Genomic DNA, 144,179 nt, shown 5'->3' on the forward strand with positions numbered 1-144,179 from the left:
TCACTGCTTATCTATACATTGCTATACTGCTAAGTCTCTTTGCATGCTGTTGTTTCTCTGATAGGAGCAAAGCAAAATTGTGCAAACCCATTTTGTAGGAGACTATGTACATGTATATCTCTCTGTAAACCTAGTGTCTATTGTCTGGAAAAAGCAGGAAAATAAATCTGCTCACAATGAGAGACAGTAAGAAAGCTATATTTGAGCTCTTGGTGTTGTCAAAATAGGATCAACCCAACTACAATACATTATAAATTACATTGTAAATTAACTATTGTCATTTCGAGAGAAATAATAATAAATGACTAAACTGCACTTAAGAGACAGTTCCTGTTTTAAATTATTATGCAGCTATGTGAATAACGAATAAAGCTGATAGTCATTTGTGTAATGATTAAAGTTTTTTTTTTTTGTTTTTTTTTTTACTATAAAAAATCATTGTGAGGCTGAGGCAGGAGAGGCACAGCAGTATTGTTATACAGGAGGAAATGTCAAGCCTTTCCAGTTTTATGAGCAAACCTGTGAAGTGTCACAGTGGCTGAAGGCTGGCCTCCCCCTCTGGGATTTATGAAACTTTATACTCTGTTCACAGGCCCAGGGCAGATCTGGGCTTTGCCTCATAGATTGTATTGTGTATTGTTTTTACTGTTGTGCTGTGCTCACATAACAACTGAGAAAATACAGGAAGATGTTGGGGTTATTTAAAGCAGCCATATTATGCTCATTTTCAGGTTCATAATTGTATTTTAAGCTTGTACCAGAATAGGTTTACATGGTTTCATTTTCAAAAAACACCATATTTTTGTTGTACTGCACCGCTCTCTCTCACTGCTGCAGATCCTCTTTTCAGCTGGTCTCTGTTTTAGCTACAGAGTGAGACCTCTTTTCTTCTTCTTCTTCTGTACTATCTTTGATTGCACTGCACATGCCCAGTAGCTCAGATGTAGATCATGTCAGCTAGCTAGCTCCATAGACAGTAAAAGAAAGGCTGTTTCTACAACTTTGGTCAGTTACAAGGCAGGATTAGCTGGGAGACTTCTAAATGAGGGTGCACATGTAAGTAGTTCTTTTGTAGATTATGGTGAACTTGTGTGTGTTGTAGCAGTGCTTTGCTATTGAGAACGAGGTAGCATGCTAGCGTTAGCATGCTAGCATTAGCCATAGCATTAGCATGCTAACGTTACGAGCTAATGGTTAGAAAATAGAGGCACGATGAGGAGATTATAGACAAAAATGGGTGAAATGCAACTTCAGCCCAGGGATTAAGTTTTCTTTACTTGCAGTTATCAAACTCTGAAAACATAGCGACCAAAAACAATTATTATTGATTCATATTCACAAATCCAATTTAGCTCAGTCATCAAATACACTTCTTCATTTCGCCTATTAATGCCTAAATTACCAGGCTCCTATAAAGTGCTCAGTGACTCTCAGGGTTTCTGGATCTGTAATCTGGATCTGCATCTATAGGGAACTGAAAGGTGCATAAATTGTAAACAAATTCATGTTTTGTACACATTTAGTTCAACATTTTATAACTTCAAACGTCAAATCATTTGAATAAATTACGGAGAAACTTGATGTTTTTTGTAACACCTGCCTTACATCTTGTGACTATTCTTGTTCTATGAGTAATTGGACTGTAGATGAGTTTTTCCCCATTGTAGAGTTGTCTCCATTAAAATTCTCTCAGCAAATTACCACATACAGTGAATCTGCAGCTACACCCCTCAAAAGAACACTTTCCTCAGTTGGGGATGCATCCTTCAATGAGCCCCACAGTTTGATCAATTTTCCCTCTATTCCATGTATTTGTCAATGTTTGCACTCCTCCACCATTTGTTACCGTTGTCTCTGCATCTGCTTCCCTTTCTCAACCTTCCTCTCCCCTCTCCAGCACCTCATCAATCTCTATTCTGCAGCACTATCTCTAAATCTGCTACGGTGCTTTCCCTCTCTTCCTCTGGTCTATTTCTTCACTTTCACCTCAGTTCGCTGGTGTTCCCTCGAGGAAACCACTTAAAGTGATGTTTTATTACAACTTTCGACAGACCTACCTTTCCCACAGCCGCTTTACACCTGAGTCTTTTTAGCTTGTGACCTCTTAGTACAAAGCATTATGTAATTGTGACCCCTTGACTGTTTCATTTAAAAAAATGTTTAGAGCCTTGTGGAGATAAAACTACACAGTATATTTGTGTCGCCAAATGTAGTTTTTGGTTGGTTGGTTGGTTGGTTGGTTGGTTGGTTGGTTGGTTGGTTGGTTGGGAACCAATAATCTATATCAGTCAGCATTGACTATTCACAGCACAAGACCAGGATAGGAAAATGCACCAATATAGAATAAAAATAACACTTTATTTTAAGGGGTCTGTAAATTCCCAAAATCCTAGAACATCTCTTCAAAAGAAGTATGTCATGTGTCCCTAATTTTAGGTAATGTCAAAACAATGTTCAATTGGCGTACTTCAAATGATTAAATCTCGTGCAAAAAAAGTGCAACAGTCTTTTAGCCAATGCAGTTCAGAGTAACATGCAAATGTTCAATTTGTCTGCAAACATTCAACTCAATATATCTGAAGCAAACAGTTTCCAATAACAACATTATTATTTCCTTGGGTTTAACTGGAGCAGTTTTTTTCTGGAAATCTAACCAAACTAAACTAACTGAAGTTTATCTCTACTTTCCTCGTATTCAGTACCACATTAGTTCTTACCAGGAGACCAGGAAATTATAAGGGTTTTGGATATAATGGACCTGAACAATAAGATTTTTACTGAAAGGAATACTGAAGTGGAATATTGAATTAAACCAAAGAGCCCTAAAACTAACAGTTAAAAGATGTGCATATTTGCAATGTCTACAGTTTTCACATTACATAGTCTATATCAACGACGTCCCACTTCCGGGATTTTTCAGGTGCCGCCGGAAATTCTGCCGGATGTCTCTGTTTTTTAGGCCAGATATCCATCACCCTCCGCTTTCTTTGTGTTGGCATTCTAAACCCTGGTCGATTTAAGAGGACTATGGTTAACTGCTCTGCAGGGTAAATTGAGACAGCTAGCTAGACTGTTTGTCGAATCTGAGTTTTCTATTGCACGACTAAAACAACCTTTGAACGTATACATTTTCCACCAAAATAAGTTCCTTCCCGAGGCTATTTTGTAGTGGCACCGTTGCTCCTGCCGGCGCTTAGCACCGCCCAAGACAATTGTAATTGGTTCAAAGAAATGCCAATAAACCAGAGCACCTTTTTCTCCCATCCCAGAATACTACTGTATGTGGACTAGCCAGACTCTCCTCTGCAGCGCTGTGGAGGAAGGTCTGGCAATGCAAGACTACACATTACATAATCATCATACATTAAATCATCAAAAAATACTAGTTCCTGCCTTGAAAAAATATTTTCAGCAATTTACCTCTACAGTATATCTTTCCTGTTGAACTTGAAAGAGCCATGATCCTATGGTTAGTCTAAACAGAGGTCTTCATGGGGTCAGGGAGGACAAGGGTGTGCCTGGCCCTGCTGTGCAATGGATTAGCAGTGGCAGGTCATTACATACCTGGAAGCTGAGGCTAATCAGAATGTCGGCAGAGCAGCAGGCCCTCTGAAATGATCGCCTCTTTTTTACCTTTCAACGCTCATCTGTACTAACGGTGTTGTCACAGCACTGGCATTTTTATGGCCACCTATAGCACATTTCCAATGCAAACATTGCGAGACGTTGTCCATAATTCAGGGATTGTAAGATTCATGCATAAAAAGGGCATCAGTTAAGCACATGAGGACAGGAAAAGCAGGAGCAAATCTTTCAAGCTAAAAGGATTTTGCTCCAGCAGGAATATTGCTGAGCCACGTAGCAATATGATGGGATTATAATGTACAGAATTAACACTTCTTGGCATCCTGTAAAGTTTTTTTACACACAGCCTCCTATTAAAATGTCAACATTAATATGACAACCATAATTCTCATTGAACCGCTTGTACAGAATGTTATACAATTGTAATTCTATACCTTTTCAGATATTGCTGCTTTTGCATGTTAGAACAACCAAATTCATATGCTCACCCATTTTAATTTTTAGATTTTTACTTACATGTCCAAGGTTTAGGATCTTCAGTGAGGGTATGCATGATATAATTACTACTTGGTACTTGGAACATAACAGTACCATTTATTCAGTGGACAGTTTTCTAACTCATCCAGATCTCATATAGACATGTGCATGTTTATATTTTAGCTCTCATGATTAAGAATATATTGCCTAATATGTAACTACATACACAGTCAAACTTCATATCTCAGAATCCCTCCTAGTTGAATATCATGCAAGGGCCCTTTCTGTTAACATGCTTTGAGGTCTATATAGTGCCTGTTGTTTATTTAGTTAGCTTTGCATATGCTCAGGGGTCATCATGGCATACCAGGAAATTTGTCAAATGTGGCGTTAAGGACAACCAATTGGAATTTCACCCCTGCCATTTTGCAAGTCACAGCTTACACTTTTAAACTAACAGAGGCAGCACAATCTTACTGAAATGCAAAAGAAGTGTTCACAGTATTTAACACATTGGCCTAAAATAGTCTAAGTCATTAATTGATTCAGTTCTATATGAGTATGTTTACATACTATTTTTTTATTGAGAGTTGGTTTCTATTCTATTAACTATTGTAACTATTTGACATTAAGACATTGTTATGCAAGTTAAAATGTAAGCAGATGTTGGGGTGGCCTCTAGCTTACCCAGTAGGAGCGTTCCCCCCATGTTGGCTGAGTCCTGCAGTGGTGCAGGGTTTGAATCCAACCTGCTGCCCTTTGCTGCGTGTCATCCCCCATCTCTCTCCCCCTTTCATGTCTATCCACTTACAATCAAAGGGAAAAACCCCCAAAAAATAATCTTTAAAAAAAAATATAAGCAGATGTTTTGATCTTATAATTAACAAATGCACAGACAAATTAGATTAAGTAACCTCAGTACTGAACAGCCTCACTCCGCTAAATCAAAACTAAAATAACAAACTCATATGGATTTCAATTTAATGAAATTGTAAATAAATGTGTATATTTTCACTTGATCCACAACTTCCATGTTTATACTACTCTTGTGTATTATACAAAAGTGAAAATATCCTGACAGGGAAGCAATTAACAAGATTTTGTTTAGAATCAGTTGATGGCGGATGATGAGAAAACAGGCCAGAAAATAGTGAAAAAATGCTTTCAGCCTAATAAGTTATTATGGGAAAAGTTTAGTTTAAAATAACATCTAGATAAAGAGTATTTTAAAAGTTCTCTTAATGGATTCAACACCAGCCTTAATACATTAATTATCATTTGGGGTCACTCCATGGGTACAAATTATATACCTGCAAATGAAAACAAAAAAGGATTATAAACCATGAAGCACTGTGTTTTTTCCCCTCTGGTAATAAGTTATGACAAATCTCAAGAATTTTTTTTTCCGTATGCAAATTTTACCGCCTCCTTCCGTCTAGTCCCAGCGGTTCCACTTAACATAAACGGTATTGCATTTGTTTTCAGTTACTTTGACACTATCTACAGCCTAAACCCAGCATCTCATCATCTGAGTGGTTTCTTTGTTCAAGCCCTCTACGGTCCACAAAACTTTGGTAATTTTATTTCATTATCCACTTTTTGCACCATAACATTGTACTTCGGGGGCTTTTCAATTTTGAGATTCATTCACCTGGCATTTTAATTAAATTTATATAATAAAGAACATCTTTGGAATGTTAAAGGAATAATAACAGTGTCAAAGCTTTAATTAGAGACATCTTTATTATTTTTAAGCTGCATTTTTGTTGCAGCCCGCAGCAAAAGTAAATAATGAACAAGATTGTCTTTGTGTTGAATTGTTGTTCTGCCAAACATCACTCCAAAGTTTATACATTTCGTCTTTTATGATCAGCGTATGCATAGAGTGAGCTGAGTGTCTAACAAATCTTGCATCTCACAATGAATAATTCATATCTCCCCAAGGCGTATATGTAATCCTGCATGTGTATTTCTTGCTCAGTATGAGTGAAGCTTAAGCTTCTCCATCAATGTATTCAGCAGTTTCATGAGGAGCAGAACCAAATCCCAGATAAGGACCACAGAAATGCCAACTGTCATGCTCTTCTCAGGGATGATGGCCAGATGTGGACCAGCTGCCCCATGTGTGCTTACTTTCTGCCAGCCTGGCAAGAGGCAACAACTATGAGCTGGGATTCAAGAAGAGTATCGCATATGCACTCACACATCACAATAAACCTCAAACACATTACAAAGAGTCCTCAATGTGATGTGGTCCAACCGAAATCACCTCTCCTCTTTACATGTCTGCATGGTGCCCACCTGTGACATGCACAGTATGATCTGAAGTAAGAGCTGAGCCCCTCCCCAAAAGAAGTAACGGCCATTCTTAGTTTAGCAATCTCCACATTGAAGTAGGCACTAAAACCCATAAGATACTTTGTATTTAAAGTGTAAGGAATGGATTTAAGAGCATTTGTTTGCTTTGTTTCATGAATTTTCTTGGTATGTAGCTTACATATCTAAGAAATAATAGGCTATTAAAAGACATTGAGTGAGTTTCGTATGGGACCAACTTTATTTTTCAGAATTAAAGCATTCTTGTGGAAAATGCACCCACTGAACTTGTGAAAAACTTTGTGAAAAGGTATTTTTCATTGCATGGCACTAAACGAATTATTTGGAATTGCTGCCACAGGCTTGAACTAAAGTTATGGTAACACTACCTGAATTATGAATTCATGCATGAATTAATTCATGATTTGTGCATTACTTCATTCCTTTATATCTTATGAATCATCAGGAATTGACATGAGTTCATAGCCTCTCATTCATGACCTCGTGCATGAACAACACATCAACTAAAGCATTAGGTAAGGTGGCTACATCATTATGCACAAGTTGTGTTCAAATCAGAATTTGCACAGTGATGACCACATTTTTTTGCAGAAAAATAAATAATCATGATCATGCTTAATAAATCATAATTCATAATGATGTGCCCACGTACCTAATGCTTTAGTTGTGTTGTTAATGTATGAGGTCACGAATGACAGATATGAACACGTCAGTTCCTGATGATTCATGGGATATTAAGGAATGCAGTAACACATAAATCATTAATTACATAATGCATAATAATACATAGGCCTACATCAATTCATTCATGTACTCTTACTGTAAAGTGTTACCAGTGTTATTCTAACAAACAACACACACACACACACACACACACACACACACACACACACACACACAAAAGTAATCTCATTTGATAGAGCAGATAGCTTCCCTATTGGAAACATTCATTCCGTATATTTGTTAGAGGAGTGAATTTGCTCAAGAATCAATTTGTTGGCTGAAAGCCTACTGTGAAATTATGCACAGGTGTCAGCAAAATTGGCCCATGTGACGAGTGTCTGCTTCACATTTCCAGCAGGGCAGCGGAGCGGCTGTGAGTTGACGCTCCACAGTTCTCATGGGATTTGTTTAAGTCCTAACGTGAAAAAGCTTGGTTCAACGTGGTTTAATGTACCTAAACAACGATCAGTCATCACCAAATATCTCTCTCATATTGCTCCTCATAACCACTGAAAACTGTTAAAAGAATCACCATTATGGACGTTATCTGACATTAAGCGTTTCTGCTTCATTGAGGCTATTGTAAGGAAAAAGCTTAACGTGGTTTAATGTACCTAAACAACGATCAATGATCACCAAATTTCTCTCCCATATTGCTCCTCATAACCAGAGCAATATGAGAGAGAAATGTGGTAATCATTGATTGTTATTTAGGTACATTAAACCACGTTAAGTTTTTTTACGTTTTAGAATGTCACCATTTCCACCCAGCGCTCGTCCGCTGACTTTACAGCGGACCTGGAGGGACTGGTTAAAACAAGACAGATAAGAAGAGGCAACAATGTTTACAAATATAGCCTACATTGTAATGCTGGCTGCACAGATTATGCAGACCGCTAGGATTGACTGACACACACACACACACACATTGTTAAAATCATACGGTGGACGCTTTATTAGTCTTTCTACATGGGTTTAGTTAATTATCAGGCTATAATAAGACCACGTTGGCTATGTAATCGCTGACAACCAGGACAATTTTTGTCGGGACTCGGGACTCAAGTGCGTATTCAAGGCCTCTTTTACAAGATTGTCATTATAAAATGAGTCAGCAGGCAACATTAAAAGTCAGCCAGAGACAGCATTTCAACCAATTCATCAACCACTTGCTATTGTTAGCTTAATTAACTAGCTAGCTATTGGCAACTAAAAATAGAAAGCCTACTTATATCTATTCTGTCTGAAATCAAGAACCTATTGTTTCCAAAATTACTAAGAATTTTGATGGTAAACCTGTCACCGTTATTGTTGTAAACTGCATATGAACTGTGCTAGGATGAAAGCTTGATGGGCGTAGGCAAATGGTTAATTGGCAAAATAGTATTTGTCTGTTTTGGGGATCTGATTACAGAGTAGGTGAATGTAAACAGCGTTGCCAAATTAGCGACTTTCTCGCTAGATTTAGTGACTTTTAAGGCCCTCTTGGCAACTTTATTTCTAAAAAGCAACTAGCGACAAATTTAGCGACTTCAGACCATCAGGGGAAAAGCTAAATATATTATATTGTAATTCTTTTCCATGCATGCTGTTTAGAGTAATCACAGTCCACAGCTCTTCTGCCAACAGCACGGGATCTCACTCTCTCAGACACGGACCTACGCCGGACCCTACGCCGTAGCCTGACTTGCACCTCTCAAAAAATGTAACTACACGTCGTGGCAACGCACGTCACTCGGCTGTGGCTTGGTAGCGTTGCATTTCCCCCTACTTATTTCCTGGTTCTCCTCCATAAACAACATGAAATCAAGGCGAGCGTTAACTTTTCCTGCTATAGATTTCCCACCATGGTCAGAAAGCACAGAGGAGACACTTTGTTTCTCTCACTATGCCTCCAGAGTCACTACTTGCTCCAAACCTAATTGCCTTCACTCTCTCACTCGCTCTACCACACATTCCCCACGGACACACACATGGTGGCCCCGCTATGCTCTTGAAGAGATCGATGCACACACCAACACACAAGTATAAACTTCAGGCCACTTACGTAGGCTATGGCGAAAGCTCTGCGTGGAGCCTCCGCAGGAACAGAAATCGCTTCAAGCTTTATGCAAATGATAAAATGATGTCATCAATATGCAAATTTGCGTATTGCATCATCTAGCGACTTTTGGAGCTAGTGCTAGCTGCTTTCATTAGAAAAGTGTTGGCAACACTGAGAGCAAAAGGACTAGATGCAGTTCTGAGTGGGAGGACAGAAGTACAAGCTCTATGAACTAATCTGGCCTTTCTTTGTAAAGGGACCGTTCGGTATTTATGGAATGGACCACCGGAGGAAAATAGGGGAGGGTCATGTATTTTTATATTTTGCTGAGGGGAGGGTCATCCAACATTTTTTAGTCTGGGTGGGGGGGTCACCCAACTTTTTTATTCATGAAAAGAGCAAAATATCAAAGTGGCTTGTTTGGTGCATATTTAGTCTCGGCCCCCTAGCAGATGGGTCTGACCGCATACGTGGAGTTTGCTGGGAGGGCAGGAGGAGCACTGCCCCCCTGGTGGCTCAAACAGGTAATTGCATTGTTTAAAAAAATAGTGGAATAATTACATCTGGCATGACCAGATGTTAAATAAATATCTTAAATAACACAAAACAACTAAATGGTGATAGGTAATACATCTGATTTCATATACTGCTTTAGTAAAAAAATTATTACCTGGCTGACGATGGGAGCAGCAGGACGCAAAAAACGAAAGTTACTGTTGCACTAGTCTGGACATCTTACCGTGCCAACCTTGCAATAAAGGTTTCCTAAATGCCATGTATATACATGTGATGTCAGCTTACTAATTTATTGCGGGTTTTGTGTAGATTTGGACTTTTATACGTTTATTCCACTTTGTTTAAACGGCGAAGTGGAGATCGAGGCCTCGTTCACCTGTTTGGAGCTGGCTGGTGAATGTGACGCTCGTATCAGCCTTGTTGGATACACCGTGTCATTTACCTTTTTGTGGATCTACTGATCGCTGTGGATTACTCTTTTTTGTGTCATTGGATTACGGCAAAATGCGGATCTTTTTTCTCAACGTGTCTTAACGTTTTATGGTGTGACTGCGCTTGGTTTCTGCGTTTGGAGAGGCATCTCAACAGACTGTAGGTCCAACACTGATTGCTCACTGTTACATTTTAGTTGAATTTAAGCGTCTGTCTATTGCGTTCCAAAACAGCCGTGCCGCGATTGGTTTTCATAAGGGCGAATTGTTACAATGTAACTTAAAAACTTTAAAAATAAACATATGTGTTTTCGAATATAATGTTCAGCTTCGGCAGCTTTACCTATGTGCTAAAATATACAATGACGATAGTGACAAGTCCATAGCAACCAGTGTTGAATTGGTTATATCCCAGCGTCCTTTGCTGAATGGTCTCAATGTTTTATTGTTTTATTTCATGTGAATACTAGTTTACTAGAGGAGTAACTTACTATTTGAAGTAATGCAGTAATGCAGGAAGTGTGCATTTAGTTTCCATGCTTATTGTGTTTCCACAACAATGTTAGTGAGTAAATCTACTGAAATGGCCACCACACCATAACAGAGGAGTGTGATGTGTAAGATGAGAATGCAGAGGTTAACTCACGTATGTCATGGCTGTAAGAATCAAATGGTGTCTGTACTTCTTTGCTTAGTGCATACTTGCACGTAAGGGGAGGGTCATTCCTTTTTATCAAATCATTTTTGAGGGTCATAGGAAAATTATTACTGACGAGGTGAGGGTTACGTCTTTTTAGGTTAGAGGCCACAAAACTCCTCTGGTGGCCCCTTAATTAAATAACGAACAGTCCCTAATCTCTTCTGCCTATAGCCATAGTCACTGCTGATTGGTGTTTACATACGGGCAACATACACTACTGAGACAGTTATGAATGTATATCACTGTCCCCAACTGTATCATGTATTCAAACAAAATATAGAATATTAATTTTGCTTTACCATGAGTATTGTAGCTCAGCGTAAATTCTTACAGGAAGACTTCATATTCCTTTTTCATCACTCCTAGTTGATCAGCTGTTTCTCGGCATGTCACTTGTCAGTAGTCAATCAGATTCAGCCGTGTCGTTAATTAAACCAATCAGAGTCTATCACAGCATGACATCCTGTTTTAAATCTGCTCTCTCTTTTGCGGTTGTCAGTTGTCGTTTCAGGAATAGAGTGCGTCCCGCCTCCTTCCCTTCAACCACCGGAAGTCTCGCCCACATCTTCGGGTATCGTCAGCTCTTGATTGGTTCCTGTGCATTTTCATCACCACCACCAGTGTCTGGACTCCATCGGGGGATATGTTTGGGTTCATATACCCTTTATGACATAGCCTATATTTTCGATGGAGTTCAATCTCCAGAGATTATACAATTCCCATTTCATGTTTGTCGATACAATAAATATGTTCATATTTGCTAATGAAGTCTTTCCTGATTGAATTATTTAAATTTCTATGAGTAGAGGGTAGCGCTGTCAACTAAGCAGCTCAGACACTGAAGTTTCTAAAGGGGGAAAAAACATAACCATCAACTTTCAGACTTGAAACAAAACAGCTTGGCTGTTAACAACCCTGTGCCTGTTTTGCATTTTATCACTATAAAGTTGGAACGTACAGATCACTTCTCTGCCCTGCTACTAAGCTGATTTTTTTTGTCTTTTTTTTTACAGCTTGGCACACCACACCTGAGCCCTTGTTGTTCATAAGACACATGAATTTGCCTGGAGGGGTGGTTTAGAGCACATGGCAGTTTATTTGGTGAGCTTGGCACTGCTGCACATGAAAGTGTAATAAAAACCCATCTGTTAGAAGACTGACGCTGAGCCAGTCCTCTAGAACTGAAGCTTGTCCTCTGTATGTAAGTGTGTGTGTGTGTGTGTGTGTGTGTGTGTGTGTGTGTGTGTGTGTGTGTGTGTGTGTGTGTGTGTGTGTGTGTGTGTGTACACTTGAGGATTTGGCCAACAATTTAAAAGTCATCTTCTCTTGATTTTAAAATGTTTTTTAGATGTAAAATCAGAATCTCTGTTTCAGTTCATATAGATAGCATCACATATGCATTACACAAATGCTGCTGCCAGAAATACAGGAGAATGTTTTCATGAAGATTTTATGTAAGACAGAAAATACAAGCTTCTGAAGACATTGTTATGATCCACATTGTCCTCACATGCTGTCAATCTTGTGTACCCAATGAATTTCAGCAACTGTGAATGCTCAGTGTTGAACCTCTCATTTCCTTTTGAAGGAAATGGCAATGTATAATAGTGTTGTCATGACAACAGGGTATAGTGATGGAATTAAGTAGCTGCACACACGAGCAAAATTGATTGACTTGGCATAATGCGCCCCGAATGTGCGCTCTCTCTTTGGGAATGCTGATGAACACGGGATAAATCAGATCAGAGAACAAACATACAGCAGGATCCTAGACACTCTGGAAATCCCATCACTTTACAAATGAAGTAATGCGTTTTTTTTAGCTAGCCAGATGGAGCTGTATCCTTCTTTAGGGGTCTTGAATTTGGAGGTTTAATACATGTTCCCATCTTAATAATGTGTGATGGCAACAAAAAGTGTTGCCGCAGTAGTTGGACTGATTTCTGTCAGTATTTTGACAGTGAGGCCTGTTGAGGATAAATGTAAGGAAGGAGATTGAATGTAGGTGTTCTGCAAGAGCATACATTCACATGATTGAAACACAATGTGACTGTGAGATGTGGAGTAGGTTGTAATGAACTCTATGTACAGCACAAATGCATGGAGATAGGAAGGCAGTTCAACATGTCAGTGTGGTAAAATGTTATCAAAATTCTCACATTTCAGTGTGCTGCTGCAAAAGGGTTTGCTTTACAGTGGGACAAGAATCATCATCCCCTGGGGAAATTGTCAAGTATAAGCATATTTTTAGAAACCTATTGTTTCATTTTTCTTAAAATATGAAGGGACATGATAAGTACAAGTGACAACAGAGTTGTTTCAAACAGGGACTCACTCTATCAAATATTTACAAAGACAGACAACTCTATAACTAGCAGTCCACTGTAGCCAAAACAAATGATCTCTCATAAGAAATGTATGTCTTCTTGACAACTTCCTTTATTAGGTTTCTTCCAAAGACAGATGTATAAAGAACTTGCTGTGGTATTTCTTGTGGCCTACTATTTTGTTTATTTGTTTTCTGGAAAAGGCAAAAAAACTACTGGTAGTAGTGTCATATTTAGCGTACAGACATGTGAGTGATCTTAATCTTCTCATCTAATTCTTGGAAAGTGAATGAGTACATTTCCTGAAATATCAAACTTTTTCAGATCAGTTTTTTTTCACAGGCTATGGTTTAAAAGGGAATGTTGGGTAAAAGTTAGCATATTTTTGAGAAAGACAGATTATTATCATAAATAAATAAATAACTACATTTTTTTTTTTTAAATGTTCCAGCCAGAGATTATTTTGTAACGGGAAAAATATTTTCAAGTTATGACATCATCTTGTAGAGCCTAAATATGATTGATGTATGAACTTGCAGAGTTTCAGCAATTATGAGTGTGCGCTTGTTTGTTACCCTGGCTAGAAGCATGCATGTTGCAGGTATGCTCCACATATGGGACTTCATGTCTTGTGTTGCTTTTACATGGCCGATCCAAAGTGTGGTCACTTGACTTGAGAAAAGCCGAGTGTGCGGTACTGATGACAATTGGTAGAAGATTAAAAAAGCAGTTGACTGCAATCTGTTCCCACTGTGTTGAAATGCCAAGGGCAGTGAGAGCACGGAAGATAGCATCACCTCCTGTGCAAAATGCTTGCTCTAATGAGGGAGTATTAACACTGCACTGTTTAATAGCCAGAATGGATCTCCCTTGCCCAGCTCCACATAGAACAGCAGGCACTGTGAGTCCACAGAGGTGGCATGTATAGTAAGTGGTCACAAAGCTATTGAGTCTGCTGAGTCATTCACTTATCAAGAGTATTTTACATGTAGAAGTTAACTTTACACTATGTTCAATTTTCATATGCAATCACTCAATCGTGTTTTCAAAGTTATTAATTACTGATCATAACTAATTCTATTGCTTCACACTTTCTGTAAGTATTTGACAAAAACTCACTTTTCCCCCTAAATATTCAACACCATTGCACGTGACGCACAATACACTCATCACTGTCACCCCCTAATGTATTTTTATGCATGTTGCATGTTTCTGTCAAGCCACATTACCCTCAGAAGGAAGGCGGTAAACGGAGGAAGAAGATGGTTAATGGGACGCACCTGCTGCTGCCAGAATGCTAGTTGACATCTTCGCTTCTCAGCAGCAGCCAGTTGAAATTGTACCAGAAATGAACAGGAAAGATTTACTGGAGCGCAAAGCCGTCTCCAGTGAACCAGCAAATGGTGGCGAGGTTTTTGCCATCATGTAATTTTTCCTGAACAGTCAGTGAGATGACAGAGGAGAGAGGCTGGCCAACGATCTGCCTGACTGGAAAGCAATGGATTCTGTGGTGTGTGAAAATACTTTCCTCCTCTTGAGAACAAGTGTCATGGTGTAAAGTTCATGAAGGGTCGTGCTAAGGCAAATTACATTGCATCAGTTGGTGCTACAAAAGATGGGTTTGACAGATTCCAGTCTGGTTGTTTGGCAGCTATAAATGAGGGATCATTTTTCAACCACACACCGAGTTCTGCATTTCATTACACTTTTAAATGAATCATATGAAATGTTTTTCACTGCTGAACATCATGCAGTTTTAAGTACAAAGGCAGTTATTGTTACAGTGCTGCTAATCAGGAGAGGGATTAGAACAAAAATGCTTTATTTTAATGTGATCAAAATGAAAGTGCATCTTTTTCCCTGTGTGATGCTTTTGACATTTGGATGCAGAGCGATTACTCAGGCTCTTCTTTATGAGGAAGGTATACCCACTCTTCTCAAGTCAGCTTTCTCCTCCACTTGACCCCCAATAGGATCACCTTTCTTAGAGTGTAAGCCCTGCACATCTTTACTTGGGTCAAAAAAGCCTGAAAAAACAGATATGATTGAGCCTGCAAGCTGTGCCCACATTTTAAGCAATCACCTTGTATATTAAAGCTGTGGTTATATAGTTTTCAAAGCTGGGAGCTCAGTTTAGTATTCATGAAGTGCTGAACAGCCTGCGATCTCTGTGCACTCGTGAGCCAACAGATATATTGTTATTTGATGTGGTAAACAGAGCATTGCAGAAAAGAAAGTGTAGAAAGGCAATTTGCCACACATACTGCCATTTCCTCAACCCTATTTTAAATAGCAATAGACATATTAGAGTACACAGGATGCTTAGGGTTAATGTGAATTTCATAGACAGATAGTAGTAAGAATGGTATCTGTCCCACCAATGTCATAATAGTCTGGCACTAAAGTTGCTGAAGCGGTTGCTATAAGCAGTTCACATTTTTCACATTCAAATTAACACTTGTTATGACTGTAAATGGACTAATGAAACTAAAACAGCTGTGTCAGTCTCATTTACACCTATCGCCTCTTTTCTATTTTTCATGAACATGACGCAGCTAGCTTGAATTAAACAGCCACCAGTGGTGTTGAATCATATTTACATGTTACATTGGTTTGAGCAGTGTAACATGTAAATGAGTAGGTCACCCTGAAGAGTGTCTAATGGCCAACAGGCTTAAACTGACCCTAACTCTAAGCAGAAGGTATATGAGTATTGAGCCAAGATAATACAGCCCAAGCAAATCAAGATGGTTTGGGGAAACCAGCATTTTTTTTCTAGCTACTTCATGTTTATGATGACAGCCCAGGCATGTCCAGGGAGGATATTAAAAATTGATCAATATCTAAATGATTTATTTTAGGTATTCATATGAAAATTGCTGGAATTTTCCTAATATGCTGCTGAAATTGGTATCATTATCTTTAGCTTTGTATTATTTTATATGCTTTTGGGAAATATAATGACAATGGAGATCAGTCAATGGGGCACCAAGGGAGTATCTGTCAAATGACAAAAAAAAATTAATGTAAATCTAATATAAATCTGAAATCTAAATAGTATAATAATGTTTTATTTATTGTAATGGCGAGACCAACTATTGTGTGCTAAATTCTCGGCTGATTGCATCAATTTGCTCAGAGAGGGAGGAACAGAGGAGCGTACTCCTCTGTTCTGCTATCTGAAAGCAGCAGGTAAAAAAAAGTGTCTGAATGTGTCAAAGAGACCTCAATAAATAATGGATGTCATGAAGCTTCTGTGGAAGCTGTCGGCTTTGAAATCCACTCCCTGGTTGAGTCACACTCCCAGTTCGCTCACTACATTTTTACATTTAACGGGCCCTGTGCTGTATAACGAATCATCTCCAACACACACACATTCATATATAGGCTACCTCATCTCTGGCTGGGGCTGTCTGAGGTAGTTAGTGCTGGGGGGGGTGCTGAGCTCAGAGCAACCGGGCAGGTGTCATGGCCGTTAGGGGCTCATGGCTGCATACATCAGCTTCAATTTCACCCTCAGTTCTCTGGGCTTGAGAGCCTGGTTGACATCCACAGGAAGCAAGCAGACAGCTGCACCAGCCAATGGGAAAAATAAACAGCCTCTTTTGGACCAGGCACAGAGTGAAAATTGTAACGTTTTTCAAAGACCTCTAAGGTTAACTGGTTTTCTTTTGTAGCTCCGAATTGATTTCTGAGCTCTTCAAATAGTGCTATCTGTGCACCCTCATATGTGGAGGGAGCAGGCGTTTAGCTGTGGATGTCCCAAATGTCTAAACCCTAAAAATAAAAATCTTTTTTTCAGTCTTGCTATCACTGACAGAAGACAGCACGTGCCTTGGATTTAAATACCATATTAGAGTCAGAGAAAACAAACAGGTTTTATGGCCCAATCAAATACAACTCATATAAACCTCTGTGATTAAAAAAACTGTTTAAATGTGTTCAAACTTTAATTAAAAAAAAAAAAAGAAGAAAGAAAGCTGCATGCTGTGAGCTCCACATGTCAGGCTCTTGCACATATGGATCAGAGTCAGCAGGATAAATGGCTCTCTTCTCTTTGATAATAATTAATTACACACTCACAACAAATGCCATATGCAGGCACCATAGTACATAAATCATAGCATAATTTTCTCACTATGTATTTTACACTGTCACCAAAAAGAAAACGGCAAACATTTTCTTTTTAGAACAGATAGAGAGTCTAGTTTTGCAAGTCATTAGAGCCCACTTAAACATAAATAAAGATAGATGAAAAAGCAGCATTTATATAGAAGAGAATTGCGAGAAATTGAGATGCAATTTGTGCTCATTGTGCAGTTCTACACAAGGAGAGAGCAGAGGATATTCTCCTTGTCTCCATGTCTCCAATATGAGATAATTGTCCTATAATGTGAATATTCTGGCTGTCAAACTGGGAAAGAAAGAACACTGGCTAAAGGCCACTTGTCTTTTCCACCGTGCCCAGACTGTGTCTGCACTGTCAGCCCTGGACAGCTCAACACAGACCTATACCCACCTCTGTATCATGTGAAGGCGATTCTGAAAATACATACACATACACATCCCTCCCTCCCTCCCTCCCTCCTTCCCCCAGCCTGGACTGAGGTCTAACTTAATACTTGAACAATGGCTGTAAACCTATTACTTCAAACCTCTAATATTGACTGTTGATTTGTGTCTATCCTACTGTCTACTTTATTCCTTTATAATGCCCATATTTAATGCTGTCTTTTTTTTAACTTTATTCTTGCACTGCTATAGTTTTTATATTACTTTGTCTACATTATTCTCTTATATTGTCCATATTTAATGCTGGTCTCTAGACTTTATACTTGCACTATTGGCTCCTGAAATTCAAAAGGTTTTGAGCTAAATGAGGCTCTGCAGTCACATCAGGGATTACTGTCAAAAACAGAAGAACGGTCTCACGCACCTCACTGAAGGTAAAAGTTCCTCAGTGAAGTCACTGCTGCTAGATCCACCATGAGCATTTTAGCTTTTAGCATGTTAGCCAGACCCAGCATGTTATAATGCTAATTATAACCATTCTGCATAAGTATGTGATCCTTAATTTGATTGCATCAAATTTTTTGCACAAAGTGCTAGCCCTGGCCCAGATGCGACCGCTGATCCGCACCCCCCACACCCTGCGACACTCGGCCAGTGAATGTTGCTACACATTTACAACATGTAGGCTATCTCTTCCAGAGTGTCAGCTGAATGCAGAGTGTAACCTCTCTGCCAACCTGCAGCCGCAGACACACCAGGAGCTTCTTCTCTGCTGCAGCGGATTGATAACCTTTTTTTATCTGTTCCATTCTCAAACACTTTATCAGGACCATTTTGAGACTTTTGCTTTTACTCTCTAACAGATGAGACTTGAAATGTAGCTAAGAACAATAGGCTACTTTGTGAAAAATGTACTTAGGTAAAAAGTAAAATTCCCGACTGTTTCCAGTCTGCGTAAGCAAACAGTGATTAGGCCTTTTACTTTAGCTTTCAACTTTAACTTCCCCAAGCGGAATAATAAAGTACATAAACATACTGTATTTAAAACATGTGAAACCCACCACAAAGCTATAAACACCTGTAGTATCCACCCATCATTACCCAACCCAATCATCAATGTTTGAAACATCACAATAATCTCCCACTAATGGATCTAAATCCATTGCACAGTAATACAGTATGTCAACAGTAGCTAAAAGGAAGCCTAAAAGTGATTCTTAAACAAAAAAGGATAAAAACAACCTCAAACAACAGTGACAGACAAGAGAAATAAATAGATCTCTTGAGAGCCTCTACTTAAACATCAGAATGACATACGGCTACCGAAGTAAGTTAACAAGATTCAAATGTAGTGCAGTAATTAAACTTAAACCGACACATCTCTGTGAGATCCCTCCGCCTAACTGACTTTCATCAGTGTGAGCCGCTGCACCTGTCTCCACGCTGCTTCTCCCTCCGCCTCCGCTGGCCGCATCATCTCCTCCCGCAGAGCCGAGTGGAGCAGCAGCAGAGTCTCTCCCCTCCAGCTCCAATCTTTATGTCTGTGAGTGCTGCTCAGCGTCAGCGGGGATATTTTACCGATGCTCTTCACCTAATGTGACACATTTTATTCAACTGCTTGAAACACCGGCTGAAGCAATGGGAGCCTTTGGAGGGATTTTACAGTACGTGGGACTTTATTTTCAACTTAACGCAGCTCTCAACGTCGGACACGGCGAGGTGGATAATCATGTCTCTGGAAATGGTAAGTTGTTTTATGCCTGTGTTTATTGGTGGTAGCTTATAATATTCACTCTTGAGAAGGAGTGACTGGGTGGGGTTCAGTAGACCTTTTTTTTAAAAAAAAATTTTTTAAAGTTTATTCTTGTTATGAAGATAAATGTCGACTATAATTGCAGTCATACTGTTGTCTGTGAAAGGTAGGCTTGGGGGATTAAATAAAACGAATACCCCACCTTTATCATCTTTTAAAGTGTCCACATGAAAGTGGTTGAATATAGGCTAGTGCAAGTTGGTGAAGCATTTGATCTAACGGAATTTGACAGATCACTTTAATAACTTATTAAGAGCTGGGCACAAGCCACACAATACATTAAGAATTAGTAAAATTATAAATATAATATTATAATTACAAATAATGAATTAATTATAGTAAACTCAACCTATTTTGTTGGACCATCAGGTAGGCTACAGCAGAATATAGGGGTTTTCAAACCTTTGTCACAAGAGGCTGTTTCAGCATACAATTCAAACAGTAGCTGCTATTAAAATAGTTATGGCCTAAATGTCAGAGCAAAATAAACAGGTTCCCAGGGAAATAGTGATACAATATAAGAGTAAATTAAGGACAAGCTCATTCTATAATAACATATGATGTGTTTTTTATACCGCTCATGACTGTTATAGTGGGATTAGGATGGAAATTAAAAGGAGCTGTATGGCTTGGCTCATCCTGGAAAATGTACAGTCAAAGTGAGTTTTTTTGTCTTGTGCTATATACAAAACTGTTCTCCAAGGCTCAGCTGTGTCTACTGTATCCTTCATAAGATCACATCTGAAAGCCACTGAACAGCTCTGTTTATGTATTTTAAGAATTTAGGAAATTTACTCTTAACTCAGCCACACCAGGATTTTGCTTGTATTTACCTTCACAAAAGTGCTCGTTTTGCCACTGACAGGCTCAGATTAAAGTGTCTGACAACATTATGGAAAGGATCTCTTCAGAGAAAGACCTATTTAAGACCTTTCTGTTTAACCAGAACCAGCTCCAAACCCACCAGACTCCATTTATAAAAGCAATACTTGTGTATAGAGCCAACATATTTTCACATGTAAATAGGTAAACTATGTGTTTATTACAACGAAAACTAGAGTTGTGATGGTTGGAAAAGTGGAAAGAAGACCCAAAATGGCTTTTCATAATTTTATTTTTTTTCTGTCGACTTTGAATGAAGTGTATGTATAAAATTACTGTTTATTTACATGGAGTCTGGTGGGTTTAGCGAACGCAATTTCAAAAATGCAAAAGATGACGTGCAACATAAGCCCTTGTCAAAAGCAGATTGTGAATATTGCAATTACATGGTATCTGCCTTAGATCGTGAGGCTACAGGCATCTTGAAATACTATCTTCTTTTACTATGATTTCATCTTACCTCTGGGCACTGTATGTGAAATAATACATCATTGGGTAGGCTATATAATGTAGGCTAAGTGAAGTAGTGTTTAGTGACACTAAACACAAATACTAGTTCAAGTCAGTTGTTTGAGACATGCACTCATTCCAGGGATCGGCACATCTGGTTAATGCCATCGAATGTGCGTTAGCATGGTCCATGTTTTTCCATTGACATAGCCTGCAACGGTGGAGCAACAGCGACACACCCTCCTTGTCTCATACACACCTTTCTCTCTGTTGCTGTTGTAGCTGACCGGGAACCAGCAGGATGGTCTTCCAGTTCATTTGTGCTGTCAAATGTTGCTAACGGCGTACGGCTAAAGGTTTATGGGCGGAACTTGTTCCCACATTACGCATTACGCATGCACCGGACCGTGACAACCAGACCGTTACAACCAGACCGTTACAACCATACCGTGACGGTTCGGCACGAATACAAAAAACGTTACATCCCTACTAATTATGTTTCTTTGGCTACTTTCAGACTGCAGGCCAAAGTGACCCAAATCCGATTGTTTTGCTCATATCTGATTTGTCGTGCGCTTACGACTTACAATGACTTACAGAGATACATAGCAAGTGTATGCACTATACAGGATTTACCCTATTATACTTTATCGACAGGAATTGATAGATTCAAACAGCAAACAGCAACCCACAAATAGTCTATAAACAAAGCATCAGGCTGTCTTTGAGATTTCACATGAACAACGGTTAAAGTTACTCAAGCTACCGAAGAATACCATAATTCCTCCATTCAATTAGGCCTAAGCGATGCACCCCAAGCTTCTATCCTTAACAAACAGCCATGTATATCGGCTCTTCCAGTCTCTCCACTGCTGGCTGTTCCAATTCAACGGGAGAGAGGAGCAAGAGGGGTTAGGATTGTGGCCGGCCTCTGACGTGCTGTTACCACCACCATTTTCAGCCAGAGAGGACATTATTTCTTCAGCTTCTTCTTGCGTTGTCACCCTGGCGGGAGGTGTGCTAATAGGGCTTGCAGCAGGTGAATCGGTCGTGCTATTAACGTCATTGCTACACAATTTCTTAGTGAAACCAAAATTAATTAAACTGCATTGTTTTCTTTTTGCCATGGCTATATGATGCTAACTGCAGAATGTATTTCAAGGACTTTGCGCGCCGATTAATGGCCTCCAACGTTTATATTTTTTCTACGGATCTTTGAGTTAACATACATTTTAACGCAAAGATTCGTATGAGTTGAATTTGCACCGCAGCGCCACCACGCCTTGATGCTCAAGAACAGCATGTATAGCTATCTTTATTGAAGTGAATTAGGTTTAAATCGCGGTCATATATGAATGAATGAGGTTTTGAAATGAAAATTTTCAATTTTTGTAAATTTCCGATACAGGTCAGATTGTTTTTAAATGGACAGTCAGTTTGGAATTAATGTGACTCTGATGTCACTCTAGATCGACCATCGTCACAATTCTGCACTTTCCCATAGACTTTACATGGCGAAAGATACGTCTACATATCAGCGAATACATTTTTTTGAGGTACATCAAGTTGCCAGTCCGAACACATAAATAGTCCTTATTTAAATTATTGTTTTAAAAGTTGTAACATGCACTAATAGGCTCAGGCTGCAGGCTCATATGACGGTTCTCCTGAGTTCCTGTAGCTCTAATAATAGATATAATGGCTGTAATTCATCATTTGTATTATCTTATAATACATCCAAGGACTGTATGCTGTAAAGCTAGTAACATGGATGTAATGTTATTAAAGTCTCTCTTCCCAAACTGCCAAAATTGGCTGGTAGCGGTAGCTAGTAGTACGACATAATGATTACATCTCCTTGGTTCTCTTAATACATCCAGGGGTTTATTTTGATAAGCATTTAAACATTGTGCTGCGTGACGCTATATTACTCGTTTGCGCATGCGGGTCACTTTCCGTGACCAGTTCATACCTGAGTCTGATGCGGGCCACATTAAAAAAAATAATGTGAACAGTCAGTCAAATAAATTGGATCTGGCAATACATCAGAATTGAGCATTAAGGCCTGCAGTCTCAACATAGCCTTAGACTTTCTTATAACCACTTACACAGTGTAAATGTTGCTCCAAATCTCTTTTTGAGTATATATTTTCACCTCATAGTGACTGAGTCCACAGTTATTCTGTAGGTGCAGTTATGCTGTAGGTGACGCTATCCTCAAATATGCTTTGCTTTGGTAAGGCATAGTGTTCAGATAGCTGCTAAAACAACTTAATTACTGCTTCATAAATGCTTTAATTTTCAGCCAGTGTAGAATACCTTTTCTGTTACTTATCTCAGTGTCAGCTCTTTTAAACATAACTGGCATTTTTTACCTGCAATCTTACCTTTTTCCAGCAGCTCCAAACATAGATTTACTGTTGTCTAATTAAATTGTGTGATAACCACTTCATCACAGTGTCTCACCCATTGTCCCTTGAGCCCTCGCTGCTTAGCAAGTTAGCTTTAGCTTGACCGCTATAAATGAATGTGGTACGCACAGTTTCAAATGGATTGACTGTCTTGGACAGCCTAGAAAATCAATTAGTCACATTTCTCCCAAAGGGAGTTAATTAAAATTGGCTATAAACGTTGCGTCTCTGTTTCCCACCCCATGTCTCAGACTGGCCATAAGAAAATGCCTTAGGATGTGGACTCTTAACAAGAATGAAAACTCCTCTGGAAAAACAACAGAAAACCAGAAAACAAAATAAATCCTTCTATTTTCAGTTTTGAACAACAGTAGCTGCAGCACCAGAAAAGAGCATTTTTTAAGTTTAGTTATCCTCAGGAGATTTTTCTTTTCTTTTCAATCGGGCTCTTTGATAAATTGCTCAGGCAGAGGGGCTGGATGCACTGTTCTGGAAAGTACTTGTTAGATTCAGCCCTGACTCATTTGTTTCAGATAAGTGCATCTGGCTTCAGCTGAAGTGTAGGTTGAATCACCTGCAACGCAAAATGACATGTTCTGTGTGAAGTCAAACGACCAGGTTATGTGAACCAGGGCTTTCACCAACATGTGTGGGCCACTTGTGTCAGAGTATGACTCACCTGCCATACATTAGGGTTGAGTCTCACCAGTAAACACAAAGGAGGTAGTTAAGAGTGACCATACCACTTTCACAGTGAGGGGGCGTGTACCAATTCATTAGGCTTCCAAAGTGTCAGGGATTCTCTGCCAGTTCTCTGCTTGGTGTCCTCTTAATGAGGATGGCCAGCCCCAGCAGTTTGCATTGGCTTTCAAATTAATGGAGCTCTGACTGTGTGAGGGAAGGGGAGGGGGGGGGGGCAATAGATTGTACAATCATGCTGTTACAGGGTGCTGCTCACGGAGGCTCGGTAGGAGAGAGCAGGAGAGTGAAAGGATGGTTGAAACAATGCTTACCTCGAGAGGTAACCGGAAGCAGGAGTCGATTTTAGCATGTCGCAACTTGACATGCAGTTGCTTTCCTCCGGTGATGCAGTAATACCTGGTGTGAAGTAGTTACGCTTGTCATGACACACAGTTAAAATAATATTTGTCTGTTTCACTACCTTTTCTATAGACAGAATTTGTGATTTTAGAAATACAGACTATACACAATGAAGCAGAAGAAATTCAGTGATGATCCAATGTGTTTTGGAATTGGTTTAAACTGAATATTTAGGGGAGAAAATTAGCTTTCTTTTCGCTTTTGGAGGCATTTGTTCATTACAAATATTGCAACCCATCCCCAGCAGCCATTACACACTAGCTAATAACAGCAGGATCAACTACATTTGTTCTGAACCACCAGAGAGAAGTTAGCAGAGAGCCTGTTTTGTGTGGACCCTTCTCACCTCTGGCTGAGATGGTCAGCTATGCTCAGTGAAATGTGCAATTATAATAAATTGCTCTTACACAAGATAATATAGTGTACAGGCCATTTGCAATGAGGTCCTGGTTGTATGAGCTCACTTAGACTCACTTAAAATATGTTAACATTCCATTCCATTACTTCTACCAATGTGAAACTACTTCCATTTTAATTCAACTTCATTCAACACATAATGCCTCGCGTTTTGTGAAAACATACACACCATCACTTAAAGGTTCTCCAGGGCACTCAAACATAACATAATGTTGTCTTTCTTCCCCGTAGAGTACAGCTGGAGTACAGGGTGCATTCTCAAAAACAGCTCAGAGCCCCAATATGTGTTGTCAACAACAACAACAGCTACTTTGTGTTGCCATACACTGAGAGGAAACGCAGAAATAGCCTCTGAGTCTTGTGTCCCAAGGGCTATAAAAAATTCACTCTGGAGTACCAGCGTCAACGGGCAGACAGCTGCTTGCTTGATTACTGGCTCCATTCTTATTTCATTATTTTACCTTCCACCTTGAATGGAGGCTGAAGGTCTCGCAGCAAGCGATTATTTCCCCAAGGAGACTCCTGTCTATTTGCACCGCCACTGATTCTGAACCAAATACAGTATTATTGACTTTCTGGCAAATCCCCAGACTGCTTATTTTTGTTTATCAGTGTTATCAGGTTTTTTTGACATTAGGTTATTGGTTGTCACTTGTACACTTGTAAGTCGGGGTCATAGCGCTATTCACAACTGCAGGTATAACATTTGACTCATCTTTGACTCACTTAGTGGTGAATTCATAAAAATACAATAACTTAATAAAAGTGACTCATTTTGACTTCTAAAAAATACGTTTGTATTGTGTGTTTGTAATATTTTTCCCTGCGATATATATTGCTATATGAAAAAAAGACTAATTTTTACAAGAGATAAAATAGCCCTATTTATAAATACTAAATCATTCTCAACTACTGGGGTGGTTTTGTAGGGGAGTGCATCTACAAAGAAAATAAAAATGAAAAAGGAAATTTTCTTATGTGAACCAGTCTTTGTTGAACTTTAATGCTTTACAAAAACCAAAGCAAGTAAGCACTGTGATTACTCTTCTGAAGTGATTTTGGAGAGGGAAATTAGGAAGAAATACACTGGTTGACACCATTGTATTCATATAATATCAATCCAGGCTAAAGTGAATGATATTAATAATGCATGCATGTTGCTTCCTCTAAATTTCAGGTTGTGGTCGACTAGCGGGGCCTGCTTTGGTTGTTTGATAAATTGATTAAAATTGATCATGATTGTTGGTTTGCTGTGCATGTAGAGCCTGCATGTCACACTCTTGCAACAAACTGTGTATCCAAGAGCACTTAAATCAGTGTAAATTACGTTATATCAGAAACAGACGCTGTTGTAGATTAGTGTTACGTTTCCAGCGTCGCAGCTCCGAACCATAACATTAGTTGGGACAGACGCCTTGTTTCTTTAGGCTAACTATGTTAGCTTTAGCCTGGCTAGCAGCAGCTTTCTGCGGTGAAAAATGGCCGGGATATGTCATGATTACGTTGCATTAATCGGGTGATTTAGTTTGTCTTTGCAGCGAACATAAAACACTGACTACTGTAGCTTCACTACCCATGGAAAAGCATGTTTTGTGCCCCCCCCGTCGGACTAACGTTACGTCACATGACCACCTGTCTTAAAGGGGAAGGGTCGGCCGGTAACAATCATGGAAAAGGAGAACGGTGAAAGTTTACTTTTTTATCAAGCAGCAAAGAAGTTGTAGCGTCAACATTGCGACGTCCTGCGATGTGACTACCGCGCATGCGCACATCGCAATGTAGACGATGAAACAAAATATCGTGCAGCCCTACTCTAAACCAGAACAAAGTGCTGTCCCTGAAGGTTTTTCCAATATTCACTAACCAAACATAACTTCTTCCTCTAGTTGGTTATCTGCATGCAGGATTAAGATCAAGATAAATATCTGCAGCATATCTCTTCATTACAGGAGATTCTTGCTGTTTCATCCACTCGGGGCTCCCCTTATTATTAAAGCCATTCATCAAGTTAGTGAAATACCTCTTCCCACAGGGATTTTGTTCACGGACTATTTACATTCACCTTGGTGGAAGTTATGATGTTTAGCTGGATTTTTATGTCTTGGTTTTTACTGTGGCTGATTTCTTCTCAATGAATCATTTCTAGTCAGTGCCCTACGGATGTGACTCAAATGGAAGCATTGAGTTAATGACCCTGATTTTACTTGCTGTCCCTGTAAGGTGGCAACTTTTCAGGTGAAAAATGTTTGCACTTAACCTAGAGAAGGATTTTCTATAATTCTTCCAGCTACCAGGGCTTCATTCAAAATTCCTTTGACTTATTCATACTGTACACTACTTTTACCTGACTGTAAGGTATGACCCACTACTGCATGGTGATACAGGCATTTCATCATTTAATTTCTTTACCAGGTTTAAACAGTACACATTTTGAATAAAAAGTGTCAACTTTACCCGCCAAATCCTATATCTAATTTTATGCAATACAGCATTTCATTACCATGACAACCCATATTGTAGTTTATTTTAGGTCATTCCGACATACACCATTCTGGTGGTGTACAGTACTAAGCTAGCACACTAAGGGTGTTTTCACACCTAGAGTTTGTTTGCTCTGGACCAAATCAGTTGATGAGTGTAAATTTGGAGCGTTTTCCCCTTGGTTCGGTTTCGTTTCACACAGAGAAAAATCCAAGCAAACCAAAATGCATCACTACAAACCATGCAAGAACCTTCACTCTGCTTATTGGTCAGATGTGTCTGGGGCGGGATCAAGAAAGTAAATCTGGAAGCAACGTTACTACGTCTGCTCTGCTCACCGAGACTTCGCTCTGCTCTCTGTCACTCTGTGTCGGTCTCCAACTTTAGCAACGACTGGTTAGAGCTTGACCAAAGTATATTACAGAAACATTGCACATTGCTGCTACAGTTGCATGCTCTGCTGCATCACAGATTGCCAAGCACACTTGACTACAGGTGCTGTTAAATTCAAACTTGCGGTGTACACATTGTTGGGTCGGATCGAGGTCGGATCACGTTCCTTACGAACAAACTGTACGGAAGCGTACCAGCGTTCGTTTGTAACCTGACAGAGACCACCTCCTCAAGTTGGTCTCGGACCGGTTCTTTTGGTCTGCACCCGAGTGCGATTTCTGTGTTCTCAACTGCCCAAACGAACCGCACCATGGTGGTAAACGTTCCAGGGTTTGAGTCAATCGAACTAAACCAGGCAAGTGTAAAAACATCCTTAATGTGCTTAAAGTAGTCCCCCAAGAATGCACAATTAACTCCTGTTTGTGTAACGTTTGCTAAAAATTACAGCTATTTTTCCTTTTCTTTTGAAATGGAACTACTGTATGTATTTATGATATGTTAGTTAAGATTTACGTCTTCAGTAGGGATGATTGGACTTGAAAGTGTTGAGAGACGGACCAACACATAGTTGGTTTTGGTCTTTTCATGTGACATGTTGACAATAAGGAAAAACATAAAGAATAGCATAAGCCTTATCTTTTAATGGTTTCACAAAGAAAAACAGAAGCTTGCAGGGTTGGTGACAGGCTTACTCTGGCTCTCACACACAAGCACACACACATGGACCAGCAAAGATACGGGTGTCACACTTGGTTCTCGTCCATGCTAATAAGCCTTCTAATTTAGTCATCCTCAAACAGCTCAAGCTCCCTCCAAAGCAGGGAGGGACATAGAGAGAGAGAGAGAGAGAGAGAGAGAGAGAGAGAGAGAGAGAGAGAGAGAGAGAGAGAGAGAGAGAGAGAGAGAGAGGATCGATAGATTGACCTCACACTGGCACTCAAGCTGGATTTATCCCTCTCATTTTGCTATGGACCTGAAGTGAGAAAATATTTAAGAGTGGTCTCTTTTGGGCTGGAGCAGTGTACATGCATTTGTTATATATTTATGTCCTTTACCGCATTGCTTTCTTTCATCATTTTCCTCCCTTTTCATTTTTAATTAGTCTTTGGTGAATAGCAAGCAGCCGCCTCTGTGTTCTCGTGGCCTCACTTCTATCATTGCTCTCTGAGCAATATTGTTAGAAATGCCAAGGAGGACCATTTTAAAAATAAATGTACTGTACTTGCATCTTGAAACAAGGGCCCCCTGCTTCTACTATGAGGTGGTTCTGACAGTACTGCCTTTAGGAAAATCTATACTTAGAAAAGGCCAAGCCAAGAAAACTCTTTCTGTGCCAGTTATATAGTATTAACAACGAGGCAACCCAGGGTGCTAGAGATTTCCCTGGAAGTCAATATTAACATCACAAGTACTGTACATGTTTCACACTTTTCTCTGCCAGTTTGGATTTGTGAAAATGTACCATTGGCGTCAGCTGTTGTGTTGATTTAGCATTCTACCAAGGTTATGGGATTGATTACTAGTGACGCCCCTGTGATTAAAGTCAGGAAACAGTTGGATGTCAGAGCAGACAGCCTGACATCGGCACAGCACTCATCGTTTGTCAACAAATCATGTTTCACAGGCAGGTTGAAGAGGGCGCCTGCATAGCAAACTGAAAGGCAATTTGACAACTCAGTCAGATCGATGAGGAGTAGGAAGGACAAGAGAGGCAGGATGGTGAAGCATTAGTTTTGGAACAGCGTGATTTGGTGGTGTTAAAGGGATAATTCACTGTTGGAAAGATGAATATATCTTTAAATTGGGTCACTTATGTAGTAGAAATGTGAAATTGTTTTAGAAATTGGTGGCTCCTAGGCCCGAGAAAAGCCAGAAAATGTGTTTTTGAAAGACACCAAATCCCAGAATGCACTTGCTTTGCTGCTTTAGAGTCCACTCCCAAGCCATGCCTACCGTTTACAGACAGACAGACAGTGAGACGGTCAACTCAACCGAAGTGTGTTTTATTGTCATTTCAACCATATACACGAAACAACGTTTCACCGTGGCTCAAGTGGTGTTACACATTTAAAATATATCAAAACGACATTATATAAAAACAACATACGAAACAGGCTACATTTATTGCACACACATTATAGGCTCCGTAAAGTTCAGCTTACGCATACTAGCATTAGCGCTTGGTGAGCTGTAAACACCGAGTATAAACACAGCTGTAAATTTGCGTGGAATGTAGAATGGTCTGCATTTAACAGTCACAAACTACACCAGCAGTTAGCAGTTAGTTGGATACAAGCAACCCATTCCTGCACCAGTCCTTGTTAACACACCCCATCTCCACGAGTTTTATCCGGCGACACAGCAGGACTAGCAGGCCTGGTAGCTGGATAGTCCGGTACACTGTTGTTCAGCCATGTTTTCACAAAAACAAAAACACAGCAGTCTCTGAACTCGCGTTGGGAGTTTTGTTGAAGTTGGATGTAGTCCAGTTTGTTGTCTAATGAGCGGACACTTGCAAGCAGGATTGATTGAACAGGTGGCCGGCTAGCGTTAGCTTTCCACCGAGGTCGAACCGCTGTCGAGATCCCTTTCCCCAGTTAGCACCATCGGGCGACACCGCTGGCTGAGGTCCTGGTCTCCCTAGCAGGCGAATCTTGCGTAGTGTGTCGAGTATTCCGTCTGTAATAAAGTTTCCTGCATATTCTCTGATATGTACCAATGTATCCTGGTGGTACACATGTGCAGTAGTTTGAATGCACATAATTGTTTTAAAAGTTTTCTGCTAAGAAGACGGAGCTTTTTTTAGCGAAGCTTCAAGATGGCTGACGCTCCTTTTGCTTCGGGAAGCTTCGGTTAAAGACGACAGTCCAACCCCCTATGGGTGGGTTGAAAACATGCGGAAGTAGCTCCTACTACTGGCTGTAGTCCATTGCCTCTGGGCAAAAAATCTTCCGATGATGCAAAAATTGTCGTTTTGCGTCATCGGAAGATTTTTTCCAGACCTACAATACAGAGATCTCTCGTCTCAGGGGGACATGAGGGAGGGAAGCACGGTCATTCAAAAATACTACCGTGTTTCTACTGATAAAAAGCTCAATGCTAAATCGGTGAAGTATCCCTTTAATGATTTGGGATGCATGCATAGAAGGCATAGAGTGTATCTGTCATAACTGTGATGACATCTTTGCTTTGGTATTATTAGGGATCCTCCAATTAGCAGATTAGGGCTGTGCAACAGTTCAGTATTCTTGTTTATCAACTTGTAGTTTTACACAATTTTAATCCAAGCAAACTTGGATTAACAAAATTATTTTTTGTTTTTGTGGCTGTCTGTCTCTCTCTCCTGCCACATTCCAGGCCCCTGAGGCTACATTCAGACTGCAGGCAAAAGTGGCCTAAATCTGAGGGTTTTTTTTGTATGTGCTACAGATCTGGGTGTTTTTTTTGCTAAAACGTGTGAACTGCACAAATGACATATAATCTGATCTTTTCAATTCTAATTTGGGCCACTTTCATAAATATGTGGTCCTAAATCAGATACAGGTCAGATTTTTTGCAATGCAACCTCAGTCTGAACAGTCATATATACTTTTATGTCACTCACTCACCTGCCCCTATTGCCAGACAATACAAGATACATACATCCTGGTACTTTTGGGTGTATTGCATTTGTTTTTGGACATACTAAATATTACAGTAGTACTACTACTACTCGGACTTTCCCTCCTTTCCCCATCACCCGACTGCCCTGCCCATCTACATACCTGTTCCCACTTTCCTCATCAGCGCTGCGGTTACCTGGCTTTCCTTGTCTACTCTACACTTCCCACTTCCCCAGATCAGTCCTGCAGTACATGTTCCAGTGAGAACAGGTGTGGTGATTTGATGTGAGGGTGAGGTGGACACGGAGAACACTGTATAAAGCTATAAAATCTAAAACTTTTGAAATTTAAAAATGAGTTACCATAAGATTCACAATCTTGGTATGGTACAGACTTGAAAGGATATTATCTAGTTGGCTGCTGAGGATTTTTGACTTTATTTTGACTTTATTATATGGTAAATATTGTATAAGCAAGTTTCAATGAGAAGTTATGAAACACAAGTTAAGTGTACTGTGTCATATGGACACAATTCTTTAGATTGAGGAAAAATTTCATTTAGGTGACTCAGTCGCCTTGTATTTTTTCGTTATTCATGACAGCTCTCTGCAGACTTTACAATCCTTGTTAGTCTCTGAACTGCCACATCCACACATTTGGGATGTTACCTCAGTTGTTGTTTTTTTGCAATTAGTATGCACCAATATGGAGTAATTTTTTGTATAATTAATGCTTATCATTTTGGTTAAAATGGCTCCTCACCTGGATTGTATGTCCCCTCCCTCCCAAATGTAATGTTTCCAGGGATCCGTTTCAGAAAGCAGGTTTAGTGAAAATCTGAGTTTGTTAACCCTGAGACGAGGGAAACTCTGGGTTTTCTGTTTCAGAAAGCAACATGGCATCATGACTTTGCGTAAACATACACGGCACTTTCCTAAAGCCAAATGGCGTGTTATCTGTACGCATTTTGAGCTATCCACGTGTCTGTCTGTGCTGTATACAGTGGATGTAAACATACACACCACGTGGCGTTGCCACGTGCCATGTTATCGCGAGAACGTACCGTGCTATCGCGAGAACGTCACATGTGTGTAAAAAATAAAATAAAATAAAAAGGTTGGGTTTAGGGAAAGAACATTGGGAAAGGCTTTAGTAACACTAAAAAATGACAAAAACACGACGGTGACGACACACACGCTTAGGGAAACAATAAATAGTTGGGTTTAGGAAAAGAACATTGGGGAAGGCTTTATTAAAAAAAAAAAAAAAAAAAAAACGGTTGATATACGCCACACGCGGGACACGATCCCAGCTCTCTTGTGTGAAAGTCCTGTGTAGTCAGAATAGAATAGAATACACTTAATTGTCCCTGAGTGGAAATATGTCTTGGACATAGTGCTACAATCTGTTGCTTCACAACCTAAACAACATGTAACAGAAAAAACATTCTAAAATCAACATAAAATAAAATACAAATACAATACAATACAATAAAATCAACATAAAAATGAGATCAGCAAAGCGTCCTAAGACACAAAAGAAGGACACACATGACAGCACAGACAACACAACATCCTAAGAATTAACTGTAATAATTAAAGTGCTAAGTGCAAAAAGTGCTGGTGTATTTATTGCACCCCTGCTCTGTTGGGCTAAGATTTACTATTGGAGTTCAGCAGCTTGACGGAAGTTGGAATAAACGATAACTTTAGTCTGTGACTCGCTCTAAAACTTTTTTTAAAAATGTTGTAGTGTTCGACCACAAGGTGATTATGATATGTCAGAGTTTTCTATTTATACTGCATGTCTCATTTCCTTCATGTGGACCTTTGCCTTTACCAGCCTGGTCCAAATGTCACCAATAAAGCCTTTTTACAACAATATTGTCCAACACCTGACCCACTGAGGTTTTTTGAATTTGTATATGTTTACTCAACTAATGAATACTTTCATTAGCCATTCATCTAACTATTATTTTCTTGATTAAAGGGGAACTATGCAGTTTTTTTAGCTTAAAGCAGCCATATTATGCTCATTTTCAGGTTCATAATTGTATTTTAAGGTTGTACCAGAATAGGTTTACATGGTTTAATTTTCAAAAAACACCATATTTTTGTTGTACTGCACCGCTCTCTCTCACTGCTGCAGATCCTCTTTTCAGCTGGTCTCTGTTTTAGCTACAGAGTGAGACCTCTTTTCTTCTTCTTCTTCTTCTGTACTATCTTTGATTGCACTGCACATGTGCAGTAGCTCAGATGTAGATCATGTCAGCTAGCTAGCTCCATAGACAGTAAAAGAAAGGCTGTTTCTACAACTTCAGTCAGTTACAAGGCAGGATTAGCTGGGAGACTTCTAAATGAGGGCGCACATGTAAGTAGTTCTTTTGTAGATTATGGTGAACTTGTGTGTGTTGTAGCAGTGCTTTGCTATTGAGAACGAGGTAGCATGCTAGCGTTAGCATTAGCGTTAGCATGCTAACGCTAACGCTACGAGCTAATGGTTGCGGTTAGCCTGCTCGTTTCGGCTTGTGACGTCACAAGCCGTGCCGATTTTAAACAGCTCACCCAGAGACTGAAGGCAGGACACATTCAGGAACCGTATCTCACTCTAAACAGCATGGATGGATTTTTTTCAAAGTTTGTATGTGTGTGGAAGCACCAGAGACACAACATAACACCCCAAATCCCAGAAAAAGTGATTTTTTCATAATATGGGCACTTTAATTTACCTTAACTGAACAGCTTCGGAGTCATTGGAATGGTTACATGACTTTTTTCGGGTTGAATGGTGGTCGTCTCGCTTCCCACTAGCGCCTGTGAGCGGAAAAAAACACCCTTGCAACTTTGGGCCGGCGGCCCGGAAGAAGCAGAAAGCTAGGAAAGCATTGTCGGAGGAACAGAGAAAGAGGAAACGGCAGACTGACCGAGCGAGGAGTTTTCAGAATGGTGAGAACTGAGACAAACAGAAGCCTGCAAATCTGATGCTGACCTGGTGTTCTTGCTGTTGCACTTGTAAGTATCTTTGATCAGAAACTTTATCTGCCACAGAGTTTCTTGTCAGCTTGAAGTTGGCAAATGCAAGTTGCTTCTGCTCCGACAGCGTTTTAAGGCCATTGTAGGAAAAAAGAATAATGTTACGGACCTGGGACAGAAGGGTAATATTTCGAGAAAAACCTCAGTGGACATGGCTCCATGCGTTCGCCGGCTTCTTTGAAAACAAATGCACATGACCAGAGTGAGAAGATGGGAGGGAGAAAATGGGAGAGGGGAACGAGTTTTTACGACAGCGTTGCCAAATATCTATTCTGAAGCTGTAGGGGGAGCTCTATAGAGAAACCTGTGAGCAAAAAGCGAGAAAACAGCAAAGAAATTGCCAAAACTGCATAGCGCCCCTTTAATTGTTTAGTCTGTGAAAAAAATGTGAAAATTCTTTATCACAAGTTCCCGTAGCTTAATGTAACATCTTCTATATCCTATTTTTGTGCAGTCAACAGTCCAAAACCCAGAAATATTCCATTTGCAATTCTATAAATCAGGAAAAGCATCAAATCCTCACACGAGATGCTGAAACCAGAGAATGTCGTTGCTCAAAAAGTGACAAAATCAATTATCGCAAGTTACTGATTCATTTTATGTCAATTAAGTAAGCGATTAATAAACAACCGTTGCAGGTTACCACAATCATCATGTAGTAAAGATAAGTCAGACACATATCGGACAGCTGTGTAACAGCACATCTAATAATAAAATAACCTGTAGCATTTGAACATATCATTTTGTCTGTTCACTGACTGATTTTACATGTGACAACTATATACCTTTCTTTTGGATTCATGCACTCTCTGGGTCATGGTCATGTCTAATGATATCGCTAGTGGCTATGGCTTTATGACACCAGGAATGCGTTTTGTTTTTGACAAAAAAATATGTATGTCAAAATAAAAATGTGTGCACATAAGCAAATTATCAACATACACAACCCCGGAAAAACCTGTAGACTAACAATTTTGACCAATATTTAGTGTGGCATACTACAGGTGGAGTAATATTTGCATTGCATAGAGTAACATGTCACAAATATGTATTTGAATCCCTCTCTTCTGTGTCTTTCTGTGTATCTGCAGTTTGCCTTTTTTTCTGGTAATTAGGCTGTTTGCCTCATTGCCCTTCACTGGAAACAAATCAGTGGACAAAGTTTATTATATGATAGATTCAAAGAGAATAAAAACATTTGCATTTCAGCTGTGTGATGAGGAAAGAAAGTAGAAGGCGGAGTTAGCAAAAGTGCAGTTTTTTTTCTAATGCTTACAGCACATAATATGGGGAGTCACTCATAAATGTATTTTTATTTTTCTGTCCTCCATTTGGTAAAGGAGTCCATTCCTTTAATCTGCTTTGAATTGCTGTGATATCCTGTGCTTTGGTTTTGTGGTTAGGAGAGGTTTGTGTGTGTGCGTGTGCGTGTGCGTGTGCGTGTGTATGTGTCAGAGAGAGATGTTGCAAAACCATAACTTAACGGGCTCCTTTCTGCCTCACATCCATTACTTTCATGGACACTGTATAAGGACACCATATGCATTATGGCTTGCATAAAACATGCAACAGAATCACACAGCAGCACCGTTATGGTTCATTTATGGTTCAGTTTTCTTTTTTTACAAGCCACAGGGCACCACACACAGTGAAACACACACACACACACACACACACACACGTCTCCCAGGATGCTCAACACCTGCCAGAGCCAGTGGGCACGGCTCCAGGAGATGTAGTGAGCTACTCTGAGAGTTGGAAGCATCTCTTTATGCCACACACCAGAGAGCCAACAGACACAGATTGCCCACTCAGCGAGAGAGCCACAGAGAGTAGGAGAAAGTGTGGAGGGGAACTGAATTAAAGGAAGGAAGGTGAAAGTACAGAAGAGGCTCGAGTGACAGATGAACCTTTAATAGGTCGAAAGTAAGAATAAAAGGCAAATAGGAAAGGGAGAGAGGAGTAAAAACGTAGTGTCAACAACATGAGGGGGAGATTTGTGGGAGATGTTACTGAGCTGGAGAGAGAGAGCGAGAGCAAAGAATGGATTTAAACAAGAGAAAGGAAGAGGTGGAAAATTGAGAAAAGTCTTGCTTTTGCAGAATTGGGTCTTATTGGTTGGCTGGGGACATGGGAAAGTGCAGGAATTACCTTGTAGCTATAAGCCTGTCCGACTGTAACTCTGGACTCCCGAGTGTATTTAAGGACTCCACATGCAGCTCTCTCCTTGACTTTGACTTTGAAATGGCTGTGGAGACAAGCTCAGCAAGCTTCATTAATTCTTAACCAGTTCTCCTTTGTACTCTAGTTGTAAGTTGTGGAAAATGATTGTCTATTACCTTTGAAAAGGTGTCAAGGGTTGCCTTTAGGAGAAAAAAATTTGGTCTTGATTAGTCAATTGTATAAAATAAAGACAAATGGTGACAGCCAAACATGTATTGCTTTTAAAGACAAGCACTGTAATCTTAGTTGTAACAAATGTAAACAGCACATACACAGTAAGATCGGTGGGAGATTTTCCACTCAGAATTGTTGGTAATTTTTGAAGAAATTAATCTTGAATTCAGATACAGGTAGACAAAAGCAGGCTTCTCATTGTTAGCCAGCTTGATTTTGTTGGGAGGAGGTCAGTGTATATTTTGGTCATTCGATTTTCATTTCATAAACAGGTATTAAAAAACAAAAAACGAATGGTTATTTGATTTTCATTTTAAAATACAAAATTTGAAACAACAAACAAGGCGTTTTTGTCCTTTTCATTGTCAAAAGGGGATGGGAGAAATTTTAAATGTTTTTTTTTTTTTTTCATTTTCTATTCCTTATAACAAAAAATAAAATCACTCAAAATTAGAAATAAAAAAAAAATGCTTGTCGGTAATTATAAAAATTTAAATTTTGTATTTTAAAACGAAAATCAAATAACCATTCGTTTTTTTGTTTTTTAATACCTGTTAATGAAATGAAAATCGAATGACCAAAACATACACTAACCGGAGGAAATGACAATTGTCAATGGCAGATTATCAGCCCTAGCTAGGTAGCTTAGTAGGCTAACTTTAGCTTCATTAGTTGGTTTGAAAACGGCTGTCTCTGGCTCATTTTAAAACAAGAATATTGTAAATGGGGGTTTTGAATAGCATATGTAAATAATATAGTGCTAAAGGATTGAGTCTGAATTTTCCCAAATCCAACAGAGCAAGACAGAGCCACTAAGATTGTCCTACACTCTGATATAGTAGCATCCAGGACCCGCTCTAACGCAGAGAAGAAATAACATGAACAGGACATTTTCTTTTTATCTAACCTGTAACCTCTTAGGAAAACTGTACCATCCCTGGATGTGATTGCTGGGTTAGGTAGTAATAAAGTAGGTTGTAGAGCTAGACCCCATATTAGCCTATTGCAGATATATCTGTATCAGTGCATATGTCTGCCACTAACAAGAAATTGCAGTACAGAAATGTCAAACTAGGTTTGAGGCAATTTAGAAACAATAACACCATTACATAATTTGTCCACCAGAGAGCACTGACAAGTTTTTTTTCAACCCATCGATATAAAAAAAAAAAATCCAGTATTGGTTGGGCAGTAAGATGGTAGATTGTACGTTATATTAGAGCAGATACACATTTTTTTTTCAAACTATTTCTTACAAGTTTGCTCTTGTGTTTTTGGTTTTCCATCCTTTATTGCTAGAACCACCAACATTACAATACTTCCTAGAACCACCATGGGGTCATTTTTACCCAGCTAACTAGATGTTCATTTTGAATATTAGGTTGAAATGCAGTTTATTAATTTTGATAAGGATTGATAAGGAAAGTATAATCCATTGATTTTCTATTGGTCAACTAATCAAATAATAATAAGATAGGCCTATTCTTTTAGTATTACTTTAGTCAAAAAAGATTGTTTTATGCTCACTTGTTTTTGTGTTGTTTACTGTGTCCCACAAAGATCTTTTTGTCTGTGGGAACCCAGCCGGTTCAAAGTGACAGATGCTGCTGTCTGTACTCTGCCGCTAGCTGTTGATACTGTATTTTGAGCACCCTGCGAATACTAAGAATACTCAGATGATTGAAATGCCATCCTCTCTTGTTTTGCTCATACATTTTTATGCACAGTGAGGCTCTCTCTTCCAAGCTTCATCTTTGGCACCATATGTTCAAAACACATTACAAGACATGGTGATTCGTTTTGTCACACCCTCTGTAGTGCCCCTTCCCCTCTGGGAGTGCTAGTCTTGAATGATAAGATGTAGAGGAAGAAAAAATGGAAGAAATAACAATATATAACTGAATAGAAGTGAAAGGTTTTTTTTTGTTGGTTTTTTTTACTCTACAGCACCTCTTCAAACATACCTACAAAGTGCTTTTTCAAACATAAAGTTAATATTGTTGTTAGGGAGGTTAACGATTAACCATTAACCGACAATAAGAATTTTGACAGATTAATAAAAATCCAGTCCCTCTAGGATTTTGCGGCCTTTTTTTGAGATTGTTGAGGCCCAAAATGCCTGATTTCGCGGGAGCTTTTGTAAAAAGTTGCGATAAAAGTTGCGATGTCTTTTGTATGTTTGTTGCAATTAAGTTGCGGGAGACAGTGAAAGTTGAAAAAAAGTTGTGATTTTTTTTTTTTTATAGTTCTTTAAAAATAAAATGGAAACTTGTTTTGGGGAGAATAAAATTACTCTAGGCTGAGATTTCCTATGTAACCTTACCAAAAAGGCTCAGGATGCTGCAAATGTTGATATAATATGAAAATGGCTGGTGGATTTAAGACAAAAAATAATAATTTATTGAATTAATCAAATCTGAACATATGTGTCAGTGGCTTGTTGATCTTTACATTGCTAGTTAATTTCCAAACCTGGCCTGGGACGCACATTCATACTGTTTGATAAAGTAACGTTACTTATTGGACTTTAACTTATCATTGCACTTACAATAACGAGCATAGCTGTCCTCAATTTAGGTCATCGGGTCGTCTCATCTCCGGTTTTTCCTGCAGCCACCGTGTGTGATTGTGTGTTTTTGTGTGTGCGCGCGTCAGTCGCGGGGGGAACTAAGCAGCCCTGCCCACTGCAGAGAGCCGACAGGATTGAAACAGCAGCAGCTTTCAGGGACTTTAGAGAGAAAAAACGTCACAGCGTACATTAATGTTAAAATACAGGTTGGCAGGACAGTCTGAAATGTTTTGCACGGCCTTTCGCTGTACGTTTTGTTGGTTAATGTGAGATGCACGTCACACACGTCTCGTCTTCATCAGAAACAAGGAAATGATCAACCCGTGGCCGTTCTCACTCCCGCTTGCTCATTGGCTCTCAGAGTCACATGCTGACACACGTGGGACTGCTGGGATTGGTTGAAGTCGCGGGAAACTTCAGGTTATTGGTAAAATTTACGGAAAAGTTGCGGTGATTGGTCAAAATTGCGAGTCGCACCAAATTTGCGATGATTGGTTGAATTTGCGTGAATTGGCGCGATTGTGACATCACGAAATCCTGGAGGGACTGAAAATCTGTAAAACAGTTAAAAACAATATTATTAAAACAAAAATAAAAATGTTATTAAAGTTTTCTTCTTAACTTGCTAGTATATTCTTTGCACTAGCAAGTTGAGTTTTAAGCTGCTATTTCTTCTGCTATGTTCGTGGCTCTCTGCTGGATGGCACTCACAGCAGAGATTAACGTGACACATGTCACTATATCGATGTGGCCTGGCAGGTTAATGCGGCGGAGACGGGCTGGGACAGCTGCGGACTTGTGTTGGTCGCACAGAAGGTGCAAGCGCTTCCAGGAAAGTGGCTGCATGTGCCCACGACAATGCACATTGTGGCTGTGCGACTAGTACATATGCCCAAGCGTCCTGGAAGGGTGAACTTGGACTCCGTTGCCTGCTTGTCGGTAAACAGTTAATGCTTGGTTAACAAGGGTCGGCTATCGGTCAGAAAAAAAATATCTAACTTAGCATCCCTAACTGTTGTAGAAAGAAGAATCACTGGCAAGAAACCATAAAGAAAATGTCTTTTCTCAGAAATGTTTCAAAACACAAAGGCATCAAATCAGCATTTTACCTCAACCTGGCCCCTTAACGATTTTTGTTTTAAATTTTCATTATTAGTCCAAAAGAGTAAAATTAATTTGTGGCAATGAATTGATTGAGAGAAATTTTTATTTTCCGTCACCAAGTATTGATTTAGCCGTACGAAAAAAACAAAAGAAAAACGAAATAATTGGCTGCCTAAGAATTGCAACTTACAGTTTTGTAAAATAACTGCTACTGTGAGCTCCTTTTTTCAAATGTTACATTACAGTTTAATCTCTGGATCCTTTAACTTTCTAATATTCATCAGAGCTTTCCATCAGATGCTATTTCCAAATCTCTTGGACGTGTTCAGTTCAGATTGAGTTGCTTTGTTATCCTGAAATATTTTCTTGCCATCAGGAAAGGCATGCATCATCAGATGAAAGTGAATCATTATGCCAGTTGTGATTACAGTCTACAATGGCATGGTAGGAACAGTTAGTGCTACAGGAAATTGTCCCTGAAAATATGTCATATCACAAGACATTAGTGCCGAAGTATTTCATGTTTTTTCCTTTTGCTTTACACAGAGCTGCACTGAAATCAAAATTCTTACCGAGAATTATTTGTCTGTTTGGATATCTTGTTATCTATCTTACTATTGTGTGTGTTAATTTCATTAACATATCAAATTGATGTATTGAGAGTTGCCTCCTAACATGAGCTTCAGAAGCCAGGGAAAAAGTATATTCAAGTGGCTAGAGTGTGCTGTTTTGGGGGGGGGGTTACCACCAAGTGCTGTCTGCTCATATATAGTCTATATCCTTGACTTTCCACTTCCGGGATTGCTCCAGTGCCGCAGGAAATTCCACCGGATGCATTTATGAGGATTATGGGTACCTGTTCCATAGATCTCTGCATGGTCAATCGAGACAGCTAGCAAGACTATCTGTCCAATCTGAGTTTTTTCTCACACGACTAAAACAACTTTTGAACGTACAAGTTCCACTAAAACAAGTTCCTTCCCGAGGCTATTTTGCAGCGGCTCCTTGTGGAGCTTAGCCATGACGATTGTGATCGGTTTGAAGAACAGCCAATAAACCAGAGCACGTTTTTCTCCCATCCTGGAATGCTGTGTGGACTAGCCAGACTGACAGTCTGGCAAAGCGAGACTAGCTCATACATAATGGACCTTCGTGTTGCCATGACAAAATGCATGCATGCATAAAACAATTTAACACCTTACATAATGAGGGAACAATCCAAGGATTTAAATCCTAAATATTGAGATATTTTTTTTTTAGGCCTACAGTATAATTTAGGTTACATTTGCATTGCTATGTTTTGGATTTTAAGCGGAGTTTTAAGCCAAAAGTGATCTCCGTGCACACAAGTGTTTTTAGCTCCAGTAGAGCGGCCATTGAGACTACAACACAACCTTGAAGACTCTAACCAAAACGGGGTCAGAAGTATTTTCAAATTTCTTTTAGGGGCTCTGAAACGCCAGAACAGTGTGAATGCCAGGTGTAAACGTAACAAGAGATATTTGTTTTTAAACCAAAATGTAGCATTGTCAATATAGCCTTATCCAGCTTGTTTATCTCTTTAAACAATATATATTATTATTAGTTCTATACAAGTATTTTTGAATGCTGTTGTGACTTTTAATTAATGACTCAGTAGCGTGGCAGGGGTGTAAAGTAAATGTGTTTTTTAAAATGTGTCCTCTGTTTTGGTCCTAACCTTGGTGAATGTAGATGTGAATATAGCTGCAGCTTTCAGCAGAGCCAACACTGGGGAAACATGAAGTACATGCTTGTCTGTAGGTATTGTGTACAAGGTTCAGTGCACTTTTATATGCTGCTCTGTCCCTTCTTATCACTGTGTGTGTGTGTGTGTGTGTGTGTGTGTGTGTGTGTGTGTGTGTGTGTGTGTGTGCGTGCGTGCGTGCGTGCGTGCGTGCGTGCGTGCGTGCGTGTGTGTGTGTGTGAAGAGAGGAAGTGGGATCATCCCACATTGTCCAATCCACACCAGAAGACAGCCGTGTGTGTGGATAGTCACTCTGCTCTACAGCTCATCTCTCTGCATTTCCTATCACCTTTCCTCACTTTCCATCTATCTTTCTCAGCTTTCTTCTCGACACACTCACCTCGGTTCACTTCTGCCCTTCTTTTCTCTCCTTTCCTTCTTTTCCTCTTCCTCTAAGTTTCTTGGCCCCCGTACGGCTCCATCCTTCCAGTACATCTTCTACTGACAAATGAGGCCACTGCCTGGCCGCAAGCAGCGGTGCATCAAGGACATGACTCCTGAAGGCCCAGTCGCTCAAATGACACCAAAGCCCTCTCCACCGTTCCTCTATTCTTAGCCTTTCTCCTCACATCTTCCTGTCCATCGCTGGATAAGCTTTGCACAAGAGCCAAGACAATGTCACTTACAAATACAATGACTGACTTCTCTCTTTGCTAACCTGGTCTGAATATTCTCAGTCTGTGTGTCTTTAGCCAGGTCTCTGTAAAAGAGGATTATTCTAAGACGTAGAATATTATCTATAGATAGAACAGACAGATTATTCTCTTATCACACTTATGGTACTAAGATGTGAGTTTGTCTCACATTTCAAATATCCAGAGTCAGTACATAATGGGTGATGTTTTTTATTTTTTTTATTTCAATGTGTGCATATAATGAGTTTTAAGAATTGTATTGTTGTATAAAATGTAGTGTAAATTAGTTGGAGCTTTTAGGAGGTTACTTATGTTTTTGTTTTTTTTAGTTGGAGAGTATTAGAATACATACTTGTCATCAATCATACACATCAGTCAGATGTACATGTACATTTTGCTTGAGCATTCATAGACTAGGATTACAGTGTCCCCCCCACACACATACTGCATGCTGAGTCAGATGATGTGTGATGGAAAATGTAGTGTTCTGTTGAATAATTGACCATAACTGGAAGCTAAACCAGAGGAAAAGATCTTCTCTGTGTAGGTGGTACAGTATTACAGCATGCGCGTGGGATTGAAGTGTTATGACACTTCCAAATTAATATATCAGTATATTCAGCTCAGGCTGCTGTACCATAGATAGAAGAAATGATTATAATGTTCTTGACACTACTACAGTATCTGGAGAAAGATTAAGACAGTGAAAAGTTTTTTTAAAAGATTATTGAGTATGCATGATGGATCGTACGCAAAAATGGCCACCAAGTAACGTTTTCATCTAACAATCAGCAGTCAATACCTTCTCTCTGAATTTCTCATAGCTATGTTAACTTGGCTGCCAACACCTTGTATCTGTGTGTCACAGTTTTTTTCTTGTTGAAGTGCGATGCAGAATGTTGCCAGTGAAATGTTGTCACTGAGCTCCCTGAGAAATAGAAATCTGGAGGATTTGTGTCATTTTCTGTCATTTTAGGGATGTCTTAAGCTCCTAAACCTTTGTTGTTTTTTTTCTCTTGCAGCTCTCTTTACAGAGGTGCCACACGACATCACAACGCAGAGCAGTGAGGATGTAGAGATGGCTTGTTCCTTCCGTGGGGCAGGGTCTCCCTCCTACTCCCTGGAGATCCAGTGGTGGTACATCAAGGACCACAGAGACTGGCAAGAGAAGCCTGCCCAGATCACTAATAATGTAAGACGTGAGGGAAAACAGGTACTTGTACAGTTGCCAGGGGGTACGTGGAAAACTCCACTAATTAATTACACTAAACTCAACTTAAAAATAGATATTGATTTTATTTCTAAACAATATATCCACATATTTGTGTTAGGGGCAAAATAAATGGCCAAATAGTATTGCAAAAAACTGATGTGATCTAATTTTTAAGTTGGCTATTTAGCCTAACCAATAATGACCTGACTCAGTTATAACACATTAACACCACGTGTTTCAATTGAGAGCGCATGAAACCTAGTTAGCAAGCAAGCAGAGGAGTTAGCTAAAAGTGATAAATAAACAGTTGAAATGTTTAGCTTAACACCTAATAAATACACAGTTAAAATTGTTAGCAAAAAGTAATGAATAAACAGAGAAATAGTTAGCTAAAGATAATGAATAAACAGTTGAAATAGTTAGCTAAAGATAATGAATAAACAGTTGAAATAGTTTAGCTTCTGCTACTAAGGGGTAACTGCTAGTACAAATACAAACTTGACCAAAGCCATCTGAACGTTGATCATTTAATTGTATGAAAATGATGATCTATTCGTAATAACATATTATGGATGGTGCCGATGAGGGGGTACATGAGCTAACCTAATAGGATTGTGGGGATAAGTCAGACGAAAAAAGGTTGTGACCCACTGTATTATTGGAGGCTACTTTAAGATGAAAGTGCACATGGTGCTTATGTTGCTGTCTAACATAAATGTGTCATATGTGAATAGCCAACTCATTATTTGTGTGTTGTCATTTCAGTTTCTATCTTACTAAACAACATATTGTGTGGTTGTGTGGTAAAAAAAAAAAAAAAAGGACAATAGAAAACCAAATGGAACTCACTTCCTATATCATTGAGGTGCGTTACGGTTAGTGCTTGAAAGAAGCCTACCTTAACATAATCTATGACAGAGCTATTTTCTCATACATGAGGGCTTTTATTTTACTCAGCAATATATCCGTTTTTCAAGGTTAAACCTTTCTTTTTGTTAATCTGTTAAGTAGAGTTACAAAGTCCATATTCAGTTTTACTTTTTACTTAGACCTGCTGCTTGGACTGAACCTAAAGCTCACTGTATATCAGGCGGAGGGAAATGCAGTATTTGCCACGGCAGAAACCCTCTGGCACAGAAACGAAGGGATAATTGCTGATTAGCATTAGCACTGGGGGAACAGGTTGACTCTCTCCCATCATGGGGGAACTCAGGCTCCCCTGTTGTGCCTCTAGACACTATAATTGGCACTGAGAAAGAAACAGATTTTCAAAATCTCAGTCTGCTCCATGCATAATTCATACCTATGCCCCTGTGCCTATGCATTCATACACACTCTCCTGCTCAGAGGCTTATGTGCTTGGGGGCTGTAGAGTGTGTGCTCATGCACACACATTTAAACATGCACATATAAGCATGTGTACACATGCACACAAACGTGCATAAAGCACAACCACCAGAGAAAATGGTAACTACAAGAAAGCTTTGTTCAGAAAAGACTGACGAAAACATCAAACATGTTTTGCTTATGAAATGTGTCATTTTTAGCATGAGATGTTTTTAGAAATGTGCAGCCTCGATCAGCCTTCTGTTGCTAATGCATCATCCATATTTCTGTGCAGGTTGTACCCCTGGAGGAAACTTCCAAAGATGCTACCAAAATTAGTGTGAGTTTGATCTGTCAACAAGCACAAAGTAAAGACAATATCAAAGAAACCTAGCAGAAATTGTTTTTATTGTCATGAATATTAAAGAAATCCAAGCTTTTGCAAGATATGTTTATATTATCCATTATATGGATCGGTGCTTCATTAACTCTTAACCACAAATAGGGAGTTTAGAATGATATGGAACATGTTTCACTGTATGTTTACCAAATGGCTTTAAGTAAGAATACATCATCTTTTGTCCCCATTTAGGTGGTAAAAGTGGCCGGCAGCAACATCTCCCACAAGCTCCGTCTCTCCAGTGTCAAACCGTCAGACCAGGGCACGTATGAGTGTCGTGTCATTGACTTCAGTGGCGCTGTGGCGCAGCAACACCGCGTTCGCGCCTACCTCCAGGTGGTGCCTCAGAGGAGTCAGGGGTCGGATGGTGTCAAGCTGCAGGAGCCAAGGCAGCGGTCACAGGGGAACCACCAGCACCCCCAGCACCAGACAGAGGGCAGGGAACTGAAGAGGAGATCAGCTGCCAGCACTGCTGACTGTAATGAGAGCTGTATGCTTTAGAGTGGGCAGTCTGCCTGTCTGTCTGCATGTTTATGACTTATCGCTAAAGAGGGACTGTCATCAACACATGTTACCACAGAGTCGAGGCCTCAGACTTCACTGGACCCCTTTGTGTTTCACAGTTTGTTTGTCTATCTTTAATATTGTTGTTTGGATGCCGATGCTGTTTAATGCCAATAAAGGGCATGGTTTTATTGACTTTACATATGATTGTGTTCTTTTTGTTGCTTTGTTATTTGTCTCTGTGCTTTTTCCTAGTAGTACATTAGGTTTATGTTTATCTGACAGTAAGGCTGTAATTACAGAGAGAACCTTTATTTTATTTTGTCTGAGCAGGACTCTTTCATTGGCCGAGCACCCTGAACTTCTCCTCACAAAGTTACTGTACATGGCAGTGGAGAGTCCAAATTATCATATATGGATATTGTGATAAATATTAAATAGGTGATACGGAGACAGAACAGACCATTTACTTTGCAACGTGCCAGTTCTACTGTCTTTTACCAAAAGCTGCAGAATTTCAGTGTAAATGCTTTCTAAGGAACAAGAAATAAATTAAGCTTTTTCATTTATCCGAGAACTTTATAAAGTGAATTGATTTAATCTTTGTTTAAACAATATATGTATTTAGCTTTCTAAACCATGACTAGAATGTTTGTCAAAATGAAAATGTATGCCTTCATCACATCAAAATTAGTATATATATAATTATATATATTATGTCTATTCACACTTAGCACTGTAGACTTTTACTCTTGTCATTAAAATAAAGTTTACTCTGTGCTACTTAATGACTCAAGAACACAGCTAGGATGTTAATCGCTCTAAATTTTATCATAATTTTCTCAACCACAATATAACTTTTTGTCTAAACTTTTATGGAGTTTGTGGTCTGAATCACATCCTCCTCTTGACTGTGTTTGTTCTAAGTGCTGCTGTTCTGTTAAAATACATTCATTTGAAATGTCTTTGGTCTTTTTTTCAGTGATTCCGGTATACAGTGTTGTACTTTATTAATATTTTACTATACATGTTAGTGAGAGTGTGGGTAAGCCATGTCCTCTGTAAAGGAAATCTGTGGTTTGGTGGCACAAACCAACTGGTTTGTAGATCCGTATGTGTCCTTCATTTGAACTGTGTGGTAAAATCCCATTTTATGGTGTTTAACCTAATACATGTTGTGAATGGGCAGACATGACCTTTTATCTACTATAGGATGGTAAAAGGTTAGGTAACTTAGTTTTCTGTAATTTAGTATTTCTTTTTTCACTCCACTACACATCCTGTTTAAAATGATATTATAGCTGTGTGTTGCAGACAGCTATACTGTGCCACACAAACAACGCCTTCTACAGAACCTCTCCAGCTTTGTTTTAATCACTTGCAGTTACTGTTTGTGGCCAGAAGAGAGCAGCACTTTCTCTAACTTTAGGAAAACTAATCACACATGCATACTTATACCCACACACAAGCCTGTATTGATAGAAGGAATTTATTTTTTATGAAAAGTTGGTGATTTTTTTTAGGCCACACGGAGTAGCACTGCAGCTTGCCATGAACGTGAACGACAAAGATGTGGTGTGTGTTCTGGATACAGGGAGAGAAGAAGTAAACTTCATGAATGAAACAACTTCATAAACACTGCAGCAGATGCCTCATCACCTTTGCTGTAGGTATAATGTGCAAAATGTAGATTATTTCACTAAGTGCAAAATAAAAAATGTACACATTGCATTTGTGCTCTCAGAACACATTTTGTCCAACAAGGTCAAAGTTTGTGTGAAGAAGACAGTCTGACTGGTTGAAACATCACAAAATAATGAAACAACTCTTTTAATTGTAAAGTATAAAAATATTACATAGTATTTGAGATACTAATCATCGCTTAATATCACAGTACATAATGCTGTTAAAGGTTTTGCGTACACAGATGTGATTAGCCTTAATGAGTACTAAGCGTTCACATTTAAATATCTACGGCTCTGAATAAAAACAGATATACATGATGCAATTAGGAATAAACAGTGAGAAGTATTTCAATAGAAAAGCATTTTATGCATTAAACACTGTGCAAAACAGGGTGCAATTGCTTATCCTCAGACGGCTAAACAGTTAAAAGTTACAAAAGCGTAATAGTACTGCTGACTAATGGACTGTAAAGGTTGAAAGGCTTTATTTTCCAATGATGACATTTCTGTAGCCCTTGACGTGACACAACTTGCTGCTGTCGAAGTCGACCACCAGCTTTCTCAGCCCAGAATGGGTTGGAGTGAAGTAAATTTTCACCTTGGCATCTTCCCCAGGTCCCACTGAGGAGCCCAGCCTGTAGAGTAAATATTTAAATATTATGTTTATGACACACACTAGGAGGGATTTATCACAGGTCTCTGATTGCATAAATATTTAGGAGAACCAATACCACTGACATAGGACTCATCAGGACAGTTTTTGGAGATGATGTGAATGGAGTGTTTGAACTCAGCAGAATACTCAAGGACATAAAAAAGAAGTATGCTTTGATTATGATTAGGGGTGCATGATATATCGACTCAATATCATTATCGCGGTATCACGTTGCGCAATATTATATCGAAAGTGTCGCGATAAGTATACAATATTTTGTTTATATTGTGGAGCGCTGCAGTGTTTCCCACACATAGACTAATGTGTGGCGGTGCGCCGCACTATCAACACCGGCTGCCGCACATTGCGATTCGTTATTTATTTATTTTTTTAAAACGCTATTTAAAAACACGTTCAGCTGCATTTCCTTTCCTTGCTCTCCTCCGTCTCTCTGTCACTTGTGTCTCGCTCACACACACACACACACACACACACACACACACAGCTCCTCCCACTGTGCGATGTTTGGTGTTTTTAGCCCCCAACGTCGCCTTCCAGGCAGCGCGGCAATGGTTATGTTTAGGGTTAAGGTGAGGGTTAGCCTAGCTGCCTGGAAGGCGACGTTGGAGGCTTAAAACACCATCGAGCCCACCGTGCACACAGCGTCTGTCTCCATAAAGGAGAGAAGACGGCTGGCAAAATTCACAAGTTCACGAAAGTTTGGTATCTATCTCGTGAACACCTTTACACAATCTCACAATCACCGACCCGACTCTTAGCAAACAACCGATTGCGCCTGCTTTAGAAAGTTAACTAGTCACAAGTTTGCGGTAAAATGCAGTTGGGTTGTCAAGGTCAAAACACTATATGTAGCAGCTGTGAATCAAATAAACGTATTATAAATAATGTTATGTCATTTTTTACTCTTACACTGAATGTTTGCTGTTTCAATCCAGATAAGTATTGAAAAGTATTTTCCGCGACTGAAAAAGGCGTGTTGAGGATGAGGACCAGCCTGAACCGGAAGTATCAGTCTGAAACAGAGCTGAACAGCCCGACCAGTGTAATTAGTTATGTTATTAATTTGTTTACAATATTTTCAGGCTTCAACCAGTGAAAGACAGGGTCAGGGAGAGAGAGAGATAGATTCGTTAGGCATTGAAGTAGGAGAGGAGGACAGCATCCAACAGTGTAATCCTCAGCGTGTTTTTGATACTTGATTGTTACGAAAATAAATAACTATCCCCCCCCCCCCTCAAATTTATGACAGGTCACTTGGTGATCTGTGTGAGTAAAGAATAATAATGTCTAGCTGGATAAGGAGGAACTCGTACAACCTCTCAGAGATGACGGTTCCTGCAGTGAGGTTGGCCCCCTCGATGCTGAAGCAGCAGTTCTCCAGCGGCTCTGGCAGAGGGTTTTTGAGGGTGATCTCTGCAGCCAGCTTCCGATTCTCCTTTGGTTCACCCAGGATCTGCAGAACACATTCACATCTAGTTAGTTAATGAATTAGTCTCACAGTAAGTACGATACAGTTTTGTTTGGACCAAGCTTTGTTTATACGTACTGTGGGAACAGTAGGGGTGTGAATCTTCACTGGTGTCACCATTCGATTATGATTATCCCGTCAACGATTCGAATCGATTTGATATCACGATGCATCACAATGCGTCACCTCCTCAATATTATTATAGGCTTATATTGCTACGCATGGTTTTCATCAACAAATTCAAGCAGTCAGATATATATGAACTCCCCTTTTTATAGTAACTGCTCTTAAAAAAGACACTTCCTGAATGTAGCGGAGTCTGAACACAGCCGACAACAGACAAAAGGCAAAAACAAAAAAAGCAATGTCCGGAAAATCAACAAGTAACATCATTAGGCAATAATCGATTATGGTCACTGCGTCGATGCAGAATCGTCCAGGTCCGCATCGCGAGGCCTTGATACAACGATTAAATCCTACACCCTTAGGGAACAGGCGTTCCATAGTCTACGTTCCACTTCCACTTCCGGGATTGCTCCGGTGCTGCAGGAAATTCCGCCGGATGCATGTATTTTCCATTTCCTTCCGCTTTCTTTGTGTTTTATGAGGACTATTGTTGACTGCTCCTCACATCTCTGCATGGTAAATTGAGACAGCTAGCTAGACAATCTGTCTAATCTGAGTTTTCTCTCGCACGACTATTTTGCAGCGGCTCTGTGCAGAGTTTAGCACCGCCCATGACGATTCTGACTGGTTTAAAGAACTTCCACTAAACCAGAGCATGTTTTCCTCCCATCCCGGATGCTATGTGGAGAAGCCAGACCCTTCTTCAACGCGCATTGGAGGAGGGTCTGGCAAAGCAAGACTAGGTGTTCCAATACTGTAATCTTGTACTGACATAACCGTGATATGGTGGAACTTGTATGGTATGTAGGCTGATACTAAGCTTTTAAGATTATCCTCAGACTCGCCCTTAACATTGTTTTAGTGATTTAATTGGACATTGCATATGCAATATTTTGCCATCATTAATGACGAGTGGTCCTTCCACAGTAATGACAGCAGCCAGAAATTTGTCCTAACAGGATTTTACATACTGACGTCCAAGGCTGGTTCTAAGCATGGGCACCGGGTGGGCAATGTGGTATAATAAATAAATGCTTTGAGTCTATATCTCTAGTAGAAGGTCATCATACTCACTCTGACTTTGATTTCAGGATTGTCCAGCACAATGTTTCTCACTACCAGTGTTGTCTCTCCGGTTGAGTAGTCCATCAACAGGACAGCAAGTCGGATTAAGTTGTCCTCAGTGAGTAAGACACCGTACTTAGAGTAGTTGAGCCTTAGTGGAACTCGCCTCTCTAGAACAACACATACAATACATTTAATACTCACCGTGAAAAGTCGAGTGTATAAAGCATTCACATGTTCACATCATGTAAACACTTGGCTCACCTTCTCCTGGGGAGAGTTCAACATTGAGCAGATCTTTAAAACCACAATTCTTTCCCAGAAATCCGTTGTAGGACATAGCGCAGGACCCAAACACCAGACGGCACTTCTTCTCTCTTTGCGTGTTGTTTGTAACCACAGCAAACACGTCAAAGTCGCAGCCCTTCCTCATCTCTGAGCTGACCTTGATAGTGATGTGTAGGCCTTCATTTTCCTGCTGCTGGAGCAGCTTGTTTTGGTGGTTAGCCTTCTTGAAAGCCTCCCGTTCTTCATCCGAGCCTTAAAATATGCAAGCAACAAAATCATACACTGAGTAACAGAAGTTTTTGCCATCTAAAATAGTAAGTTTCTATACATTTAACATGACAAATTGACTGTACAAGTAAAAGAGCTGAAACCTGACCTTCCTTAAACAACGTTGAGTGTAAATTAAGAGTAACACAAGGGGGAGGGGGAGGGGGGGACTGAGTACCCAGGGCCCTCATGTGAGGAGTGCCCAAAAAGATGCTAGAATGAATAGCTGTGGATGCGGGGAGGGGCCCATAGAAAATGCCTTTCTACAGGGCCCAGAATGTTTTGCTATGCCCCTAGTAATAACCTACACTATTTTTGGTAAGGACCAACTCTAGTGATGTTTAGTTTCATTTATAGTATATTATCTATTTCTAGGTTTATCCACATTTACAGTCTATCCAGCAGTGCTGTCTACCTTCGGGGTACTTGTAGAGATGAGTGATGTCCTCTCTGGCATCACTGTCAACACTCTTTGTGCTGATCTTCTGGCCCACCACTGCAGTGCTAGTGACTTTCGATGTGTTGCCGTCTTTTTTCTTCATGATGGTGATGACATCCGCATTGACCTCAGCAAAGACAAACGGGGCATCGTACTTGAACACGAGCTCGCCCTCCTTGATGGCCCTGACAGGGATGGGGCCGCAGCAGTACACTCCTAAGGGGAATAAAAGCAGAAACAAAGATGATAAATCCACCTGGGTGAGGATTTGCCTCAAACTAAATTGGCCTCATGTGTTTATTGATGCAGAGTGTTTGTTACCTTCACTTTTTTCCTGAGGTGTAGGGTCACTGGCCTGCCAGCCGTTAAAATCTGATTTTAGGTCAGGCCTGGTCATCCAGTTTTCCACCCAACAGTGATAATTCCTACAGATACAATGCATACCATCAGCTGGATTCCTACACTTAATAGACTTTCTGTTTTGGCACTTTATAAAGACATCTCATAACTGGACTTATTCTGATGTCATTACCAAAACTGTAGTAAACTGGTTGACTTCAGGTTAAAAAAATAAATAAATATGTACTGTCAAGGTTAGTATGAAAATAATTTCCATTGCAAACTGTAAATGGGAAGTGCATGTTGATTTAATACTATTCAATGTATTCCCTAAGAAATCTTTCATTTAATTTGAGGTCACATTTCTATATTTGAAGTATAGCACAGACATTAAAATCTTAAAATTCTTACTTTCACATTCAAATAGTTCACAATAGTCCTGATAATTTCTAATTTTACACAAATATCTTTCCAGTTAAAGTATACTGTATTACAGTAAAAAAAAAAAGGTTTTCCTTCATAATATGTTAAGACATAAAAAACATGATTTCTTCTTACCAGATCATTTCTCTAGACTGAATGGGTTCTCCATTTTCGTTAATGTAGCGTTCAATCACCAGGTCGCTGTTGCTGTCGTGGGCCGAATGGTAGTTGGTGACAACTCGGCAGGGGATGCCAAGGGCTCGGGAAACTAACAGGGTATAAAAACAACTTACATGAGTATTGCGATACTAAGAGGTGGAGTAAAATGTATAATGTCCTAACTGTGTGTTTACATATATGGTGTGTCTGTTTGAGACAAATCATGTGTGTGTTTTTCAGTGATAGGCCACAAAGCTCCACTGCGTCCTATCTTACTTGAACAGGCCACTGCAGCAAACACCCAGCACTGTCCGTAGCGAACAGGCTGACAGGCTTGTGTGTCCCAGTTACGCAGAATCTCCACACTGCCCCTCCAGAACATGGGACTGACACCTCCTTCATAGCCATCTGTCCATTTTCCCAGCAACACCCCTTTGTCATCATTACAATTTACCTAACAGCCAAAGGAAAGGAGTGTAAAACATAGTTTTTTACATATGAAATCCAAGCTTTCCTTCTATCTATGCAAATAAAAACAGAAAAATGTATAGAGATATCAGAAACAAATACCATGGCACTAAGCACTCTGGAAACATAGATGGGATTTCTCCTCCCTGAGCAGTCTTTGCCAGGATTTTTCAGACATTTAGGATTCATATCCAGAATCCTCAGACAGATGTCCAGAATCCCACTTTCAAACTGTACAGAGAAAAAAAACTGGTATTACTGCTGAATAGTTGTTTGTCACTGATACAAGTATAGAAATGGAAAAATAATCAAACAAGAGATCCATGGTTAGACATGTCCTCTTCGAAACAACAAAAACAGGTGCAAACTCATAGAAAATTAAATATGCAACTCTGCCATGCTGTAAAGCTCAATAGCTACACAGCTAATACACTGCTAATCCCAGGCTAATTAAACTGCATATCAGATATCAAAGAAGCTGGAAAAGATAACACTCCCACTTTATCACACCCAGATTGTCAGTTACAAATATCTCAGTTAATTTCAGTGTCAAATGTTCAGAAATGACTGCCTGTGCAGTTACGTAACTCATCGTAAATCACTTGATAAGTGGATCTTTTTCTGTTATCAAAATAAGCATGATTACAACTCCTTAACCACTCTGGCACAATGTTGGCTCAGCCGTTGGACTGTGGGTGTAACATGATGTGAGGCTGACAGCATCAGTGTTGGTGTTGGTACCTGGCCAAAGTTCCAGGGAGTAGATATGGGATGTTTGTAGCTGCCTCGAAAGATGATTCCATCCTGAGATAAGACATACTCTGCCAAATTCTGCTCATTGTCCATGTATACTGCATCTCCTTTTGCCGAGAGACATCACAAATGTCATACAACGAACATCCTAATACATGTCCAAGTGGAACATGACTGGCATAGTATCATTTCTTGAAAAATTACATATATTCTCACCCTGCAGTTGATGGTGTTCATTCATAGCATTCTCATAAAATTTGAAACTTGGACTTAATTTAAAGGAATAGTTTGACATTTTGGGAAATGTGCTTATTCAACCTTTTGCCAAGAGTTATATGAGAAGATCAATATCACTCTCATGCCTGTTCATTCAATATTCAACTACAGCCAGAGGCTGGTTAGGTTAGCTTAGTATAAAGGCTGGAAGCAGGGGAAGAAATCTAACCTGGCTCTGTCCAAAGGTAACAAAATCAGCCTACCAACACCTGAACTGTAAGCTCACTATTATATGGTTTCCTGGCAACCTACAAGTGATGACAAGACTTCAGTAAGTGACTACCCCCGGCCATGACATTTTTTACACTTTGGCTTTGTTTGGATTAAATAAACAAGATATAACATGTTTATTAGTGAACTTTAGAAGTGCTGGTAGGCGGATTTTGTTACCCTCGGGCAGAGCCAGGTTAGATGTTTCCTTCTGTTTCCATTCTTTATGCAAGGCAAGGCAAGGCAAGTTTATTTATATAGCACATTTCATACCTGTTGCAATACAATGTGCTTCACACAAAACAAAAGCAAGGGTCAGTACATGATCATAAAAACAGTAAGAAATAAAAGCATAAAATAAAGAAAAGAATAGTAAAAATCATTGGTCTACTACAATAAGTAATAATGCTTTAGTGAAGCATTAGCAGAAGGCATCTGAAAAGAGTTTTATCTTAAGTCTGGATTTAAAACTGTGAATAGTTGGGGTGTTTTTGATGCCTTCTGGAAGTTGGTTCCAGAGGTGAACTGCATAATGGCTGAGTGCTGCGTCACCCTGTTTGGTACGGACAGTGGGTTTTTCTAAAAGATGTTTGTGCTCTGATCTGAGAGACCTGAGTGGTACATACTGCGCTCAGTTCTTTTTGTTTTTGTAAGAACTCTGGCTGCTGCGTTTTGTATCATTTGAAGCTGTTTAAGGGTCTTTTTAGGAAGGCCTGTGAACAGCCCATTGCCGTAATCAACCCTACTGGAGATAAAGGCATGAATCAGTTTCTCTAAGTCATCTTTTGACATAAAACCCCTAAGTTTGGCAATATTTTTGAGATGGTAAAATGCTGATTTAGCGAAGCTAAACTAACTGGCTGCCTGGTGTAGCCTTATATTTACCAGACATATGTGAGAGTGGTACAGTATAGATCGGCAATGAATGTGGAACTATTGCAAAGATCACACAATAATTATTAAACTGAACTACTACCTTCCCCTATAATGCCTATATAATCTCTGCAGCACTGCTCCTGAATAGCTCATTTCATAAACCCATTTTGGAATGAAACATGATCACCAAAGCACTTTGTAGCCTTATATCACTACACAATATCCACTACACGACAGCTTGACGTATGGTCTGTTAACCCACCTGGACACCAGGGGTTAAAGAGCAGGACAAACTCAATCCGCCCTGATCGCCCCAGGGTCAGGGTGTAGTGGCCTATAGGTGCGTCAGGAGCAGAGCAGACGGACAGGGCCACCATGTCCCCGGGGGGACTGGTGACAGTGGCACTCCAACGGGAAGTGTCAATGTTGGCAGACAGACCAAAGGAGGCCCTGGTGCCATACTGCTCAGAGGGCTGAGGACCTGCATGTTACAGAGAGTATAGTTAGAGCCCTGAGATTAAATGTGGGGAAAAACAAAGGGACCTGGTGAAACATTTGTGCCTGGGGAATGGAAACTTGCAGGGTACATTTTCACTGGTTTCCCAACCCTGCCGCCTATATTTAGTTCAAACATCTTTGGAATCTCATCTCATGCATGGACAGCGTAACTGTGTAATGGCATCTAATTATGAACAAAATTGTTTGGGACTCAAGACTCCTTGAGTGACCTCTGTTCAGATTTGAATTCTGGTAAATTACGTACGCTTAAAATCAACTGTGTTCATTTCAGTCCAAATTCCTTCACATCATCCACCCGGCACAGCCAACTAAACTAAAGGGCAGCCCACTTCCTTCTCATTGGGTGGGATTAAGGGTCCTATTCCAATCCATTAAAACATACTTGACTTTCCAGAGTTGATAATGTTATCTATGATTATACATACTTTCCTGTTAGCAAGCAAAACTTCCTGTTTTGGATTTAATGGCAAGTAACAGCTGTGTTATCATAGTCATGTGGTACATGGGACATTTATCCAAATGTGAAGAGAAGAGACAGATGGTTTTCAGTGTTTAGGATATTTTTTTATGGCAAATGCATGATAATACAGTATCTCGGGCTCCCAACAATAACAGTAAAGTCCATTAAGACCCACAGAACAATAAGGGAGTAGCTGAGGTTAACAATGGAAAAACCAACAGAACATCTTAGAGCTACTGTAGGTATGCCAGTAGGAGTGTCACTAAAAACTGAATAAAGGGAAAATGACTTCCTTTTCCTTTCCACCAATATTACAGCTTCTTTCCCCTCTCATCTCTGAAATCACAATAGGTTGCAAAAAAAACAATGCCTATGGAAACACACAGTGTGACCCTAAATTCCTGAATAAGAGGAAAGTGAAAATTTTGGTAATTTACTGCACTTTTCTAAATGTTCTGATGCAGTGCAAATAACTAACAGAAATACTAACAGAAATGTACATAAATATCCGAAAGAACCATTAGTTAAAATATTTAAATACAGTATGATACAACAATTACTCGTGGAAAAATTGCATTCAGTTAGGCACATTAGTTCTAAAAACTCATGTGTTTAAGAAAGATGTAAAAGTAAAGAGGTTAAGAAGAAGCAGCACCTGTTTCTGCGACACAGTCAAGAGAGCTGTCTCCCGGTTGGTAGATTCCGGAGCGAAGGTACAGACTGATTGTGAACGGTTGGCCTCTTCTCACGATCAGACGATCTATACCGTTGAGATCAGTGCGATGGTCGGTGTTGTTGAACTCACACTCCAGGTTCCAGCGATCAATGTCCAGAGCTTAAGAGAATAGGGGACATTTAAAAAGCATAGAAAAACTAAACACATAACCCTACCAAAGAGGTGGTTATTACATATCTCTGAAATGTACAACATATAGATGGAGAAATATCATCATCTGAAGGACTAAGTATTTAAGTTACGATCCTTTTATCAACACACAAACACATTTAAAAACTTATGTTACAACTAGTCAATGCAGTATTTTTCAAATGGTAGATACAACTTTGATTTGTATTTAAGAATTCTTAATTTTCTACAACAGATGCTTATAATGATACACAGGAAATAAAGGGTATTTCTTTATATTTATATTATATAGGGCTGTCAAAATAACGCGTTCATTTCGATTAATTAATCTGAGAAAAAATAACGTGTTAAAAAAAATAACGCAGATTAATCCATTCCATATTGACGTTTGACCCGGAGCCGTTCTAGCCACAATTGGACTGTAAAATGAAGGAGGGAGGCGAGAATGTGCTGCCTGGATCATTGATTGGAACATTTACTTGTAAAAATCTTCTTCCTGCCAACCCTGGCTACCGAAATCTGGTGCCACTGATATGTCTGCACTTCTCTCTGGTGCTCTGAAACAGGCAACACAAACACCGCTGCACGTGATGCTAGTTAACACTATACTCAACAGCAGCTAACGTTAGCCTACCGCTAGCTAGTAGCTGGATTAAACACAGTTAAAATGCTGACAGCTAACGCTAAACGGTGTAAAGTTTGACTGTGTTTTACTGTAGATGATTCAACACCGGTATGTAACAATCTGCAGCTGCCATCGGAGAAACAACACAGACGGTGCGTTCAATGAAACTGGTAAACTACAGCTTCATGGTGCATTTTAAGTTATTGTAAATGTCCTTTTCCCATCTGGTGGTTGTTTTTGTCGTTCAACAGCAATTTACTAGTGAAATAAGTTATTGTTATTGTTATACATTATTATTAAATCATTTAATTTTGACCATATGGCCTTAGCAATTAAACAAGCCGTTCTTTAATGTCACCGGCTGTTGTTTAGTACCCTTCTTTTTTCTTTTCTTTTTTTACTTTCTTAAAACGTATCGGTTCAGGCACCGTTAATTATGTATGTGATTAATTTTGATTAATTAATCACAGAGTATGTAATTAATTAGATACATTTTTTTAATTGATTGACAGCCCTAAATTTATACATTACATATTTAGCACTGTTCTTGGATCTTATTTTAATTTAATAGGAGGATAGGTTATATGTTTATGGATCACTTTAAAATGCCAAAACATATCTTGATGAAGTGTAAGTTGTAAAACGTACAGCTGTGTATAGAATAAGGGATACTTAATAGAATTTATAAGACACAACAATTACAAATAACTTTTTTTTCATGGCAGACTTGTGGTGAATTAACCAGAAAACTGTGGTTAACTAGATCATGTTGTGGTCCTGAAGGTGGTTTTTAAACTTTCTACTGCTTTCCTAGCTACAAACAGACTTTTATAATAATTTTATTTTCTTGGGTGATTTAATTAAAAAAAAAAAAAAAAGCTCAAATGTTTGTAAAGGTTTACTATTTGATCCTCAAAGCCATTGCAAATTATGTGGACGTTGGAATAAAACTGCAGGACACTCATAGTCATTTATGGTAAGATAATTTAGTTTTACAGGGTTTTCTCTATGGATTGAGCAAGAGGTAAACAGGCAAAGAGACACAGAGTCACTCCCTGTGAAATGTGCAAACACACAACCACTCCTTCTCTCCAGGGCACCTTGTAACTAAGAGAATGCCACCCTTTGACTTCCTGTTTGTAGGAGTGCCCCCCCCATATAATGCCCCCACAGTCCTCCTGCTCCATGACATGTCAGGAGATTACCCCTCCCCATATATTATTGGTTGGTGTTAAAAAAAGCCCTGGAAACAAGCATGAGGTAGTTGTGTCAAGGCTAGGCTGGACTTGGGTAAACAAAGACTAAGCTGCAAAGACTCCCCGCTGTTTTATATGAAGTCCATCAATCCTCAGTATTTCTCATAGCTCTGATGTTTTACTGATCTTGACTTTGGTCCTGTTCCTAATTGAAGACATGTTTGGGGAAATGCCTCACAGATGACAACACTACCTTTTCTGGGGCAACTGGAGATTGTACTCAGACGATTATGAGGATTTTGCTGTTTAGCCTGTGCCTACTGCCCAGTCATTTAGCTCACATTTGATCTGTGTTAATGTCAAATAAATATCAGCATTGCATTGGATAACAGATGCTATTTAACAGTTTATTGAGGAGCCATCTGGAGAAAGAAATATCTCACTTAGGTCCAAAGAAATTCAGATTTCTTTTCACTTTTTTCTTTTGAAGAGAGAGGAGTTTCACTGTTTGCTTACAGAATGTATTACAAAGATGAATAACATATGAATGAGCCAAAACCTTTAGAAACTACAGATTAATAAAGCAATGGGAAACTGAGGTCATGCTTTCTGAAGTGACTTGGGCTACATAATTGATCTAAAAGAGAATATGCAGTTCTGGTATAGCAGATGGTAGCCATGTGTGATGTAAAGCCAAACTGAATGCATTTTATTGCAGCTTTTATTCTGTAGGGTTACACAACTTCTAGCAGAATAATGTTCTAATATGAAATGCATGTGCAAAGATTCCACAGCCTTGACCTGCCCTCCTCACTAACCTTTACATACTGTGCACACCCACGCTTCAATCCCACTTTACCAACCATGACCCACACCACACACACAGGGACTGTCTCAGTATGCAGCACTGAAGCCAGCATAAGCCTAATAAGGACATTAAAACAAGATCTAGCTGGTGTAGACGTTGGTACAGTAAACACTATTTTAATCCTGGAAAAATAAATATGCTCCCATCAGAAGTGAAAGGAGTTTTCAGTCTCGCAGGTAACACCCATTCTGACTTCAGTGCTCCATCACAGACACTTTCAATTTTGACTAAATGCTTTGTAAACTTCCAACAGACGGGAAGCAGGTGACTCTGATTTATCAATATGCTGTTTATTCTCCCTGCAAGTTCTGCAGTGGTGCTCATATTTGTGTACAGCGCGTAGCTGCTCCAATAGACTTCCTAACATCCTATGACTATGAAGATTAAATATAGAAAATGGCATGACTTCAGACAAGCCTGTTCCTGATCACAGATTTTATGTTAAATACACAACCTAAAAGTAAAATCTGTATGCATTTTCACCATATAATGTCCAAAAGCCCTCCTCGGATATGTTTGGCATGCTACACATTTTGCCTATAGGCCTACACACACAGCTTTAGATGTGATTTTGAGTAAACCTGGAGGTTCTTGTTTGGGAGGTTTTGAATGCCTTTACAAGGGCATAAAAAGTAACTATTTGTAGTGTAGCCCAGAGTCTGAGAGCAGCAGTTGACTGGCGGCGGCTCCAGCTGCTTCAGCTGCTATTATAAGGGTCCCAGGGCAACAATCATCTGCTCAGACATAAGAGTGAAACATTTTTTAGATGCATCGGTCTTTAGATCTTTGATTAACGTCTGCTTGACAGAGTGCAGCTTTGAATCCAGCTAATACCGGGTGAATATATGGGTGAATATGACAGGCTGTGATAACTTCACATTTGTCACCTTAGTCATCATGTCTACAGCATGCTTAGTGACAACAGTGTGAAAGTTTGTTCTTCCTGGTCATTTACTCTTCTGTCAGTGACTAGAAAAACTGCACACAGTGAGTTACATTTAACCCTTGTGTGGTGTTCGTATTTTTGTTACACAGCCAATGTTCCCGAGTCTGATGGACCCACCACATTATTAGGCTTTTAAATCAATACAGCCATAACAATTTATGTAAAAATACTTAACATATGTTTACTTTAGCTCAATTACCAATGATATATACATCATTTATGGTTCATTTTTGCCATTTACCCCTGTGAGATCACATTTATGATCATATATATATATATATATATATATATATATATGAATTTCCTTTTCTCACAAAACGAATATTCGTTTTTTTGTGAGAAAACAAGGAAATTCAATTATAAAACAGGTAAAAAATAGAAACAAGATTTCTGATCATTATTGGTGCTTATTTCTTAGACCTTAATCAGAACAGGTGAAAGTGCCTGAAATGTAACAATTTTGTAACTTTGTGTGGGAATCAGGTGCAGAAAGACAACATGGCACCTACAATTAAATACACTCGGGTCCAGTAGACCCGAACACCTTATATGTAATAGTTATGTGTAGGGGGGGTGTACCGTGTGCAGTCATTGAAAATAAGTTATTTTTTTATGTTCTTCACAGAAAATGAGCCAAGGCAAATGAGTTTGAGTTAGAAGAAATAATAAACAGCATATTCTTCTTTTAGCAAACATTGAAAACGGGTCCTACAGACCCGAACACCATACAAGGGTTAAAGTTGCAATAACACAAACACTCATATTATGGGGAATAAACCTATACAACCAACATGTATTTTTTTACTATTTAGCTATAAACTACCCAACTATATGGCAAACATGCAACTATCATTTAAATATCACTGGCAGTTTATGACAGCTGCTTAAACAATATAAGTAGTCAGAGTACAACTTACCTTGAGCCATGACTGCTGCTGTGTTCTTTGACTAAACCGTGTTTTCAAGTGAATCTCCAGCTCAGAAAAGTATTGTAGTCACTCCTCGTCGTCCAGTCTCGGTCTTTTATATGTAGTCCCCCCTCCTCGTGCTAGTCAGTCTGTGGTGGGCGTGACGCGACCCTTTGCGCGTGCCACGCCCACTTTGTGTTAAATGCTCCGGTGATTCATTACAGACGTTAAGTCTGAAGAACAGTGACTTTTGTGCTAGGCCTATTTCGTTACCAATAATATAATAAGTAGGCCTAATGGAATAAGTACACTCTCTGAACTTTTTTTGTGTGAAGCAGTCGAGCCAGAAGAATATTGCAAAGTGTAGAGTGCAGTGTATGTTGTCTAATGATCAGACGAGATAAAACAACACATGGGGAACAGGAAGCCCGGGTATGGTGGGAACCATAGGCAGGTCACAAAGCTACTATGCAGTATTGTTGGGTGCAGTTGAAGTTGCAGGTTGAACCAGTGGCCCATTATGTTATAGTTTCACTGAGATTTAGAAAGGTTATCCAACATAGTGAAAAGGTCAAGCTGGTGATATTTTGTATTTTCGTATTGTTCACATATCCCATTAAAACAAAAAAACATAAATTAGGCTTATTGTTTGTAGCTTATTTATCAGTGCCACAGACATTAGACGTCCCAAAATTAATTAAAAACATATACTGCACTGGCACTTATTAGTCCGCACTTGACAACAAGTACCAATTATGCACCAAAAATGCTAAAGTAAAGTCAATAATGACTTCGAAATTGTAACTTTGTCAATAAAAGTAATAGAATGAAGCCATTCATATGGTTTGAGAACTCTGCCCAGACAGCAAGCCAACATTGACTAAATACTGATTTTCCATCTGAATCATCATTATGGTTGATATATTGAAATTTCAATGCAAAATAAATGTTGAATCACCATTACCATATCGATGAAACCTGACGTTATTAATGTTGATGGCAACAATATTGGAACAAATTGATTTTATCTTTATGATTGATTAAGCATTGATATTTGGTTTACCGGGCAATATAGCCAATGTGTTGAAAAGTCATTGATTTAGCTAGAGTTGACCGGGAAACGACCTGTTGTTGAAAAGCCATCGACATATAGTTGACCGGGAAATATGATTGAAAATGCATTGATATATAGCTAGTTGACCGGGAAATATGATTGAAAAGCCATCGATTTTTGGTTGACCAGGAAATCATCGGGTGGTAGACCAACGTACTGTACTGCAACATCTCATTTCTGGACCCTTGGGACCCATACGATCAGATAAGCTTACTTATGTAATGTTCGATATGAATGAATTGTACCAAATCGAATACTGTTACTAGTTAACATGATGGTTTTGTCCATCATGCTTTTGGATTCTGCAGAAGACAACTTTTAAAAATAGCTAATGTTAGCTAACGTTAGCTAGCAGTAACTAGTCTTAGAATATGATACAGATGAAGTTGGAAATTATGTTTTGGCAAGGAAATGATTGGATATGACTGAATTTCCATTTGTAGTTGCATTATAGCTTTTGGATTTTGCTGAGGACAACTTTTAGAATTAGGTCATTAGCTAGCGCTAGTCTTAGCATAAAAATCTATTTTGAACTGATGTTTGGCAAGGATGTGAGTGACTGTATTTGCTCTAATGATGTTTTCCTTATGACAGGTGTCACTGCAAGCTGATCCTTTTTGCTTCCCTTTAATTCGAATAAACCCATGCACATATTCTTTGGCAATTTTGATAAGTGCTTTGAATGTAGGAAAAACATGATAGGCTAGCCTACAACACTGGACAAATTGCCTTATCCGATCTGAAAAATCCTAGGCCTAGGCTACTGAATTTGTTTCCAAGTGTGCATATGTGGGTGTTCTGTTTAATTTAAAGGCTCATTTTTTGCATTGTGCTTGTATTTTCTGTTTTAGATGCTCTTACGCAGCAGATGGGGACAGCCGCCATCACCCAATTTACTTTTGCCCAGGCTGTGCAAAAGTGGCTGCATTATGCGCCAGACCGGGCAGGAGGGACTGGACGACAAACCAGTCAGACGTCAGAGGACCATGAACTGTAAATATGCTGAAGAGGACAAATAATGAAATAAGAGGCTAATGAAATGATTTTTTTTTTTACCTTAAATAGTGTGGTGTGGTCAGTGTTTTAGGCTAGGCTATAGGCATACAAGCTTTCAAATGTTCCATCACTTTTTAACATCCTGGCTGTAGATAAAGCAGGATATTCATTATAGGCTATTTAATTTAGGGCATTACATTTTCGTATGCCTAACAATACTTTTCTATGGCTTAATAACGATTGAAATTCCATTGAAATCACGTTGATCCTTAGTTCAGTTGAAATTTCAACATTGTTTCAATATTCCTGATAATTGAAATACCATTGAAATTCCGTTGATCTATGGACAGGATTTCAACGTTTCAATATTAAAACAGGGTGCAAAATGATGTAGAATCAACATCAGAGTTCGATGTTGATTGAATGACTTAATGTTGACAACGGAATGTTGATTTAACATAGTTTCAATGGCTGTTTGCTATCTGGGTGGGCAGACTAGCAATAACGACAAACACGAGTCTTGGCTCCAGAGTTGGGCATTACATATCAGGAAAGTGAATTCAGCGATTAACAGGGGTGAAACCAAAGCCAGAGCTCTCTCCAAACCCAGAGTGGAAGTGACTTAGTGCCCTTGCCAAGGCAGGCTTGGCTACTTCAGAGGGACTGTTGCATCTATCTCCTAGGCTCACTTCCAGATTTATTAATAAATGTGTGTATGTGTGTAAAAACAAAGCTTTGAAACTTGTACTTCCAGACAACGTTCTATAAAAATGGTTTAAGGAAAGTGTGATTTTTTCAAAATGCTTTTTGCATTCCGGTGATTCATTACAGGCGGTATGTCAGAACGGTGACTTTTGTGCGAGGCCTATTTCGTGGTTACCAAAGAATAAGTACACTCTGAACTTTCTTGTGTGGAGCAGTTGAGCCAGAAGAATATTGCAAAAGTGTAGTGTGCAGTGTAATGTTGTCTAATGATCAGACGAGATAAAACAACACATGGGGAACAGGAAGCCCGGGTATGGTGGGAACCATAGGCACGTCACAAGGCCACTATGCAGTATTGTTGGGTGCAGTTGAAGTTGCAGGTTGAACCAGTGGCCTACCATTATGTTATAGTTTAACTGAGATTTAGAAAAGTTATCCAACATAGTGAAAAGGTCAGGCTGGCGATATTCTGTATTTTCGTATTGTTCACATATCCAATTAAAAGACAAAAAAACATAAATTAGGCTTATTGTCTTGTAGCTTATTTATCAGTGCCACAGACATTAGACGTCCCAAAATTAATTAAAAACATATACTACACTGGCGCTTATTAGTCCGCACTTGACAACCAATTATGCACCAAAAATGCTAAAGTCAATAATGACTTTGAAATTGTAACTTTGTCAATAAAAGTAGTAGGATGAAGCCATTCATATGTACTTCCAAAGAACGTTCCATAAAAATGGTTTAAGGAAAGTGTGATTTTTTTCCAGATTGCAAAAAGCATTGAAAAAAAAACATTGACGTAGAGGGAGGTGTCTGTTAAGAGCAATTCAGCATAAAATGTCATTTAAACACTATTGTTAGTACAGTAGTTACGCTAAATGTCTGTGATACAGTAAAATATGACTTGGCATGTCCACTGTTTCATTTTCTTCTCTGCAAAAAAAGTAAGTATTGTAGCAAAATCAAGTGATTCTCTACATTTTATATGGACAGTTTTTTTTTTCAGTTATATACGTGAAAAACTTGGATGATGTGATGTTATGATAGCTTATTTCTTTTCATTTAATCCAGAGAAATACACCTGTATTACATATTACAGCATCTATTACATCAATGATAGTTGTCATCTGACAAATGGGCTCGTAATAAAACTATTTGGCAAATGCAAGTAAAAAACAAGTAACATATTAGCCAACAATAATTGAGTTTAGACATTTCCATCTGACTGTAAGCATGCTGGTTGAATTTATTGCAAAAAAATAGTTGTGGCGCAAATAAAAACAGATAAAAGCCAACATATTCAGCATCACTGCATAGTTTTGTATTTCAAATAGAAACCCATATAAAGTGTTACATACACAAATCTCCAGTAACATATTTGTTTATACAAAACGGTTAATCAAAAGAAAGGACAGAGTGAATGTGTTTTATTTTCTAGGAAATAAGTAAGACACATACTGTATGTTAGTATTAAGTTTGATAAATCTGTACAAAAGGAAATACATTTGGCACATAAAAAATGGCATTATGGTGTTTACTGCCTTGTGACACAATTCTTCACAGATTCACAAGATTTTATCAAACTCCTCAGGGTTCAGGATTGTGCATGCTTATAGAAATCTGCGCATTTAATTTCACCAGGATTATTTAGCTACATTTTTTGACTATTGTAAAGTTTAGCATTATGCTATGAATAGCAGGAAAGCACTGACTCAAAGTCCGCAGCAACTCTATGATCCTTTGCATGAGCTACGAAACTATGATTTACAGTGCACTGTGCAAGTTACACATTTACACAGTTTACACATTTACACATTTCGAGATTTATCTCTGTTTAATTACAATACATTTACAGACATTTTTCTGACCTATTGTTTTAGTGGTGAGATTAAAAAAGAACATATATTTACAGAGTGGCAATGGATTACAGCAACAGCTGGTATAAAAGGATGTATGTTTAAATAGTTTCATCTTCAATGCTGACACCAACAGACTGCTTTCTGCTTTTCTTGGGTTGCCTCCAAATCTGTAGAAAAAAAATAATGAAATTTACGTTTCCACAGCAGAACAGTTTATAACGAATGAACACATAATAACTAACTGTTAAAAAATTAGTCGTATTATATACAAGTTAAAGAAAGGATGGGTGATGTATAATTGCACTACACTCACCTTGTACTGTAACACAGGTCAAACCTCAGTGGATTTTCCAACACTAGTGTTTTGAACCTGAGAGATTCATAAAAACATTATTAAATTAATATTAATAACAACAGAAGGCAAGACAGCTTTATTTGTAAAGCACATTTCAGCAACAAGGCAATTCAAAGTGCTTACAGAATAATCATTGACATCAGAAAATTCACCTCACATGCAGGAAAAAAAATAGACTTTACAGTATAAGGAGGGCAGAGATAGTTTATTGAGTGAGTAATTTACTTTCAGGTTGCATTAGTATTCTGCCTTCTTAATAGGGATGTCCCGATCGGATCGGAGCCAATATGGGCATTTTTTAACTGATCTGGGATCAGCAGTCACCCTGATTACCTTACTCAGATCACTTACGTCAGTAAATTCTACACCATTCTAAGTAGAAGTTGATTTTATATGTGAGTTTTACAAAAATGCAGTTAAGTTAAATGTATTACGCTGAAGACATCCTTTAGTTACTGTGTTAGTTAGTTATTAGTTATTTTTTGTAAACAAATAAACAATGTGCTGCTCTATTATCATACAAGTATTGGATCGGGACTCTGTATCGGCAGATATTCAATATTTTAAAAATCGGATCAGGGGCCAAACATCCCTAGTTCTTAATATTTTTAACTATATGAACAATGATGATCAATTATGAGCTTTGTACTGCACCTTGCTACAGGGCAGATCCTTGGCCTGGTATTGTGGTTTGATTTTGGGCTTGGGTGCAACTGGTGGTTTTTTTTTTTCTGGGGATCCTGCCAGAGCAACTGCTGCAACCGCTGCCTCCTTCACAGTGATCACAGAGACAGAGACCAAGGAGGCATCCTCCACCTCTCCTCCAACAGCAGAGTGACTGGAACTGCTGAAGCCACTCACACTCTCTCCTGATGACTCAGAGCTGTCCACTGGAACAAAGAAAAGGCTTGATTATATGATCACTGAATGGATAAATGATCCACTCAATACATCAACCCGTGTAACTTAGTGAGTAAGAGAAATTTCTGAACTGGAAAGCCAAGGTTCAAGCACTGTGCCAGCAATCAACCTCCATTCTGAAATGTCCTTGGATGCCTTTAAAAAAATAATTGACCCAGATGTCTGGTCTCTGACCTCGTTGGCAGGCTCAAAACACGATACCCAGCAGCCTCAGCCTAGCTGTTCAGGGGCCATCAATGATACCACTGTCATGGCAATGGGAGCTTCCTGGGTGTACCATTTGCATCTAATAATCCATTCTGGTCATATATGAGTTAATAACATATGTACCTAAGTGTACACACTAAACTCACACAATAAGATGTGACTCCCACTCTCGTGGTCCAGGTCATCCTCCTCCAGAGCTCCAGGAGGCGATACGTATCCTCCAAGGCCCCCCGCCACCACCCTCCGCTTTGGCCCACACAGGTATCGCACAGGGGACAGGGAACCTCTTCCAGAGGAAGAGGAAGAAGAACTGCTTCCTGAACCAATAGATTTGGGCCGACCCCCAGGGAGCCCGTCCTGTGAACCACATGATCCCACAGAGGACAGCACCCTGTTTTCTGCAGAGACCAGGTGAGAATAAGTTTTATGAGAGAAAAGTGTTTTAAGATGGGAAAAGCCAGAAGAGCCAAAGAGTGATAGAAAACTATCACAATGTCCACTGACTACAATTAAAGTAATGAATAACTAAGTAAACCTGTTTAACTGGCAGTATTTGCTTACCTCTTCCCATCAGTACATAGTTGACGGCTCTGTCATTGATAGCTGCATCACTGGGCTGGATGTCCATGAAAGGCTTGTTTCCAATACCCATGAACACTCTCTCCTGCATACGGACCTCTACAAAAACGTGAAATCATTAGTTTAAGAATATTTCAAATTTAACAAATGGCATTAAAACATGTTCAAGTTGAATACACACTGACAATTGAAATGTTGCTGTCACTTTGAAATGTCAAAAAACATAGGTACACATAGGCAGTGCAAATGTTGATATATTATGAACATACCAGCCTCTATTAACGAGTCTCTATGACATTTTCCTCACACGTTACCATATGATTCTGATAATGTACTGTATGTACAATATATTACCATGAAGAAAGTACTTTAACCTTATAACCTTTGCTGTGTTGATGTTGGCGACACCGCTTGCAAACAATCTGTAATCAGAGCATCAACCATGTTTGATTAGCTATGTGTCTGTGTGCATTTGTTGGTACCTCTGTTGTGTACTGCCTGCTCCCACAGGATCCGCTCCAGGTCCTTGGTCCAGGCGTCCTTCACCTCTCGGCTGACTGCTTGAAGTGTGTATGTGTCCTGAGTTTTTCTCTTCCTGAACCAGATCTCAAAACACAGGCCACTGTCACCGCTGTTTTGGGTCATGCCTACATCTGATGTCTAAATTTAAACAAAGTTTAAAAAATGGTAGTTTAAAATATGACAAGCAGTTTGGCAAAACACAGACACAAAAGACATTATTACATTTCCTTAATGTAATGCAACAATTTTCTTCGATAAATAATGTATCATAGTATTCAAATATTTTTTAAATATTAATTCTAATGTATGGCGTGGGGCCAAAATGTTCATGTCCAGTCCTTCCCTCTATCGATGTGATTTGGAAATTTTCTCAAGCTGCATTTTCTATGTATACAGTAAAAGATGAAATATTTGTTGGTAACCTTGTACTGACTTATTGGAAGGAGGAAGTGGTAGCATTACTAAGGCCTTCTACTGCTGCTATTGCGTAATTCATTGGTACTTCTCACACATGAGATACATTTGAACTTCACATGGAATTGTGTGTTGCAATGTGTGTACCTTGAATGACTGTTTGTAGATATATGTTTCATTTCCTACGTCAGTCTTCCTGGTTTTGCTAAAGAGAATGAGTTCTTGAAAGAGGAAAATGTGGCGTAAACATTTTTTCTTCCTGAATGTTACCAAGAACTCATCCTGACGTATCAGCTGCCCCTGCTCCTTCAGATTAACCTGCCGAACACAAAAGGAGAGTCTGGGGGTCATGTACCGTAGTCAGCATAATGCACCAGAAAGAAGAAATCACTTACTTTAACTGTACAATTCCAGTCCAATACAATCTGCCTTTGCTCCCTAAAATAATAAGTAAGCTTCGAAAGACACAGTCAAACAAACATACAGACTTGGTAACGTTAAACATAATGGCATATTTGAAATAATTGAATCATGCGATTAAAGTGAACACCAATACAAAATAATATGAACTTTTTTATTATTTCTGACAATGAAACAGAGGCCTAACTTTCATAAACTACCTGAAAGAATTCCTAGGAATTCAACTTTATTCCCTCTATCTCTGCTCTCCAGATAATGGAGCTCCAGGCTATCATCCCACTCAAACAACTCCCCTTTGCATTCCATGGAAAGGATTATAAAACTATGATTCTTTCTTTTCTTCCCAGAACATGTCTCCTCTCCCTCACTACACATCATCCTTTATTCAAGGATGACAAAGTGCCTGTTTCCCTACTCTGCTATCCCCATCGCAGGCGAGATTCCAATGATGTTGCTTAATGCTGGATGAGAGTGTGATAAGTCATTCTTATTACAGTAAAGTACATACTATATCTGTGCAGCATACCTGTATATGTATGTACTATATATAAGACATGAAATCTTGCTTTATATTTCGGTTTACAAAAATCTTACATCACAGTGGTTGATGGCGTCCATGGCCAGCAGGTTGTTGCCGTGGCGAAGCTGGAAGTGGATGACCTCCAGGGCAGCCTTGACCTCAGCCATCTCTCTGGTTTGTCCCGGACCGCACTCCATCATCATGTCCTGTAGCAGCAGGCTGTACTTACTGATCCGCTGCACGGGCTTCAGCAGGTACGACCACAGGTCCATCTTATCCCCCAGCTTCAGCTGCTTTTGCTGGTGTATGAGGAGAGACAGAGTGCTTAGTGAACCTGCAGCAGTGTATGGCTAAAGCTATCAGGATCATGCTAACGTTGAGTTGGAGAACACGCTAATATTAAGTAGATTAGAAGGCATCCAACAGATCTAAAATAGTGTATAGAGATGTACTGTACAGCACATTTTTATTTGGTAATTTCTTTTTATTAGCAATGCTAGCAGCTTGGCTCTAGGGTGTCTGTCCTGTAAGCATGTTAGCATGCTGATGTTAGCATTAGGCTCAAAGCACTGCTCTGTCAAAGTACAGCCTCACAGAGCTGCTAGCATAGACTCTGATCTTGTTACAACAAACCATTCTCTGCCCTCTTGTTTAAGAAAAGTCATGATGTGGTTTTGAGAAGAGAGAATGAGAGAATGAAGAGCAAAGGGATGCTGGCAGTGGTTCTCACCTTGAAGAAAGCCTGTCCATGATTGATGAGAAGATTGTCAGACTGCGGTTTGTTCTTGCTGTAAAGGGCATACAAAGCAAAGCTCTCTCTCTAAAATAAAAGGAATAAATAAAGACCATTAGTCATCAGCATAATCACCAACAAAAGAAATGCAGGTGCCACATAAAATGCAGACTACCATAGCAGTATACAGCTGTATGAGCTACATACTCCTTATTTCCAATAAATGGGTTCAATGATATCACTTAAGCAGTTAATTCCTTAGAAGCATTAAAGACATAACATCAGTTAAAAATACATCTGGAAGGGCCTCTGTTAGCAATCGATTAATTGTCAGGGTTTTGGTTCAAAACAGGAAACCATTACTTGACATAACACAGACCCCCATCTGCCAAAACCTGGAAGCGTCATGGAAACAGCAATTACTTAGGTGCACCCCACTTGCAGACTGTAATTCATATTCAATACTTCTGTGCGCTCTCAATACACCTACATGTCGGAGGAAGCAGCGTCCCACTCTGAAGGGTTCGTTCACGCAGCTCTCCAACTCATTAAGGAAATGGTGTCGGTGGAAGTCGTGGAGTTTTTCTAAGTTGCCGAAGATGCTCCCCCTCTGGCCCCTAAGGTCCTGAGGGACGTCAGGCCTCTCCAGCTCGGGGAAGTAGTGCTCTCGAACGTAACCCAGAGCCTTCACGTACTCCCTCTCTGTGGACAGCAGCTCCTCCATGATCCTCCGCAGTTTCCTGTTCCACATATAGGAAATAGAAAATGTGAAAAATCATTGATTTTATTAAAGCTCATAACTACACCCAGATGAGCTCAGGATGATACTCACTTTTACATGATTTATTTGTGGGTATGATAGTGTTGTTTAACTGGAGAACAACTGTGCCATTCATGAATATATATACAATGTATTTTGCAATGTCCTGGACAGCATCTCACTGAGCTTTAGATTACACCTGAGGGAGAGGGTTGTTACTTACAAAACATTGCTGTCATTGTTTTCTGTTGCCGTGAGTAATGTCTCTGGGGTCCTTAAATCTTTAAGGCTGTGGGTGGAGAGTGTGCATCCTCCACCCTCCTCTTCATTACTGTCTCTTTTTGACTCACAGCTCAGGTTTCCTGACTGTAAACTCTCATTATGGAAAATGGACAGATTTTGGACGGGCTGCAGATTTTGTTCCAGTGGCTGAGTTTCGCTCTGACAGTGTTTGTGTCTTACATTCAAAGGTGAAAAGCCAGAAATGCTTGTCAAATGAGAGGTCACACATGAGCCCTCGCTCAGGGACCGGCCCAAAAGTTGGTGTGATGGAAAGTCATCGCCCCCTTCAACTGAGTCTGAGCTCCTCAAATCTGCTTCACTGTGGTGCTCTCTTGGCCTCCCTTTGGTTTCTGGATGACAGTCAATGTTTTGTGGAAAAAATGGAGTCATTTTCTCGTTTGTAACTGCTGCTTCAGGTAATTTCTTTTCTTGAGATCCTCCTTTCTCGCTCGCTTTCAAGTCAGGTTTTAAATGGTGGTTGAAGCATGCAGCAGTGGTGCATTCTCCTTCACTTTCTGATATACTGACCAACTCTTTCTGAGAAGTTGGCTGCTGGGTCAGGAAGCATTCATTCTCCCCCTCCTCATTCTTTTTCTCCTCCTTCTCTATTCCACCATCATCTCCCTGAGGGTTTGCAGCTGTGGTCGGCTGGATCTGGTTCTTATCTACGCCTTTCTCCTTTTTCTCCTGAAGACGCTGCCTAACTTCTTGGCACTGGACCCAGGCTACATTCCACACTCTCATCACCCCCAAGGCCCCTGATCCCACGGCACATGCCTTAGCTTTTAGAGCCTGGAATTGCAGGGTGGAGAATTCGCCACCTAATCTCTCTTCATACATCTGAAGTGTGCTCAGGGCCTGAGCTGAATAACACCCCTGCTCTACCTGCTCCAAAGAATGAATGCATTCTTTGGCCAGGGCAGAAGCCTAGAGAGAGAGAGAGAGAGAGAGATAAGTGAAGTCACCATTTTAGATTTAAAGGTTAACACAAATCAGTCAGAAATGTCAGTTGGGTGAAAAAGTATGGACAAAACCCAAACCTGTTCACAGAAGCGGTGCACATGCACCAGTGTATCCAGTTCTTTGTGCCTCTGTTCTGCACGCAACATAAAATCATCCACATTGGATTTGAAAGTGCTGACCAGAGTCTGAAAAACATCAGTTGCAGGACTGGAATCGCTCGTGCCAACAGCTTCTTCTGCCTCCGCCACCAGGATCAAGGCGTACTGTTGTTTCTCCTGTAACGAATGATAAGATGTCAAGTGGAACTTGTATTTCCTTCCCCCTCCTCTATGCGAGACTCTGATCTACTGTTTACTATTAACAGTGCAGTAATTTAAATATTTTCAACTTTAGGGAAAATGAAAGAAAACCGTTTGTATGTAAAGAGAAACACAGACAGCCAAATAAGGGCAACTTTTCTTAAGTTTTAAACTCCTTTTGTTATTTTGCCATAGTACCTTAGACTGAGTGAGGAACACATCAAAGTGCTGCAAGGCCTTTTCAGTGCACACCAGGGTATTGTCTGTAGTGTAAGAGTCCTTCAGTCTCTGTTCCCCCTCTGCACTGAACCACAGCCCGGCCTGCAAGACGTAACGTTGGTTTATAGCTTGGCAAAACTGTGAGCGTGGCATTACATATTTTATTTTTGAGAAACAGTCACAATAATGGAAATGTACAAAAGGAGAGCAACTTTCATCTCCCTTTGTACAACACCACGTTAATGAATTTCAGCTGTTTCAACTTGTATTGTAGATTTTAATGTTGTAGATTTTAATGTTGTGAAGTGACTGAAAGAACTGCTATTACCGTGCTAATTTTGGCCTCCATCTCTCTGAGCCTGAAGAGGAATCCGAGGTGCTGCAGTGACTCATTTGATCTCATAACCAGAGTGTGGAGCTTCTCCTCCACCTGGTTATACAGACTTGTCACTGACTCCAGAGCATCTCTGCAAGGACGGTGAAACAAAAAAATTAAAAATTATGTGAAAAATCACACTTGGATTGCATTGTAAAGTATCGGCAGTAGTATTTTTCAAGAGGGGGTAAATGCACCATTGTTAAGTTAGGATCACCTCCGAAAATTACAGGCTTACACACTGTAAGAGCCAATTAGTACCCTTGGTATATATAGGAACCAATATTTGGTTCCTCGGGTGCAACCTGAAAGCACATACAGTTTTAACCACATGCACACAAACACCACAACACTACACAGTCATACAAACAAGCAGTGATTTGTATGGTAACCCAACTAAGATCTCATGGAAATAAATGGAACCAAAGGTTTTAACTGCAAATATGACTTTGACTTTCATTGATCAAAAAGGTAAAACGTGTGTCAATTACTCTACCCATGGAACAGCACCTCAGGGGCTTAAAGCTTGGGCTTAGCCTCTACACAGACATTATTATTATATTATTGGACGGCTTGGTTAAATCCGACGGCAGTCTGCTAATTCTTTATAAAAGACCGTTGCTAAGTACTGTAGTCTATAACAGACCGCTGCATGCAAAGCAGAGCATGTCATGGGTGCAGTTCTGATCACTCTGGAGGACAACCATCAATCCGCTGAAAGAAGTCCGGTTAATTTATCAGCTGTGGCAAAAAGTGGGAAAACGTGGAGCAATTCCTGTCCTCCAATACAGGCAACGGCCGAAAGATCTGGTGAGTGCCTATAGCTAAATCATACACTGTATGATCGCTATGCAGTAACTTCAGCCATAGGGACAACAACCAATTAGTTACATTGCAACATTGTGTTTAAGGGGTCCTGATCACCCTGTCGGGGTTGTATTCGCTATAACGACCGCCTCGCTCTACATTATCCCTTACTTGTTCTATCATATATTGTTTGAGTTTTTGCAAATACTTAAATATGTTATTTAAGAAATAAGTTAATTAAGGCTGTAAAATGGAGTGCATGATAACTACACACATGCCAACTTGCTGTTATTGATACATTGTGGTGCCATGCTGCTGATTGCAAACAAGTCAAGTGTAAATAATGTGTACATATTATAATCATCTGTAAATGTTTAACAAATATTTAGGCATGAAAAGATAGATAATTCACTCAATATTACAATTTTTTTTTTAACAGAACCATAAAGTAATAATACTAATCATACTGCACAGTGTGCCACGGCAGTGTTATATTATTATATATTATTGATTTGTTTCAGTGTTGTAACTGGTCGAGGTAGAGGTGAAATGTGGTTAAAACACTGAGAGATGTTGCTGTGATGTATGTCTTTCAGTGTACTGATTGAAGGAGAACATACTGTAAGTAGATTCATTATCTGATACCTGTAGTCCTCAGACTGTGGAAATCTGAACTCCTCCCTCCTCATTCTGGCCAGTATGGCTCCTCCTTCTCTTTGCAGAGTTACCAGTCGAATGTCCTCCAGCACCTCTTTCATTGAGGCCCTCTGTTCCTGAATGCATTGCTGCACTTCCTGTAGCAGCCAAAGCAAAAGCAAAGTCAACACATCTGACCTGCTCCAAAATGTGTGGTGCACTGATTACATTACGTCACACTATGAAAATGTATATTCTACCTGGGCAGAGTCTATCTTCTTGCTGCCATCCACTTTCTTGATGGCCTTCTGCAACAAGCTGTCTGCCCCTCGCAGGTCAGTCATGAAAGAAACCAGTCTCTGAAATAAATTCAATTTAAGACTGGAAGTGAAAAACTAATACATCGTAATGAACACAAGAGGCTTGAGGTGAAGAGACACTACATCTCTGCCATCTGCTGCCTACAGAGATCACCACAGGCAGTACCATCCTGAGGTGTGCTTATTAGCTACAAACACAGGAGACTGCCGTCAGTGTGCTGCTAGCTATGGCAGGGACCTCAGACATACTGAACAATGTGTCTTGGACCATCAGTGCTTCTGCTTCACAACCTTTTTCGATTGTGGCCCCTTACTTTGCATTATGTCTACTAATGGTGACCCGTTAAATCGAATAATATTTTTTTCTTTCTCAGTTTGTTTTATGTTTAGGCAAGGCAAGGCAAGGCAAATTTATTTGTATAGCACATTTCAGCAGCGGTGCAATTCAATGTGCTTAAAACATGTACATAAAACATTAAAACACAGTTAGAAATTAATACAAGTTAATAAAAAATAAAAAAAATAGTTATACAAATATAATACAAAATTAAAAGCAATTCATACAAAATTAAAACAGTTAATCAAAAACAGATTAAATACAGGAATAGAAGAATGAAATTCCCAATACAGTGCAGTGCAAAGAATTAAACAAAGGCAGTATCGAAAAGAAAGGTCTTCAGCCTTGATTTAAAAGAGCTGAGCGTAGGTGCCGATCTACAGTTTACCGGAAGTTTGTTCCAGATACGTGGTGCATAGAAACTGAACGCAGCTTCCCCTTTTTTGTTCTGATTCTGGGGATGGCAAGCAAACCTGTCCCTGATGATCTTAGAGGCCTCTGCGGTTCATAGTTAACAAGTAAATCCGTAAGGTAATTTGGCCCTAAACCATTTAGCGACTTGTAAACCAGCAGAAGAATTTTGAAATCTATTCTTTGGGGTATAGGAAGCCAGTGTAGAGACTTCAGAATTGGAGTGATGTGATCCGCTTTCCTTGTGTTTGTGAGGACTTGAGCTGCTGCTTTCTGAATCAGCAGTCTGACTGATTTTTTAGGGAGACCTGTAAGGACACCGTTACAGTAGTCTAGTCTACTGAAAATAAAGGCGTGGACAAACTTTTCCAAATCCTGTTGACACATAAGTCCTTTTACCCTTGATATATTTTTAAGGTTGTAAAAGGCAGACTTTGTTATTGTCTTAACGTGGCTGCTAAAATTCAGGTCAGAGTTCATGACTACACCAAGATTTCTGGCTTTGTCTGTTGTTTTTAACATTATTGTTTGAAGCTGGGCACTGGTTCTTAATCGTTCTTCTTTTGCTCCAAAAATGATCACCTCAGTCTTTCCTTCATTCAATTTAAGAAAGTTGTGGTACATCCAATCATTAGTTTATTCAATGCACCTAGCCAGTTTTTGTATTGGACTGTAGTCTCCAGGCGACATCGTTATGTAGATTTGTGTGTCATCAGCATAACTATGGTAACTTATGTTATTATTTTTCATTATCTGGGCCAGTGGAAGCATATAGATATTAAACAAAACAGGCCCCAGGACAGAGCCTTGGGGAATTCCACATGTCTTTGTGCTCAGAAACATAATTACCTATGGACACAAAGTAATTCCTATTCTTTAAATAGGATTGGAACCACTTTAGTACCGAGCCAGAGAGGCCAACCCAGTTTTCTAATCGATCCAAAAGTATGTTGTGGTCAACCGTATCGAATGCAGCACTGAGATCGAGTAATACTAGGACTGTTTTACCACCATCTGTGTTCAAGTGGATGTCATTAAAAACTTTGACAAGAGCTGTCTCTGTGCTGTGGTGAGGTCGAAATCCGATTGGAAGGCATCAAAAATATTGTTTAGGGATAGAAAAAGGTTGAGTTGTTGAAAAAACGCTTTTTCAATAATTTGGCTTAAAAATGGAAGGTTTGATATCGGCCTATAGTTGTCCATTAGTGACGTGTCTAGATTGTTCTTTTTTAAGATTGGCTTGATGACTGCAGTTTTCAGGGCATGTAGAAAGATACCTGAGAAAAGAGATGTGTTTACAATCTGTAGAAGATCCAAAGCCAAACAATTTTTAAAGAAATCCGTCGGTAGGGGCCAGAAGATGAATAATTATCCAGAAAATCACAAACAAATGCAAAAATGAGGGAGGGCAGGAAAAACTTTTTTTTCTAGCAGAAAAATGTTATGTATGTTATGTATTGTCTGCTTTCCTATCCAGTTAATCAAGTTATGACCCTTTAGCCTGATGTAATGTAATGTGCAAACAAACAAGGGAAATTTAGACAGAAAGGGTGGGTTGGGTTTTGGATTTTTGAATGCATCCTAAAAATACATCCACATTTTATTTCCAGTCATCATATGCCTATTCCCATTAAATTATGCTGAAATACTGTATAGTTTATATGAGCTACAGTATCATACAGTACATACAGTAATACTAATATTACACACACAACCAGCTTTTGGTAGTGGAGCCAGTGAGGGTTGTACTGATCAGTGTTACATGACCAGTGTAATATATATAGTGTATCTTATACTGTGTCAGTAATTTACACTATAATGAATAATCAAATTAATCATTTGTATAGGACTTTCGCCGTGTGACCTCATCCTCCCTCCATTTAAAAACCAAAGCTAAATGTTGCAAGAACAACAACAAGAGATGATGAATGTTTGGTGTGGGTGTGTGTGTATAACGAGTCATCTCCAGTTGGTGAACTGTGGTTGAACAGCAGTCTCCTCTGAATATGGGAAACTCCACTGTTTAGAAAAGTGAGTGTGGGATGTATAGGAATGTTCAGTACCTGATGGAACTGCAGCCAGTCGGTATGACTGTACGTAAAGGTCCCTCCCAGGTTAGGGGTCAGCTGGGAAGATTCAACTGTCTTGTTGAGGGCTTTCATAGAAGTCACTATGTCCATCTTATAGACAAACACAAAGGCAAGGTTAGGCATGAATTAAAAGTACCACTCATCTCTCGTTGAATCAAGAGAACAAAGGAGTACATGGAAGTGTTTTTCATTTCTGACCTGTAACCCAGGTTGTTTTTCAGGTCGAGGACAAGTGTCTTTATCCACCAGCATCACGATACTGTGGACAGCATGGAGAGCTTGCTCCTGTAGCACATAGTCAGTAAGTTAACTACAAAAAAATAGGTCAGACTGTTATTTGTTTAAATTCAACATACGTTGCACTAGTTGCTCTGATCATTTATATTTGAGATAAATGATTGTCAACGCAAAACAACAAGTGTACTATATCAGTAACCTCTCAATTGACTAGAAAGGTTAAGTACAACAGGCCTACAGTGTGTTACAGTGTGTCTGATAAAAATGGAGATTGCGCCCCCTGGTGCATTTCTTTACTGCTAACAAATACACAAACGTGCACAAATTGTGTTACTCAGTGTTTGTGTTTCGTATATATTCAGACACACAATGACTTATCTGTGAATCAAGGAACGTGACAATTTGACATCTGTCAGCATCTGATGACGTGTGTGAGTGTTTTTGGGTGAGTGCAGGCATTGTTGATTCGGACTTGTGCATGCAGGTTTGTTGTTTTAACCTGGGCCATCAGCAGAGCTTTGTAGAGGTGAAGCAAAGGAGGCTTCTTCCTGGCATTGATGACCAAAGTCATTCCTAGCTCTCGAACTTCTTTCCTGCCAAAACATTGAAACGTGTTAGGGCACAATGGAACTTCTTTACGTCAGCATGGCCTTTGTGTGATAAAAGGCTTACGGGCATATTTACTTATTCCACTTCTCAAATCTGTATTTTTATTTAATCCCTCTCTGACACCCCCCTTACAGACACACACACACACACACACACACACACACACACACACACACACACACACACACACACACACTCCACACATCCTTTTCCACACTTTGACGCCTTCACACCCCCCTCTTAATGGCCTCTTCTTGGGTTACTATTGTGCAAGCCTACATCAGACATGGCTGCTAATTCTAGCAAGGCGCTGCATACCAGACAGTTGCCAGCCAGCCTGACCAGAGACTGTTGAGGTATGACTCTTTAGTGGGGACAGAAGAAGGCCAAGCTATCTAGAATGGCTTTTTTGAACTTCAAAGACTCCATTAAATCAGTGTTACCATATAACACTGTTAAAGTGTTTGCTATCAGACCTTTGAGGCGGAGTATTGACACTCATTTGACAGAGGTTAGCACAGGTCAATGTTCTTGCCAGCTGATCTTAAAGGACAAATCCGGCGCAAAATGAACCTAGGGGTTAATTACATATGTGTACCGAGTCGACCGTTCTCTGGGATATGTTTTCATGCTAATCGAATGTGACCAGTTTCATCGCAAACCGCTAATTAGCTTATAACGCTAGTCGTCAGGGCAGAGGATAAAGTAAAAAGAAATCTCTATTTCTGTACCACTAACAAGGCTCAAAATAGCACCACACTTCCACAGTAGCATAATGAGGGTCCCTACATGTAAACTGAAGCATTGAGAACTTTGTAAGTGTACAGACAGTTTATTAAAAAGATAGTTTAGAGAGACAGTACTGTTCATGTATACAGACGGACGCCATCTTGGGAAAGCAGTCACGACCAGTCGAACGACGAACGCTTGCAACCAGTAACCAGTAACATAGCTCAAGCACGGCATTTGTCGTTCGACTGGTCGTGACTGCTTACATATCCCAGAGAACGGTTGACTCGGTGCACATATGTAATTAACCCCTAGGTTCATTTTGTGCCGGATTTGTCCTTTTAAGTACTACAGAGGCAGAATTGTTCAGTTCATATAGTTGTGATTCTGCATAGAATATAGTTTTATTCGTTGTAAAACAGTAACTATATTACGGCATCACTCAGTCTGGATGTAAAAAAAAAAAAAAGTATCATATTATTGAAAGCCTGTGCTGAACACTGGATATATTTCAAACGGTATTTGCTGCCCTCTAGTGGTCAGACCTCTTATTACATACCAGCATACTTTGGAGCTAACCAATAAGCTAACAACACCATATTTCCTCTCAATTACAGATATTTGGTCTGTTTGATTTTTTGATACACAGATATCTAATAGTCATCGCTTTCAGTATACCTTGGTATGGAGTGTAAGTAGAGCAGTAGTTCACAGACATTGTGGGCTGACACAAGAGGGGACATCCAGTCCTTTCTGTCCCCATGGACCTCCACCACTGCCCTGCCTGTCCGGTCCCTGCTACCTGAGGGTTTACAGGACAGAGAAAAAAGTTGGTGAAAAATAATAGCTTTTTGATGTTTTTTTAAAAGTGCAAAGAGGTCAAATTCCTTGCAAGTAAACAATTTGGTTTGGTAATAAATATGATTCAGATTTTTCTGATTCAAAGTCAAGTTTTTAATGACAAATTCTGTGAAAGTACATTATAACATGATTTTGATAGGGACTTTTTGAGATACTGAAATCATACAGAAGTACCTGGCAAAGTTATAATGCCCAGTTCAAGCAGACCACCGATGCCTTTGAAACCTGATTCCTCAGTCTGTGGAGAATGAGGAGTGTCAGAACTTGCAGAAGGAAGTTGAACTTGTGGAGAAGATGGCTTTTCTATCTCTGAGTTATGGAGTTTGGAGTCTGGTCCATCTGCAGCGGAGGGAGTTTCACTCCTACTTGACTGGGAGTCTGCATAACAGTAAAACAAACATTAGTTTGTCTTCCCACAGAAAAAAAATTAAGAAAACCAAAGTAATGCAATTGACAATTGCAAGAAAAAAGTTAGATTGTGTGTATTTTGTTTCTCATAACTTGATTTTGTTTAATCCATCAACTGTCTCTTGAGGACGTTCTTCTAGACAGTGCTAATATTTCCTTTAAACTCTCAACTTTCACCAACTTTCTATTCTGTCCAGAAATCTTTGCCCTTTTTTTTTTTACCAACAATAATTAATTAGTTCTTCATCCATAAATCTTAATATCTTCCTCTATCAACATGGATGCAGCTGCACAGCTGTGTACAGACAGCCTTTAAACATTGGACATGGTCTCTGTAACAACTGCATACTAAGCCTGGCTTTGATTTTAGATATCCTAATTGGCCCCTCCTTAGGGCCAACAAAGCCTTGCCTGTGCTCTCTCTTTGCTGCTTTAATAGTCCATGACAAGCCTGTCTCCAGTCAAGATCTCAACATGCACCTCTGAGGGCATGAGGGTGCATGCCAGCGGGTGCAGGGGACACAGAAACCTCATTCTTGCATGTCATGCTGTCTCTCTGCATTAGAGGAATGTTCTGCTCTTTCTTTTTACCCAATGGGTTCAGGCCCTCACTTTCATTGGGGTCCGGCATGCTATTTCCGTTCACTCCTTCGGTGATGGGAATAATGTGAATGTAGCCGTACTGCCAAAGAACCCAGAGAGCAGTGGGAGAAGATCATACTCAAGCCTGATCTTTGACATTTTAACCCTCTTTCCTCTTTCTTCATGATCCCAGTGGAGCACATTCCCTGAAGCACGCAAGGTCACAGTCCATTTTCAATCATTCTGTTTAGCGTGAATGTTCAGTGGTCCTTCAAGCATAGAGCAACATATCATAATGAACAGATGTGTCTGTGCAGTAATAACACACTTTGTGTGTGGTTGGGGGTTTAAAAAGGATAGAGGGAAGGAAAAGAGAACAAAAGATTGTATCAAAAAAGTCGTTTGAACGTTCAGCCTTAATTTGCCTACTCTGCTTACCTTTTTTAGGGGACGTCAGCTTCAGAGTGACCTGATCCAACAGTTCACCTTTCTTACACTGCATTACGCTGTTGATTGTTTCAGGGCAGATATCACTGTGGCTCCTGTTGTTGAGTTTATAGAGAAGTGGACTCCCTTTAGAAGTCTCTGACACAGTGGACAGAGACCTAACCTTAACTTTGTGTTTTCCTGATGGTTTCACAACCTCCACTTTCTGATGGGGTTTAATGTCACCATCTGATCCCAGATGCTCACTAGCATGATGTCCCGATTGGTGGGAAATAAGTTTCATCTGCACTTTGTGACTATGGCTTAAACCAGGGGTTGATTTCAAAATCATGGGTGATTCCTTCATTAGGTTTTCGGATTCAGAACTTGTAGGAAGGTCTTTCTGGTGAGATGCAAAGTTTTCTGGTGTTGGCTCACAGGAGTGTCCGTGTTGACAGAGCTCGTTACTTATTACAGGTTTATTACAGTGGTTACAAAAGTTTCTACGTTTGTCTCTTTGAGCTTCAAATGCACCCTTGGATCTCAACTCTCCCTCTTCACAAAGGCTGACTTCCTCCAGGGCGGCCAGGAGGTCTACACTCCCCCTCTCAAAAGCGACTGGGTTTCTCAGTGCTGCCACATACGAGTCTCTGTACCTACACTTCAAGTCTTGCTCAGTGGGCTCATGCCCCAGCTTTCTCTGGCTGCACGGCGTACAAGGCTCCTCTGCATACAGAAGTGTGTGCCCACAGGTAACAATATTCCCCAGAGGTACTGGTGGCGGTGGCCTGACAGGTTTGAACAAAACTGAATTGGATGGTTTTGGATGGCTGCCTCTCTGTTTATCCACAAACTCATTCCCTTTGGCGATATCCACCAGGTCTACATAATCACCCTCAATCTCTCGATAGTTGCGACTGTCCCAGGTATTAGGAGAAACCCAACCCACGGGTTTCACCAAAGGTCTGGAGCGTGATTTGGGGGTTCGTCTTTCATAATCCATTTTGACAAGCTTGGAAGAACAGGCCACAGGTCTCAAAGATGCAGGCATTCTGTCTTTTGCAGGAAGAAAAATGGCTTCCATCGGGAGGGTGGAGGAGTTAAAATGAGAGGGAACTGAGATCTGTTTTGGCTCAGGAGGTGCTTCCCGATAAGTGGGCATGATCTTAGGCTTGTCTAAAAACTCTGGGATGGCGATTTCAGCCCAGGGCAATTTGATTACTCCTTGATCTGTGCAAAGCAAGCAGCGTGACAGAGGAGTTCCATGGCGTCCTTCATTGATGTCATGCAGCCATTCCTCAGTGAAGATGCAGGGGTAGGAAGTCTCAGGGACGGGGGTCTCCTCCACTTCTCGACAACCCTCCTCCAGAAGACTTTTGAGGACAACACGAGCCGCTTGGTCCCCGAAAGGTTCCACCTGTAGATAGAAGTCTCCGGGACGCAGCAGCAAAGGGTTCACAGGCGCTAACTGGATGACGGTTTTGTCATGGAGACACAGAGGCCAGCCCTCACAGCGGAAAACCACATCAGAGTACCCAGCCTGAAAAAACAAAAGTAGATTTTAGTGTCATTTTGGTTTAATTTGCTTTTAATTTCAGTTTCATTGATGCATTTTCCCCCCACAATTTCTTTGTACTTTTATTTTGTCTCCTATTTTAAAATCTCAGTTATCTACAGTACATTTGTCAGACTATACTGTTAAATTGAATTTATTACAGGTGTAATTTGAACCATTTATGATTTCAAGAACATTGAATGCATACAGCTTATGAAGAGCTGAGTTATCTCACTTGCGTTTCTGTGCGTGTATATATACTGTATACTGTACAACCAACACAGTATAAACAAGTTAAGCTGTAGCTTAACAATGTATTATGGTTTTATATAAACTTTAACTATGGAATGTCAGAACAATGTCAATGGGCCTCATCCTGAGCCTTAGTAATGTCAAAAAAATATTGATAGAGCAACTGCAACAATAAAAAAGTTAATATTAATGTATTCTATGTCACTCTAATTATTATTCTTTGTCCTACTCCTATTTGGGATATAAGTAGCTCTACGTTTTGGAACTACAGTTCCCATAATTTGGGGGCTTGGGGAATGTAAACAGGAAGTATGATGTCAGCATGGAGTTAGTGAGATACCCTGTGGGCTAAACTTGAGCTTTGTGTATTATGTCTGTGTGTTTTATTATTGCAGCATACAGAGAGAGCGGAGGAAAAAGTGTGTGAGTGCATATGTATCCACTGAGATATATTGATACTCACACATGCTGCCTGTTGGACACTCTCCAGTAGGTGTTTGGAGGGGATGAGGAAGTCCAGCAGACACTGTAACGCATCACCGTGGTAACGTTCCTCAATGGTGCGGAACAGCTGGCTGAGGACGATGGGTGCTGTGGCCTCGAAAGGCGGGTAGAGGGCAGAGAGTGCACCCTGGATGGACGAGTCCAGAGATTCTGGGTTCTGCAGAACAAGACGAGGTAGTGGTCAGTGAGATGGACTTTGTGGAGTAACATTTTTAATATTTATATAGACTGTGAGACTCTAGCTTAAGTTTTGTCTAGAACACATCTACCAGCAACTACACAACATTAAAATAGACAATAAATCAAAGGAAAGTGCATATGTAGATGATACAGTTTGACTTTATTACAAACTGTCCCTGTCTGAGAAAGAGCTCAATACTATGTTAAAAGCATTATTTTGTGATTTTGGCATCTAATACTTTTGGACCTCATTTTGTGTCAAAACCACATGAACTCAACCAAACCCTAAAACTAGGATTGCAGAGATAAAAACTGTACAACAAAGTAAAGAAAGTAATGAAAAACACTGCTGTGCATATAATGAAGGTTAACAGAACATCAACGTCATTGCATAAATAAAGGAGCGGTGTGATCTGCACATTCCTTTCAAATGACAATTGTATTGACCGTTCAATCAAGGCAAAATTAATTCAGGCTTAATAAATCTTTCATTACAGACTGTCTTGTCCATATAATTAAAACAGCTGCCCTTAAACCAAAATCCTGGCATTGCAGTTATTAAATACTATTGAAGGTGGTTTTAATCTTAATAGAGTGGCTTTTTTCATCTCATGGCTTGGTGTACTATGCAGGGTTGGGTCAAATGTGTGTGAAAATGAGTGTGTAATGCGGACCACGAATTTCAATGGAATTCAACACAGATTTATTTGAAGAAGGTGCACATAGCCAGAATGTGTCAAGAACAAATGCTCTGCAAATGCAAAATGACAGGACAAATATTTTTCTTGGCCTTTTGTCCTTCACTGTGCTGAGTTCTTCGGTTTTAAAGTCAAAAGAAGAAAAAGTGATAAACTTCTCTGTGTGAGTGCACTTACAGTATTGGATCAGTGAATTATTGCTGGGCCTACCTGTATAAGTGAAAGGCAATATAATCTCTAATAAACTAAAACCTGCAGCAAAAGATCAAATTCACCAAAATCTAAACAATACAAACAATTCTATCCACTTAACAAACGGCTCATCATCTTTAGGGGATCAGGAGGGGTACTTTGGTTGAGCCGAATCAAAAGCTTCTCAACTTATCTGGAGATGATTAAGTCTGTCCTGCATGAGTTTCTGGAACTTCTTTCATGTCTGGCCAGGATATGCTTCATTTAAACAAGTATATTTGTAGCAGACCAGGGTCAGCGTCTGATCTTATTCAAAGTGACAGGAAGAAGCAAAGCAGACCAAAGAAATGCATATATAGTAAAGATGCAACAATGTGACACAATTTTCTGTCAAGAGGCACACTTGGTGCTAGTGTTTACTGCATGTATCAATGTCTGCATTGGATATTCTGCTAGCACTAGCTGTGTCATGGGTGATGTCCAGCTAAACACAGGGAAACCTTTAAAGATGAAAAGAGGCCATCTTTAAAGCATTTTTGGTGAACCAACCCGACGGCATGAATTTGAGGTGATGTTTTGAGATGTGAGGGTTGTCAACCTATAATTTAACATAATTATTCATGTGTTTCTTTTTATGTTGCCTTGTGTTTTTAAGCATTAGGGGGGCATGACTATCTGTACAAAAACTTCATGGCAATACATCCAATAGTTGTTGAGACATTTTACTAAAAAACAAAAATGTGACCCTCATGATGACATTGCAGGAAATGTCAGGGGATCACCAAAGGCATGGGGGTACATGGTCCCAGAACCATGAATATCTGTACAAACTTTCTAGGCATCAATCTCTCTACATAAATGTATTTGTTTATATACTAGGTAAATGTGTTTAATATACAGTACATCCAACGGTGTTGTCTGGTGTTGGATAGAGGAGTACAGTACTTCTTTGATAGTATGATTTGCTTTCTCATTTAGCACCTGTAGAGTGCTTTATGATGTACACTTTTCTTCTTTCATTCACATGCAGTGCAGCCAAACAAAAGTCTCTTTGTAATAAAAAAGAAAATGAATAATATTCAACTTGAGTTATTAATAAGGACTTGACACTTACCCTGGATCTGGACAGGTCTCAGCCACTAACCACAGCAGGCGTGCTATTCATACAATCAGTTCACAGTATCCCTGCTGTGTCAATCTCCCAGAATCACAAAGGAGTCTGTTTTTAGCCCCCCTCCTCATTTAGCTTGATGACCTAACCAAGACCAGAGACCAGCCCAGGATAAACACAAGTGCAGCAGCTTCAAAGACCTCACACTGGGACTGTTCTGACTGCTTGGCTAACGGATGCTTATGTGAGCACCTTGGACAGTCATAAAACATTGGGAACAAAGGTCATAAAGTTGTTTCATGATTCATTGAATAATTTTGTGACTCATTCAACTTTGATTATACTACTCACTTTAGTGTTTGCATAGCTAAAACTTTGGTATCGTGCATTTAGACACAAAGTGGTTTTGTTCAAATGAAGTGTCTGAAATGAAAAACGTTAATCAACAGCATTAAAGGTCCAATGTGTAGGAATTTCTCCCAACTAACGTTGAGATCATATATCGCAATCAACTCTCTAGCACCACGCAGTTCAAAGTACTTATTACAGCTACGGTAGCCTTCACGCTTCAAAAAGCCGGTCTCTTGCTCTTTTCAATATCGTTTTTCTTTTCCTGGGCGAAGAAGAAGAAGACTCCTGTTCCTGAAATTTGGATTATGAATACGTGTGGTCCTCCATGTTTCCTTCTTCAAACTTGCCGGGGCCGGGAAGCTACGATACCCATTAGCAGCATTAGCAGCACCTGTGAGTTTATCATGTGACAGCGAAAACGCGAAAGGTGGAGCAGTATGTCCTGTTACCGGCTAACGTATTTCAAGATGGAGCATGAATATGGAGCATCTACCCCAGTTCATGCAAATGCAAATGTAAAATTTCAAGCCAAAAGTAATACTTGGAATTGATGGTGGTGGTAAATATTCATGAAAAAGGACAAGTTTTTGAACGGGCAACACAGATTTTGATAATGAACAACTAAACACATTACACACTGGACCTTTAAATGTGGGATGCTGGATGTAAATCAATATCAATATTTGACCACTTATGTTTAGTCTTTGTATCGCTTGTAGACATTGCATGTCCTCAGTAGAAAAGAATGCTTCCTTTTTCTGATTGTGCACATCTGTCACAACAGAGTAGGAAATGGAGAACAGAATACCTTCGAGGCTGGCTCTTGAATGGTAATGCATCACAGCTGTTTTAGACTGACTGCAGCCATTCAATTTTGGGTTCTACTGTATTTCTCAAAGCTAACGACAAACCTGAGGTCATATCTAATACGACACAGCTCTGTGAAGTTACTGTTCAGGGCTGGGACGTTCAATTTCCTTATGTGTAAGTTTTATTTGAGATTAAGTGGAGATTCAGATTTCATTGATGATTCTACAAAATTATTAGAGTGTGTCAACTCTTCTGTAGCCTGAATTTAAAGGTCCCATGACATGGTGCTCTTTGGATGCTTTTAGGCCTTAGTGGTCCCCTAATACTGTATCTGAAGTCTCTTTCCCCAAATTCAGCATTGCTGCAGAATTACAGCCACTAGAGCCAGTCCCACAATGAGCTTTCCTTAGTATGTCCCATTTCTGTGTCTGTAGCTACTGAGGAGGAGAGAGGGGGGTGCAAGGTGAAGGTTACCGGATCGGCCCATCTGAGCTTTCATTTTCTCAAAGGCAGAGCAGGATACCCAGGGCTCGGTTTACACCTATCGCCATTTCTAGCCACTGGGGGACCATAGGCAGGCTAGGGAAACGCATATTAATGTTAAAAAACATCATAAAGTGACAATTTCATGCCATGGGACCTTTAAATCAATCCTTCACTGTAATTCCACCTTAAGGTGCTCATATTATGCTAATTTTCAGGTTCATATTTGTATTTAGAGGTTGTACCAGAATAGGTTTATGTGGTTTAATTTTCAGAAAACACCATATATTTGTTGTACTGCACATTGCTGCAGCTCCTCTTTTCACCCTGTGTGTTGAGCTCTCTGTTTTAGCTACAGAGTGAGGCATCTCACTTCTGTTACATCTTTGTTGGGAGTCGCACATGCGCAGTAAGTACTGTTAGCTAGTCAGTTGCAGAGCATGAGGGAGTGCCATGCTAGCAGCTAGGCGAGCATTATAACGTGTGTTACAAAGTGACGCACGTTCGTCATGGAAGTAAAGGCTGGACTACAATAGAGCTGTTTGGAGCTGTTTGTGAACGGTGTTTTCTCTGGAAGATGGTAAGTCCCTTTGAGGTGGACTTTGGGCTTTTTCACTTTGTAAACCTATAACGTGCACAAAAAGATATATAACACAATAAAGGAAAGGGGAAAAGCCAAAAAGCACAATATGAGCACTTTAAACAAAAATATGAGTGACTTATTGTCATAACATTACTTCAAAAATCATTTGAGATTTAAACATCTTTTTGTTAACACTCTGGCCTGGATAACCTTCTTCTCAAAACAAAGGAGGTTAAAAGCATGAGACGGGAACTCCTCTCTGTGGGTGGTTTGGGGAGTGATATTCATATGAGTGAGACCCTCTTGAGAGTTTACCAAGCACTGCTAAGCTGGACCCAGTTCAGACAGGCTAGTCAGCCAAATTAACTGAGAGTAGGAAGGGTATGCTGCCGGTGTTGTGAGTTCTTCTGTATCTCATTACGTCTGACAAACTGCCAGATAACATGCCAAACAGGCCTGAACTGTGAAAGATTCAGCAGGAATTATTCTAAGACAAAGCTAAATTGTGTCCTGAGTATTGGTTTAGTATTTGAAGAAAACATTAATTTAATCATAATCATAAGTTAGCTAAGTACTTGCACATTTCAGTAAGCAAGCAATTTTGGATCTGAAAAAGAATAAATCCAGAACTTTATGTACTTTATTCACAGCCTGTCTGGACTACACAGAGTTATGCATGTGACACCGTAATATATTCTAAAATATTCAGCGTCTGCAGTTGGTACATTAAAAACACATGTGGAAAACCAAGTTACTTCATCTTCTGTAGTCCTCATGATTAGGATTTTTTTCATTCTGCGTGTTGTACGGATCATACTGACTCACATGTCCTTTACTTTTTTAAGATATTTGTTTGTTTTCTCCCAATATCACAGCTCTCCCAATGTATAGTAGCAATAGATGGTTAGTTTGGGCACTGAGGTGAATAAGTTATACACACCACATGAAAAAGTGATGCCAATGCATATTCTCTATAAATGCCAGGAATACACTTAAAGCTCTGAGATGTATTCTTGTATCAGGGTTTCTGCAGGTTTCAACAAGTCAAATTTAAGACTTTTTAAGACCTTTTTAAGACCTTTATAAATGAAATTCAAGACCTATATCACGACATAAAAGTACAATGAAATGCAGATTAACAAAAGTACTTGCAAAGTATTTTTTTTTTATCAAAATTGAATTAAAGCGACCCGGAGTAATAATGATCTGTAAATAAACAGTGAATTATATTTGGATGAACGAAGAAAGAACTACAACAACACAGAATAATAATAAATGAATAAAAAACATATCAGTGAGTATTAGCGGTAGCATTGCATGGACGTAGGAAAATTTAAGACCCGTTTAAAATTATTTAAGACCTAGAACACAACACTTCAGCTAGTTTAAGACTTTTTAAAGTGCCCATATTATGAAAAAAACACTTTTTCTGGGATTTGGGGTGTTCTGTTGTGTCTGGTACTTCCACACACATACAAACTTTGAAAAAAATCCATCCATGCTGTTTAGAGTGAGATACGGTTTCTGAATGTGTCCTGCCTTCAGTCTCTGGGTGAGCTGTTCAAAATCGGCACGGCTTGTGACGTCACAAGCCGAAACAAGCAGGCTAACCGCAACCATTAGCTCGTAGCATTAGCATGCTAATGCTAACGCTAGCATGCTACCTCATTCTCAATAGCAAAGCACTGCTACAACACACACAAGTTCACCATAATCTACAAAAGAACTACTTACATGTGCGCCCTCATTTAGAAGTCTCCCAGCTAATCCTGCCTTGTAACTGACCGAAGTTGTAGAAACAGCCTTTCTTTTACTGTCTATGGAGCTAGCTAGCTGACATGATCTACATCTGAGCTACTGGGCATGTGCGAGTGCAATCAAAGATAGTACAGAAGAAGAAGAAGAAAAGAGGTCTCACTCTGTAGCTGAAACAGAGACCAGCTGAAAAGAGGATCTGCAGCAGTGAGAGAGAGCACTGCAGTACAACAAAAATATGGTGTTTTTTGAAAATTAAACCATGTAAACCTATTCTGGTACAACCTTAAAATACAATTATGAACCTGAAAATGAGCATAATATGGCTGCTTTAAGGCCTAAACTTTTGATCTTTAAAATGTTATACTTTTTTAGACTTTTTAAGACCCCTCGGAAACCGTGTGTATGATTAAGTTTCCTGGTCTACTCATGCTGTCTCCCTTTGACTGAACACACCCATAGTAATGTATATGCTGCTTATCCATTTAAAGTGTGCAGTACGTCTACAATGTCCTGTCAAACTTTTTGCCTCTCTTATGTTTTGTCTGCTGCAGCCATTCCTTTTGTGTTTTTAACAGTTCCTCTCATTAAAAAAAACTCCTGGTTAACAGCAATTTGTTAAGTACACAATCACTTCCCTACATCCTTATGAAATGCTTCACTGTATATAATCATATAGTGCCTAACTCTCTTTTCCTTATGTGGACAGAAACAGAGTTGATACTTCCTTTTCCGAGGTAGTTTTACTCCAACAATCAGCCAGCAAGGAGAGTTCAATCAAGCTTAAATCCTGAACCTTTAGCTTGGCCTTCAGAGACAGTAGGGTTTGATCGATGTCCAGCTGACTACCACATTCCGCAACCGCCGCCTCCTCTACACATTCAACACAAGGGGATTCCCTCTGTGCCCATTATTGGCCAGTGTAGCCTCTCTAGAAATAGCTTCAGTCTCCAACAAAGATCATTGTTTGACCTGAATTGGCATGCTAGTGTGGACAACAGGCATCTCTCTTTGTCTTGTCCGCCCTTCAGGCCCCCAGGGAGTTTTTGCAGTGTTGAGTATTAACCAGATAATTACAGGTTTCCTCCAAATTGCCTTGGGCTTCGGCTAAAGAAAGTCAGGACCCAGATTTAAGCCACAGTAAAAACAAGATGTCAAGGTATGTAATGCACATTGTGTATCTGTGTCAAGATTAGAGTAGGTAAGCTGACCAGAATGTGATTATAAAGAATAACTTCAACTAAATGGGCGCAGCTCCTGATACGACATGCTGAAAGGATTTGTTGAGGTCTCTGTCTTGACCAGTCATCACATTTGCTTGACATCCTCATTAGAAATGGACTGTCACTGCACCTCCGGGCTAAACCCAAAATATAAGCAGAAGCCACAGTTGAGTCAAAACCTGTCAGTAAATCCTGAAGACTGCCTGAATTCTGCATGCTCGGACATGCAGATATGTTCAAGAGTCTCAGATGACACACCACCAACTCAGCCATAACGTCAGCCAAACATAATGGGCACAGAGGGCTGATGGGATACAACATAAAACCACAAGAAATATTATCAATGGAAGAAGAAAGGGTCATTTGCAGCTTATACACTACTATTACATGGTTTCACACTTAACCTTAAAGTGGGAAGAGTCTCGGAGCAATCATAATAAAAACATGTTACTGATATCTCTTATGTATTCTCTATCCTTCTCCACTTTTTCCTCCGTTAACATTCGGTATCTCCTATTTGGCGGTGAGACAGTGCTGTCTTTGTGTATGATCCACTCTTGTTAAACTCAGCAGATGGGCACTCCATTCAGCTGAGCCATCTTAAATCATTTTAACCAGTACAAAAATCTTTGAGTCACCGCTGCCAGGAGTAAACATGGTGTGTGTTTGCTATCAGACCTTTAATTTGGCAGGGTTCCTATTATTCATTCATTTTGTAGTTTTTAAGAACCCAAGCTATGTTTGTAAAGTGAAGAGGCCACATTAATAACATAAAACATTTGTGTTTATCTCATATTGCATGATATTCAAGGTATTAAAAACCAGCAAGTTTCTACAGTAGCCTACTCTGAGGGTGAGCTGAGATTTGATTTCACAATGGACTGAATCCTGCAAACAATGAACAATGAACGTCTTGTAATATTCTACCATGTAACTTGGAAGACTCAAAACAATACTGCTGAAAAGAGCTGTCTTTTACCATCTTGTAGGACAATCAACCAAGTGTGATCAATCATTGTTGCCATCTCTTTTGAAATCAAAAACTGACTCACAGTCGCATGTAAAACATAAAATATCAAAAATGTGGAAGGCTTCCCCAAAATATTAAAAGTGCCCAATGTGCATTTAAAAACAAAAACTGACATAAAAAGTTAACATGCTGACTTTTTTTTCTTCTTCTAGAATGTCTCCATAACTAATTGATAATGAACCACTCCCATTAAACAGGACAAAACAAAGTCTCCTGGATCTCAACTCATTTCCCAAAGCTTGCATTCTGGCAAACTATCAGGAAATAAAATTTGTTTTTGGAGGCTGTAACACACCATAATAGCTTCCATATTTCACATCACAATGTTAAAATGGCCAAGAAATAAATTAAAAAGATTAATAATACAAGTAAAGGAAGGCCTTGTGAAATCCATTTAGCCATAACACAAGAGATTTGTTAGTTGGTCAGTGTGTTTATGAGGAGTGTACTAAAACACAGACATCTGCTGCTCTTCGTTCCTGAGCTTTGCAAAGTTTTCTGTAAGTCCAAACAAGTGCACAACTCCAAAAAGAGTAAAACAGAGCACAGCAGACTACATGCCATACAAATTGAAGATCTTATCCTTCAGTAAATGTTGGCTCGTCATATCAGTTTATTGTATAGATTTTCCCCATCTGGTTCTGTTAAAATTTGGCAAAGTCACAGCAAGTGAAGCAGTGAGCAGGAAGTACTGTTTGTCTGCCAAAGGGAGTACAGGCGACAGTATTGTAAAGATGTGATGACTTATAAGCAGGGGAGGGAGCTACTGATGATTGTCTGTCCCATGGCTGTTTAAAAGAGAGACACAGCTGTGACCCTTTAAAGCTAGGCCAGTACGTATACTGCCAGCCAATCAAAATCTGGATGCTCTCACACAGCGTGTCCACAGTGTTTCCAACAGTTAATAGATTAAGGTATGTGCATGCATGCTTTAAGCTGAGTGGTTGAAAAATGCACTGTGACTGATGAGCATATCTGACTGATGATATGGAGCAGGTACAGTAAAGTATGTGAAAGTTTGTTGCTGTCAGTTATCAAGAGACTTAAAGCTATACAAAATATCTTTATATTAACAATGGGTCAAATGACTTAATGTGTGTTAAAGGTGGTCACTTGTTATGACAAACTCAGAGAATTATCACCCGACCTTGTGGTTCTCCTCGGCTCTACTAAGCATTTTAATGTCTTACAGCTCATGGTTTTGGTTTTACGCCCGCAACTTCACACGCAGCTAGTAGGTAGTGTTTAGCAAAAAAAAAAACGAATGACCACCCACTGCACAATACCTGTTTAGCACCAAACAGCAGACAGGCAAATTTAGCGACTAGCTGGTGAATACTGTCGAGCATTTAGCAGCTAACTAGCCTGATATTTCTTCCCAGGAGTTAGTGGAGAGCAAAACAGAGCTAAAAGGAAAGTGATATATTGGACTTACATATATCAGTTGGACACAAACACCAGATGAATGCGAATGTTGCTCCGTGTCTGCTTGATGTGTAAATAGGCAAGATTTAAAAGAATCATCTTATTGTTATGATAAACATAATCTAACATACATGTTTTGCCTTGTAAATGCTAAATCTGCCATCGTTCACTTGTTCTTCTAAAATAATCGTTTTCTAATGACAGTTTGGACGAATCACAGAAAAAACTGCTACCCTCAAACTAAATATGTTTTGGCAAGAAAAGAGCACATCAAAAACCTAGCAGCAAATCTCTGGCTTTGCTGATTTGCATTAACTTTGAATAGACTTTGAATTCTGCAACAGACACTAACACTGCAAATACTACCTACAGCATCGCCATGTTTACTGTACAATGAATGAAACACAGGCTGCTGTAATGCCTTAAAAAGAAACCTGGTGAATGAATGACTCGTGGCTGTACTTGTCACACAGTTACTCCTGTAAAGGCAAATACAAATGTCACTAGCAACCTAGGGCTCTGGGTGACGTATTATTGCTTGTTTACCCAAGATTGAAACTCCTTGTCATGCAGGGTGCAGTAATCTAATAATTTAGACTCTGTCGGCGCATGACTGGAAGTTGGAGGATGGTCACCGAAGACGTCATCAGTCATGCAATAAGTAAAGTAAACAGTTGGGGCTGTTAAAGCTGGTCAACCAAGTGCTGCAGTGGATGTGAAGGGAGGACAAAGTACTGTACAGTGGTGGCCACGACGAGCAGCTAAGTCTGGACTCCTTTAAACATCCTTCCATGCTCCTCTCTGTGAAGCTATCATTTATCTGGCATGCTTGGACAAGATGTTAGGGGTCTGACTGTTTTCCATATAAAGAAGAAAAGTACATTGAATACATAGAAAGCTGAATACCAGATAAGAGAAGTTAAATATGCATCATTATGATCTTTATCTAAGCCTTGCTATTTATCTGCATTTATTTGACAATTTTCGCAGCAACAACAACCAGTAAATAAAAGATCAAAGACGCCACATCCTCCCACAAACCCATCATCAAACATGTTCCCATCTTGTGGCTCATTCTTTGTCATTAATTAGTTTCTGTTGTGACCGGGATTAGACTAGTCCTCTCCAGTCGTAAAAAGCCCTGTGATTTCATCTTTGAAAGTGCCAAACGCTGAACTGGAGAATTCCATTATTGAGCATGCAAAGCAGTCAAATAATTTATACCCCAAAACACTCTCCACTCACTGAAGTATGTGTGCCACCCACATCAATTAAGTCCTAATCAAAGGACTTAAAGATGCAAAACAAAAGACAATGGGTTCCTCTCTGTCTCTCTCTCTTTGTCAGTGTGCACACACTTAAAAAGCTTGAGATGCCGTCGATGTGAACCAGTCCCACCAACTGGGCTCAGGATAACAAAAAGGTTTGAAGAGTGCAGTTACATTAGTATTGTGCTGCCTTTGTATGTCACAAAGATAAGGTTTCATGAAAAGAGAACAAAGAATGTGCATCAATACTGTGCACAGTATCAAACTGAAAGAAAGGGTTGCTAAAAGCATAGAAAATGCATTAGTTACAACAGATCAGACTTCCAAAATTTCAGTCACACATAACTGGCAAAGCCGCAGAGAGAAACAAAGTCACTTGTCCAAACCAGAGGCTCACACTCTCAGTCACTGGGTCAGTGGAGCACTTTAACTCTTAAACCAGAAAGTAACAATAGACAAAAATTACAATCAGGAGTAAAACTTGTGCTATTGTGATGTTACTTTACCATCTTTGCAGAGGTTTCTCCTCTATCAGGCAGAAGGATTTTTCATTTTTGGTCCTGATAATCCTTTGCAGACAGCCTCCCTGGGCTCTGTGCTGAGAGTCTTGCCATGTTTAGAGTATTAACAACAGAAGTTGACTGAAGTACATCCACATGACAGTGAGTTGTCTTGATCGAAAAGTAACCAAAGTCACTTCCATTCTTCATAGACTATCCACAAGTCTGAGTGTGTAGCACAAAGAACAGCAAATTGTAAGGCTGCCTGTTGATCCTCTAGCTTCACTTCTCTTTCGCTTCTCTGGCTTTAGTGTTTGGGGGTGAGAGAAAGAGAGAGAGAGAGAGAGAGAGAGAGAGAGAGAGAGAGAGAGAGAGGGAAGGAGGGAGTGAGAGACTTTCTAAGAGGGGGAGGAGAAAAGCTTTCTCTTTCAGAGGAAATCCCCCTCCAGGCTTTTCAGAGTTTCTTCTCTCTCTCTCGCTCTCTCTCTCTCTCTCTCTCTCTCTCTCTCTCTCTCTCTCTCTCTCTCTCTGAAACACACGCAGGCTTTATCACATACCCGAGCACACCCACAGACACAATATGCCACAGATGGATACACAAAACCATGCCAGTCTGCACAGAGACACTCACTGAATGTGTGTGTTACTGTATGTAATGTAAGAATTTAAACATTCCCACATCCTACTTTGTCATGATGTAAACACATGCACTCCCCTTTTGCCTGGCATCAGAGAGCTGCAGAAATCCAGCCCCTCGTTTGTGGCCCCTTTTCTTTCTATTTTAATCACTGGGAGCTTTTAAAAGGCTAAGTCAGTCTTTCTCCTCTCTCCTTTCCCTCGTAGACTTCCACTGTCTGCTCCGGGCTTTCTCATTTCCTTTCTTCAGCAATTGTCTTCCGGCAGACTGCCCAGTCTTTGACTCGTATCAAATGGAGAGAATGCAGAGGGGGCTTCCCTGCAGAGGTCCGAGCCGGACAGCAGGCATGTGAAGAGTGCTGCTATACTTCCACATTAGGCCAGAGGAATGTAGGGGTTGCACCCTCTGGACTACATCTTACATCTGGATTTGGACGATGTATAGAGTATAAAATCCAAGACGAGACATTCACTGAGGAAAAAAGATTGACAGGCAATCGTTTATTTCTGTCTGAGAATGAGTGTGAGTGAGGTGGTTTAGACAAGCAGCTCACAGTTGGCCTCAATTCCTGTCTGTTTGTTGGTTTAAATTCCAGAAATTACATGAGAGTCCATGCATATTTTCATCGCGAGGAGAACCGGCAGAATATATTTCTTTAAATCAAATGTTTCTCTTTATTCAGCAGGTGAAGTTGCAGCTGGAAACATAAAGCATAAGCCTCTGCCTCTCTTTCTCTTTCTCTCTCTGTAATTCTCTCGCTATCTGTGGTTTCCCACTGAAGAAAGTCTTTTGAGCATTCCTCACATGTTTTTTTCTTTCACAGAAAGAAAGCCATGCTAATTTATCTTTCACCCTAAACCAAAGAAATATGTAGGTGACATTCTTGAAATGTGGTACAATATTCCATTCTTTATTTCTCCTTTTTGTTTATTTTTCTCCTTTTCAATCATTCTTTCTTTACCACATTCTTACTTTTTTGACAAAGGGCCACTACTTGGGTCGGCCACATCTTGTGTCTTTAACTTTCCACAAGAAAAGCTCTATTAAGTTCCCATTATATAGGAATTCATTACTATAACAAACTGAAAAGAGGGTAGCCTATTTAAAGGATGTTAGCCAAATATGCTAGCTCATACTAATTCAACAATGAACAGTCTACTTAAGAGTGATATTTGTGGCTGAGATTGATCGATACTGAATTTTTAGACCAATTGCATTATCAATATTTCAACGTGCATTGACTGTTTTTTTTACAACAGAAAGAAGCTGTAAACACAACACTGATAGAATATCACCTTAATGTCTGCATGTTGCACAATTATAAGGTGCAGCGTGCAGTATGCCTTTTAATGTGCATGCAAACAGCGTGAACATTGGATGTGCATTGGGTGTGCAAAATGGAGGTTATTATAAATGATATGTACAAAAAGATATATTGCACTTTGCCAAAGTTGCAGATAATATAAATGTAAATGTGAGTCCAGTTACAGTTAGTGAGGGAGTCCAGAGGGACCTGAACAGCCTCCCAGCCCACCGATGTCCATTTTGCGACAGAGTGGGAATGAATTAAAAAAGTCTTTGCCTGAAGATGCTCCTCTTCTCAACCAGCATGTCATAGAGGGGGTGGGAGACGCTGTTCAGGGTGCTAACCAACTTGGATAATTCAAGTAGATGTGGAAAACGTGTTGGCAAAAAGTTGTAATTGTAAATAAAATATTCATTCCTCTTTAAGCTCTGTTTTTGGTCTCCACCAACTCTCAAGAATAATATCTGACACTTTAGTTATTAAATGCTTTACTGTTCACGTTTGTCTGTTTTCCGCTTGGTGCTGGGCAGTTAGCGTACACTTGGTTAATCACATAGCCTAGACTGTGAGACCATAAACTCATTATGAAATAGTTATTAAGCTAATAAATCAAGTAAGAAATAAGGTCATTTCCCCATAGACTTCTATAGAAATGGACTTCTTTTTGCAACCAGTGGAGTTGACCCCTGCTGGAAATTAGATAGAATACATTGGCTTCACTTTTCAGGTCTGGTAGCTTCGTCCATTATTTTTACAGTCTATTGCTAATCAGGGCTTTTTTTTCTGACAAACTGCCAGCTAACTTTGTCTAGAAATTACTCTAAAGAGTTTTGCCTAAAACAATGAGATAAAAGACACTAAAAAGCTCTGTGGGTTTGTTCTCATGACACGCAACACCTGTCACATTAGGCAGTCATAAAAAAAAAATCTGTTAATAACAATCTATCAGCCAATAAGTGTTTTTAACATAAACTAAACACAACACATAAATAGGCATTTTTTTATAAGTATCCCTTAAATTTCAGTTGTGACAAAGATGTACTGAGCTGGACATTTTACAGGAGAACAAACTATGTAGCGATGTCATTGTTTCTAAGTGACCTCAAACAAATCTTTGGCAATTTATTGTTACTTATCCACAGATTATGTATTCAGCAATACGAAATATCTGTGATAAGCTAAAACCGGCCAGTTACTATATGGTACATCAGGCTCTACTCGTTACTATTACCTACTACCTGTTTATCAGAAAGAAGGGCAATCTCCTTGTTTTGTTTCACTCATTGTCAAGGTCCAGACCAGTCCAGGCTGTCTCCCCAGCAGAAACATGACGTGGAGCTGAGGCAGGGAGGATGAAAGCGGGCCGCAGCGGGCTGGCACTCAGTTTTGATCACTCATTCATGAAAACCAGATGGGCTGTCCATCTAAGCCAACAGAGAGATGGTGGACGGGGTGGAGGGGGCTGCGATGTGCTCTGTGAGTCAGTGAATGGTGATATTTGATAGGGCCCTCTTAAAAGCACAGACATAAACACAAATAGGTACACACAGAGAGAACCAGACAAAACTAGACGAAGAGATGTACACAGAGATAAAGTGCACGGGTGTCCGGAGATACCGTTAAAGCCAGGAAGCACACACCCCACACAGGATCATTAAGCAACCGTATAAACATGCACATGTACTGCAATTTCTCAAGTACATAAACACATGCATTTACAGACACTTGCACGCAAACACAGCGGGATGAGACCGTGAGCCATATGTCCTCCCTTCCTCCCTCTGTGTCTAATTCCTTTTTAGTGAGTGGGAGACCCCTAAGGCGAGTGAACAGGACCCCTTCAGAGCCCACACAACCTCCCATGTATACTTAGACACAGCAGCCCACAGTCTTGACAGTTTGTAAAACATGACTCACAGTGAATGTGCACACTAATATCATCATTAAAGAATGGGAAAACACAAACTCTCCTCTTGGCAGTCTACCCCCTACATCACTTCTTGGATCAATTACCTGAGTCCATTTGCTCTCCAAATGTATATTCATTAACTTTATGTGTCACAGGTTTTTTGGATTTAACACAAGGGAAGAGGAGCAACCTCAGCATTGATAATTCATATCCTGCTCTTGGATCAGACGCAAACACTTTCGACATTATTATGAAGTGCACTGTCTCAGTGACTGAATATGTCTGAATAGCTTTCGGCTGTAATCACTCTTGTCTTGATGGGACAAGATGAAAGGAGGAAAGAGAAGACAAAGGGGTTATCTGTCTCTCTCCCTTGTTTCACGTTCCCAGGGAGAGTGACCTTATCAGTGTCTGGAGATCTGCTGCTGTGACTGTGACATCATTTCCTGCCTAACCCCGGCCTGTCAAGATTAGGGGCCCAGGCTTGTGATTTAGACATTTGGTTGTTCTTTCAGCAAACAGAAGCGATAGAAGTCCAGGCCTCTTCCCAGTCTATATCTGTCTACACCACAGATGTGTTTTTGTCTGAGGTATTTCTGGGTCTTTTAAGCAAGGATTCAAGGCATGTTTTGAGTAGTGTGTTACTTCTGTGTGGTGCTTCTGGAGAATAGGTGCATTCAAGGACATTCCAGCAGGGTCAGTGGGGCTCTGTGCATATGCGTGTGTGCTCGTCTTTCATTGTTCATTCAGGTGCCGACGAGTGATACATCGTGACATTAAATGTTCCCAAATGTTCGTTTTGTAAATCCATCAAGCTTTACATATCACGCTCCATTTTTAGGGCTAATAAAAGACAGGACAGAGCCGCTTGCAACACTTAAATTGCTTTCCATCTGTCCCACTTTAACAGCTTTGTTCCCACTGAGATTTTATAATGAGACATCTCATTTTAATACAACGAGAAAGGTCTTGCTGGGAAACAAATAAAACCTTTTGTCAGTGTAGCTAGTCTAACTTTTCAAAGATATCTTGCTTCTTACAAAATACTAAAAAAAGTCTTTTTTTACAAAAGACTTATATGTATTATGTTCATAAATAACATAATACATAATGTCTTTTTTTAAAATGGCTATTCGTTCATTGTAGAAAAGTAATGACTAATGTAATTTACTAAATTACGGCAAAAATGAGCAAACCGTCCTACCAACAGGCTTTAATATGTATTATTAGTATAGTAAGATTCATTATAATCCTCTGTTGATGCCTGTAGTGCAGCAGCTCAGATATCCACATCCCAGATGATACTGTCCTCATGTCATTACATCACAAAATCCTGTTTATAGCAAATCCTCAATATGAACTTCAATCCCTTTTGAAAAACAATGCGCTTTGCCAATGAATCCCACTCAGCTGCAATCTAGAATATAGCCTGAATCCATCTGTGTGTGAGAGCTTAGTACATCAAATGCTTGGACTAATGGACCATGCATGCTCTGCAGGAGAGGAGTGATGCAAACTGAAAACATCTTTGCCATAGCTGGAAAGAACAAAGCATATTTGTTCCATATTCTTAATGTAGGCTTTGACTGGACATTCAAGTAGGTAATTGTATGTGAAGTGTTTGTGGTTTTGTGATATCATATCAATTTACAGTATAGTAATAGAGGACTGTACAATGAGCTTCAAAAGAAACAATTACTGTTTCTCCAGATACAGTTTTCTAAAATCAAATCAAAGACTTTTCGATCTCTGTGGAATATGTGCAAGCTTTTGTTTCCAGAGTAAAAAAAAAGGGATTTAGATGCTGTATTGATTATTATCATATGTGAAACTCTCATGGTAGACCCACCAAGCAGTTCCACATGTTTTGGTTCTGTCCTGATGTGTTTTCCTGAGAGCCACAGCGCTGAGAGGCTTTAACCTCAGCTGGCCACTGCTGGGTGCTGGTCCAGTGTAGGAAGCAGGTGTTAAATTCACAACAGCAGACAAGTTAGAGAGAAAAAAAGAAACGGCTAAAAGCTGAGGCACAAGAATGTGGGAAGCTTGAGACTTTGGCTCAAAACGTTTGTTTACCTCTCTCCTAACAAGATACTCAGAATGAAACAAGAGCGACAGTCTGGAGCCACGCTAGCGGCCTTGTGAGGATGTAATGCTCATTACACAACAGAAAGCAAAAGTAGATGGATTTTTACCACCAGTGAGGCAGACATTGTCAATTTCACCTGAGGATGATGCCATCATACCATTTAAATAGCCTGATTAAGCATAATTTGCTGTGTTATGTATTTGGAGGGGTTTGTTAACAAGTGAAACCAGATACGACATTCCTAAAATCTCTGACAACAACCAGGCGGCTGAGATCTGAATGATATGACATGAAAGCGGTATATGCTGTACTTTGTCAACGCCAGCTGTATTTGGCTATTGTTTGAGCTCAATGCTCAAATATCATGTTAACATGTCTGTCATTAGCATTTTTACATGTTGACAGCGATTGAATATCACAATGCTGTCAGTATGTTGATATGGCCTTGGTTAGCATGATGCTATAAATACAAAGAAATAGCATTTTGAAACATGCTAAAATTTGCATGCATACCATTAGCATATAATATGCTGAAATGGTAACATGCTACAGTAACTGTTACCATGTTTTTTTGTACAGTAACATGTTAAAATTTAGTATGTTAGCATGCTATGTTAGCAGTAATCCAAAAGGGCTCATTCTCCCAGGGCCCTATGTTCTTGATATAAACTAACATTGTAAATGATCGGTAAGGGCTATCATGCAGTTGAAATTGCAACAAAGAAAGATTGACCTTTCAAATGCACTTTGAATGGTAAAAATCTGGAGATATTAATGTCTAATGTCAAAAAAATCTAGGTCTCCTAAATGAGTTCTATTAAATAGATTTAGCTCTGGGGAGCATAGATAACATAGAACATAGCCTGCTCTAAAGTACAACTGGTTGAGGTATTTTTAAAGATAATTGTATTTGTATTTATTATAAGGATCCCCATTAGCTGATGCCTAGACGACCAGCTAGTCTTCCTGGGGTCCAAAACAACATTTAATCAGACAATATTAAAACATTTCATGACATATACAAAAAGAAAAGAAATAAAGAAAGGAAAATAAATACAACAATATCTGCTTACAGAACTAAATAACAAAAAGATTCCAAAGAGAATTAAATAAAATAAAACAATAACAAACCAAGCAAAATAGAGAAATATCTTGTAAACAAAATGATATATTACAGTATATTACATGGCTAACATTAAGGTAGCTCACATATTCAAAGAAGAAAATCAAATAATTTAAACCATACAAATAAGATTAAGAAACACAAACAAAAAAACTAAAACCTCATGATAAATAATTTAAGCGAAGGTAAGATTTAACTTTCTTTTTGAAATGTATCTTTCCTGTGATGAAACGAATGTTACTTGCGATATTATTCCACAAAAAACTTGTTCTTTACGTTATTGGATTTTAGTAAAGGGACAATCATCTGCCCCCGACTGGCTCCTCTTGTTAAATATGTGTGAATATCTGAACTGCAAGTTATGTTATCAAAAATAAATCATGGTGTTTGAGTGTGAATAACAGAGTGCAACAAACTAAGCACATTGGCTAATAGTCTTTTTTCAACACTCAGCCATTTAAGACGTTGCATGCATGAATTGTCAAGTGTTCATAGATGAGGGGACATTTTTGACATATTGGTGGCACTAGATGAAGTCAGGGCATCACCAAAGTCATTGAGATTCATCTTCTAGAAAACATGAATGTCTGTACCATATTCCTGGTAATCCATTAGTCAATAGATTTCATGCTGGAACAAGGTGTTGCACCAACAGACTGACCGACGTTGTAACCGACCGACCTTACAATTGTGCTTACGTGGCTAAAAATGATTGAAAAACACAAAGGGTTTTTCTTGCTGATATTGAAGCTTTTTAGGGAGGTCTCCTGACTGAAGTAGTCATTAAGACATCCGTAAAGACTGTAAGACAGTTCGTAATGTTTAACCCTCAACTCTACTGGTTTGTGTAAGCAAAGCTGTCGATACAATGGTGTTTTGGGAAAGTGGTATATGAAAACAACGCCTGCTGCCGGCCCATGGGAAACAGGGCGACCCAACCATGACGCTGACTCAGAGATAGACTGCTGCACACACAGACAATGTTGTTTCAGGTGAAACGGAGGACAACAGGTGTTTGTGTGAGAAACAAAGCAGCTTGGAGGAGATACCTTCATGCTTCTCCGATCCTTCTCCTAATATATGACCAGTCCAGAGTAAACATATAGTACTGAGATTGTAATGTTTGGTTCTCACTAGATCCACTAATAAACAGAGGAAACCGGTTAACAGGAGACAGCCAAAAGCTTTATTTGAAAAGGCCTATTTTCAGATGAAGTGGGATGCATAGAGCCCAATATCAACAACAGATGTATGGTGTTATTTACAGAGCTTGACATGTGAGTAAACAGGAGTGTTAATTTTGTTGGGAAAGCCCGAGACAATGAGACAGTAATTTGTGAGCTTTATTAAAATACCACTGAGTCACCACAAGTCTGTGTACATTGGAGATGTTGACTATACCCACCCCTCTTTTTCCCCTCTTTTTTTCCAGTATCTGTCTCATCATCTGTCTCCTCAGCGTCTCCTGGGATCATTTCTCTCTGACCGCCTCTAACTGAGTTACCTTCCCTGACACAGATCTCTCAGCACTCATCTGTGTCAGCTATTTCCTTTTTTACTCCATTTTCCCCTAAACATGTCTTGTCTTCTTGCATTAATTCCTCCTGCCACTTTGCTCTCTCTTTTTTTCTCACACTCTGCTTTATTCTTATCCCAACTGAACTCAGTGGTTTTGGCTCTTTTGTCTCCGCTCTTCTCACCCTCTTGCAGTTTTTGTTTTGTTTTTTGTTTTTACCGTAAGCAGTCCAGAAGCAGCTGTTGGGAGGTGGCTGCCTCTGAGTGGAGCTAATATGTCTGATTTATCATTTGATAACTGGAACTTTATCTGGACTGACAAATTTGATAATCCTTTACTGAGGCACTGAGCATGAAAAACTCACTTATGCCTCATTACTTTTCCCCCTTGTTTTTCAGTCTCTCTCTTGTCATTTTGATCTCTTTGTATCTACTCCAAAACCAACCCCAAATCATTTTATTTCACTGGGTGAGATAATCACATTCTCTCCATGTTTCCCTCCTCTTGACTTCTTTGATACTACTCCTATTTTGTTTAGGCGTGTCTGCTTACGTAAAACTGTGTTTACAGTAGTTGCGTTAGGTTTCTCTAAGTCCCAGCTGTGCTTGCTTCCCTCGCTTTCTCTGGGTTGTGGTTGTGGGTGCAGCAGATGTTTTAGATAACCATAAAGGCACACCACACAGCGGTGGGTTGACATTCTACAGGACCAACCCAATGCACAACAGGATCAAGATTTACTGTCCATGTGATAGACATCTGGGAATGGAAGCCATTGTTAAGGGACTGTACACAAATTAATAGGAGACTGTGAGGAGTTTTTTTTATTTTATTATCTTGCTAAATTTATATTTAAATTAATCCTTTCTTTGCAGTATAGATGATTGTTACATAAAATGTTACATTAAAAAGACAATTTTCACATGCACTAAGGTTCATAAAGAGACTTTGCCAAAATATGCAGAAGACAACAGTTCTGTCTCTGTGTCAGGGTTTTATTATTGATGACATTGGCCGTTCCATTAAGATAATCAGGTTTAAATTGGAGTATTTGAATATTATTTTGACATGTTGTGGCGAGGGTGTTGCTGTTTTTTTTTTTTTCAAAAGATGGGTTTAAAGAAAACATGAATAATGTTTAATGGGAAGGCCTTTTTTTGTAAAGTAAAACATAATAATATAATTTCCGTACAGTCCCTAAAGTGAGACGGAGACAAAATCGCAACTGGTACACAATAACACTTAATTTTCAATATATTTAGAACATGGTGAAAATATAGAGTTGTACTTGGGCATATTCACTCACACTAAACACATCAGCGAGCCTATGTCCCTCCTTCACTGAACTTGCAGTGTAAATATGAGACCACTAGGTGTCATATTTCATCAACTGTCACAATTGTGTTGTCACTGTAATATGAGATGTCTCTTCCTCTCAGCAAGAGCACAGAAAGAGAGGGCTGTAAATGCTCTCAGTGATTTGTTTAGCATCTGCATATGATATCTTGACTTCAAAGCCTCTAAATGAAAAAGACATAAACATATAGTTCAAGTGCAGGAGCAGCCTTCCCTAAAAAGGACAAGATGATCCACTGAAACGAGCCTGGACCAAACAAGGACTAATGATAAGTGTTTTCTCCCTAATGCCAGGTGAAGGCAGTCATTTCCACTGAGAGGATAGATTGATCCAGATGGCATGTGGACTTACGGGCATTATGACCCTCTCTTCACCTGCCTCCTTGTAAGATATTATTATCCCAAAACCAGAAAACATCTGGCTGGCAAAGTTGTGTGATGCAGGGTTCACACGCACATCCAAAGCACGTCTTTAAAGAAAGATTCTCCTGGTTTGATAAGATAGTGTCTGGCTTTAAATCTGGATTTGCTCCAACTTCTCTGGTGGTGGACAAAAGTGGAACTCAGTGTGTCATATTGTTAAAGACACAGCTGGTTTGTTACAAAGAGACACACCCTATGTTGGACAACTTGTGTATATCACTTATACACAAGTTGTCCAACATAGGGTGTGTCTGAAGCATTGTGTGCAAAAAGCAACTGTGTATGTGTGTGTGAGAGAGAGAAAGAGAGAGAGAGAGAGAGAGAGAGAGACAGAGACAGAGACAGAGACGGAGAGAGAGGATCCTCAAGTGTGCAGCTGTGTAAGCAATCAACCTGACAGGGACATTAGTAGCAAAGATCCATGTCCTTAAACACACACACACACACACACACACACACACACACACACACACACACAGACACAGACACAGACACAGACACACACTCAAAGGATGTGCTCTTAACGGGCACACAAGATGCATGCTGTGAATTTGAATACATTTTACTTGACACACAGTGATTTAACAATTTTCATCAATCTTTCTAGATTTCTACAAGTCTAAAATGTAAAAGACAAAAGAACATGCACATCTAGTTTCGAACAACTGTCCATGTTCTCGTTTTGTGATGGGTTTATATACACACCTGTCTGTCTGTGCCTGTGTTTGCCCAGGATTGTAAGGCTTTCCGTTCTAGGAAACATTAAAAACTCTTAGGTGGGAAATGTGACGGTGCATCAGCTGAACAGAGGAAAAAATGGAATAATAGAAAAGCCAGGATAAATATAGCCACTGCCTCAGAAATAAGGCAAAATACACACTGCAGTGAGTTATATTTCTAAGAAAGATTTTATAGTACTTTATAGTTTCTTTTGTATTGGTAAACATTTTTGAATTGAAAGCAGTTAAAACTGCAGTTCAAAACATGTCACAAAAATATTTTCATGAAAATGACATGTTTTTATCTTTGTTAGGTTTAAAACATAATAATTTAGGGGCATAAAAGGGTGATAGCTTAATTACAGAAGCAACAGTCTTCGTATTTTATGAATACTCGATTGATGGGTCATGTTGCTCAAGTTGTTAAAGCCTAATGGCAGCTCCGCTCATTGCAAAAGCCCTAAAATAAAGACCAAGGCATGTTAAAGTACTCTGCTGAACCCGAGACAGGCCACAGGACACTATTAAGAAGTTGTGACCTTTAGTCTCAGAGACTCAACATATTCCACAAGTCTAGAAAGAAAACAACAGATACACACACTCACACACACTCACACACATCAATGTCTGTGGCCAACAGGTGGGATTCCTTGATGGAAGACAGAGTCCTGAACAGAAAAGTCAGTGAAACTACAGTCTTTGTGTAAGTTAAAAGGCCTACAGGTAGAAAAGGTGACCTCCTGGATCAAATGAATGGCTTTTACTACTTCAAAAATATGTCAACTTACTTTGTCCAGATTCCTTTTGTCTAAACATCCAACAAACACAGCTCTGTGTCATCTTACTGCTAGGCCTCTGAAATGATAGCTTGTATCACCTTTCTACCCCATTATTTCTAACAATATTTTAAAGCTTTAAATATTATATTCACATATATTTTTCTTAGAGGATTAGGAACTTGTACTGGACTTCCAGACATACACACAAAGAAAGTAAAAAGAAAAACCTGCTTGCTGTGATTTCTCCATCAGATACTGAAAAGATCTGAAACCTGCACAAAAACAACTGAGCTGAGCTGAGCTTCAAAGCAAAGCCTTGGAAAGAGCATTTCTCTCACAGAACATGCTGTAACTGGAGCTAGAAATCTTGCTCTAATTGGCCTCCCCAGTGGAAAAACATGCTGCATTGTTATCAATTTGGCAACAGAATTTCAATTAGTAGTTGTGTCCCACTTAGTTTCACCAGCCAACCCTTGCTGCCATTGAAAACAAAAAAAACTCCAATAAAATAAAATACAACAAGATTCTCAAATCATGATATGCTAAGTTGATATGCAGACCAGTTGGGAAGCTTTAGTTCTACATCGGCGCTTACATCAGCTGAATTCACTGAAGCTGTAAAGTGTTTTCATTTGCACTTTATAGACTGAAAACCTAAAAAAAAAAGAAATGTTTATATTAAATGTTGTTAAAGGAATATGTTGCTTTCTAGGGCATTATTTCACGTGGTGAAAGAAGTATTTAGATCATTTACTAGAGTAGAAGTACTAATACCAGACTGAAAATACTCCACTCCATACTTACACCATATGTAAACTGACTGACTAAACTTCTGACACACCTTTCCGTCACCACACACACACACACACACACACACACACACACACACACACACACACACACACCACACCAAATCCAAACGTGTAATATTTATGATTGTCATGATTGCAGTCCCACAATGAAGGGGGTGGGGGTTCAGTCCCAAGTATGGGGGATGTATGTATTAAAGTAGCTTAAATACCCTGCTCCCAAAACCTATTTTTAATTCACAATTTAAAACATTATGACACAGACTGTAAAAAGGCTCATCTGGAATGATAGAAAAGAAAAATATTAACACAATCTGTGTGTAACACTTGAAACAAAGTAGCTCTGCCCTTATTCAAGACTCCACAGAGAACACACTGGCCTTCATAGATCATCTGGTGATAGAGGTTGTTGAAGGTAACCTCTTTTAAATAAATATAGCTGTGTATCTCATGCACAGCCCGACCCTGTTCTCGCTGTGCCCAGTGTGCCTGCCTTTCACCCGTCACACAAAATGGAGCTCTGAATTTAGGTCAAGCAGCCCCAGGAGTTGTTCAGACTGCAGCATCATTGCATAGATTGTTCTGCAACATTTATCTTAATCACAGGCTTCCTTTTTATCTCTACGCTCACAGGCTTTGATAACTACATTACTAAAACGCCACAGTGGGGTGGTGTGTTAGTACAGCTGAGTGAGTACACGCAAGCAACAAACAAAGATGACGGGTGGGATAGACTTTGCCTCCACATGCATCGTTCATCGTCTCATTTTTGTCCAATGCTGAAACACTTACTGAAATTACGTTTTGCCCATTCATATCAGTGTTTTGTTTTCCTGAAAAAGAAAATGTTTCCTTTGTTGGGAAATGTATTTCTGTGTACCTGTGTACAGTATAAGAGCCCTTTTCCACCAGGAAAAGAAAAACCAATAGGAAAAAGTTAAAAAATGACAAGACTGAAACATACAGTACTCATGGTAAGTCAAAAATATATATACTAAGTCAGAATGAATCTTACCCACTTAATTGTGAGATCTGGAGTCATAATTACAACAGTGGTTCTAGGCCTCTGAATCATTGCACAAATCTCCCCCTAAACATCATTTTTTCATAATTATTTAGTGATTATAATATCGTTTGATATTACTTACTTACTAAATCAAAATTGTGAGATACTATAAATACTAAATCAACATTTTGACTTATTATGTAATTATTAGCCTATGGATTAATGTCTCATAATTTGGACATATTTTAATTTTTTATTTAAAAAACGAAAATTGAAAATTTGCTTTCACACTGCAGTTTCAGAGACTGGTGGCTTGTTTTTATACAAGGACAAATGTGGATTATCTGACTGCTTCTTCATGTACAGAGTTCTGCATACAGTATACTGCAGTTCACTATAAACAGTATACTGCATGCAGTGCACCTCAGCATGACTACACCTCCTCCTATAGAGAATATGTTATCACCAGCACCCTGCTGGGTTTTCATGCAGAGATGTAGGCCAGTTTTAGTCTGATCTAATCCTTCACTCTTCAAGTCTTTAATTATTGACAATGGTTCAGAGACGGGCCACAGACCTGACGTGCTTTTGTTGGATCAGTATGGAAACACAGAGCTGTAACACCGGGAAACATTTTTTAACAGGAAATCTTCTAGTGCTTGATGAATTTACTCTCTACTAATGCTGCAGTGTAAACTAAATACTATCACGTGTCCAGATATAAATTAAAATGTCATAAAAATAATGTTCTCTAATTTTTAATTCAACTGGGCTTCACAGCACAGACCACCCTCTTTCAGGACTGACTGGCATGCAATCATCTTAATCAAATAAACAGAAGTAGTAGTTGTAGTTGTAGAATTACAGTATACAACCAAGAACTGCAAAGTAGCAAAGCATACGAGAAAAGCAAGATTATTTTTCATTACAATTAGATGTTGATATGACATGTCACATTTTTTCTCATAATGAAATACTTGCAATACTGCAATGGGACCAAGAATTGTCATTATAATAACAAAAATGTGAGAAATATTTTTTCAGTGGCAGCTCCCCATACACAAGTACATAATAGTTGGCTGTTATGTGTTTCCCAACAACTGCTTTGCGTCCGTTTTAATTATAGCACGTTTCACACTGTAAAGTAGCAAGCAGTTGGTTGTTTTCACAGTTAATCTGACAGTTCTGTGTTTACAGCTAAATTTACTCTTGTTACCTTTTGTTCCCAGATATGGAAGAACTTGCTTCAGGCATTCAGATATTTCCAGCAAAACTACTAATGAAGCTCAGCGTAAATTCTTTCAGGAAGACTTCTAAACTTCATCCACCTCTCTCTCTTCCTATAACTGATCAGCTGTTTCGAGGCGTTCACTTTTCAGTTAAACCAACCAGAATTGGCCATGAATTTCACGAGCCAATCACAGCATGGCATCCCTGCTTTAATTCTGTTCTTCTGTCTGCTGCTGTCAGTTGTCATTTCAGGCAAAGCGTGCAACCCTCCTCCTCCCCTTCCACCTCCAGTCATCGTCACCCACGGCACCCTGGGTCCTCCTCCGGCAGACCGCTACCGTCGGCTCCTTCGGTCTGGTCTTCGAGCTCCTTCACCACCACCACCACCACCACCAGTGTCTAGACTCCATCAGGGGGATATGCCTTGGATTCTCTACCCCTTTAAAATTATTTTTATAACAATGGAGTCTAATCTCCAAAGACTCTGTACATTTCATATTATGCATATGTACAAATAAACCTTTGCATATTTGCAACAAAGTCTCTCCTGAATGATGAAAGCACATGATATGCAGCGATTCAAAAACTGCTTGTAACACAAACAGAAACCCTAATGAGTTGGGTTTTGATCTGCCGTAGGAGCTGCAGGTCTGAGACCAAAGCAAAATATTAGGAATTCAGCATTTTTGTTTGTGTTGCCTTTCAAATATTATTGACAAGATATGCGGTGCACTAACCCACACATGACTACACTCCTTTGCAGGAATACTACTCATCCTTAGGCTAACTCTGACTTTAAAGATATGTATTTTTAGCAAATATGACTCATTTCCTCCTGTCAACACGGTGTCACACATACAAACAGGCATGTTGTTTGAGGCAGAATTACTTTCATGTGATGTATGAATGAAAAATGAATCCTGGAGCTACTGTACTTTACAGCGGAAAAAACAATTCATAAATATTGTTCTGTAGAGTAAAACCACACTGATTACATTATGTTTTACATTATGTAACAATTTACTGCATTATAGCAAAACTCATTCACGCATGCTCATGGTTCAAACAAAAACTAGCCTCAGGATGTTCAAACATGTCTGCAAACCCTCAGCATCTCATGATATTCGTGTCTGCATGGAGTTTAACTTCACCTCCCGTCTTAGATGTTATTAAAAGCCTCACCACAGGCCCAGTCAATGGAGACAGTCCTGCTGTGCTTTGTGCCACTGTTGAGGATAATATCTGGTGCGTATGGAGAGCTGCGTAATCAATCAGTACAGTCAGATCTCCTGATGCTGAACACGTATAATATTGTTTGATGAAAACAAGCTTACCAGTAATAGCATGCTGGCCTACTGTCTACAATTGACCAATAATTAATTTAGCAATGAATAAAGCCCATATACTGTACAACAGATCAAATCGAAACCAAATTTAATTAAAGACCATTTTTAATCAATTCATCTTCAAGTATAGTGAAGCACTTACACAAACCATTTAGTCTCGCAGGCCTTCCTCCACAGCGCTGCGGAGGAGGGTCTGTCAAGTTCACACAGCATTCCGGGATGGGAGAAAAACGCGCTCTGGTTTATTGGCATTTCTTTAAATCAATCACAATCGTCTTGGCCGGCGCTAAACAGCGCACGGAGCAACAACGCCTCTGCAATATAGCCTTGGGAAGGAACTTGATTTGGTGGAACATGTACGTTCAAAAGTTGTTTTAGTTGTGCAACAGAAAACTCAGATGGGACAGACATCCGGCCGAAATGAAAGACATCCGGCCGAAATGAAAGACATCCGGCGGAATTTCCAGCGGCACCTGAACAATCCTGGAGGTGGAACGTCGTGGATATGGACTACAAACCATTTAACACCATTTAAAGCTGTAGTGCATAACTTTTTGATATTAACGAACGTCCGTTACATTCAAGCCATTGCCAAATGTGTTGTTACAAAGCTAATTAAGACTATCAGCTCCACACAACTCTGTGTGGCTGTGTTCAGAAACTAGTGTCGTCCGGCGACTTTCGCGCTCAGAAACTCAAGTGAAGATAATTACCTCTTCTGAAGAGTCCATCATGTTTTTTTAATCCTCTGGTAAGGACCGGAGGGGCTACTAGCTACTAGCAACTGTGTGGAGGAGGGGTGGGGGTGGTGCACGATCACAGAAGGCTTGTATCATAAGGACACGCCGACAGTTTTGTTGTCATTACTTAGAATTCCTCATGGGGGAGACAGAAACTACGCACTATACCTTTAAATTTCCACTGATGCCCTGAAAAACAACCACATCAGGAGCAATAACTTGCTGCTGGACTAAAACATCTTCTTCTACAGACATCTTAGATAATCAGAGTTCATGAAGGTCTAAATGAAAATATCACAGTGTCTCTCCCCTCCAGCATCACAAATATGTCCATGTAAAATGTTCCAAAATGGCTTATTCATGCAATGCCTCTAGACATGGAGTTTCTCTTTAAAAGTCAAGTTAAGTCAATTTGACTGAAATTGATCAACAATTGATCAACAATGAAATTGAAACAAAAGTGCACACCCTCTTAAAAAAGAGTTTCTCATATTGTAATTATTGATCGCTCTGCAAGTTATGAGTCTGTCAATATTTTTAGGATCAAATCCTTAAAATCAAATTTTCCAAACCAGCTATTTTATATCCCAAAATGAAACTCTTCATTCTTGCTGATGTTACATCAGTTAGGCAAGATGTGCAAATTAAAAAGCTGATTTGCCTTTTGCTATTAGAACTGAGCAGACTTCAGTACTCCATTGCACAAAAGTACTCTCACTGCAAATTGAAACAGCTGATCCTAAGCTTCTAGAATGTGGACAAATACACACACATTCACACTCTTACACAACATACTGTACTCGATACACTCTTGCTCTTGCTCCTGTTCTGTAGAAATGGCTGTTTGGCTTCTTTTTTTTAAAGTGCTGAAAAGTTGAATGTTATTAGGGGAATATCAAACCCATGAGAGGATGCTGCTATATATGCAAGTGGAATTTAGGACACTGCAAAAGAGTATAATACATGACCAATAGCAACCTCTAGTGGTTCACAAGGTCTGGGTAGGTGGGTGGCCACTTGGTGGAAATACCTGTGATGGGGAGATAGTTAGTGTAAGATACAAGGAAAAGAGAGAGAGAATGGGGGTGTTCAGACATCAATTTTATTGTGAATTTTGCAGATACTGTAAAAGTGTGGGTGTGTGCTGCAGAGCTCAGAAGTTGTCCAACACATAAATGCAAGCAAAACATGGTAAGTATTTCACCTCTCTGACAACAATGCTAAAGCCAGTATTTTCTCCCTTGAAATTTCCATTCCGGGATGGAATGTCTGTTTTTGTTTTGGCTTCTGTGTTGTTGTCAACTGCTCATATACAATACAAAAACCTACATAGTGGATTAAGCCGGGATTTCCCAGCTGTATCCTGGCTTAATTTAGGCTTGACTCGGTTTCATGAATGCAGAGGCACCTAAGTTACAATTGAGATGTATTCTAGAGGCACCTAAGTTATCATTGAGATGTATTCTAGAGGCACCTAAGTTATCATTGAGATGTATTCTGTGCAGCTAGGGTTTTACCTTTTTGTATTAGTCTGCATTAAAATACAACAGGTACATTTCACTGTTCATTAAAGTACCGTTATTATTTTAACATTGTTACCATTATGTTTTATAATTAGTCACGTTACAGTCATTGTTGCTGTTATATTGTGTTTAGAAACACTGTCACGATTGTTAGTTTCTGTTAGTGTTTCCTGTTTTATTTTGTAGTCTCTGTGTTCCTTCCTAGTCTTGTCTTGTTTTACTTCCTGTCTTTTGTTTTCCCGCCTGTTTGATTGTTCTGTTTCTTGTTAGTCCTTGTTAACCTGTGTATTTAGTCTCTGTGTTGTCTTTGTCTTGTGTGGGAACATTACGTTTCTGTTGCTGTTCGGAGTGTCAAGGTCTGTCGTGTTCTGTGCTGTCGTGTCTATATATTTTTGTCTCGTGTTCCCTGTGGTTTTGTTTCCTGCCTGGATTACTTTTGTAGTTTTGTTTTGCCTGCTGCTTTCGGGATACCTTTTGTTGGTTTGTACTTTGTTTTTGTTTAATAAATTACCAAGCTCAACATACTTTGCCGGCTCTCTGCATTTGGGTCCAAGCCTCGCAGCCCCATTGTGACAAACACTGCTGTTCATATTGTTAGAAGTTTGAATATATTATGGTAGTTGTTGAGATGATTAGAAATGGTTGTATAGAGTTGCAAATGTATTTGAAATGAAATCCATGATAAGGGCAATATATAAAGTGCTATACACACATATGTTTCTATAGTGGTTCTAACAAGGGCAGACTGGTCAGAGACCAATATGTCGTCAGCAGTGCTCGAATTATCTTTTTGTCTTTGAGGGGGTCTCTCGCTCATAAAAAAAAGTTGGCACACCCCGCACATAGCCTAACAAGGCTATAGAATTAAATAGCCTAGGCACGAGTGGCGCTTTTGCGCAGTATAGGCGCACGGTAGGCCTAGGCTATAACTTGACACACACACAACAGACAGAGAGCGGATTCCTTTTAATTAATTTCAACATATTATTGATTGTAATAGTCCATTTCATTTCAATTTTGCAATACAAAGAAATAGACTAAACGATTTAGTCTGTCATTCTCAATTTCACAATGAAATAAAACATAACTCATTTGAACCAGACCATCTCAGATATCCTCAGTGTCAAACACAATAATGCATGTAGTCTTTAACTTATACACAGGGAAAATGCACTAACTGGCAGGAATGAATAAAGCCATCGTACAGCCAAAATATGTTCTAGTCTTATAATGTACACGTAGTGGTAACAACACCTGGGTGTTCAGTCGTCTTGTGTGTTGAACCGTGGAAATAAATAGACGAACAATTTTGGAATTTGCACTAAGATGTTGTCGGGTAGCCTATTCACTGAATATTCCGCCGTCAGAGATTGCATTGTATTACTGACAGGTGTTTCAAAATATCTGGGAACTTTTCCGGAGCTCTGAATGGCAGAGGATAGCTAAAGATGTATTTATATTTAAGATGTATTGGTGGTATTTACCTCAAAAGCACATTAAGCTAAAAGCAAGGTGACTTCTTCGGACTTGCGAGTGCTGTCAAATCGATCGTAGCCTATGCGGTTTGCTCACATAGCCTAGTGGTGTGGTGGTGAAGTGCAGTCATGCTGCGTTTATGAGCGTAGGGTAGGCTCAGGTCTTTGTTGCTTTCATGGGAGCCAGTCCTCACTCTATGGGAGCTCGGCTCCCTCTGGCTTCCACGTAATTCGAGCACTGCTGCCCGGATTACTTTTGTTTTGTTTTGCCTGCTGCTGTCAGGACACCTTTTGTTGGTTTGTACTTTGTTTTTGTTTAATAAATTATCAAGCTCCACATACTTTGCCGGCTCTCTGCATTTGGGTCCAAGCCTCGCAGCCCCATTGTGACAAACACTGCTGGTCTTATTGTTAGAAGTTTGATGAATATGTTATGGTAGTTGTTTAGATGATTAGAAATGGTTGCATAGAGTTGCAAATGTATTTGAAATGAAATCCGTGATAAGGACAATATATAAAGTGCTATACACACGTATGTTTCTATAGTGGTTCTAACAAGGGCAGACTGGTCAGAGACCAATACTTTGTCAATTATTTTAGTTGATTTATTTCTTTTTATTTATTCTTTAACACAGGATCCAGTATTTTACTCTACCATGTTCATTTTATTTGGCATTCTCAGCACACAATTTGTGTTTTGTCCAGTGAAATGGGACTATTATTTGGGAAGATTGTACAGTTATGAAACCTGTCACAATGGTACAAATTAAAGTCCCAGTTTACTGGCCCAGTAGCTATATAGTGTAGGCTACTGTACATTCATGAAACAACAGGGCGAGGACAGTTCAATGTTTTATGACCTTATATTTTGCCGGAGAAAATAACTGATGAATACTCTGTTTTAGGCTCCAATCATCAAATAGTTGTATTCATCTACACATAAACTCAGACAGTTATAATCATATGGAAGAAAGGCTATATGTTTATTTAATTTTTTATATATAACGGGATCTGGAGTAGTAGTAGAACCGAAAATCTCCCCCCTGCCAAAATTCTTTCCCCGCTTCAGTTCAGCGGCCGTAGCCAACAAACGGTGACTGTGAACTGGGTACAGACGGCTGCGTGGTCGCCATCTTTTAGCAGTTGTTGCAGTCATTTTAGCCGAGAAAGGGTGGCTGTCAGTCGAGTACAGAGGACCGCAAGGTTGTGGTCTTTTTAGTGGTCGTTGCACTGATTTTAAGCAGTTAAAGGGTGACTGTCAGCTGGGTACAGAGTTCCGTGAGACTATGGGCTTTTATGGCTTTCAACATAGCCAGCATACTTCGCTGTGCTGTGGAGTAATGTCTGGCAATGCGAGACTAGCATCTAGCTTACATTGACATTGTGGGACATTGGGTTCAGCGTTCTCAACCTTGCAACCCCGTAAACTTTGAGTCTGGGGAGGAGGGGCCGGCTCTCTCCAGTATTTTGAATTTAGACTGCAGTAACCATTTTAAATGCTAGCTGTCAGTATTACATTATGCACCTTTAAATGTGTTTAATTTCTATTTGCACTCAACAAAAAGAGGATGTTGTAGCATGATGGTAGCGAAGCACAGTATCTCAGAAGCAGTACTGTCGACGCCCACCAAAAATCAGAACATAACTGCCAAGTTTCACATGTGGGAGTTATGGATCCAACTTTTTATGAAGCTTTTCAGCAGATGCAGTGTTAACTGCTGCCCATGGCATTTACACATGCATATGTCAGAAGATTTATGAGGTGACATCTTTCCATATGCTAATATCTTCCGACGTGTAAATGCGTTAATGTACTGTATGACACACATGTGTTTGATCGTTATTCCTCTGCAGAGAGACAGCGGAGCATTGAATGATCTCATCTACAGAGACTGCTAGCTGCGATGCTGTGTGGAGGGATTAATGATGCTCTGGGATTTTATTTCTATCAGATGTCTGCTCCCTTTTTCATATTTTATTTAATCTTTCTTCAGTCCATACAGGTGGGAGTTAGAGAAGGAGGAAAAAAAAGGGCAGGTGCAAGGCAATTAAGCACATTTCATTACAAGTAAACTCAACGTTCTTTACATCACAATTCTTACAGCAACAAGTAACAAAGGCAATTAGAATACAAGAAAATGCAACAATAACAAAAAAGGGAAAATACAACAAAAAGCAACCACCTACACAAGAACAGGGAGGAACTCCACATCTACCCCGCAGACAGAGATATGTACACACACACACACACACACACACAATAACTTATCAAAAGCCTGAGAAAATAGAAAGGTTTTCGTTTTTTGCTTCAATGTGGTCCTAATTTCTCTCATTTGGTCTCTTTTTGGTAAGATACTGAATATGTTTACCTTTTCAGGATGTCAGAATCCCTCTTTGGTTGCTCACATCTCATGTCCAATCTAAGGCCATAAGCTAGGGTTGGGTTTACAGGTAGATATTGTTTTATATTAAGGGGTCACAAGCCAAAAATATAGTTTGGGTTGCCACTTCTGCATCCAGCATACGCTGAGAAAAGGTCTGGGGAACAAACAAATGAAAAGTCGATAACAAAACTGATGCTATACAGAGGAGTACTGTTACACATGCCTGGTTTGAAACTTGAATGTGGATGAGGACTTTCAGGTTTGTGAACACTTGGCTTCACAAGTGAACACAGATTTGTGACATTTTTGAACAGCCTCAAGTAGCTACTGCTCCTGCAGCAAAGCCATTTATAACCCGAGCACAGAAAAACAAGTTTATTATTATTTTAGACTAGACCACAACGTAGATGGATGTGATTTCTCTCTGATCAAATCACAAGATTTATGATGGGGTATGCAGTTTAACTTTTATTTGGATACATAATCACCATATGTCATTTTAAAATGAAGAACTGAGGCTGACCTAATGACAAGAGAAAACAGATAGAATGACATGAATAATTGAATCCCTGGGTAGCAGGGGGCTAAATGCAGACACCAAGTCATCAATATCTGGGTCTCTTAATTAGACACCATCAGAGATGATCACAATTTAATTGTGTGAAATGATCTTCCACCTACCTGCATCTGAAGAAGAAAATTAGTTTTCATATTATGCTGATAGGTTTGTCATATCAACCTTTATTATTGAGACTCACTGGCCACACACACACACACACACACACACACACACACAAATACCAATTAATCAAACACAGATGATAGTAAACTGTCCTCTTGTCGATGCTACTAGCTGACATCATAGCGAGGGAGAGTCATGAATTATCACTTTGTACTGAGCAGACTGTCCATGAATGTCACTTGGGTTAACATGACAGACGGATAGTGGGTTGTGGTTACTGTAATGTCTCTTGCTGTGTGTTTGTTTTTATCAGAGGTCAGGTAAAAACTGAAAAATTAATTTAATAATAACAAAAAAGAACAATTGAGTAAAGCTAAAAATGACTAAAGTCTCTTCTGAATTACATAAATAGGAACTAAATAGTTTATTGTAGATAATGGACACAAATTTAAAAACAAACAATATCATCAAAAATAGACCAATTTCAAAAACCTCCAGACTGTTGTCAGTATGACTGCTAAATGGCCACATTCCTCTAAAACACTCATAAAATAGATACTTTAATTTTTTTTAATGATCCTATGGAGCCCCCCTGGGGTCAGCTGAGAAAAAAAAACAAAACCGTGCACACAGAATAAAAATCTGTTCCCTCGGTTTTATAAACTGTTCGCACGGATTCATAATCCGTTCCCTCGTTTTATAAACTGTTTGCACAGATTCATACTCCGTTCCCTCAGTTTTATAAACTGTAGCACGGATTCATAATCTGTGCCCTCGGTTTTATAAACTGTACACACGGATTCAAAATCTGTGCCCTGCATGCGCAAAGTTAGAAAGATATTCACAAATTCAAACTTCCGGGATCAACTACTCTATAGCGAAATGTTATTAAATCACAAACGACACATCTTTCCTAACGTAAGGTTAACAACGAGCTACAAACTCATTTTCATCAAAACAAGCCATCTATCATAATCATTTTGTATAGTTTCCTATCTCTTTTCGGTGTTGTAGTTTGTAGACGGTCCCTAAGCACTCGTCTTAGTGCTGTTTCACCGCCGGCTGCTCGTAGAGACCAATGTTATTTCTCCAGGTTGGAGGACGGCTTGTTTTGATGAAAATGAGTTTGTAGCTCGTTGTTAACCTTACTACGTTAGGAAAGATGTGTCATTTGTGATTTAATAACCTTTCGCTATAGAGTAGTTGATCCCGGAAGTTCAAGGGGGGGGAGCAGGTGAGCACTGAGTGAGCAGGTACGAGCAGGTACGAGCAGGTACGAGCGTACGTCTAGTAAGTTGCCGTCTATGGAAAAAGAGCAAAGCAAAACAGCTAGCTGTTGGGGCTAAAAATAGAAAAAGAGAGAGGGAAAAGGAGATGACATGTTAAGGGATGTGACAGCAGTTAAATAAGTGGATGGTGAGAGGCAACAGGTAGGATTAAAGTGTGTCGTCTGGGCTTGCAAATATTCTTGTTAACATACTAGCTAGCGTTTGCTAACACTGGGAATGTAGCAGTCAAATGGGGGTTTACAGCTAGCTTACAATATGCAAAACCAAGGCTGCTGAGCTGAAAACTTGTCGCCGCATACCCCTCTGACACTAGGTAGTTGCGCCACTGCTGGTGGGTATGACTGTGCCATTGTTTACTGTGTTTTGAAACACCTCAGAGAAATACAGAAAAAAACGAGCTAATGCTACTAGCTAACAATTAGCTAACAATGCTAACGACCACAACACAGTGATTTTAATGATGGACGTACTTACGTGAGAGCAGGTGAGACAACTGGAAATGAAACTCAGACTAACTTAAAAAACTGACCAATACCAACAGAAATGTAAGAGCATTTGACAAGGTTAGTTGTTATGCAGTCAAATGTGTTTTATATTGCCTAAGATTTAACAGTCTCATTTTATGTGTATGGTAGGCTACATGGTAGCTACATACCCTTGCTAGCAGGTCAGCTGCTAACAGCTTAGCTAGTTAGCAGAGTTAATGATTCTTCTGACCAAACAAACCAAAAATACTGTTTGGTTGTTTTTTACTGTAATAACAGCCCATGCAATATTGTGTTTGTTCCTTTGTCAGTCAGAATACCTGTTCCAAACAAACAAATGTTTGTATTAGTAATGTTAGTGGTTGAATGTAGCTAGGCGGCTAACTTTTTCTAACCCGCTATCCAAGTTGCAAGTACTTTTCCCAAATCCAAACAAAGTTTGAAGCTAGAAATTACCTTCCTTGTTCAGTTTGTACAATGTAATTGAATGTTTTATTATCAGTTATATAATGTTACTTTTCACAGTAATTTATTAACATTTTTCTTGTGTTGTAGAATATAATGTCTGAGGTGAGGAAAAAGAGACTCTAAAATCAAATTTGTCAAAGATGAAATTACAAAAACAATATTCCTAAGCCTATTTAGCAATACCATAACAGTAAAATGGCCATGACAATGAGTTTTCGTTGTTTTAAGATTGTAGCACAACCAGCGACAATTTGCATTTAGAGCAATGCTGCAAGGCGGTAGGCCTATTCAGATTTTAGCACTTTAGAAGTTTTAGACTTTTAAATGTGGCAGCTGTTAGAGCATTAAGCAACAGAAGTAATTTTGTCTTTAGAGTTTTGATTTAAAATTTTACTGTTTATGCCGTTATCTCACTTCAACTGGGTTTGGCTCATTTGCATTGGATGCACAGTTGGGAATCCCTTAGGGATACAGCAGTTTTCAACATCTTGTAAAAACAGAAGAAAGGATGCCTGAGGAGAAATGGAAAGATAAAGACACAGTGAGCTACACAAGCATACATAAACAAACAAACAAACACACACACACACACACGCACACAGAATATACAAACACTTATCACAAACTCAGTTTCTGCTGAACACCGACATAAGGACATAAGGACAAAATTTGCACAAACATGAAAGTCACAGATCTCTGAAGCAAATCCAATATGTTTTATAACCAGAATGTTTAAGACTAAAAACAACAATCCCATAATATCACTAAAAATTGCCTTCACGTAGATTGCAATTATTATTGCAATTACATGACAATTCTAAAGACTATGTAGTTTGGTATTAGTCGAAAGCTAAAATTCTTGAGTTTTATTTTCCCTTTTCCTTTTTAGTCACATACATATCACATGAACTATTTATGCTTATGTTAACAGTTCTCCAATATGTTACAGCACATTTGTGACTTTTCTCACAACAAAAACAACCTTGCATAAAAGTGGTAACTCCTTAAAAGGGCTATATGACACATTTCTATTACATTAAGGGTAACTTTTTGATATTAATGAACGTCCATTCTCAGTATGGCTATGTTCAGAAGATTGTGTCGTCCGGCGACTTTCACACGCAGAAACTCAAGTGAAGATAATTACCTCTTCTGAAGAGTCCATGTTTTTTTAATCCTCTGTGACCTCCTTGGTTACTAGCAACTGCGTGGAGGAGGGGTGGGGGGCTGTGCGCGATCAAGGAAGGCTTGTATCATGTGGACTAGAGGATGGATACCCGACCCGAGCCCGACGGTACCCGACAGGCCGGGCCGGGTTCAAACAGATATTTAGAAATGATGTTCGGCTTTGGGTCAGGCTCGGTCACATCAGGGTGATAAGGCATTGAACATTTTAAATTTAAAACAGCTTATTATGTACTAGGTAGCCTACTGCGCGCCTGTGTTAACGTGCGCTTGTTGCCCCGTGTGCACTGATGCGCTCATCTGTTGACATTTCCGAATGCCTTCCTACAGTTGCTTAATAAAAGTGGGCTTTCCACACAAACAAACGTACATGTGTCATTAGTATGAGAAAAAAATTTGATTTTAACAATGTCGGGCTCGGACATAAATATCGGGTTCGGTTACTGCTCTGTCGGACGCAGGCCGGGCTCGGACAGAAAAATGCGTCCCGATCCGCACTATAATGTGGACATGCCAACAGTTTTGTTGTCATTACTTAGAATTCCTCATGGGGGTGACAGAAACTATGCACTATAGCTTTAAAGATTAAGGATGTATCAGTTATGGTTAAGATAAGAACTGCATGAACTATAACCTGCAGGAATTGACTGTAAGTCAATATATCATGATGATGGTGATGTCAGTGACGTGATAACCAACATGTCATGTCATACTTTAACAATGGTAAAGATATAGCACTGTTTACTTTAGCACAATATTCACCTTCAATTTGTTATTTATGCTGTTTAACTTAACCATTAACATTTGACGTGTTTACTGTAAAGGCCAGGTACAATAAATATGTGCAATGTGTTATTTAATGGGAGTGGTTCAAAGATAATTGTAGAGATGTAAGGTATACACACAAGCTAAAACATTACAGTGCAAAGAGGCTGTGAAAACAGATAATTCATGTCATCTTCACGTACACATTATGTAGCTTTCCTGTACATTTAACATTCAACAGTGTAGCTGCTTCACTAGTGTTTAATGCAGATTTTCCACAAAGGCACAGAAACGCTTTGCATGAATGCACCAAGTGTTTCCAAGGCCTACAAGGCCTGAATAATGCACTAGTGCAGAACAGATGCATAGTAGCCTATGTATTTATAATACATAATGTTCAGAGAATAAACTGGAAGCTGGTGCTGTTTTTTACAGCTAAATCATTACTTGCAATCCCACATTCATGTGAATTTGGACCCAAAGACAGTAGTATTATGCCTTCTGTATGATCTTTTGTTTAATACCAAATCAGGCAGGAGGCTTTCTTAATAGTTTGTTTTTTGAGATAGTTTGATAGTTTTCTAAATCTAGTTGCAGAATGCAACTGAAAATCATTTCAAGTGTTTTGTCAGATCTTCAGGAAAAGGTCAGTAACTGTTTGACCAGAACATTTACCACATGACTACAAAGTGACCACTTTGACACTGGATACTAAAGTTCTTTACATATGATCTTTAGTTTGACATATGCCATTGTAGGTAATGGCCACTATGCATCAAACAGGATTTTCCTCATCTGGTCAAAAATCCTTTCAAGAATCTTCCCATTAACCACAGCTAATCCTGCAGTGTTAAAGAAGATACATTTCTTGCCACTGTTATTTTTAGGGGTCAAAAAAGCATTCTGGCTTTGTTAGCTTTGCACTTTTTGCAGTCATGCTAATCCCTTAGTCCCTACCTCTTTTGCAAAGCTGCTTCTGCTCCCATTTGGCTTATTTCATTCTTTCCCCCCATCTCTTAATGTTCATGCTAGCATTAAGAAACCATCTGTGGCTGTGTTTCATCGGCCACTGGCTCAAGGCTCTGGTTTTTAAATAGAAGAAATGGATGGGTTAGCCCCAAATGGAGCATGGTCAGGCTTTGGATATGTTGGTGAGTATGTTTAAAGCATGGATGTTGTTGATTGTATTAGAGGATACATTTGTTAAATGGATACACACTAAAAACAGGAAACAGGGTAGTGGGTAATCCTCCAAGAGGATGTGATGCAAAGTGAGATAGCAAGCCTTCACTCTGGACTCACATCCAGACTACACATGTAGCTGTACATGCTGTAGCACTGCCATCCCAAATACTGCAATGTCACATAAACGGATCTCTGTTACTTCCACAACCTTTCAATGCATACGTCACAGATTTATCTTACTGCAAAATGTCAGGGAAAAAAAGCTCAGTTCATATCATGCTTTAATGGTATACCGCACAGTATAGTATTTACAGTATTTACATTCTCTTAGGTACTTTTTGATATAGAGGGGAGGTGGGCTACAAACACACTTACAAAACTGGAGTTACATCCAGATAACTTCACCTTGACCAAGTATTCCACCTACTGAATAGAAGACTACTGCCAACAGTTGTAAAAGAAAGTTGTAATCGTAGCAAGCATACAGTAGGTTTTGCTGTTGATCCGTCTTTGCTAGATGTGTGTTCCTGAAAAGGAGAAATAACTGAGTCTTTCTTCATTTTTATTGATGTTGTCATCAACAATCTCTACCAGCATCAACAACTTGTAAGAGGCCCAACAAAAGGCCTATGCTGACTAATTACAGTGCTTGTGGTCACCATAGCCCGAAGTCTATTTGTGGAGATTTGCTCGTCAGCTATGCTGTGGCTGTGGGAGCTAAATGAGTAGGCTTCATAGCTATCCCGTAACCCCTCAACATACAACAACAACAACAACAACAACAACAACAAGGCCATGTTCATTTTATTGTAGCCAGTCTGGCAGCACAGTGTGGGTGCTCAGGCAAAAAATAAATCCAGGATCACCCAGGAAAAAGTTGATCCAGGTTCACCTTTTACTGCAGCACTACTTCATGTGGCAGGGCGCTGCATTGTTCCAATCAAATACATGGAAGTGCACATTCCTGGTAGATTACTTATAGTAACGTGGACGTGGTATTTCTACAGTTTACCTTGCGATCGATGGAAAGAAAGATAAAATAGTTGCCGCCATGATAGCTTTTCAGAGTTGTAAATTCATGTCTCTGAGTATTCTAAACCTTTTAGCATCTGGTAAGTATTTAATCTGTTAGCCCTCATCAATGCAGCTCTCTGTTGTTGTTTCTTTTGCATTGCAGGATTTTTCTTCAGGACAGATGGATGTCCTCAATAATGCATGTAACGGCAAATATAAAAGCTTTTATGAACTGAGAACTGAGGTGTGTGTGTGTGTGTGTGTAAGATGTTGAAGATGTACAGTATGAGGGGAAGGAAGAAGTCAAGGACAGAGAGAAGAAAAAATAAATTGAGGTCAAAACTCAATAACATAAAATAACACAACTCATCTGTTTTTCTCCATCTAAAGACGAGCTCTACTTGCTGGTTAACCTCTAATTTGCCCTTTCACTCTCATTGAAAACGTGTGCAATGTGTATGCATGCGGCACTGTGAGTTTTTTTAACCTTTGTTCGCCTATACAGTGAATGTGTGTATAGACTATACATTTGTACCAGTGCATGTGTGTGTTAGTGGGCTTGAGTCACGTGACCGGGCAGATGTTGACGTGGTTCGTCTGCTGATGAAAATAGAAAGAGAGACACGAGCTTGAGAACCGTAAAGACAAATAAACCGTTTTTGTTGGGCTGAGTGAGAGGCGGCACATTTTTATGACATTTCTTCTGGCAACATTTCCGGTCTGAACAAGAGAAAAGACAATAAAGGGAGAAAGAAATGTAAATACAAAACAATGCAGCAGTTTGGCTTCTTGTCTCATGATGGACTGGGTAGTTGATCTTCCTTTGCTCGGCTTACTTTCACAGAGGAAATAATTGGTGTGACCTCTCGGAGTCTAACACAGATCAATTATCTGTGTTTTTTGTGTCAGAGCTGTCTTCTTACAGCCTGACTGAAGCAAAGGTCAGAGAGGCAGCAGAATGTGCAGGTAGAACCCACTTAATGGTGTACGCATAGGCTAGGTGGTATGCCTGAGGTGAAAGTAAAAAGGGTTTACAATATGATATATAGTATTGTGCTCAGAATTGGATCATAACATTGTCTCTGCAATAGCAACACATTTGTGGTTTCATTTAAAAAGGAATAGGAAATTTCCTGATTGTGGTGGCATGGAAAGTAATTTACTGATGTACAGATACTGCTGGAAGATAAATTGTGCAATCTGTTGCTGTAAAAATAGAACAGGGAGTTAGAAGTGACATCTCAGCACAAGGAAAAATGGTTTTATACATTAAAGGTGGTGTGGAATTTCCATTAATATGTTGACTGGAATGAAATTGGTTTAGTGCTTGGTGTAATAAAAAAAAATATTTATTAACTGATCTATTGTTTGTTTCATTTTGTCTTGATCCAAAAAGGAAATGGGGTTGCTCTATAGATGCAGAGAGATTAATTAATTAAATTCCTAATCGGTATGAGATCAAAAATAAAAATAAAAATCACAATTCATTATAATGAAAATACTGTATCATCCATATTATATTGAGAGCAAATCCTACACAGGTTATTTTAATACAATGATTCCCAGAGTACTTTAAACTGATTGCACAAAGATAAAATTCCTGCACTATAATACAGTTCTGATTGCTCAAAGCCTGAGGCATGGTTTTGTCCCAGGCAGTATCCTCCTCTGGGCTGATGATGCAGCCACCGGCTTCTCCCAGTGGCCCATAAACTCCCGTGTTCCTGCCACTGGCTTCAAGTCTCATTTGTCGGCATTCACCCCAGGGACCAGGGTCATGGAAGGAAGCCTGGCTAAAACCAGGATCAAGGTCTGGACAGTCCTGCTGTGACCTCCGTCAAATCCTGAGCTCTGAACAGCTCAGCCATTGTATCAACAACAAGTCTATAATTAATGTTATGTATTATTGTATTTCATATTTAATCATGTGTTTGATGTCAGAATTTCCCTACGTGTGACTGGCAGGATTTGAATAGTAGATTTGGATAGTGTAGTTGGAACAGCTCTGATGGTTGGCACAGAAGGTTAAATAGCTACAAAGGCTACTCATTACCTAAATTATCGCAGAAAGACATTGCTTTTGAATGCTCTGCTTTCTATGCTGGTTTCACTCGTCCTTGTTTAGTCATTAATCACACTGTTTCTTTGTGTGTAGAAAATTGTATGCATCATACATTTTTTTTAGCCACGCTAGCAGCATGACTTTGTGGTTGGCTATTTCGGTCTGACGGTCGTTCTGTCAGTGGGTCAGTCGATCCACCACTTTGATCTCAACAACTATTTGATGGATTGCTATGAAATCAAAACTCAAGATGAACTGTATTTACTTTGGTGATTTCTATTCCTTAACATTTCATCTAGTCTAGCGCCATCATCAGGACAACTTTGTGCAAAAACTAATGACATGTTGAATATCAGCATGCTAACACGATAAACAAAGGATAAAAAGAAAAACATGACCTGTTAAACATTAGCATGTTAGCATTTAGCTCAAAGCACTTCACAGCCTCACAAAGCACATACATTTTGTAGAACTTGGAAAAAAATAAACAATGTAGTTATATAACTAAAGTCAAATATTGATTGGTAATTCATTTGCAATAAGATGCATACAGCAACTGTTGGTATGTATTGTGATACCAGCCTTTTATTTTGTGTCATGGCCCTGAATGCTCTAAATCAGGATTTACAAAAGTGTAAAAAAAGAGACTGTTGTGGTTAAAGCTATTTTCATTTTATTTTCATAAGCTTTAAGAGGCAATTGGTTCTAAAGGGAAAAAACAGTTTGCAATTGTAGTGGAGGGTGTATATATTTTTTGGACAAGATGATGACAAACAACCATGAAACACTAATGAGGATAGGAAAATCAATTTACCACTGTATAAACTCTCTTCCTGCTGGTTCTGCTTACTGGGCAGTGAAGATTTTCAAATGTAAAAAAAAAAAAAAAAAAAAACACTAAGCAAAAAGTGTGAGAAGCAGGAAAGATGAACTTCATCTTCGATCCCCACTACATGGGGAAGAGCGACCATGCGGCCACTTGCTGTTGTAAAACAACAGAAGCAACTGTACCCAAAACTGTACAGTTAAATCTTGACTACAACCAGAAACCATTGATTACCAGAACCATCCAGGATGCCATAAACACACCCACTGCAGCCTACAAATTAAAAATGCAGTCTGGAAACATGGACAATTTTAAAGCAGCAGCCTACAATGTGAGAAAAGCAGTAAAGGAGGCAAAAAGCGACTACGTGAAGAAATGGGAACAACCATTACAGAAGGGAAACCCCCAAAGCACGTGGCAAGGTCTAAGAACTATGACAAATTACAAGCCCACCCTCTTCTCCTTGTCAAGTGCTGATGCGTCTTTAGCAAATTATATAAAAACACAACATTTTATGCTGGCTTTAAGGCCATCGGCAGCCAACAAGCATAAACAACTGAAGCAGAGGTTAATGGATGGGTGGGTGCATCTCTCACACCCATCTCCTTTTCTGAGCGTGACGTCAGGAGGGATTTCAAACACCAAGAAAGCCACAGGACCTGACGGTATCAGTGGGCGGGTCCTAAAACTGTGTGCTGACCAACTAGCACCGGTGTTCACTATGATATTCAACCTGTCACTGACTCAGTCTATCATACATGTACCCATCTGCTTCAAGAAGTCCACCATCGTTCCTGTGCCCAAGAAAACAAGACCAGCCTGCCTGAATGACTATCACTCAGTGGCACTCACCTCTGTAGTCATGCAATGCAGTGTGATTACATCTGCTCCTCACTACCATGCACCATGGACCCATTACAGTTTGTTTACTGTCCCAACAGATAAACGGAAGACGCCATAGCACACATCCTCCTATCTCACCTGGAACAGAAAGCAATCTACTAACTCAGTGCTGAAAAAGGCAAGGCAGAGACTATTTCACCTTAAGACGCCTGAGGAAATTCTAGGTATCAACGCAATTTCTACTACTGCATCATTGAGAGGGTCCTGACAGCAAACATCCCTCCCTGGTACAGAAACAGCACCGAACAGGACTACAAGGCTCTGCAAAGAGTGGTTCGTTTGACTAAACATACAATGGTCGGTGCCCTACCCTGCCTAAAATATATTTACACCCGGCATTGCAAGAAAAAGGCAAGGAGAATCATTAAAGATCCAAACCACCTGGCCAACAGCCTTTTCTCCCTGTTGAGGTCGGGTAGAAGGAGGAGCTTATACCCTCAGGTCACTAGGATCCTAAATAAGGACACTGCTTAAGGCTGCCCCTCGCCCCCCCCCCAAAAAAATTCTGCTTTATAATGAATCATGCACAAGTTGAAGGAGCTGATGGGATTACATTTGCTTTGATTTCGTGTGACAAATAAGATTGATTGATTGATTGATTGATTGATTGATTGATTTACCATCTTTTAAAGGTGTTGATAGAACAATATATTGCACTGAAATCCCACTTGGATGAAATCTGGCATACACTATACAGTGTGATTTGTACCTTACATGCTGTGAAATTGTATAATGTGCTTATCACAGGCAGCTTATTATATGCATAGGTACTCTAACATCATTATTTTTCTTAAAGACCCACACGGAGCCATTGTGGAGTAAAGATGGTGCAATGTAACTGGTTGCTTTACAGATCAACAGGCTGCACAAGGCAACAGTGTAACAGACATACACTGTGCAATGAGTGGAGATAATGTAGACATTGCACTTGCATTTATAATAGATAAACTTTTACCATTGACGTCCTACTCCATAAGAAAAACTAATCAAAGGTGGTTTCATTCCACCAGCTAAGTTGGCCCTAGTGCTTTGATTACTTGACCATGTCCTCTTCACATTGCAGGAAGCTCTAAATTTGAAATCCAATTACCCACCCAGCTAAAAAGCCTTGCAACTGACACCAGCTGACAGCCTATTCAAATGGTAACATTTAGCAGAGGTGGACAGGTGCATCAGTGTGTGTGTGTGTGTGTGTGTGTGTGTGTGTGTGTGTGTGTGTGTGTGTGTGTGTGTGTGTGTGTGTGTGTGTGTGTGTGTGTTTGACTTGTAAATTGGCAGTTCTCTCTTTCTGTTGACTTATATTAAGCATTCAGCAGTGTCTGTATTAAAATGAATGATCTGACAGGAGGACAGGTGTTGGCAGGGATAGATGCTCGAAAGCGGTTGGTCATAACATTATCAGAGTGGAGGCAGGCAGATTTAGAAACGGAGGCATGTGTCATTGTTAATGTTCTCAGTATTCCCTTTGAGAGCTGCCCAATATGCAAGCTTTTGTTTAATCAAGGTGATAGTATTCCAGACAAAACAGTGTGTTATTGAAAGGTGCAGTACTGAATTCAAGTCAGGTGTAGCTAAACGTTCTCAAGGTATGTGGAATTTGTCTACAGCCAACAAATTACAAATTGATAAATCTGAAGAAGATGCTACATGTGTGATTTATTTATTTATATGTAGTTTGTGAGCTAATTATAGAGCTATTATTAAGAACCAGTTTGTTGCCTTTTTAAATAGCATGTAATAGTTAATGCCTGTGTTTCGGTCTATTTATATGGAGATTCATATCATAGACATTTTATGATTTAATACAACATAACTCTGCTGATTCCCCACACAAAAACAGACAAAATTACCAATAAGAAATTCAGTTTAGAGCTTAGTCGATTAATTGATACAAATTTACGCTGCAACTATTTTGATAACCGATTAATTGATTAAGTAATAATTTAAGGAGAATTTGCAGAAATATCTTCACATTGTAAATTGTTTTGATGGTAGACTACATTTTTTGTATTTGCTGGCATTTTATAGATAAAACAGTGAATCAATTAATTAGCAGCAAATTAGCAGAAGATTCATCAATAATGAAAATAACTGAGTTGCAGCCATAGTTCGGACATACCTAATTACATTTAAAAGCTTATTTAAGAGGATCTTTGTGTAGTCATCAGATGGTTGACATCTAGAGCCATATAAATCACCACCATAGTAGGGATACATTCTCTTCCCTGTACCTCTTCTTCTTTATCTTCCACCGTCTGACTGAAGCTCCAGACTTACTTAAAACTTAATTTGTTAATAAAAAGGTGTGGTGTAAATTATGGAGTCCTTTTGGTTTTTCTTCAGGAGTCAAAGCTCAGTATACAGTGACACAAATCTCTGAACTATAACATAGCTCTAACGACTGCCCTTCAACTTTTGTGCCTTTGGTTAATGAGCTGCCAAGCATTCTCTTACACAGCATGCAGTTAGTCAATGTTGTCAGCAATGTTGATGAGCAGGTGCAGACATTATGCATAAGCAGGACTATTTCCTTAATTAGTCCAGGTCACAGTCACACCAGTGTTCATGGAACAGAGTGAAAGGTCCCTTCCTTTCTGCGAAATGTCACTACTAATTCTGACATACGGGTTTAACTGGCAATCTCCTGATTTTCCTGATTGTCAGAAACTTTATCTTCTTCTCCAAAGAGGAAGCGAGAGCATTAAACAGCTTTAATTATGTGTGTGTGTGTGTGTGTGTGTGTGTGTGTGTGTGTGTGTGTGTGTGTGTGTGTGTATGAGAGACCATCTGTTTATCAACTGGACCATCACATGACTTGCTGCTCTGCCACAGTCATTCTCTGTCCTTCATTTTAATCCATTAATGCATGCATATTTACTTCTAGCACTGATGTTGAACATAAATTAATCCTGCTGTGGCAATAAAGCTAAATGAGCTAAAATGTAAATGAATGGTTTTTAATATATGTGGTTATGTTGCGGAGGCCTTATGGGCGCCACTATCTTGTAAAGCAAATGTTGTGGGAAAGCTCAAATAGATGCCTAATAGGGTTTGATTACTTATGATTACACTGTCTCTCTAATACATAACTTCCTTGCACACAACACACACACACACACACACACACACACACACACACACACACACACACACACACACACACACACACACACACACACACACACACACACACACACACACACACATAAACACACAACTCACCTCCCCTTCTAATTAAGCAGGTAATCCTCCCCTCATATTTCCTTCTCACACAGCACAGATGTTACTGAAAGACATGCTTAGAGAGGGAGAGAGCAGTAGAGAGACGCTTTGATTCAGATGCACATGAGCTGGGCTTATCTGCAGGTTTCATGTTACAGCAGACATGATCAAAATACATGGCGAAGTGCCTGCCAAGCATTGTGGGTTCAAGTCTGAATCTTAAGGGCTTTTACCATCAATCTGTCTCCTTTGGTGCCTTTTAAGCTACTAAGACAGTAGAGAAAAATGTCACAGAACTGGTCATTTCTTGCACTTTAAGTGGGTAGAATCGTCATCTCCTGGAGAAAGTGTCAAGTGAAAAGTAGCTGAGCAGTCACTTCATTACCAGTTCAGTTTTAAATATTTGCCTCAAAGTACTTGAAGGGCGGTCTGATGGAAGTGTGATCAATGAGCAACAACTTGCTCTGCTTTGGAGAAAAGTGGTTACTGTAGTCTGCTGAAATTGATTGATTGAGAGAGAGCATTGCTTTGGAATAGATCCACATTGCAATACTGCACTAGCAACCTTCTAACCCACTAATGATTTTTTTTTTTTTTTTTTTACTGCAGAGCTAAATTAAGATTATTACTATCTGAGATAAGTTAAAACTGCAAATAGAAATTCAAAGCATTGTACTACATTGTACATTGTAAGCAACTGTGAAATCACCATTTTGGCCAAAAGATACAAAGAACATTCACAGAAGTATTTTGCAATCGCAGTGTTAATAAGAATTATGAATGGGTTATTCTTACTTCCAGTGTGTGTGAATGTGTGTGAGAGAAAAAAACCCTCCTTGTGTGCCCAGCTTTGTAGTACATCAAGATAAATGTCAACCTTTTAAGAAATACTTGTATTTTCTCCCTGGCCTTCACCTCCCATGGACGAGAGCAATCAAATGTGACAGGTGGAAGCAGGCCTATAATAAAGCAATAAACCTGTGGCCCTCCTGCTGCATTAACTTGACTAAACCGAGTTTGATGTCTCACCACCACACATGCCTTCCTGTCTTTTTCAGTCTATAGACAATGGTGTATGGTTAGTGTTCTGTGTCATTAGTTTGTGGATGTAATAGTGTTTTTTCACTAATTACAGCATATCTTTAGTCTGTTCCAAGCTGAATTTAGATTGACATGATAAAAGAGGTGGCAGCAAGCACAAGAGCAAAGTGTTTGGCCTAGTTAGATACACGGTGAGCTGTCCATGGTCCTGAATCCATTTCATATCTCTCTGTACTCTCTCTCAGTTCTCAGTCTTTGCTTTATTGGCATAACATACAGACTCCATAGCATGGTAAAGCAGAGGGTGACAAAATTAATTACATTCCCTGTACAGAAAGATCAATCTGATAAGAACAGATGGGCAAATCTACAGTGTTTTGTATTCAGTATGGTTGCCCGTTTCCCTTAATGTGAGACAACAATCAACACATCTTGCAGGAAGAAAATTGGACAGAATACATATGTTATTCTCCCTCTCTCAGTTCACTTCACTTCATACTGTATATGCCTGATTGGCTTTACAGGAAATAGGCTTAATGCTACCTAACCAATGCACCCATGATGTTGAAAGTGAGCTAGAATTGACTAGATACTCTTCTCTCTTTCAGAGATTATCATTTTGTTTTGTTTTTTGTTTTACCTCCTAAACTTTAAATCATTTTGCATTTTTGCTGAACATGTTTTGTTCCCTACACTTCCAGACAGCCATTGGTTTCCATTCATTTCTGCTCAGTAGGCTACTTTATTAAACAAGCTGATGTTGTGTAATCCATCACAGTGAAGTTCAAGGCTGTATTTATTTTTGCCACAAGTCGCATTATCATTACCGTAGAGTGGTAATGCATTTCATTATAAAAGAAAGCATGTGTTACGAACTGTGGAGTTTGGGTGTGGAGTCTAAAAGATAAGGTAATTTACCCTATAGGGAGGGTCTACCGAGATACTGTAATGCTATTTAATTGCTTTATGGGAAATGCAGGATCTAGTGTTTTTGGAGCTTGACTCATAGGGACTATAAAAGTGTTTCTTGGACTCTGCTGCATCGCTTTAAATTATTCCTTTTTTTTTTTTTTTTTTTTTTTTAAATCTGTCTTTTGTGAGTCCCCCAATTTTATCCGAGTGCAATACTAAATCGCTAACCATCAATAACCATTTTAATGCAGATGTTTACTGTCATGGTTAGCGGCGATGTAAAGTACAAATAAAAACACAGAAATAACATTAGTAAAGTCATTTTATTGAACAATACAAATAACTACAAATGAATGACTGGTAGCCTAAATACACTGAAGGCTGGTGATTGGTGATTTGCCATCTCTCTCTCATCTCTCTCTCCCTCATCTCTCTCTCTCTCTCTCTCTCTCTCTCTCTCATCTCTCTCTCCCTCATCTCTCTCTCTCTCTCTCTCTCTCTCTCTCTCATCTCTCTCTCTCTCTCTCTCTCTCTCATCTCTCTCTCCCTCATCTCTCTCTCTCTCTCTCTCTCTCTCTCTCTCTCTCTCTCTCTCTCTCCCTCATCTCTCTCTCTCTCTCTCTCTCTCTCTCTCTCTCTCTCTCTCTCATCTCTCATCTCTCTCTCTCTCTCTCTCTCTCTCTCAGCAGCATCTCAGTATCCTCCCGGCTCGCCTGACAGACGGAGGCAGTCCTCCTCTCTATCTGTCTGCCTGTTGAGGTGAATATAAAGCTCGGTAATGGAGACTGCTGTGGACCGGGGCTCTTGCTTTTCTCCTCGTCGGAGATACACCAACTCACTGGACAAATAAGGCGTCAAATGACAAGCACCGGTTTTCAACGCTTGTCTTCTTCTTCTTCTTCTTCTTCTTCTTCTTCTTCTTCTTCTTCTTCTTCTTCCTCTTCTTCTTCTTCTTGTCTATCAACGCCTCTTCAAAAACAGATGCCCTGCTCGGGAAGTTACGGACAAAACACGGATAAATCTGCCAAGTCGTCTTCTTCAATTTCCAAAAGGCATTCTCACCCGAAGGTAAAACGGCTCCACGGAGACTAAAACTGTTGAATTGCTGGTTGATGTTTGTGTCTAGCAGCCCACGTATCGCCCACTGAATGGACCTTTTGTGTGTTTTACATATTAAGTCAAAAATGTTTGACAGGAGTGAACATTTCGTGCAAAGTGGGTGGGAAGGTGACTCATAGGCTACTGATTTCAAACGCTGGAGTCAGTATTTACACTGCGCCTTTGCGGGTTTAAAAGACATGCAGGCTATTTCTTAAAACATGTCACTGGCTCACAGGACGTCGGGTTTGCCGGGTGTGTATGTGGTGAAACAACACAACAGTGGGCGATCTGTCTGTGTGATGTGGTGATGTGTGAGTGAAATGATGAAGCTCATCCTCCGCGGTTTTCTCACCAATATTATTTTGACAGTAAAAGAAATGGAGGTTTGTATTCTAATTGGCCGTTGACATTGCGACTTGTCAGATTGGGTTAATAGGATGTTTATCACAGACTGCGGGGTTAGTTCCCTGTGTGTGTGTGTGTGTGTGTGTGTGTGTGTGTGTGCAAAGAAAGTCGTAAAATATGAGTTTGTGCCACAATAACAAAACCTCACATTACTATTGGCATTGCAGAGGTGATATGGTGTCTTGAGTTTACCATGTATCATTTTTGCTCATGGTCTCACTAGACACTATATGTATATATAACTTCCTAAATGTCCCGATAGAATGCCATAATGTCAGGTGGCCCAGAGGAAACAGGCGACTTGTTATGTCTTCATTGTTCACTGTTGAACATAAAGAGGCGTCATTTTATTGGGTAAAAACACCCCAGCACAGACACACTTGAAAGGAATGAATCCAGTAGGTGTTTCTTTAATCTTTTGTTGATCTGAGAACTGTGACAGACTAGAGGTGCCATGTGTTTTATGGAGGATTAAAAACATTATATTTAGTGGAAGATTAGTTTACTGCAACTAATTAGAAAAAATGGCATCCTATCATTTAGCCTGCTTCCAGATATGATGTTTTAGCTCAGACTCCCAGTCCCATATTTACGAGGTCAGTTAATCCACAAACTCAAATGAGTCCAGGTCTGTCCACTAAGCAGTCACTCACTTTTCCACAGCATGAGTGAGCAGGGCCAGATCAAAGGATAGAGAAGATGTTACCAGAATTTTTATTTGTTTTTTTTACAAATAAACTGTGATAAACATAGGGTTACTATTATGAATATGAGGAAGAATCTGGCTGTCTCTGTTTGGCACTTTAAAGGACGCAACACCATTAACTGATCCAGATCCAGCTGTGCTTAGCCAGGGATACTAATCAAGATAAATCAATAGTATTTTTCCCAACAGTTTAATCAAATCAACTCCAGTGTGGCTCCACTGTATAGGTGACATGAGACAAGTTGTAATCACTTCATGTAATCACTTCATGTACTACAACATGCTTGGATCCTTTAGTAGGTTGCAGTGTCTCATTCCATCAAATTAACAATGAATTTAGGGCTAGCTACCCTTTCAGCACAGCTTTTTGAGTGACCTGAAAAGCAGCCTAACTGCTGTGTTAGTGCCCTCAATTTGCTTCAGCTGCAAAAAAATAAATAAAATACAGACAAAATATAGCAGGCTATGCTAACTCACAGCCATTTATGTCCACCTTCCCTCTCTTGCTCTCTCGCTCTCTCATCCACTTTCACACACACTACCTCTCTCTCCCTCCTGCTAGTATGCACTCAAACTGTGTCTCATCGCATCTCATCACTCTCAGCGGCACTCTGCCCTCTCTGCTTGTCTCTGTCGCACTTGCACACACGCGCACATGTGCACACACAAAAAGAAGCACACCAGCCCACAGCCATGTTGGATATTATTTGATAAAATCTGTGATCTTTGCACATACCTCTCATATGCATCATCTTGTGTCACAATTTGATTATTTGTGTTTATTTTTTTGGTTTGTGTGTTGACATTCTGCACTTCTTCTTGAGTTGTAGTCTACTGTACGTGATGACCTCGCTCTTTGACCATAGAAGGTTATCAGTTTGTTTAGGTATATTACGAATGCCTGCGTTTCATGTGACATATTTTATGGACATAAATAAAAAAGAACCAGAATAGAACTTCCAAACCTCAGAGGGTTTCCAAGGGCAGGTCATTTCTATTTTCTCTATTTGCGCAGTGGCTTCATTTTAGAAGGATGGTATATTGCAGAGGGCCATTTATAATGTATAGAGCAGTCCTGTATTAAATATCTGCAGAGTCAGAGGTGTGTATTCCACTGCACAGTCAGGGGGCTAGATTACACCAAATTGCATCAATGAAGTGATGAAGGCAATATGGGGAAATGAGAAAAAGATCTTTCCCCTCTTGTGTTTCTGCAGAAAGTACGCCATGGTGTTGTGAGTTTTTGGAGTGTGTGGGCTCAGTCATAATTAATATTTAAGTGGATGCTTTAATGGTACTGCAGTAAATATGAGTTTTCATGTTGGCGTCTTATAGATTGATAGATAACAAGTTGATTTCACTGGTGCTGAAGTTCAAGGATGGAAACATAAAAGTAAGTCTATGATCATGTATCATCAGACTCTGAAGCTGCAGAAACAGATAAAGTTGCAGAAGTCTATATTTAAACAGCCTCACTAGAGAAATAGGATGTCGTCATTCCCCACAGTTAGAAACCAAGTCTGCAGAAGAAACCAGATCTTTCATATCTTTATGTCCTTTTTCTACTTTTTAGAAATAGAGCACAGCCTTGCATCTATGTACAATATTGTTACAGGTTGTTTTGGATGAAGAGCCTGCGCCTGTTTTGGTATAAGAGCAAAAAAAAAACACATCACATTTGTTTATTTACCTTCCATAGCAGTTGGCAGGCATAACCAGCGATGTCAAAACAGAATAATTCACACAGTGAAAATATTAAGCAACCCCCCCCTCCCCCTTTTTGCTCTTTGTTTGCACAAAATCATAGGATATTGGACAACAAGCTATCTTTCCTTTTTAAAAGCTAGTTGAGATGCAAGGCAGTCAACAATAATATTGTAAGAAAACTGGATTATGCTAATCAAAGTCTCTGTCACTAATTTGTTTAGGAAACTGCAGTGATTGCAATGAAGCATAATAGAACTGAATGAAAGAAATGTTTGTCAATCAAATTAAGTCATTCACAATTCGCACCCATCTGCTGATTACTCAAAGTAACACTAACAGTCACAAAGTGGTGTGTAACCAAAAAAAGGATCAAGTCAGTGTTACTGCTGCAGTTCTTTCTCCTCGTTTTGCTTACTTTTGTCTCTCACATGCTCTAACCTGTCAGGCTTTCACATTTCAGCTGTCTTAAGCTAGGCCTGCACAATTAATTGAATATTAATCGCGATAATGATTTTGGCTCCCACAATTAAAGCTATAGTGCGCAGTTTCTGTCGCCCCCATGAGGAATTCTAAGTAATGACAACACGGCACGTCCACATGATACAAGCCTTATGTGATCGCGACGTTTATTAATATCAAAAGGTTACGCACTAAAGCTTTAAATGATCATGATCAACAGCGATACTGACATTTAAAATGTGTTCTCCACTCCGTGTATTGCAAGCCCGTCGCAAGTTAGCGACAACTTCAGCACAGGCTCACTTAAGGTGGGCAGACCTTTAAGGTGGATCAGTTATTCTCATTTATTGACAAGCCACTCCTCAAGAGTTTTGCACAGCAGCAACCCCTTCACCATTGACCAGTTGTTTTAAATCTTGTTTAGATGAAGATTTGTTAATAGCATGTATGTAGCACAATATGAAAAGTAAAGCAGTGCTCTGTTGATTTTAAACGTGCCATAGGTAGGATTGCGGACCAAGGATCCAGGACAAAATTTGAACATCGACAATTTCAAATCAAATCAAATCAAGCTTTATTTGTCATTGCATGAATACTTCTCAGTCCCTCCCCCCTTTCCACTAAAGCCCAAAACGGTCTCCTAAGCCCCTCCCCCCACAAGGGAGAATGAATGCGTGTGCATGAGCAGTGATTGACATGCAGTTAGACACCCCCCCTGGCCCTGATTGGTGGATCTGAACATAGAGCTGTGGATTTTTCACTACAGGCTGTAGGTGGTGCCAGAGGAGCCAGATTTTTTTTTTTTAAATGACCTGCTTCATGTAGTTCTACTCGAACATAAGGTCAGTTTCAGCAAATATGACAGAAAGTTAGTTTTATAAGTCTTACCTACTGCACCTTTAATTTGAAATCTTATTTTAAGTCTTGATGTGAAGATTTGTACATTAGCAGGAATGTAGCGCAATATGGTGAAGTGAAATCAGTGCTCTGTTTATTCACATGTGAAAGTGCAATACAATAATTTTGTCCCTAAAATCAATGAATAATCGTGATATAATTATGATTGATATAATCGTTATTATCATTTTTGTCATAATTCTGCAGCCCTATCCTAAACACAAACTAGCTGATTCTATCTTTACTTAAAACGAATGAATTAGAAAGAGGTGAACCCCTCCCACCTCAAACCTTCCACTTTTCCAGCTTGAAATCAAAGCAGTGTGGGTATAGCTGACATGAAGTAAGACACTTTTGACATCAGTTAAAGCCTCCTCTACGAAACACAACTTCAAATCCCAAAACCATCCATTCTAATTAAACCTCACGTCTTACTTCTCCGAAGGTGGCAGGCTTAGGAATGGGTGCCAAACCCTCTTTTCACATGCCCTCAGCTAATAGCCATGCTAACTGTGCTGCACTGGGATACTAGGGTTGGCAGAAGTTCAGGCTGGCAAGGGGAGCCTTACCACGAGGCTGTTGTAATTCTGCAAACAACATGACATGCCACTATAGTTGGTGTGACGCTCATTAACACTGCAAAAATAATCTGTTTTGTGTACCTACACATCAAGGATTTAGGGAGAAATTACAACCCATTTGTCAAACAAAAGTATTCTGTAAAATTGTGGATTATTGGTAATATAAACTTTCACTGGCAGGGTTTTTCTATTGATTACTCCTGCTGTGTTTGTGCATATAAATTCTGGTAACATTTAGGCAAGTAAAATACTTAAAGTTATGTGAAGATGTGCAGTAATGCTAATCAGTACATGCAAATACCATATGAGGATCCTGGTCAGACATGGTAAAAGATACTCTTTGTACAAAGTTTGCATACTGATTTGTCAAATGTTTATCTGCGGCCTATTTGAAATCCATGTCATGCATTCAAATAGGCATCCTCTAAGGAGATTCTTCACACTGTGGCTCTCCACATTTTTTATTCTGCAAAGCTCAAACTCTGTGGAACCCCAAGGATAATTTGCACTTTTCCAAAGATCTACTAATGACCATATACATTTATGCAAAACACCCACCTAAGGTCAACAAATGTTGTACACCTGGGAGAAATTAAAATGATTCTCACACACAAAGCATGTGTGTGTGTCTTGATTTTGTGTTTGATAGAGAAAGTTAGTTTGGATTGCTCGGTCATTCAGTCACCAGACATATGCTAACTTCCCTCTTCTTGGCACTGTAATGCCTCGAGGGAAGCTTACATCCAGACTCAGCAAATGGAAAAAGGATTAAGATGTGTTTGTCAGGTGGTTACACTATTTGTCTAAACAAGTGCTATCCATCAGATAGCTTAAAGTGATCAACAGACCAAATACCCAGAAGAACATAAGATGTTTTTGGTATGTCGGCACCTGGATTAAATTCCTGTGTGCTACAGAAATTATTTAGCCTGTGTCAGTAAAATGATCGTCAAAAGACCTTTTGTTTTTCAGCTGCTTTGGCTGAAAGAAGATCTATTTTCTTTGAGGTGATTCTAACTGTAACCTAACAGAGTGTGAAAGCAAACAGCCATGACTAAAGGAGGCCAGTGGAGTGTGAAATTCTGTTACAGTATGATGGATCCGTATTAGGTTTGTGTGTGTGTGTGTGTGTGTGTGTGTGTGTGTGTGTGTGTGTGTGTGTGTGCGTGTGCGTGTGCGCACGCAAGCCGTGTGTCTGATTGTAATGCAGAAGTCCTTTGAAGTAAACAAGATGTTGACAAGAGACTTTCTTTTTTCAAATGCATCTATTCAGGCATATTGATGTCATAGATGCCACCATTTTCTGAATATAGCCCTACTTAGAAATACAGAGAGAGTTGTGTGGAGCTGATCGTCTTAATTAGCTCTGTAGCAACTAATTTGGCAATGGCTTGAATGTAAATGACGTTTATTAAAATCAAAAAGTTACACACAAAAGCTTTAAATGATCATGATCGACAGCGATATTGACCATTAAAATGTGTTCTCCACTCATATTAAACTTCTGCTGCATATCAAATCAAGCCAGGGTTGCTGCCAGTGGATTGCAAGCCCGGTGACACACCGGGCCTAAGTTGACTCCTTGCCTTGTCTTAAACATCAGGGATTTCTTTTATCCCTGATGACAGTATGTGTTTCAACTCTGACAACAAGGGCTTTTAAACTTTACACCATTGTGAGAGCAAAAAGAGATTGGATGAGAAATTTAAATGCCATTAATGGTATTGGAACAAAATAATTATTTTTTGGTGAAAAAGTCTGTTATCAATGTACAGTAGCAATGGTTGAATTAAAATAACATGAAACACTGTAATGTGTGTACAGCCTTGGCAGTTTTTTTGTACTGTGCATGCATTCTTTATTTATTCCTTTTACCCTTCTTATCCTATTTTTTTTCTCAAATTTTTTCGGCATGTACCTTTTTTCCTCACCCTAATCCTGTCCCCCAGCTCCCACCAGCAGCCAAATGCCAACCCACCCAGCCGCTGCATCTTCGTCCCTCTCCACCGAGCCACCTCATAACAAGGCTGTTCCACACTCAGCCCTCCATTAAGATGCAGACCCCTCTCTCTCTCCTGCTCTTTCTCAGTGGCCTTAATCCGTTCCTCCTCTGTGCTATGAATGATAGCCTCAGCAACTAGCCCCCTGGCTATGGCAGGCAAAGGCCCATTGCCAAACATTATGGTGAGAAAATGGCCGCAGTCAAAAGATGTGTCTCGGTGAGAGGAGGTCAAGCTGTCAGCTGCTCAATCATAACGATGGGAGCATAGACCTACTGTAGGAACCTGGCAGAGAGAAAAGGTCCCTGTCAGGCCCACAGCAGAGAATGTGGAGAGTTGGATGGTAGATAAAAACTATTCTGCGGGGGGAACGGAGCAGCAGCCCCGCCCACTGCAGAGAGCCAACAGGATTGAAACGGCAGCAGCTTCAGCGGCTTTAGAGTGAAAAAACGTTACAACATACATTGATGTTAAAATGTATACAGGTTGGAAGGACGGTCTGAAATGTTTTGTACGGTCTTTCGCTGTACGTTTTGTTGGTAAATGTGAGATGTTCGAGTCACACATGTCTTGTCTTCATGTCAGAAACAAGGAAATGAATTTGGTGACGTACGTGTTACATCAACCCGTTCTCACTCCCGCTTGGTCAGTGGCTCTCAGAGTGCACATGGGACTTCTGGGATTGGTTGAATTCGCGGGAAACTCCGGTTATTGGTCAAATTCGCGGAAAAGTTGTGGTGATTGGTCAAAATTGCGAGTCACACCAAATTCACGGTAATTGGTTGAATTGCCGTGAATTGGCGCGATCGCGACATCGCGAAATCCTGGAGCTACAGCCGTGCGAGCTGTAGTTCCAATGAGACAACCTGCAGGGGGACCGAAGAGAGAAAAGTTATATAGTATGCCTTTAAGTTACAACTGAAATTAGAGGTCCAAACATTTAACTCAACAAGAAATGTATAATGTATCGTAACATGGAAGAATTTGATCATTATCTTGATTTACTGTGCACTATAAATAGGATGTCATTTTGTGTCTGTGTGAATATTATTCTGTATGTATGTATTCCTCAGTGTAGTCTTAATTTGGAAACACCAACACTTCTTTTTTAAACCACCACACACACACACACACACTCCCTGATAACGTTTGCTGCTGGCGCCCCTCTCCTCTCCTGCCAATTTCCTAACAGCGTGAGAGAATTGTTCTTTATTAGTAGTGAGACCACTTCCCAGCTGGACAGAGCCT

At 39.5% G+C, this 144,179-nt stretch overlaps 4 protein-coding genes and 1 long non-coding RNA gene across 11 annotated transcripts in view; 2 read left to right on the top strand and 3 right to left on the bottom strand.

Annotated features, from left to right (window-relative positions):
• Window positions 1-19,109: 19,109 nt before the first annotated feature.
• Window positions 19,110-48,210, top strand: vstm2l (V-set and transmembrane domain containing 2 like). The gene is made up of 4 exons (XM_031324392.2): window positions 19,110-19,393; window positions 43,724-43,893; window positions 45,536-45,580; window positions 45,833-48,210. The coding sequence occupies exons 1-4, from the start codon at window positions 19,288-19,290 to the stop codon at window positions 46,139-46,141; spliced, it is 630 nt and encodes a 209-aa protein (XP_031180252.1). The 5' UTR covers window positions 19,110-19,287; the 3' UTR covers window positions 46,142-48,210.
• Window positions 20,848-37,752, bottom strand: LOC118495279. Its single transcript, XR_004897630.1, has 4 exons — window positions 37,669-37,752; window positions 27,292-27,295; window positions 27,068-27,071; window positions 20,848-20,858 (listed from the first exon to the last, which is right to left on the bottom strand). It is a non-coding gene; the product is annotated as an uncharacterized LOC118495279 (long non-coding RNA).
• Window positions 47,959-62,183, bottom strand: tgm2b (transglutaminase 2b). 2 transcript variants are annotated; one of them, XM_031324379.2, is made up of 13 exons: window positions 62,059-62,183; window positions 57,297-57,476; window positions 55,925-56,143; window positions 54,289-54,407; window positions 53,650-53,778; window positions 53,356-53,533; window positions 53,056-53,188; window positions 52,480-52,583; window positions 52,135-52,374; window positions 51,429-51,704; window positions 51,174-51,334; window positions 49,822-49,958; window positions 47,959-48,464 (listed from the first exon to the last, which is right to left on the bottom strand). In XM_031324379.2, the coding sequence occupies exons 1-13, from the start codon at window positions 62,066-62,068 to the stop codon at window positions 48,314-48,316; spliced, it is 2,037 nt and encodes a 678-aa protein (XP_031180239.1). In that variant the 5' UTR covers window positions 62,069-62,183; the 3' UTR covers window positions 47,959-48,313. The 2 variants fall into 2 exon arrangements, with proteins under 2 accessions (XP_031180239.1, XP_031180232.1); XM_031324372.2 differs by having other exon boundaries at window positions 49,819-49,958.
• A 3,888-nt stretch (window positions 62,184-66,071) lies between these two features.
• On the bottom strand, window positions 66,072-96,998 carry LOC116033999 (pleckstrin homology domain-containing family G member 4B-like). The gene is made up of 24 exons (XM_031276562.2): window positions 96,679-96,998; window positions 85,023-85,220; window positions 82,765-84,292; window positions 81,511-81,714; window positions 81,154-81,277; window positions 79,637-79,730; window positions 79,099-79,185; window positions 78,874-78,990; window positions 76,003-76,101; window positions 75,752-75,900; window positions 74,252-74,390; window positions 73,903-74,025; window positions 73,483-73,680; window positions 72,384-73,369; window positions 71,891-72,140; window positions 71,398-71,487; window positions 70,742-70,966; window positions 69,875-70,045; window positions 69,274-69,451; window positions 68,774-68,890; window positions 68,359-68,610; window positions 67,739-67,974; window positions 67,043-67,099; window positions 66,072-66,896 (listed from the first exon to the last, which is right to left on the bottom strand). The coding sequence occupies exons 1-23, from the start codon at window positions 96,679-96,681 to the stop codon at window positions 67,061-67,063; spliced, it is 5,607 nt and encodes a 1,868-aa protein (XP_031132422.2). The 5' UTR covers window positions 96,682-96,998; the 3' UTR covers window positions 66,072-66,896; window positions 67,043-67,060.
• A 38,795-nt stretch (window positions 96,999-135,793) lies between these two features.
• Window positions 135,794-144,179, top strand: part of dlgap4b (discs, large (Drosophila) homolog-associated protein 4b) — a 111,518-nt gene continuing 103,132 nt past the window's right edge. For 2 of the 6 annotated variants that reach the window (XM_036002164.1, XM_036002163.1), the window contains exon 1: window positions 135,795-136,143. The gene's annotated coding sequence lies outside the window, so the exon portion shown is untranslated. Of the gene's footprint in view, window positions 136,144-144,179 lie in introns of all 6 variants that reach the window. The other 4 variants (XM_031276574.2, XM_036002165.1, XM_036002166.1 and 1 more) reach the window with 3 other exon arrangements.

Source organism: Sander lucioperca, chromosome 6 (assembly GCF_008315115.2).
Source record: "Sander lucioperca isolate FBNREF2018 chromosome 6, SLUC_FBN_1.2, whole genome shotgun sequence".
In the NCBI taxonomy this organism is placed as follows: Eukaryota; Metazoa; Chordata; class Actinopteri; order Perciformes; family Percidae; genus Sander; species Sander lucioperca.

Excerpts from the sequence above, each read along its gene's own strand:
- vstm2l (XM_031324392.2), top strand. The coding sequence starts at position 19,288 with ATGGGAGCCTTTGGAGGGATTTTACAGTACGTGGGACTTTATTTTCAA. Across the intron at positions 19,394-43,723 it reads TAATCATGTCTCTGGAAATG|CTCTCTTTACAGAGGTGCCA; the intron begins GTAAGTTGTTTT and ends TTTCTCTTGCAG. Across the intron at positions 45,581-45,832 it reads AAGATGCTACCAAAATTAGT|GTGGTAAAAGTGGCCGGCAG; the intron begins GTGAGTTTGATC and ends GTCCCCATTTAG.
- tgm2b (XM_031324372.2), bottom strand. Across the intron at positions 52,375-52,479 it reads ACCTCAGGAAAAAAGTGAAG|GAGTGTACTGCTGCGGCCCC; the intron begins GTAACAAACACT and ends TATTCCCCTTAG. Across the intron at positions 51,705-52,134 it reads TCTCTACAAGTACCCCGAAG|GCTCGGATGAAGAACGGGAG; the intron begins GTAGACAGCACT and ends GCATATTTTAAG.
- LOC116033999 (XM_031276562.2), bottom strand. Across the intron at positions 72,141-72,383 it reads AACAATGACAGCAATGTTTT|GAAACTGCGGAGGATCATGG; the intron begins GTAAGTAACAAC and ends TATGTGGAACAG. Across the intron at positions 70,967-71,397 it reads ATGGACAGGCTTTCTTCAAG|CAAAAGCAGCTGAAGCTGGG; the intron begins GTGAGAACCACT and ends CTCATACACCAG.